The following is a 144,179-nucleotide window of genomic DNA, read 5'->3' on the forward strand; positions in this document are numbered from 1 at the left end:
TATTGAAATACATTTTTATATTTATATTTATTTATTTTTGGTTTTATCTCGATAAATAAATATGCAAGTAATGCTCAAGCTCCTTCCATAAGTATAAGCATTGGATTTTGTGATACATTTCCTCCCTATGTACGGAGCCGGCTCCCTGACATCCTCCTTCCAAAAAACAAAACAAATAAGAAACCCAGCCGTTTCCGCATAACATTCCGCTTATATGTGTACACACACACACACACACACACACACACACCTTTTAATAAAATTCTCAGAGTAGTTTAGAATTGTTTGTTTGTAACATGAAACAGGGTGAGATCTGAAGTTAGTCATGTCCAGAGTTTGGCCCATTAAATCCATTTATTTCAGTGGGTCTCCTCTTAGTACGATTAACCTTTGATCGCCTACAGTTTAGCTGCAAAATAATTATAATAAATCACCCAATATTAAGGTGGTTAAAACTAAAGCAGGCTAAAAGAGTAACAAAGGCTATTATGGTAATACAGGAGACCTGCCCACCTACCCAATTTCTTAAGGCTTTATCTGGCAAATTGTTGTAATCTGTCATTAGTCTGTGGGGTTGAGTTGTTTTTAAAATTAACTAGCCTGGTTGCTTTGAAAGAGTCCCTTGCACTCTCAAACCTATTAAATAAGATGAGGGGAGGAATAAATAGAATAGAATGGAACTGAATTGTTTAGTATTGATTAGCAGTGACAACATGAAAATGTGCAGAAAAGTGTAAACCAAAATTTAAAAAGGCAACTAAATCAGACACTTCTTCTTCACTTTTATTCTTCTTCTATTTTGTTTTACTTTCTGCATCTCAGCTGCCAGGTTCTAAGATCGCAACAATCTTTTCCAACCTATTGATTCAATCAGGAATACTGACACAATCATGAAAAACATTCATTTTATTAGTGTCTCATGTGATAAAGTTTAACTGTACAGTACTTTCCATGGCTAGTTGCTCGGGGCGTTTTGGCCAAGGACTGAGAACTGAATAAATAAATATTTTTTATTACTTAACCTCAAAAGCATCTTTTGATCAATCCAGTGTTTTATAAAGAGTTTGCTGCTACCCGCCCCAGTTTCCTAATCCATAATCATGGAAAATATCTAATTTCCATATAGAAGTGATATCTTCCTTGGGTCATACTCAGTGCTGAAGCTTCTGCAGTCTTGGGTCACAGGAATCCGAGAAAAGACTCTATTAGCATATCAATGGAACTGCCTCTCCAGGAGCCAAGATGGGAAGACAATATTTGCATCTCCATTTGTTAACAGTGCAAGCAAAAAGGCAGCTAGCGTACCTCATCACCAAAATTTGTGCTTCATCTTATGACTGCTATTATTATTCCTGAAAGAAAAACAAAACACCAAGCTTTACATATTCTGAAAACAAAAAAAGGTTTATTCAGTACAGTAACTCTTAAATGGGCGAATAAACTGGTTCCTACAAGTTATGCCCCCTTAATAATCACCCCTGATTTGCTGTTGTTATTTAGATGACTATGGAGCTAAAAAGAAAAAAAAGGGTGGCATCTTATCATTACTAGAAATGTCAGTATTGATTTTGGGTAATCTTTGCTTCCAGTAATTTTTTAGACCAGCCAACAGCCCAAACTCTACATGGCTCAGAGTTAATTGGTTTCATTGCATTTTCTTATGGTGCATGGTACAAATTTTAAGTGGAGGGTGTTTATTTTGCCCACTTTTTAAAAGGCTCTTCAGATTGTACAGTTCCAATCTTTGTACTGCTCCCAAGAGAGAATGTTTTTAGCCTGCCATCGTACAACTGGTCTTTAATAATCCTGGAATTTCCCCCCTCTCATTTTCTATTAAATTTAAAATTAATGAATTAAATTCAAAAATTGAAAATATACACAAATCATACCGAGCATAAACAATTGCGCATCTTATCAGGAAAAAAACCTACAATACTAATATAACACAATTTAACAGAAAGTCATTTAACCTATGAATAGAAGATCTTAAATCACTATGAAATTTTGGTTGAAAACCATATTGCATTTGTCAGAGGCGTCTTACAATAATTAATTAAAACAGACCAGTTTGTGATCAGTGTGTCTTTTTGCTGCCTCTTTTCTTTTAATCTTACAAAATGTGTGAGTTTAGCCATTAAGACAAATTCCCACATTATTTTCTTACTAAGTCACTTTTATCAAAAAAACAACAGCAAAGAGGCTTATGGCACTTTAGAGACTAACATCTCAACAGTGTCATAAAGTTTTGTGGAGTCCAGCCCACTTTGGATGCATGGAGGACAAAATTGTAAGCTTGTACAATGGTAATAGATTCAAAAATTACAGCCAGTGAGAGTTTAAATGTATGTTAAATAGACACACCCTTTACAATAGCAGGTTAGTGATTAATTTGCTTAGCATTGCTGAAATGATTGCATTAACACCTGCAGTGGTGCTATTCACATAGATAGAACAGATCCTGGCAATGGTAAGCTATTTAAGGCTGCTGCTGCTGCTTCCTTGGGAATCACTCTTAGCCAAGTACGGTGGTACCTTGTTTTAAGAGCAGCTTAGTTTATGAACAACTTGGATTAAGAACGCTGCAAACCTGGAAGGTGGTGTTTTGGTTTGTGAACTTTGCCGTGGAAGCAGAACATGTTTCACTTCCTGTTGAGTGTGTTCCATTTGTAAATCGAGTCCCCCGCTGCTATGGGAAAGCACGCCTTGGTTTAAGAATGCTTTGGTTTAAGAACGGACTTCCGGAACGGATAAAGTTCATAAACCAAGGTACCACTGTAATATTGTCTTCCATGAACACCGTCTTAACAGTGAGTCCTAACCCCATTTACCTAGGTACAAGCCCCACTGAATTGAATGGGATTTATTTCTGACCAGATAAAGATTGTGCTGTTAACACTTGTAGCGTGATAAGAATCTTTTATCTCAAATTAGCCCCCACCCACGTGATGGTATGGATCAGGCATAGGCAAACTTAGCCCTCCAGATGTTTTGGGACTACAACTCCCATCATCCCTAGCTAACAGGACCAGTGGTCAGGGATGATGGGAGTTGTAGTCCCAAAACATCTGGAGCGCCAAGTTTGCCAATGCCTGGTATGGATCTTGATTAATTGCAACTGGGATGTTTCACATCGTATTTTGAATAACCCTTGTATTGAGCGGGATCCACCTGAGGATTCCTGTTAGTGGAAGAGGAAGGTTTTCCTCTTGCACAAAAGGACTTTCCTCCCTCTTCTTCCACTGCAAGTCCCACCAAAGCCTACGGAGGAAGGAGAGATACAATGTCCACACACATACCCCTGATCTAACCATAGACAAAGCTTTTCTGTATTCTCAATTTTTATCAAGCGATTCATGTAACTGTAGCAAGGAATTGCAAATCTTTCCCAGGAACTGACACTACAATCTTTCCCACTTGACACTTGATTAAATTCCAAATATTTATTTTTTTTGCTAGTTTATGGTACCACCACATATGATAAGACCGCTCCCCTTCCCAAGGGGATGGAGTTGCAGGCTGGCCACGAGCTCTCCCCATGTACAGCAGAGGGCGAGGTGATGCCTCCCGCGTCATTGGGAGTCCCGGCTGCATCACGCCCCACAGCCGACCAATCAGGTCAACCGGGGGGGGCATGGCTTACTTGATTTAAATCCCCGCACAGTTGGGGCTGTGTCTCCTTTTGCCTCCTGCAGACGGATCTCCTGCCCTCCCACCCTATTTTCATGCATTGCCATCTTGGTCTTGCTATAGACTACGGTTGGTCGCCTGTTGAGGGGGCCAAGTAGGAATTTTCCCACTTGGCAAATTGGCACCAGCCATGTGTTTTTCGCCTGCCTTGCAGCAATCACAACTTTGTAAGGTGATCCGAGGGTGTGAATCCTGTCTGAAGCCCAGCTATGGACTAAGGCCATGCCACGACCCCAACAGGGACCCTGGATAAGTTTGCAGTGGGCTCTCCCTACTGGTGGTTGACCCTTATGAGACTACCTGCATGACGGGCAGGAGTCAGATATAGTTGGTTCTCTTCCAATGCCTAAGCCATAGCCGTCAACTCCCGGATTGAAAAATAAGGGATCAGCAGACATGTCCAGACATGTGTAGAAGCGACTTCCGGTGCCAGTGCTGCCCAATTTCCGGTGCCCAGACATGGGCAGAGTGGCACCCAAAATCGGTTCTGCACATGTCCAGAGATGCACAGAAGGAGCCTCCCTGGCCGGTAGGAGCTGCTTTCTAAATCTGGGGGATTTACGGGATTTTTTTCAATTCTGGATAACAGCGGGAAACGGGTTTAAATACGGGGGTTTCCCCGCGAAAAACAGGAGACTTGACAGCTATGGCCTAAGCCAATACCATTCACACCTGTAACCAATAAAGTTGTGGCCTTATTTATCCCATCAACCCAAAATATAGGTGTCCGTGTGTTTCATTATCTAAGAAATGGGTTAGGTAGGGCGCAGGGCCTCTTCCTGCTTGGGGCATTTCCAGCACGTGGGTACTTAGCTTCCATTTGCCTTTTTTAATAACACTGGTGAGATGTACCATTGTGCCATAACTTTATAGGTTTTCTTTTATGCTAATGTTTAGAGAAAATACGCACCCTTCATGATGATTTTTTTTATTTTTACGGCTGCTTATTTTGTGTTATTGTTATGGTTGTTTTTAATTTTGTATTTTTATTTGTAAGCCCCATCTGATTATGTTTTTAATTATATAAAGGTGTGTTGTAAATGTTGAAGTAAGTGTACATATTTTACATTGCAAAAGCATTACTGTATTTGGAGCATATTGCTGCCCAAGTAAGCATCACATGGTTAATGTTTTGTCTAGATTCCCTTCTGTTAGATGATAGAGTTGTGCAAGTATTTTTGCCTGTCCCTCTTTCTCTTAGAATGGCAATTACACTTACCGGTACCTGAAAGATGAGTTCCCCCTGAAAAAAAGCCCTGTGTGCACCTCATAGATGTGCATTTTTTTGTTAGGGAAATAAACATTGTTAATAATATTTTAAAATGTGGACAGTTTATATTTAAACATCATATTTGAAAAAGGTCAAAACATCTTAATTTTTTTAAAAAATACATGCACCCCAGAAAATTTTCATGTTCTATAAGACAATTAACAACTAAACAGACCATCATCTATATAAAATACAAAAATACAAGAAAAATTCAATGTTGTAAAACATAGTAAACCACTATACATAATTTACTCTAAACCTCAAGAAATAAAATATTACAAATGAAAATCAACTACAAAGTATGCTAAAATATGCCACTACATTTTAGAAGCTGTTAAGCAAAGGATTTCAAAGAGTCAGTGCCAGTTAAGAATAGAAACCGCCTCTTTTCAGGACTCTCTGTTTTAAGCTTTGATATCAATTTCAGCTGAATTGAGATCTTATCCATTGTAACTTAAAGGGACTCCTGACCATTAGGTCCAGTCGTGACCGACTCTGGGGTTGCGGCGCTCATCTCGCGTTATTGGCCAAGGGAGCCGCCGTACAGCTTCCAGGTCATGTGGCCAGCATGACTAAGCCGCTTCTGGCAAACCAGAGCAGCACACGGAAACGCCGTTTACCTTCCCGCCGGAGCGGTACATATTTATCTACTTGCACTTAGACATGCTTTCGAACTGCTAGGTTGGCAGGAGCTGGGACTGAGCAACGGGAGCTCACCCCATTGCGGGGATTCGAACCGTCGACCTGATCGGCAAGCCCAAGGCTCAGTGGTTTAACCCACAGTGCCACCCGCATCCATTGCAACTTAGGCTGCCCAAATTTTAATGTACCATCCTTTGATGGAAGGTGTTGTTGTTGTGCTTGTTGTTGTTGTTGTGCTTTTCCAGCATCAAGCTATTTGAAATTTGTCTGCTGTTGCAAGTAAAATAATTAAACTGCTTCAGATTAATGTGTGTGGAGATGAGGATATTGTTTTGATGGAGGTGGTTTGGCAATCCTGTTTAAGGTTGGAAAGGAAGACGTGCCTGTTTAACTTTTTCAGGAAGCTTTCAAACTCTAAATTCTGACCTACTAGTGTAAGGTTGCCTTGACTCCTGATAGCGTTGCTTGCTGGCTTGGACAGCAGGGAGTTATAAAATTATTTGAAGTGTACAGTGTACACAGCCAGTTGTTCTTTCCACAGTAAACAAATCTGAGGCTCAAAAGCTCGAAGGCAAGACTCAATTAGGTTAACCACATCTTACCATTAATTCCTGGCTGGGATTCAAAGAATGGCAAAGGCAGGGAGGCTCTACTGACACCAACAGAAAGCAAAGGCCCGTAGCAAAGAGTGAGCAAAGGTGGTGCCAGTTCATTGGGTGGGACGGTTCTTATCCAGCACACAAATGCCGGGTGCAATTTTTATAGCCTCTCATCATTTGTCTTCTTGCAACGATAGACTTTTTAAAACGGGCTCATGTCTTCATGGAAGGGAGGAATAGATCCACCCATTTCCAAATCCCCAGTAATACCAAGAAATATAAATGCTTTCTGGTTTGCTGAGGCTTCCTTTTTGTTAGCTATGAATCCCATAAGGGCAACCATTATAAATCTAAATAGGTTACGAGAGTAGAGTGCCCAGAATCCTGGCAGGATGCCATTTGGCTAATAAATACTACACATTGATTCAGCTGCATGTAAGATTGTGGGTTTTGTTTCAGCAAATCTTCTACAGAGATGGTGTTTGGTTTTTTGAGAGGTAAGGGGGAGAGATTAGCTATTACAAACACAGGATAGTAATCAACTAAGTCCTTAACAGGGTAAACCTATGGAACTTAATGGGCCTAACTTGTTATGTTCATAGGTTTCAACAAGTCTACTCTGAGTAAAACTTAGTTGAATACCCCCCTCTTTCACTGTAAAATCCCTGGTTTCAGCTACCAGTAGATGACTCAGCTTCAGTGTCAGATATCAAGAATAAAGTTGAAGGATGTGCCACCTTAACAATACTTTTAAATATTTTGCGTGAAATCCTTATCGTTTTAGGTAAAATTAGGTTTTGCTATGTATTGAGGGGGAAAAGGGGGTCTTATTGCAAATATAAATTGCCAGACCTGATTTATCAGACAAATGGAAATATGAATATGACCCATCTACTGCACATTAGACCTAACTCTATGACATAATCACCAGGTGGTATCTAAGGCTGTGTGCACATTACTGGCTTAAAATGCAGCTAAGATGTTCTTTTTCTCTGTTTGGATCAAAACACAGCATTTCATAAGGAAATGACAGGGTAGATGTGGATTGTGGCTAACATGTGTACACTACTTTCCCAAACCAGCAGTGGGGAAATTACTGAATACAGATTAAATGGGTGTGTGTGTACACAGTCTAGATTGGGATTTTCTGTTTTCATGTAAAATCTTGGTATTTAGTTTGTTTAAAAAAAACACTTGCTTTTACAGCGCCACCCTTTTAAAGCCACGGTTCTCTTTTTTATCTAAGGACTGAATCTGTTCCTTTCTTGCTTCCTCTCTAAAATGAGAGTATAATCAACTTGCTTTAGATAAGGAGCCAATTAGTGGGCAAAATCAAGACAGTGGCAAATAGGACAGCAGATCAACCTACACAGTAAAAGAGGAGCCAAACCCCTGAGCTTATGGGGCATTTTTTTTTACTACACTGTAGTGAGTAACAATTTGCTTTAAACTGTGGGCAGACATCCTTGCACACAGTAATTGCACGTCCTGGAAAGAATTCATTACAGATACAGCAAGTTTTGCCGCTAACAACAGGTATGGTTTAAAGAAAAAAGGCAAAAGGTTTACAGACCACAGAGATCAAAGGTAAAGACGTCGTGCCTTGTGAATATGCATGTTTTGCATATTATTTAAGTCCATTAAAAGAAACGTTTGTAGCAGGGTGTGGCTTCAGAGGAGAATAAAACAACCCAAATGAATCTTTAAGGTGAAACCAGGGCATTTTAGGCTATATTACTCACGCCTGCCAACATTTCAAAATCCTGTAATAGTAAATTTAAGCTGCTTCACTCTTCATAGTTTCCTGCCTACTGTCAGCACTCCGTAACCCAGCGGTCCACACCCTCATCCATGTGGAAAATTCAAGCCAAGAAATCTAGGTCAGGGATTTCAATACTTGCATTTGTTCAGATCCCACTCCTACAGGCATACGTCATAAAACTAAAACACACATAATACACACCCTAACTAATATTGTATCCTCTTTTCCTATTTCCTAGGGAGGGTGTGATATATTTTAGAATTTGTAAATCTTGATCCAGGCTAACTTTCAGCTGGCCTCTTGCAAAGTTTATCCCACAGCAGGATAAGCTCTTGAGAAGTGGCCGGGGTTCCCTTTATTCTAGGGTGCACATCACCATTTATTCCACATCCAGTGTGCCAGGGCCGTCTTAAGCAAATCCAGTGCCGTGGCGCAAAGGTCCCTCCGGTGCCCCCTCCCTTTCCCCAAGCTGCTCTCTCTCACCCTGGCTCAGGGTCCCAGTGCCACCAGCCCAGGCTTCCCGCTGCCCCTCACCTGCTGTGCAGTGTCCTGCTGCCAGCCCAGGTCACGCTGCCGACCCCTCTCTGCCCCAACCAGGGCGTGGGCAGCTCCCCATCACCCGCCACCTCCCCGGCCTGGAGGCCGCGTGGCCCAGGGGCCGCCATCCACACCGGAGGAAACAAGCATGAGCGGTGAATTCCGGGTCCCGCAGTGCACCGCTTGTTCCCCGGCCGGCTGACCAGTCCACCGCTGCCTCCGCCTGTGCTCACTTGCTGCGCTCCCAGCGGCCCGAGGAGCAGGAGGCGATTGCCACGCCCCCGCCTGTGCCCCAGGAGTGGTGGTGGTGGGGCGGCGGGCACCAGATGTGGAGGAGGCCCCTCGGGAGCCGCTCCCACCACCGCTGCTCCCGCAGGTGACATCGGCTCAGCGGGCAGCAGCTGAGGGGATTTCCGTGGGCCGAGGGAGAGGAGGCGACGGCGGAGCCATAGGGCTCAGACATCAGCTGTCTGGCGGGCGCAGCAGTGCCCCTGGTGGCCAGGGGCCCTGGCGCATTGCACCACCCGGCCCAGGCCTAGAGACGGCCCTGCAGTGTGATCCCATTTTTAGTTTTGGAAGTGCATACAGATGCCACAAGGTGCATCAAACCAATCCTTTCTTGAGAAATATTGCTGTTTGGTGCGTTTCCCCCCAAATCAACTTCGATCCAACTAGAAAACTTAAGCGGAATTCATTTTATACTTAAGCCGGGAGTGCGCATTTGGGACAGCCGCTGCACATGTACAGATGAGGATAGAAGCGCAGATGACAGCTTCGTGAATAGGAGTTGGGGGGGTCCATGGGGGGGACAAAATTGGCCATGTGTGTTGGATGAAAGACATCCCCACCCCCTCTCTGATATATGCACACTGCACAACTTAAAAAGCAGCAGGGGGGAAATGAACTCACTGCATTTTAAGTCTCTAAGGCAGGCATGTCAAACCTGCGGCCCTCCAGATGTTTTGGTCTACAATTCCCATCTTCCCCAACCACTGGTCCTTCTAGCTAGGGATCATGGGAGTTGTAGGCCAAAACATCTGGAGGGCCGCAGGTTTGACATGCCTGCAGGCATACAAGTGTGCTTACTGCTTAACATTGCTTTATAAATTCTGGAGAAGAGCTAATTCTAAACTAAGCAAAGCAAAAATCTGTGAAGTGACTAGAACAGAAACAAATGAATATGGTGGAGGGTGGAGCTGGTAGGGCTGCATTTTTTCACCTCATTTGTTCAGGCTGCAAATATAACACACTTACTGGTGGGGCTGCCAGCCCATCACAAATAAAGAAACATCGAAACTGCCTGGCTTGCTTTTGTGACTTTTAGAACAGCTTGAGATCTTGAAAGCAGCAAATGAATCTTTTCACAGCATGGAGGGGAACATAATCACATGCTCCTGTTTCCATATCAAGCTGTACTTAAGGCCAAGGTGATCAAATAATTGGGCTTTTTGCAATAAGGAAAGTGATGGAGAAGTGTGGGATAATGCTTGCGATGATCCCTGCAAATGGCTCAGAAGGAATGCTCATAAAATAGCCCACATCATTGAATCCCCCAGCTGACAAATCAGGATGAATGTTAAATAAACAGATCAGCAGGAAGCACCCTTAGGGAGGAATCGTACACCTACCTGGAAACCAAATGAAAAGCCTAAGAGCACCTCCTGATTGGCAGTATTTTGCAGGAGCAATTCAAGCGCACTCTAGGAAATTTAGAATTAAAATAAGATGTCAACCTAGCACAACAAATCCACTTTTTAAAAAAGAAATGGACTTTTTGCAGTTACGAAAGTGATGAAAAAATGAGGGCGGGTTTGGGGCAGGAGATGCAAGGCTCTGATCTGAAGGGGGGAGGGAAAAGGTGCTGGTACTGTGTGTATTTGTCCACAGACAGATTTCTGGGTCATGTGACCAGCATGACTAAACTGCTTCTGGTGCAACGGAATGCTGTGACAGAAGCCAGAGCACACGGAAATGCCATTTACCTTCCTGCCGCAGCAGTGGCTATTTATCTACTTGCACTAGTGTGCTTTCAAACTGCTAGGTTGGCAGAAGCTGGGACAGAGCAATGGGAGCTGACCCCATTGCGCGGATTCGAACTGCCGACCTTCCAAATGGCAAGCCCAAGAGGCTCAGTGATTACAACCACAGCGCCACCCACCCTATATTTGCCTTTGACTGGTCTTAACTGTCCGGGAGGTCCTTTACCTTTTACCTACCGGTGTGTACCACCAGAAAACCAGCACTGATTCTATGAAATATTTAGGTTGCAATTTTGGGCATGGATTAAACCCCACTGAACTCAATGGGACTTACCTCTGTGTAGAGTGGCACAGTCCGTGGCAGCATTGCTAGGAAATCATATCTCTGCATATCTGCCAACATACACAAACAAAAATAGGGCATGCATTAAACATCTCAGTTGTCATCTCAAGGTTCAGTGCTGAAGCCCCATCTCCCCAAAGCATTACACATTACTGAAAGGTCTGCTGCAGTTGCTGTACAATAATTGTTTACTCTGGAATGGCTTGCCTGCAGTGTTTTAAAATCAAATAATATGTTACCTGAGTTAAAGATGGGCTAGGAAAAAAATAATGGCTGCAGTTAAGGAGCCCCACCAGTGGAAGCCTAAGCAATGACTTCTGCTACCTCAATGGAGCTTTCCTTCCTCTCCTCCCCCTGCACACCCCAAATTGGCTGGGGTGGGGTAGCAGAACCCCCCCCCAAAAAAACCCCCCAGCATGCACTGGGAGGAGAGGGCAATCCATCTGTGAAGCAGAATTGCTTGTCTTGACGGCGCAACCTGCTTAGCGCTATGTTGAATGCCTCCTAATTGTCATACAATCCCATTGATCAGAAGTTCAAAAAACGAGCCTCACCAGCATGTGAAATGGGTGTGTTTTGCAGGGCTCTATCATGTTCGAGTGTCTGCATTTACCTGCATGTGCCTTCACCCCCACCCTTCACAGATTTAACAAAGCATTCCAAACCCTCTTTGCTCTCCCCCCCCCCGAGGGGCTTGGATTGGGCAGAGCTCAGTGGAGGCTGGGGCTGGCTAGGCCTGGTAGCATGGAAGGCACAGAGGTCAACTGCAGGGGGCGCCAGAGCCATTGGCAGCCAAAGCCAGCTATAAAGGTAAAGGTAAAGGGACCCCTGACCATTAGGTCCAGTCGTGACCGACTCTGGGGTTGCGCGCTCATCTCGCATTATTGGCCAAGGGAGCCGGTGTACAGCTTCCAGGTCATGTGGCCAGCATGACAAGGCACTTCTGGCGAACCAGAGCAGCACACGGAAACACCGTTTACCTTCCCGCTGCAGCAGTTCCTATTTATCTACTTGCATTTTGATGTGCTTTCGAACTGCTAGGTTGGCAGGAGCTGGGACCGAGCAACGGGAGCTCACCGCGTCACAGGGATTCGAACCGCAGACCTTCTGATCAGCAAGCCCTAGGCTCAGTGGTTTAACCCACAGCGCCACCTGGGTCCCTAAAAGCCAGCTATATTGTAATATTATCCCCATCCTCCTGGCTGAGTTCTACAAGGGCAATTACTGATACTAAGGAGCAAGAGGAAGCTGACAGCCATCATCCCTTGGGCTGGCTGTAAGAAGGCAGGCAGGTTGAGGGATGGCTGAGGACAGACTGGGGTTTGCCCTAATGGTCCAGCCTCCACTGGTAGAAGTGTCTCTCCACTCAGCTCTGCTGGATCCATCCGTCACCTGTGGAGAAGTCAGTATGATAGACTGATGCTGTTGCCTCTTCTGACTCCCAAACAGGTGGGTGGGTCCCCAAAAAGAGAACACAACATGTGAGACTTGTGGGGAGAAGATAGATTGTCACAATGGAAGGCATGGATCAGGAAACCTGTCATGTTGTTTTCCTTAGCGGTGCAGATTTTGAGGTGATAAATACGTACCTTTATTTGGCCTAATGGGGTACTCAATATGTTTCTGGTAGGGCTAGTGGCCATAAATGGGCAATTCAGCAAATGAGAAGGCATTCCTCACAAAACATGTAGTATACCTGAATTATATGAACAAACTGGATGAACTGGATGCTTATGCTAACAGCTATCAAAATTGCTCATGTGTGTTCTGCAGAAACGCCCAGGAAAGATTGTTACCTCTGTTCATTAACTCCCTCTCTTTCTCTCCACCCCCCTGCCAGTTATCCAATATCATGTTGGGTAATGAAAGGGCTCAGAGGATGTGGCACATGCTGCATAATCTTGCATTCAAAGGGGGGGGTGAGAAACCCACATTTTCTTTCTCCTACCAGCTCACTTTCTCCCCCACCCCCCACCCCAAAATGGATAGAATAAAATACTTTTTGCATTCATCATGAGGCGTAAATGTCTCCAATATAGCTTGATAAACTGCGATTTAAAACCAGTATCTGTTGATCAAAGAGATAAGCTGTCTCCAGTCTGTCTGGTAAATTTCTTAAGTCCTATACCTGCAATTATTTCTTTCTCTCATTCTTTCCTAATGCATGAATATGAACTTATAGGAAAGTCAGCTTTTAGCATTTGAAGTACGATATGCATGTTTTGTTTCATTTCTTCTTCTGCTGCTTTTGTCCAGCTTTGCCTTATAGCCTCGGGAGAGATAGATGGCTGTTATTGGATTTTCTTTCTCTCTTTTTTATGTACAACAACGGGAGAAATGCATGGAGGGGAAATCCAGAACAGAAAATGCAGTTGTTTTGACGTTCAAGTAGTGCCTTAAAACCTGCAGCTTCTTGCTTAAATGAAAGAAAGGAGTAGCTGGTAAACTAGGAAGGAGCACCAGAAGCTGACTCATACAGAGTCAACCTTTGGTCTACCACTAGACTGGTGGGTTGTTTTTTTGTTTTTGTTTTGCAGGTCTTTTCCCCAGCTGCAGCATGTCTTTGATGCAATTAATAGGGGATTTATACTGGGCCACCCACACAGCATTCCGTTTTATTAGTTGTTATGCGATGCTTCCACAATGTTACCACATTATTGCCATTTGGAAGGGAATTACTGTGCTATAGCATGACAAAAGTGGGACAAAAGAACCCAGCCCAACATTTATGATATGACACAGGATTTCAGCAGGAAGTTATGGGGCCTGCAGTAACTGTAAATGAACTGGTGTAGCTGCCCCAAACCTTTTGCAGGGGCAAATAGGATCACATACTGTACAGTATGTATATAGCCACCTTGATACAATCATGGGCATAAATCATATAATGAAATTCCTTCAGTAGCACCTTAAAGACCAACTAAGTTTTTATTTTGGTATGAGCTTTCGTGTGCATGCACACTTCTTCAGATACACTTGAAACAGAATCTTAGTTGGTCTTTAAGGTGCTACTGAAGGATTTTTTTTTATTTTGCTTCGACTCAGACCAACACGGCTACCTAAGTAACTACTGATATAATGAATTCACTACAAAAAGGGGCCCTAGCTCAGTGCTTCCACACTATAGATGAGGAATCTCTTTTCAGCCTAAGAATCATATTCCCTTCTGGTCAATGTTATAACGGCCACATGTTAATGGTGGACAGGGTGTGGCCTGAGAAGAAGGGGTGTGGCCTGGGGAGGGTTCTGCAGGCCAGGATTTTAGACATGGGATATTCCCAGCCAACCTGGACATGGCAGAGAATGAACCTGGAAGATGCTACTTAAATTGGCTCATTCCATTGTAAATGGAATTGTTTGCTTTTAATGTTGGATATTGATAAAACTCTGGATTTATTATTCATGCAAACTGTCTTGGGAAAGCTACGGTGCTGAAGAGCGGCTTAGAAATAGTAGTAAATGGAAGGAATTAAAGCTTTGTTCTCAGCCCTGAAGTGTTGCAGTTCAAGAAATACCTGTTGTATTTTCTTAACACTAGTTTGCAGAACTGGAGAAACCAAGAGACATTTAACCTGACTTCCTTTTTGCATTTTTAGGCGCGCACACACACACACACACACACACACGAATACACACACACCAAACCTGAAAGAATCTCTCTAGAAGACAGCCCACTTCCTGAATGAAGAAGCAGAAATCTGCACTGCTGCAAGCTGCTCTGGGGTTACAAAGAGCTGATAATAACTTGAGTTTAGTGAATAACATGCGGGATCTGTAACACAGTGCGCTGCAGCCAGCCAGCCAGCTATGCCATCTGCCAAGATATACTATTCCATTACTCCTACACTGCTCACGAGGATTTGCCAAGAATTATAACATTGGCTTGAAACTAGTCAATCATTCTCCAATCGTTTGCAAACTTTTGCATGAAAATAATTAAACTCAATGGCGGCTGCATCTTGCACAAACATGTATAGGATCAGGCTTAGCTGAAATGACCTAAGGACTTGCTTCTATCTCAGACCTGCAGAAATACCAAAACTAATTCAGTAAGATTTCTTACTTTCTGTTAGAGAGGAATTGGTAGCATGTTCTTATACATACTGAATCTGAAAGCATTTTTCTCTGCTTACTACTAATAAATAAGCTCCACATCCACATGCAGAATGATGTTATTTGTTTATCTTGATTGAGGGTTACCATCATTTTATTCAGTGCTGGACTGAGACAGATTGGAACAGCCACAATGCTCCCTCTGCATAAACTGCACAGAGATTATGAAGAACTCAGTGCTCATTTAAGCATCCGAAACCTCTTGCACACAAGTGAGGTGCATTTGAAAGTCTCTCAGCCAGCAGCAGGTGACATTTCATATGCAGCTTATTTTTACCAAACGTTGTTAATGAAATTTGAAGCTCCAGTTCTAAGGGGCTCATCACACATAGTCCAAATAATCAGGTGGAAGCACAAACCATAGATTTTATCTAAGGAGAAAGATTGTAATTGGATACTTCAGTTTTGCATTTGTGCTTGCTCTCACTGCGTTGAGAAAGGCAGAGAGTTTATCCCTTTCCCTCTGGATACAGCAGGGGTAGTCAACCTTTTTATATCTAAAAGGTAAAGGTAAAGGACCCCTGACAGTTAAGTCCAGTCGCAGACGGCTCTGGGGTTGCGGCGCTCATCTTGCTTTACAGGCCTAGGGAGCCGGCGTTTCTCTGCAGAAAGTTTTTCCAGGTCATGTGGCCAGCATGACTAAGCTTCTTCTGGCGCAACGGAACACCAAAACCAGAGCAGCGCACGGAAACGCCGTTTACCTTCATGCCGGAGTGGTACCTATTTATCTACAGTGGTACCTCGACTTATGAAGGCGATCCGTTCCGCGGCGCTCTTTGTAAGTCGAAACCTTTGGATGTCGAAGCGCCCATGTTGCACATGCGCAGAACGCGTGCGCGGCGAAAATACTTCCAGGTTTGCCGACTTCGTAAGTCGAAACTTTCAGAAGTCGAGGCATTCGGAAGTCGAGGTACCACTGTACTTGCACTTTTTGGCGTGCTTTCAAACTGCTTATGTTGGCAGGAGCTGGGATCGAGCAACGGGAGCTCACCCCGTTGCGGGATTCGAACCGCTGACCTTCTGTTCGGCAAGCCCAAGAGGCTCAGTGGTTTAGACCATGGCGCTACCTGCATCCCACTAATTTATACCTACCACCCACTAATGCATCTTTCTTGATGGTAAAATTTCCTTACCAACCACCAGTGGTCGATGGAAGGAGGATTCAGCTTGTGCCGTAGAACCCCCTACCGCCCACCTAGAATCCTGAAACACCCACTAGAGGGCAGTAGGGACCAGGTTGACAACTCCTGGGATACAGCGTCAGTTGGTGCACAGAATCCTATGTTCCCTGCTAGCACAGCTATGTGATTATATGCTCTGGTCTTAATGGTCTTCCGTGTCCTGCTCTCTTTTGATGGTACTTAATGCAACAAGTTTTATATTAACTTTTTTATATACTGTATGTATGTGTATGTTGGAAGGTGCTCAGAGTGGCAGTCCCTAATTTATCGGAGAAGTGTTGGAGAGTATGAAACTAGCCCCAAAGTCTGTTAAGGGCCTTATATACTAATAGTAACACATTGAACTTGGCCTACTTGCAAATTAGCATCCATTGCAGATCTCTGAACACAGGTGTTTTATTCTGACATGGTCTTACTTGGTAACCGACAATGTTATTGTCAGCTGTAACAATATCCAGTGGACACCCCTGCAATCAGGGCACAGCTGTAAAACACAAAGAGATATTTTGACAGGGTGGGGGTAAGAAAGCATCGATTTAATATTTCATCGCACTGAAGTTTTTACAAATTGCTGCTGATCTTTAAGGCACCTTAGATGCAAATCAAAAGTATGTTTGTAGACTTCGAGCTTAGCTGTTACACCAAGTGAACTCACTGGACTAATCCTCTTGAACACAACCACAGCTTCCTCCTTTGTGTGAAGTTACTCAAGTGTAATTATCTGCAGCTTAAGAGCTTCTATTCCCCTTAATTAGACTATGCATTCAGTGGCTAATTACATTCATGAAAAAACCCACCTTATTTATTATTCTTTTTAAAAAAAAAACACACAATTGGAACACTCATATTTTAAAGGGCATTCAAATAAAAAAAATGACACCACCTCTTTTTTCCAGTATTTACTAGATCAATAAAAAAAACCTTTATCTACTTCAATCTATTGTAAGTTGCTTTGAGACTTTTTAAAAAGCGAAAAAAATGAATAAGTAATAAATGTTTTAACTCTTTTGTAGTCGTTCCTATTTTAGTCAAATGCAGCACAATCCTAAGCTTGTTTACTCGTGAGTAAGTGCCAGTAAAGTGGGCGTATTTATCACTGCAGTCTTTTAGAGCATGATGCAAATAAAGGTAAGCACTACGTCTTGTTGATTTAAATGAGAGAGAGTGCTATGCATGGGTTTAATACATAGCTGCCAAGTTATCCCTTTTTTAAAGGGATTTTCCCTTATGCTGAATAGGCTTCCTCGCGAGAAAAGGGAAAACTTGGCAGCTATGGTTTATAATACACCCATTAGAATAGACCGCAATCAAAAGTAAACTTTGTGTTGGATCTAGATGTGGCTTCTACCAGTGGGGAGCAGAGTTCTGTTCAGGGCCAGGGGATGTTTCTTCCTTGGAGAGGGGGATGTGACTGTTGCCACTTAGTGAATACTCCATATCAGTGTGGGAGATGGTGTTGGGGTCTGCAGAGATTGGGAAAAAATTGGGAAATCCTCCTACTCTCCCAACATGATTCTTCTGCTGGACCAAAAGCTTTATGGGGACAGATGGAGCCTGTCTTGGTAATGGCCTTAGGGGATAATATTACAGTATTATCATTTTTTACACTTGTTTATTTCATTTATGTAATGCTTCCTTGATGCATCTCAAAGCGATCTCGCCATTCAATAACAACATATATAAAACAATTGCATACATAAATTGCAGATCGTAATTCAGACCGGGTTTTACAACGTGAAGTTATTTTTACCGGCTGGTGTTCATTGATGCTTTACTGTAAGCAATTTTATTGCTGCTACTGTAATTTTGTAGGGTGTACTCTGCCTTGCTGCATTTTTTTTTAAAAAATGAAAGTGTGGTTTATAAGTATCTAAATAAATAAGAATTGTTAAAACAGTCACATATACATGTATTAGGAAATCAGAATATATTATGCTGAAATACAATTACCTCTATTTAATTTTTTTTAATGACAGAGAGTAAAATTCCAGGCAGCCAGCCTTTATTTCATATATTTAATATGAGATAGTCTCCTGCCGTTTGTGTTTGTGTGGTTGATCTGCATATCAGTTTGCACTGAAAATACCTAGCATGTACAGTCCAAAAATGATAAATTATGCTTTTCATAGTTTCATTAATCTACAAATGTTTTGACCTTTCATTAAAATGTCAGTCTCGAGCTGTTGGTAGTACATAACATTGATTTACCTTTGCAAAAATTGACCTAATTATTAAGCATCCAACTACATGTCACATTCGCATCTATACTTTGCTGAAATACAGCCTGGAAAATATCGTACCCTGCAATGCAACTCACAATATGATTGTGGTATTATAATCATTTCAGTGTAGGCTGTTCCATAAAACTGGATTTAAAAGTACTTGTCTCTGGGCTTACCTGCTCTTACTTTTCTCCGCAGAAAAGTGAAAAACCCACTCTTTTAAGCTGAATCAGAACAAACGGAAATCATTGGAAAAAAGGTAAGTGCAGATAAGCCCATACCATATTTGTAATTGTCATGCTGCTGCTGCAGAGGGTGCCGGGACCCTCAAGTCAAAGTAGGGCGAGGGAAGCCGACAAGGAGGGGAAATGGAGATGCAGGCAGGCAAGTGAGTGGCTCACCCTGGCGAATGAGTTAAGTACCGGTAGTTGGGCAAACCAGGCTTGTGGGCAGCTAAGGTGAACTGCAGAGGTCAAGGACTGGGGGAGGAAGTGCCTTTGGCGAGGTATAAAGGAAAGGGGTAGGTGGCTTTGGCAAGAAAGATGGCTTTGGTGAGAAGTAAAAGAAGAGGGTTGCTTTGGTGAAGGGGGTTGTGGGATGGAAGGCGGGGTTGGTGAGTAAAACGGTAGTTGAATACTTCCCCATATCTTTCCTGGTGCTGTTGACTCTGCCCCTCACACTCGGAGAGGCCCCACTCTGTGCCAACAGATGCCTATTCTGTGGCGTTTGAACAACTTAATACCTTTCATCCCCACTCTCCAACTCACCCAGGCTCTCCCCCTGAGAGGCAAGGATTGTTGCCCACTAGCATCCACAGTGTCAGGAGTATGGGCAGGCGTCAGGCTCTGGGGCCTGTAGTGCTTTGCAGGACTGGGGCCTGCCTCAGCTTGTGCTGCAGAAGCAAGGAGTGGCCACTCAGGTGAGGCCACTTGATAACTCACTGCACCTGGTGGCAAGAGCTGGGAAGGATAAAAGCTCAGCATTTCCCTTCAGCTCTTTGCCACAGCAACACAATCCCTGCCTTGTTGCATCTGGCTTTCTGTTCCTTGATCCTTCGCCTTGCTCCTTGGACCTTTGCCTTGCCGATGCCTTGCTCCTCGACCCTTCAACCTTTGCCTTGCCGACGCCTTGCTCCTTGACCTTCAGACCTTCGCCTTTGTTACACCCTGCTCCCCGACCTTCGGTTCCTTGACTCTGTGACTGCCTGCTGCTGAGCCCTCAGCCCTGCACCACCTGGACTCCCGTTCCTGCTTCCACTCAGCCATCTTGCCTCTGGTCCTGACGTGCTGAGTCGGGACTGCTACCTCCCGCCAACCAGACCGTGACACACAGAAAGAGCTTCCCGCACCCTTTTCCACAACAGCAGCAAAGCGCTTTCTTCCCTCACTTTTTATGGGGCATCCAGATAACACTGTCAGCCAGTCATCAGAATCCAGAATTTTCCTTGTAGTTCTTCTGTTTTTCTTAGACTGCAGAAAGTTCCTTCCCCCTGCCAAGAAACCAGCCCAGTTGTAAATGCTTTAGCGCTACACTTTTATCTTTTTAAAAGAGTGGGGTTTTGACACGGACAATGACAAATTCAAATTGTGAGCCTTAAAACAATGTCACCGCAGTCTTATGATGCACACATGTCTCTCTGCCATGTGTATGTGTGTTGCATCACTGCTAATTAAAATATTTGTTTTAAGAAATGGAGTCACAAAATGGTACCCATCAGAAGGATTATAACAAATTTGTTCTCAGCTTCAAATGGCTCCAGACCATCCACGGCAGCTACATCACACCCACTAGTGTGAATTGCACACAGCAGGGTGTACACAAAGAAGGGTAAAATCCCTGTTAGAATGGAAAGTCAGTTGCATTTTTCTTGTAGTTTGCAAGAGTAACAACTGCATAGCACCATGGAGCTGTTCAAAAGATGAACACTGAGGTCCAGCACCGAGGGCCTTCTGGCGGTTCCCTCACTGCGAGAAGCAAAGCTACAGGGAACCAGGCAGAGGGCCTTCTCGGTAGTGGCGCCCGCCCTGTGGAACACCCTCACATCAGATGTCAAAGAGATAAACAACTACCTGACATTTAGAAGACATCTGAAGGCAGCCCTGTTTAGGGAAGTTTTTAATGTGTGACATGGGTGGGGTAAAAATAATAAATTATTATTATTATTATTATTATTATTATTATTATCCTAAGATATAATAAAACTATTCCTCTGAGAATAATGTGCATCCTAAGAAAGAGATGACAACCCCCCCACCTTTTCAAAGGGAGATGCAATCTACCACTTTGAGTGGAAATAAGTGTGTAATGTGTTTGCATATAAATGTTTACCCTTGTATCAGCATGACTCAGTAGTAATGCAGAGTCTGGTTGACTCATTGTCAGCGATAGCATTATGTAACCACACAAGCTTACAGAATTCAGACCAGGGTGGAATCCTCCATACCTCAGTCCAGACCACAGTCTGGACAGAACACAGCATCATTCATTCATTCATTCATTCATTCATTCATTCATTCATTCATTCATTCATTCATACCTTTCCTCCGAGGAGCTCAAGTCAGTGTGGGCAGATGGGAGTTGTAGTCCAAAACCTCTGAAGGAAACCAAGTTGGAGATGGCCTATAAATTGCTAAAACAGGCATCCCCAAACTGTGGCCCTCCAGATGTTTTGGCCTACAACTCCCATGATCCCTAGCTAACAGGACCAGTGGTCGGGGAAGATGGGAATTGTAGTCCAAAACATCTGGAGGGCCGAAGTTTGGGGATGCCTGTGCTAAAAGATTCAAATGTTGCTTTTGCTGTAGAAACAAACACAGCCAGCGCTTTTTTTTCGGGGGGGGGGGGCATACCCCTAAACATTTTATGGATGTAATTTTGGCCTCATTGAGGGGCAGTATTTCAATATGAGTAGGAAAATAAGAGTACCGCTAAACATTGTTTTAAGAAAAAAAGCACTAAACATAACTATTCCTCTGAGAATAATGTGCATTTTTATAACTGGGAGAAGGAAGTGATATGATTCCCATTTCCAAGTCCTATCAGAGCCACAATGTACAACCTCATTACAAGGTTAATGTGTGCATTTTTCTCATAAGATGTAGGGGCTAGATATTAACATTAATGTTAATTTAGCAGTGCACTAATTGTTTTGCTGTTCCCAGTGATTGCAGAGAAGCTTCATTCATGATTGCTGGCTACCATTTATGATCTGATTTCAATCGAAGCACCACACCACCGCATTTCCAGAGGTACCCCTGCTGTACGTAACAGATCTGCATTCTCTTAGACATAAAAACATAGTCATCTGTTTAAACTGGAAACCTGTACCCAAAATGTGGCTAGTAGTTGTTCAAATATATGTATGATATTTAGGGACCCAGGTGGCGCTGTTGGTTAAACCACTGAGCCTAGGGCTTGCTGATCAGAAGGTCAGCGGTTCAAATCCCTGTGACGGGGTGAGCTTCCGTTGCTTGGTCCCAGCTCCTGCCAACCTAGCAGTTCGAAAGCACATCAAAGTGCAAGTAGATAAATAGGAACCGCTATAGCGGGAAGGTAAATGGCATTTCCATGTGCTGCTCTGGTTTGCCAGAAGCGGCTTTGTCATGCTGGCCACATGACCTGGAAGCTATACGCCGGCTCCCTCGGCCAATAATGCGAGATGAGCGCGCAACCCCAGAGTCGGTCATGACAGGACCTAATGGTAAGGGGTCCCTTTACCTTTACCTTTATGTATGATATTTAAGCCATTTGCTCTATGCTGTAATGCAGTTGTTCCCAATCTCTATCAGTTCGTCATCCTCTGGAGTAGGGCCAACCTGAGAGGTTTTGCTGCTTGAGGCAAATCCGAAAATGGTGCCACCTGATTCCTTCTTTGCCGCTGTTGCCCCCTTTCCACTGGGGAAACCCTGGTGTGCTGAAGGCGGGAGAGAAAACATGAAGCTGGAGAGGTGGTGGCAGCAGTGGCCGCTGGAGGCGGTGGACAACGAGCGCAGGAAATGGTGAATGGCGCACTCCTTGGGCCCCAGATCTGCTGCCCCTCCCGGCCTGCCGCCTGAGGCGACTGCCTTACCAAAGCCTCATGGCCAGGCTGGCCCTGGCAGTGTATATTAATAGACGGTACCCCTAGTAAATAAATTAAAGAATAAAAAGAGGATGTTGCATTCTGCTGCCCTATAACATGACAAGTCACTAATAGGTGAAATATACAAACCTTTGCATGGACGCTGAGGAATAAGCCTTGCCTGCTGTTGAATTTAACAAGATAGCATTTGCCTTCCACCTTTTGAGCCTGAGGTAGAACAGATGTTCATGGAAAGCCTGTTAATTTCCTGCCATTTGGAAATCTATTAGAAACTCTCTAAAACTTTAGTGCGCTGGTTCTCCTTTGCATTTCCTCTTCTGTGCTGCACACTGCGGCCCACAATAGCTGTATTTTCGAGAGAAGGACCGCTATGCCTTTCTGTTCCTGTCTTCAGCCAGACTATTAGATTGGGGAAATCAGAAACAAAGCACAACCATCTTGCCACAAACTTCTTATAATGTATTGCACTACAGAGACTCACACATGGAGGAAGTGGAGCTAAACACAAGTACTGTAATTTAAATCTGTGGTGCTGTACTGAAGCCAACTCTTTAAGCATACCAGCCAGCATACCTGCCTATGCCAACAAGTATAGAATTACCCCACCACCACCCACCACCACCTGGGGGTGTGCATCCTTGGTATGGTCTGAATTTCCACCTGCTGCTGCAGGTAGTTTCATGTGTTAGAAGGAACCAGTTGGTGAGGAGATGCATGTGCTTCTAGACTAGATGAGAGCTCAGTATTGCAAATGGGTTGCTGGCAACAGATATTAAACAACACCTTACCAGATTTGTCCCAGAAAGGGTAAATTCTGGTGACTCAAAATTAGATATTTTCTGCAAGTTCCCCTGTATTCTCTGTCGCCCTTCTCTCTACCGTAAGTGAAGCACCAGCCACCTGTTACTTTGGGCATCTCTTTTTGTCCATGATTTCCACGACCCATAAGACTAGACTACTATTCCTGAATTCCTATTTTTATAATGCAAGTTTAACTGATCTCTGGTTTTTTTAAAAAAAACTGGTGTTTAGGACACTATTTTATTTTGTTTATTTACATTTTTGTATACCTATTAGAGTGCTGGTTTTTTATAAAGCAGTTTACCAATGCTTTAAAATATTTAGATTAAATCAGAGGGGGGGATGCAGGCTGGCATTTTGATCCTGATACTACCGGTATCTGCATTCATGAGCAGGCATCCATCAATAAACATGGTCTGGAAACATCCAATGAATATGCTTAGAAGAGGAGAGATAGAGAGAGAAGCAGGGGGAGTTTCAGCTCTTGTGTATTGTTCAAAGGGCAGAATTGCAAATGGGGAGATGCACAGGATCTATACATGCATGGGATTTAGACATATCCCTGGGGTGTGTGTGTCGGTGTGCATCCCATCCTTTTTTTATTTTTGCATTGTGCAGCTGATCCTGCTTTGTCCCTTCCTACTTTTTTGCTAATCCACCCAACATTCCTGTTTAGCTAGCACAATATTTTGATCCTTGGAAACCTCATTAACATTGATAGAGCTGTCCCTCTCTTGGATTATTATACATGGAGCAGATTGCAGTACTGGCTGCACATCACGTATAAAAGGACAATGTAGGAATGCACATAATCCATAAGAACGGAAGGTTCAGTATGCAAAAGAAGGAAGGCTCTCTGTTTTATAACTTTTATAACAACGAGAACAGCAACTTGGGACGAAGCAAATTAGCTTTAAATCTTTCAAAGCAGAAGGTCAGACAGGCAGAGAACACCAATTATTAACTGAAAAGAAGTGAGCCGTAAGGAGGAACAAGGAAAGAGGAACTTTCCAGTGCTGGTTTTCAGAAGTGTAGGTTTGTGCCTGATCCTTCATCTCTCTCTCTCTCTCTCTCTCTCTCTCTCTCTCTCTCTCTCTCTCTCTCTCTCTCTCTCTCTCTCTCTCTCTCTCTCTCTCTCTCTGTGTGTGTGTGTGTGTTGTTTCAAATTCCTCTGTGCATGGCAGTTCCAACCCAAATCTAGACTTCCTGTAAACCGGCTTGGTAATATTCAAACCTCTTTTAAGGCCCTGGGGCCCTCCCCACAAAGCACTACTATTTCTGCTAAACCGTGAGAGAGTAATCAGTAATTTATAGACTCACAGTCTGGGAAAGATACCAGGCTTTCTTGTAATTGTGGTCAATAGCAGTGATGCAATATTTTTAAAAAAGTAGAGCAGTAATTAACAAGCAATTGCCCTGATTTAGCAGGGGTGATAATTACAGGGAAATAAGTTCCCCCTGATCCACTGGATCAGGCCTTGAATATACTAGGGGGGGGGGAACTGCTGCATCCAGACTTTGGGTTTGTAATTTGTTTCTTGATGTAACCCATCCTTAGGAAGATGGCTGGTATATGCATTATAATAGCAAATAAATATCATTTCTGTACTACAGACAGTGTGGTATACTGGTTAGAGCAGTGGGCTGAGCTGAGGAAACTCAAGTTCAAATCCCCCCTCTGTTGTGAACCTCACTGGGTGACCTTTCGCATAGCTGCCAAGTTATCCCTTTTTTTAAGGGATTTTCCCTTATGCTGAATAGGCTTCCTCGCGAGAAAAGGGAAAACTTGGCAGCAATGACCTTTCGGCCTATCCTTCGTCACATAGATGTTCAGAGAATAAAATGGAGGCGTGGGAGACCTTTGCACACTGCCTCACTGGAAAAAAAGATGGAATAGAAGTGTAACTAAATAGATGAATGCATTGCGAGAATGAGGACTTCTCTTTTCATGTTGTCTGTTGAGGTCAGCATTGAATCTTTATGCTCCATATTAGCACTGCCAAAGCTGATTCTCACATGCAATTCCAACCCCTGGCAGTCAGCTGCGGTGAGATAAGTAAACCACTATGCCATCGCTACAGAAGTGGGTTGGTTCAGAGAGAGAGGAGGTATCCTAAGAAAAGCAGCCATTGAAGGAACTCTCTCTTTTTAGGGGAATGGCTCTTCAAGACAGGGATTGATGGGGTGGCTAAGTCTGCTGCGTTACAGAGGGCAGCCCTTTGCTTGAAGGCTGCCTGGTCCAAGTCTTGTGGAAAGGTAGAGAATCCTAAGAAAGGGCAGCGAGGAGCTTGAGGTTGCACATCATCCTCATTATTCATTAGTCACTTTACTCATAAAAAATGACTTGCAGACACAATAGAAATACTTAATGCAATTACAATAAAATCAATCCAAAAATTGAAAACATACAATAGTCAAAATATCAATAGCTGGAACCTGGACAGCAGACTTGGTAGGCACGCACAATACGTTCCCCACTGTGGCCACCCCCCTTACTGTGTTTGCCTGGCAGGAATGTGTCTTTAAATAGTAATGCTGCCTCTTGTTTTCTTGGATGGAGACCTGTGTGGGTGGGTGTATAGAAACCTCTGACTTACGCATGGTGGGAATGTAGCAAGAGCCTTTGCTCCACCCACTTTTGCATTTAGCCCTGCCCATTTTTGCCTTTGGCCCCACCCACCGCTGGCATGTGGCTTGTGGGCGGTTGTCCATGAGGGAATGTGGACTTGATGCTGCAAAAGTTTCCTCCCTATCTTTGCTCTGATCTTCCTGCCCACTCACCAAAATGCATTTACTTGCCTTTGTTGTTGTTGTTGTTTAGTTGTTTAGTCGTGTCCGACTCTTTGTGACCCCATGGACCAGAGCACGCCAGGCACTCCTGTCTTCCACTGCCTCCCACATTTTGGTCAAACTCATGTTCGTAGCTTCGAGAACACTGTCCAACCATCTTGTCCTCTGTCGTCCCCTTCTCCTAGTGCCCTCCATCTTTCCCAACATCAGGGTCTTTTCCAGGGAGTCTTCTCTTCTCATGAGGTGGCCAAAGTATTGGCGCCTCGGCTTCACTATCTGTCCTTCCAGTGAGCACTCAGGGCTGATTTCCTTCAGAATGGATAGGTTTGATCTTCTCGCAGTCCATGGGACTCTCAAGAGTCTCCTCCAGCACCATAATTCAAAAGCATCAATTCTTCGGCGATCAGCCTTCTTTATGGTCCAGCTCTCACTTCCATCCATCACTACTGGGAAAACCATAGCTTTAACTATACGGACCTTTGTCGGCAAGGTGATGTCTCTGCTTTTTAAGATGCTGTCTAGGTTTGTCATTTACTTGCCTTACAGGACCAGAAAACCAAATGCTTCTACTGGTAAACAGAGTGGTGGTGGATGATTTGGAAAGCAGAAGCAAATTTATACCTCTGGGATTTGATTTGCAAGCAAAAAGGCTAGAATTGGGGTCATATAAACTGGTGACACAGTGACTAAGAGAGGATATGAGGACTATCCAGAAGTATTTAGGGTATAAGCATTCAGGAGGGGGATGAGTAATGCAAATCGAGAGGAAACGAAGCAAAGTATAAAGTGGGTCGACCTTGTGCTGTGTAAGTGTTTGGTAACAGAAATCTGAGTCATGTAAGACTTATTTTGCTGCAGGAGTAGAGGCACTCCAGCTGACCACTTGCATGCACACACTTGGGAACCCTGTCTTTGAACTGTAGTTCACTGGTAGAGAATCTGCTTTGCATGCAGAAGGTCCCAGGCTCAATGGGCTGGAAGAGACCTCTGTCTGAAATCCTGGAAATCCACTCTCAGTCAGTGGAGACGATGATGAGCTGGATGAAGCAATGGTCCGATTCCTTATAAGGTAGCTTCCTTTTCGAGGAGGTGACCTTGGCTGTACCCTAACATATGTTCTTGGAGGTAGGATAGTGGTAAAATTCTTCTCTTCCACGTAGGTGGGCAGACGATTAGCTCAGCACTTCTCTGTATATTTGTCTACCAAGGTAAGATACCATTGGGTAACTTATCCTGCATCCATCCTCATTGCATGAGACAAGTACATTTGGATACACCACCCCAGCAGCCAGATTGGATCAACCACGCTCAAATGCCAGCTCACAAGTTCTACTTGCGTAACCTCCACAAATGATGTAGCAAACCCTTCAACAGCTTATCAGGTAGTGACAGCGATACTTGCCGCAAATTTAGCAATGGTAAATAAAAACCGCAGGTGTGGTACAAACAGCTAAAACCGGTGAACTTACCTGGGGTGACTCATGGCAAGGAACAACCCATAAAATGTCATGTTGGAAGGATCGCCGGTGACTGCCTCTGTGCATTTAGGCGTGTGCTGGTAATGGAATGCTTTCAAGGTGATACTTCAACAATAGAGGAATACCTCCCGCGCAGCAGGGAGAAAGGCTCTGATTGTTCTTTTGGCTTTTGGGCTTTTGTTTCAAGACTCTTTTGATATCTATTGTCAACATTTCCACTCCTTTTCCTTTTCATCTTCTCCCGTCTTTCATGACACAAAGCATGTTACACACGTCCTCGGATCTATACGCTAAACACACCGAGAAGGCTTCAGTGGTGCCTCCTTTTCAGGGGCTGCCTGAAACAATGGCTGTAATTTTCTAGCATTATACAAGGCCTCAGCTAGCTGGCTTATTTCTTTATGGATACATTTCTGAGTCACCTTTCTACCAGGTCTTCAAAACGATGTGCCTGGAATCAAAGCTAATTCTAAAACATCAATGACACATACAAAGGTAAAAATCAATAAATCTCTCTCTCTCTCTTTGTGTGTGTACATAGCACCAGCACAGCCTGGGAGATCTTCCTCTGCAGAGGGCGTTCCAGAGCCTAAGTGCTGCCACGGAGTATGACTTAGATTAGAATCATAGAATCATAGAGTTGGAAGAGACCACAAGGGCCATCCAGTCCAACCCCCTGCCAAGCAGGAAACACCATCAAAGCATTCCTGACATATGGCTGTCAAGCCTCCGCTTAAAGACCTCCAAAGAAGGAGACTCCACCACACTCCTTCGCAGCAAGTTCCACTGCCGAACAGCTCTTACTGTCAGGAAGTTCTTCCTAATGTTTAGGTGGAATCTTCTTTCTTGTAGCTTGAATCCATTGCTCCATGTCTGCTTCTCTGGAGCAGCAGAAAACAACCTTTCACCCTCTTCTATATGACATCTTTTTATATATTTGAACATGGCTATCATATCACCCCTTAACCATCTCTTCTCCAGGCTAAACATACCCAGCTCCCTAAGCCGTTCCTCATAAGGCATTGTTTCCAGGCCTTTGACCATTTTGGTTGCCCTCTTCTGGACACGTTCCAGCTTGTCAGTATCCTTCTTGAACTGTGGTGCCCAGACCTGGACACAGTACTCTAGGTGAGGTCTGTCCCAGAGCAGAATACAGTGGTACTATTACTTCCCTTGATCTAGATGCTATACTCCTATTGATGCAGCCCAGACGTGCATTGACTTTTTTAGCTGCTGCATCACACTGTTGACTCATGCCAAGTTTGTGGTCTATCAAGACTCCTAGATCCTTTTCACATGTACTGCTCTCAAGCCAGGTTACATAGGTTACACAGGTTAACAGTTACATGTGTAACTTCTCCTGAGCCACCACCCCGTGAACTTCCGAGGGTGGCAGAACCACCTAGAGAGCCCCCTCTACTGATCTTAGCACTCAGGATGGTCTATAGGAAATGATGTGGTCTTTCAGGGGGGCTAAGCTGTTTAGGATTTTAAGCACTCACACCAGCTCCTTGAATCTCTGGAAGCAAACTGGCAATGCCTGTGTCCTAACGCTTCTACAGGTGGTGAGAGACACAGTTCATGGATTGAACGGTGCAGGGAGAAAGCTTGGTCCATGTAGGCTTTACATGTATGAAAGGGCACCTTGGCTAGGTCCCACAAGATTAAAAGGAAGAAAGCTGGAAGGGAGCAGCCAGAATTGGCATTTTGTGCTCTCAGCAAGCACCTGAACCATGGAAATTCCACACTAACCAGAAACCCTATAGACTATTTTCAGCAAGAGAACTACATTATGTGAACATAACAGACACTGACCTTCGTGTGCAAATTTCCAAATATCTGTAAAAGTGTGTGGGTAGGAAGGTGCAGAGTTCTGCATGGAAAAATGGTGGGTGAAGGGAGGTGTGCTGAACCCTCCGTTCAGCCTCCAATTCCTCTCCCTGACCATCAGGCCATCTCCATCCCTTCTCAACTAAGTCTCAGAGCCCAGGATGAGAGAAAGGGGGTGTGGGAACAATATGCAGAATAAAAAGTTTGTTTATTCTATGGATATAAGGGGACCTCCCTTCCAGCGTCCAGAGATGGCATCTTCAGGAAGCTCCATTCTCCCCTCCCTCTTCCCACATCATTCCATCTGCATTCCACAGCCACTATCATTCTCAGTCCTTACTGGGTTGGGTTTTTTTTTTGGGTGGGGGGTTGCTGCACTTAAGGATTTTATGTCTAAGAAGGCTTTATTCTACTGCATTTCAGGGGGTTGGACCAGAAGACCCCTTGGGCCCCTTCAAACTCTACAGTTCTATGATTTTTTAAATCTTGGAATTCCATGCAGCTTCCTGACACCTCTCTCTTGCATGTCGCAAGAGGGTCTCCACCCCCATCGTTCTGCCTGGACACTGAGGTCCAGCTTCGAGGGCCTTCTGGCGGTTCCCTCACTGCGAGAAGTGAAGCTACAGGGAACCAGGCAGAGGGCCTTCTCGGTAGTACCGCCCACCCTGTGGAACGCCCTCCCCTCCAATGTCAAGGAAATAAACAACTATCTAACTTTTAGAAGACATCTGAAGGCAGTCCTGTTTAGGGAAGGTTTTTTTAAAAAATGTTTTATCGCATTATTATTATTATTATTATTATTATTATTATTATTATTATTACAAATGGATCCACACTTGAGGAATTTGAGTTTACTATTAGTATATAAGTTGTTGGAAAACGCCCTGGGGTTGCCCCTACAGCCCCGAACTTTGATTGTCCTCTGGCATGCGCAGCTCCGGAAAAGGCACTTCCCTTCTTTTCCAGTGTGCTTCAGCGACATATATCAAATGATATATGCACACTAATCTTCTAGCATAACACAGCAAGAAGTGTGAGACATCATAGAACGAATCTACGTATTTATTTACACACTATGTACTTCTTTGTGTTGATGAGGAGATGGGAGTTTGTTCTCAAATTAAAACTGTTGTTGTTTAGTCGTTTAGTCGTGTCTGACTCTTCGTGACTCCATGGACCATAGCACGCCAGGCACTCCTGTCTTGAACTGCCTCCCGCAGTTTGGTCAGACTCATGTTGGTAGCTTCGAGAACACTGTCCAACCATCTCGTCCTCTGCCGTCCCCTTCTCCTTGTGCCCTCAATCTTTCCCAACATCAGGGTCTTTTCCAGGGAGTCTTCTCTTCTCATGAGGTGGCCAAAGTATTGGAGCCTCAGCTTCACGGTCTGTCCTTCCAGTGAGCACTCAGGGCTGATTTCCTTAAGAATGGATAGGTTTGATCTTCTTGCAGTCCATGGGACTCTCAAGAGTCCCATCAATGCCTTGTCGTGGCGACGGGGTTTGAATAACTCAGAGAAGCTATGAGCTATGCCATGCAGGGCCACCCAAGATGGACAGGTCATAGTGGAGAGTTTTGACTAAACGTGATCCACCTGGAGAAGGAACTGGCAAGCCTCTCCAGTATCCCTGCCAAGAAAACTCCATGGACAAAGACAAATTAAACCTACGGTAATATAAATGAGAGGACCCAGCAAAAGCCCACTCACCGCTCATTGAGTTTGTATACATATTAAAGGCACATATGTAAGAGGCTCGTTTATAATTATATTTTGGAAATTATTCATGTTCTTATGTAGCTGCATTGTTATATGTCTCATTGAGATTGTTCCTGGAAGGGAAACTACAGTACCTGAGGAAGACACAATGAGTGCATTTCCACAGCGTTCCTGCAAGCTTTCTGAAAAAGAGAGAGAGAAAAAGAGCTATTATTGATCAAGGTCTCCAGAAATTGGAGCAAGGCCCCCTCTGCTGGTCACGGGAGGTTAAAACTCTGGAAGGGAGTCTTGCTGTGCGGGGAAAGCAGGAAGAAACTGGAGGGTGGAAGTGATGTGAAGCAATTGTTGAAGGATCTTTGTCAATGAAACCGGGCAAAAGCTGGCAACTTATAATCGCAGTGTTAGTGAGGACTATTGTTCTAACTCTCTCTCTCTCTCTCTCTCTCTCTCTCTCTCTCTCTCTCTCTCTCTCTCTCTCTCTCTCTCTCTGTGTGTGTGTGTGTGTGTGTACATTTAAAGATGGTGAGACAGAAGTTACTAGAAAAATGGAACTGAGATATCGTCCAAGTTTCTTTCTTTTCCTCCGCACAAAGCAGAACGTCTTTAAAGTTTTGGCAGCTCACTCTGAAACCTATTTAAATGGAAACACTAAGCACCAGCTGGTTTACAATGCCCTTGTCAGCCACTCCTTGAGCCAAAACAATGAGAGAGGCGTGTACAATTGATGTATTATAGTTTAAAGTTCATAGAGCAGGAGTAGGGTTTTTTTTTTAATCAAAGAAAAGAGGAGAAATGTGCTTTGTCGCAAGACATTGTGAGATAGTCATAGGCGGCCCATGCATATTTTATGGGTGCTGGCTCTTATATTTCACTATCCATGACTGTAATGAGGAGGAAAACGCTATTATGGGCAGAGTTTTATAACACTTTGGTTGGGCTAATAACGGTTTCCCCCTAATGTGGAGGTAAGACATTTTTCTTATGAGCAACATGGCTATCTTTCCTTTTTGTGTTTATCTTTGTGTTTCATGAAGACATCATTGTATGTCTGGGCAAAGTTTTCAAAAAAACTGCATCTGCAGAAGAAAAAGGATCCCTGCAAGCAGCAGAAAGCAACAGTGTATTCCCCAAAATTTCACAGATTTATTTTATTTGTTTATAAAGGTAAAGGGACCCCTGACCATTAGGTCCAGTCGTGACCGACTCTGGGGTTGCGCGCTCATCTCGCATTATTGGCCGAGGGAGCCGGCGTATAGCTTCCAGGTCATGTGGCCAGCATGACAAAGCCGCTTCTGGCAAACCAGAGCAGCACATGGAAACGCCGTTTACCTTCCCGCTGTAGCGGTTCCTATTTATCTACTTGCATTTTGACGTGCTTTCGAACTGCTAGGTTGGCAGGAGCTGGGACTGAGCAACGGGAGCTCACCCCGTCACAGGGATTCGAACCGCCGACCTTCTGATCAGCAAGCCCTAGGCTCAGTGGTTTAACCACAGCGCCACCTGGGTCCCTTTATTTGTTTATAAGAGCATACAAAAGATTCAAGTTGCTGCCCAATAAAATCATTAAACACCACAAGCTTCTAAAAATCATGAAATTATTAAATCACAAAATACAGAATAAAAAGCCAATATGGAATCAGGCAAATGCTTGCTGAAACAAATACATTTTCAGCAGGTGGTGAAATATCAGGATTGTAGGTAGATTGTAGGTAGATAGGGACGCGGATGGCACTGTGGGCTAAACCACAGAGCCTAGGGCTTGCCGATCAGAAGGTCGGTGGTTCGAATCCCCGCGATGGAGTGAGCTCCTGTTGCTCGGTCCCAGCTTCTGCCAACCTAGCAGTTGGAAAGCACGTCAAAGTGCAAGTAGATAAATAGGAACCGCTACAGCGGGAAGGTAAATGGTGTTTCCGTGCGCTGCTCTGGTTCGCCAGAAGTGGCTTTGTCATGCTGGCCACATGACCTGGAAACTGTATGCCGGCTCCCTCAGCCAATAACACGAGATGAGCGCTGCAACCCCAGAGTCGGTCACAACTGGACCTAATGATCAGGGGTCCCTTTACCTTTAGGTAGATTTCCGTAGGAACAGTGGAACAGTGCTCCAAATTTTGTTGCTGTTCTGTTTATTTTTAGTAAATAACGGGACTCCAAATTACTGGTGTCGTTGTGCTAAAAGGAAGTAAATGAATATGACATAACTGGGATCCTCAGGAAGGCTTCTCCAGATGGTTGCAGTGTTTTGGCTTTGGGACGCAGGTGGCGCTGTGGTCTAAACCACTGAGCCTCTTGGGCTTGTCAACTGGAAGGTCAGCAGTTCGAATCCCCACGACAGGGTGAGCTCCCGTTGCTCTGTCCCAGCTTCTGCCAACCTAGCAGTTCGAAAGCACACTAGTGTAAGTAGATAAATAGGTACCACTGCGGCGGGAAGGTAAACAGCATTTCTGTTCACGTTATGGTGTTCCGTTGTGCCAGAAGCGGTTTGGTCATGCTGGCCTCATGACCTGGAAAGCTGTCTGTGGACAAACGTCAGTTCCCTTGACCTGAAAAACGAGATGAGCTTCGTACCCCATAGTCGCCGTTGACTGGACTTAACCAGCTGGGGTCCTTTACCTTTATCTTTTTTAGTGCTTTGGCCAGTATGCAGGCAGCACATGCATAAGGGACAAGTTGAAAATAAGGATACTGTTGTATACTTGTGGCACACCTATTCTCACACTAGGCATCGCCCCCCCCCCATTCCGTACACGCTGAGTATCATTCATTGCTTCAGTACGTAAATAATGTTTATATCTCATTATTCCACATTTGTAATCTGACTGGCTTACATAAACAATACATTAAATATAATAATAAAAATATAATTAAACACAATGGAGTGAAAATACAATTGAAACCTCTCATCCACCAACCGTGTGCTGAATTAATTTCCTCTGCAACAGCCTGCCCTGCTTTGATTTAAAGTAACAAGGGGTTCTTGCTCTTCTGGGCAGAGATTTACTAGGGAAATATAATTTATGTTAGCAACAGTGAGCAATATACCACACTGGAGAAAAGGATCTCAGGAGGCCAGTACTTTTTTGGGGTGTGTGTGTGTAAAAAATGAGGTGCCAGTACTCATATATTAATAAGAGGGGGGGCACAACATGGTTGCTCTGGAAATAAAGAAAGAGATGTGGGCACTCTGCGTTGGTGAGTACTGTTGGGGGGGGGGAGAATCCTGCAGGTAGCAGTTGATGGGCAAATGCTCTTCCTTCCTGAGATCCTGGAAATAAACCATCTAGGATAGATGCACCAATTGTCTGATCCTGCAGGCGAACGGAATAGAGTAATCTTAAAGAAGGATTGGCTAGCTGGCTGGCTGGAAGACAGAGGAGGGAGCACTTGCTCAGTGTCTGATCTAATTGCCCTCATGTCCCACTTGTGGACTTCTGCCATCTGGTGGCCACTGCAGGAAACAGGATGCCGGGTGGGCATCTTATGTTCGCCATAAACAATATCACTGCATCTCTTTACAGGTAGGTAGCCGTGTTGGTCTGGATCGAAGTAAAATAAAAAAATTCCTTCAGTAGCACCTTAAAGACCAACTAAGTTTTTATTTTGGTATGAGCTTTCGTGTGCATGCACACTTCTTCAGATACAGTGAAATGGAAGTTTCCAGGCACTTATGTAGAGAAGGGGTGGGGAGGGGTGGGGATGGGGAGGGGGGATCACTCAGAAGGGTGGTGGAAATGGGTGATTGACTGACTGATAGCTGTTGATGACCGCAAACGACTGCAAATGGTTTTGCATGAAAAAGCAAGGGTTGAGATGGCTGAAGATCGCTTATCATGTATAATGAGATAAGAACCCGATATCTCTGTTCAAACCAGGTCCCTCCATGGTTTTGAGCTTGGTGATAAGTTGGTGATAAGTTGCAATTCAGCAACTTCTCTTTCCAGTCTATTTCTGAAATTCTTTTGTAGTAAGACAGCTACTTTGAGATCTTGTATAGAATGTCCTGGGAGATTGAAGTGTTCTCCTACTGGTTTTTCTGTCTTCTGGTTCCTGATGTCAGATTTATGTCCATTTATCCTTTGGCGTAGGGTTTGGCCTGTTTGTCCAATATAGAGAGCTGAAGGGCACTGTTGGCATTTGATGGCATATTGATGGCATATTTAATTGCTCATCCTCTAACATTGTGTATGCCATCAAATGCCAACAGTGCCCTTCAGCTCTCTATATTGGACAAACAGGCCAAACCCTACGCCAAAGGATAAATGGACATAAATCTGCCCCTCCCCATCCCCACCCCTCCCCACCCCTTCTCTACATAAGTGCCTGGAAACTTCCATTTCACTGTATCTGAAGAAGTGTGCATGCACACGAAAGCTCATACCAAAATAAAAACTTAGTTGGTCTTTAAGGTGCTACTGAAGGAATTTTTTTTATTTTACTGCATCTCTTTATTGTTGTCATTAAGACAGAGCAGAAATGTGGCATCAGATAGCATCTACTTTGAGGGCTGAAGGCAGTGAGAAGGGGAAGTTATTTTAGGACATGTTTTTTGCTCCATTTATGGTCAGCCATCAGTTCTGTTCAAGCAAGAGCCAGGAGCTTTCCTGCCTGTATTCCGAAAAACGTTTCTACTTTGCTACACTGGTTATCGGTGGAATTAGAGGTTAGCTGGGATTTTTTACTTTTGTCTTCCTGACAGCAAATGTTGGGGCAAGACTGGTATCATTGAGATCTATTTTAAGGTGGAGAGCTGGAAACCCAATCAAATACTGTACCATAAAGAAATATTGAGACAGACAACTGTTTGGAGTAAGCTACATGTAATTGGAACACCCGCTTTCTTGTGAATCAAAATCTGGGTGAGCCAGAAATGTAATTTCCAGTGAATCATGCATCCATAGTGTTCTGGGGAAAGGTTTGTGTTCGAATTTTAACAGAAACAGAAAGTACAGAACAGAACCTTTATTCTTCTGTTCTTTGCTATTCATTTCCAACATAATTGAAGGCAAACACGTGATCTAATTAAGCTGAAGTATTTGGATTTATAGCAGTTAGAAAACCAACCCTATATCATGGTATATCTCTTTTAGGGATGGGACAGACATTTGGTTCAGTCCGCATTGAAAGGCAGACCTTTCTAATTCTCATTTACCAAAACAAGGCACAAAACAATATGCAACTATCCTTCAAGATTTGCACTTCACCAGATTTTACAATGCAGCTTTACAGCCAAATTATGTGTACAAGATGCACATATTTGGGGAAAGTACTGTATGGATAAAAATGTATACACACACACACACACACACACACACACACACACACGTGAAAATTACATACAAGAATGCACTCTATTGGGAAAAATTGCTTGCAAAATTCCACCTATTAGGCAAGATGGCATACAAAAATGTGTATTTTAGGGGAAATTTGCACTAAAAGGGTGAGGAATTTCTATGAAACCTTAAAAAAAGAAATTGCAAACTGATGTAGAAATGTGGACAACAGAATTTAAGATTGGAATAATGAGAAATGGAGATAAACCAATTGGTCCATCCCTAATCTTTGCAACAGGGCCCAAGTATCACTGCGATGCTGGCAGGAGTGCCGTCTAAGGAGGGCAGAGGAGCCAAGGGCCCGCCAAATTTTCAAGGAGGGGCGATTTGCTGATGTGTCACATGAACACTGTGCCTATGACACATCGTGCAGCATACACGAGTGACATGAGCACAGCGCCAGCCTGAATGTATCTTGTATCCCAATCAAACTTTCCACTATTTTCTGTCTTGTGCAGCCCTTTTTCAGGTTGGCATGCATCTCCACTCCTTTCACTCTTTAAATTTGCTTTATGTCATGGTAGCCCTGAATTTGTCTAATCTGTTAAAGCAATGCAAATTGGCGGCCTTCCCGCCAATTTGCATTGCGAGAGCCAATTCTGACTTGTTCATGCACTCCCTTCCTCCTCCTTATGGCAGGGCAGATGTTCCCAGTCATGCTTTTCTAAGCAGTCTCCTTGATTTAAAAGTTACTTTGCATCCATGTAACTGTGCTTAAGTTCATGAACTAACCTAATAAAACTGAAGGTATCCTTCAGAAACATCACAGAGGTCACAGGCAGAGCCAGGAGCATTTTATTTCATTGTTATGGAAAGCTGAATTCCCCCCACTCCACTGGCCTGACTGATGTTCTGTGGTGCGACAAATTGTGTAGCACTATAAAGCGAGGCTCAGATTTCAGTTGCGCTCAAGCACATCTGGAGATGAGGATGCACTAGGTGAAAAAAACTGCCCTGCAATTGCTCCAGTGTGTGGAAGAGATGAAGGGTGAAAGGAAGGCGCGCATGTCTTCTTTCAAGTGCTGTAGAAATTGCTTGGGAGTCGTTTCCCAATTCACTTAATGCTTGTTAATCGCTGTTCGCAAAGTCAGATGATTCTTGCTTTAAAGGGAACCACATCAACTACAGTTAGTGCAGGAGAAGAAAGGACAGGATACAAGTGAAATGAAATGACACACTTGTCAACTGCCTCCCCCCGCAAAAACATAACATAATATAACATAACATAACAACATAACACAACACAACACAACAACACAACACAACACAACACAACAACAACATAACACCCCCCAACATGCAGATAACATGGTCATTCCTCTCCCCATGTGAGACATGCTTTTGGTATTAAAATTATTTTGCTACTGTGAGGGACAAGGGATACAGGGAAGTCCCTCCCATCTTAAGTTCCAGCCCATCCCCAAGCGCTGGAGAGAGTAAGGAGAGCTCTGCCTCCAGCGGAGAGTCAGGAAGTGGTGTCCGAGGCTCAGGCAAGGTTGTGGAGCCCAGGCAGCAGGGGGGACAGGAAGTTGGACGCACGGGGGGGAGGCCAATCCCCCCAACTCCCGAATTGCGACGCAAACGTAGGGGGAAGAGGTTGGGTCTGCCAAAGCTGTGGTGCTGGAAGAAAACGCGCCAATCGCCATTCGGGAGTTCTGACACCTCACCTTAAGGATGCATTTTTACTGCTCTGAACACTGTAAATAATCAGCACTTAATAAAAGCCTTAAAAGACCATGCTGGAGTCGTTACTCTAGAGTAGCCATACCAGGCCCTCTGACAGCAACTCCCGAATCTTTTTTTGGCTACTTTGGAGTGCAGCGATGAGCGCTCAAGAGGCTGAGCATTGGAGGCTGGAGGCCGAAGCAGCGAAGCAGGAGCTGCAGAACCTCACAGCGCACGCACAGCAGCAATTGCATGCCGCTCAGGAGGAAGCGCGAGGGGCGCAGGAGGAGCTGAACAAGCTGGTGGACCAGGTGAGGACAAAAGAGGAGACTGAGAAACAGCTAAGGGTGATGGTATTGGACCTGCAGAAAAAGTTGGAAGAGGAGAAAGCCGCTAGAGGTGGGGGGGCGCCCCAGCCGCAGCTAGTCCAAGTGAGAAGGGGACAGAGCCTAGTCACCAAGTTCAGCGGCGACCCGAGGGAGTACCTAGGATTCGAGACAGAAATAAATTATGCGCTGGAATTGCATGCAGCAGAATTCCCAGATGACGCGCACAGAGTGTCCTTTATCATAGAGCATTTGACGGGGGCCGCCCGGGAATGGGTAAGACCGCTCATCGCGCAAAAAAATCCTTGCATGAAGAACGCAAAATTATTTCTAGAAGCCTTAAAAATAATGTACGCTAGCGACAGTGAAATGGAGGCCACTAAACAGGAGCTTCATAACTTAACACAAGGAAAATCGACAGTTAGGGACTACTGGGCGAGATTCACCATGCTGGTGCACAAACTGGGGTGGGATCTGCAAAGTGAGCCAGTGAAATCAGCCTTCTACCTGGGTTTGCACGCAGACGTTAAGGATGAGCTGGCGAGAGGTCATAGACCGCAGACTATGGATCAGTTAAGCAAAGCGGCGCTAGCGGTGGGGGTGAGACAGGAATCCAGATGGTATGACAAACAAGCGACGCGCGCAGCAAAACCTTGGTTCCCACGCTCCCAGGACAGACCACATCACCAAACCCCACCCCAGGGACCGCCCCCAGACCCGCCCAGACCAAGCCCAGAGCCGGAACCGATGGAGATCGGGGGAGCGCGCGCGCGGGCTTTTCAAACCCCGGCGGCGCCAAGACGCAAGGAGGGAAGAGGCGGGAATTGCTTTCTCTGCAACTCCCCCCGGCATCGCGTCAGAGACTGCCCTCATCGCAGAGAGTGGCAAGGAAAGGCGGGAACGGTTGTACCTTCCCCCGCTGACGCAGCACCACAGCAGGGAAACGAGACAGCCTGGCTGCAGGAGACAAGGGGCAGCAGCCAGGCACAGTCAGCAGACAACAGCCCCAGCCCGCCCACCCGCACAGAGAGGAGCAGAGCCAGCCCACCCCTCCCAGAGCAGGAGTGGTTCTAGAAGTCACGCTAACGCTCCCAAATGGCTATCCCCTGACAGTCCTTGCCTTAATTGACAGTGGTGCCTCAGCCAACTTCTTCTCGAGAAACTTTGCAGAAGAGCACCAGATCCAACTTCTGCAGCTGGATTTTCCCCTGCACGTGGCCACCATTGACGGCAGAGAGTTGCTGGGAGGGGCCATCACTCATCAACCCCCCCCCCCATGAGAATGACGGTGGGAAGGCACTCAGAGACACTGGCTTTCAACGTCACAACCATCTCAGACCCCCCCATCGTTTTGGGAATGAGCTGGCTGGCGCGCCACGACCCCTCCATAAGTTGGCACCAGAGATGCATCACGTTTGGGTCGGACTTTTGTCTGGAACATTGCATGCAGCACCAACCAGGGGAGGGGCCTCCGATAGCCACGGTGGCCACCATGCATGTCAAAGGGGGTGAGGCGATACCCAAGCCGTACTGGGACCTGCAGGAGGTCTTCAGCGAAGCGGAGTCCGACCACCTACCCCCACACAGGCCTTTTGACTGCCAGATCAACCTGGTGCCAGGGGCAACGATACCCCCAGCCAAGCTGTACGCCATGTCAGATCAGGAACTGGAGGATCTGCGCGCTTTCATCGACAAGAACCTCAAGCGGGGGTTCATCAGAGAAAGCAAGGCAGCAGGGGGCAGCCCGGTCTTCTGGGTGGACAAGAAAGACACGCAACAGCGCCGTCTTGTGGTGGATTTTAGACGACTGAATTCAGTGACAGAGCCAGTGGCTTTCCCCATGCCCAGAGTGGATGATCTCCTGACAGCGGCACGCAGGGGCAAGATTTTCACCAAGCTAGACCTAAGAGGGGCGTACAACTTGATCAGGATCCGGGAGGGCGATGAATGGAAAACCACGATGTTCACGCCTCTGGGCTCTTTTGAATATCTGGTGATGCCCTTCGGGTTGCAAGGGGGCTCAGCATGCTTCCAGGCCTTCATGCACCACGTCCTGGGGTCCCTCCTCTTCAAGAACTGCTTGGTCTTCCTAGATGACATCCTTATCTATTCCAATGACCCAGTGCAGCATGTGAAGGATGTCAGGGAGGTGTTGCAGCGCCTGAAGGACAACCACCTGTATGTGAAGCTGGAGAAGTGCACGTTTCACACCAAAGAGGTGGACTTCCTGGGCTACAAGCTGTCAGACAAGGGGCTGGCGATGGACAAGGACAAGGTGCAGGCCATCCTGGACTGGCACAGCCCCAGGACGCGCAAAGATGCCCAACGCCTACTAGGCTTCGCTAACTTCTACAGGAAGTTCATCAAGAACTTCTCTCGTGTCACGGCTCCTATCACCGACTGCCTGAGAGGCAAGCAGAAGTTCCGGTGGACACCAGAGGCGCAAGCAGCGTTCGAAAGCCTCAAGAGGGTATTCGCTTCAGACCAGCACCTGTTCCACGTGGTGCAGGATGCGCCCCTACGCCTGGAGACAGATGCTTCGGACAAGGCTCTGGGAGCGATTCTGTTGCAACTGGACGCCAACAGAGAGTGGAGACCCTGTGCCTTCTTCTCCAGGAAGCTGACCCAGCCAGAACGCAACTACACAGTGTTTGATAGGGAACTTCTCGCGATCCACGCTGCGTTCCAGCACTGGCGACACTTCCTGGTGGGCGCCAAGCACCCCATCCAGGTGTGCACAGACCACAAGAACCTAGAGTTCTGGAGAACTGCCAGGGTGCTCAACCAGCGGCAGATACGGTGGGCAGAGTTCTTCTCGAACTTCAACTTCTCCATCCACTACATCCCGGGGGAGCAGAATATCAGGGCGGATGCCCTCTCCCGCAAGCCAGAGTACATGGAGGAGGAGTTGCCACCAGCACCCAGGCACATTTTCCCCCCATCAGCATGGTCATGCGGAGCAGCAGTGGTGAGCGAGGCAGAACTCACAGCACTGACAGCAGCTGATGAATTTGCCACCCGCATCTTCGGAGAACTGAGAGGGGGGAGGGAGCAGGCCAAAGACTTTGAGGAAAGGAGGGGTTTGCTTTTTTACAGGGGAGCCCTGTACCTGCCAACCAAACAGCTGAGAGGTAAGGCCCTCAAGCAGATGCACGACAACCCAACGGCGGGCCATTTCGGAAGGGACAAAACCACTCACCTAGTCATGAGACACTTCTGGTGGCCAGGGGTGCGGGAGGATGTTCGGGATTATGTAAGGGGATGTGACACCTGCCAGCGAGCAAAGGTGGTCAGAGCGCCACCAGCAGGTTTGCTGGAGCCATTAGCCACACCGCACAGGCCGTGGGAAGTAGTGTCCATGGACTTCATCACAGACCTGCCGTCGTCCAGGGGCAAGACCGCAGTGTTGGTGGTGGTGGACCTCATGTCCAAAATGTGCCACTTTATACCGTGTGCCAGGGCGGTCTCGGCAGAAGAGACGGCCAAACTGTTTGTTGACCACGTATTCAGACTGCATGGATTGCCTTTAAGAGTTATTTCGGATCGTGGCCGCCAATTTGTTTCCAGTTTCTGGCGGCGGCTAATGAACCTCCTGCAGGTGGAGGTCAGTTTGTCTACGGCTCGGCACCCGCAGACCAATGGACAGGCGGAGCGGGTCAACGCCATTCTGCAGCAGTACCTGAGATGTTACGTCAGCCAGAGGCAAACGGACTGGGTGGATCGCCTGCCACTGGCAGAATTTGCCTACAACAATGCAGTGCACGTCTCCACAGGGGTGTCGCCCTTTAAGGCCAACTACGGGCGCGACCTCAGATCTTTCCCGGAGAGGGAGGGGGAGGAGGAGGAAGAGGGCCCACAGGCAGAGGATTGGGCAGAGGACCTGGAGACGGTGCACCAGCAGCTCAGAGAACACTTGGAGAGGGCCAAGGAAGCGTACAAGAAGGGGGCAGATCGCCACAGGCGACCGGGAGAGGTCATCAGGGTGGGGGACAAGGTTTGGTTATCCTCGGAAGGTCTTCCCACCAGGGGGCGATGCAAAAAGTTAGCACCCAGGAGGCTGGGCCCCTTCACGGTCACGCAACAGGTCAACCCGGTAGCCTTCAGGCTAGCACTGCCGGAGGACATGAGAGTGCACCCAGTGTTTCATAGATCACTGCTGTCGCCGTACAGGGAAAGTACCAGGTTCAGGGACAGCGATCAGCCTCCAGAGGGAGGGGGGGAGACGGGAGACGCCCGACAGCTCAATGAGGCAACTGAGATTTTAGACTCAAGGAGAGGGGTGAGAGGGCTGGAGTACCTGATAGCATGGGAGGACACTCCGCCGTCCCACAATGAGTGGATACCGGCCACGGAAGTACCTGAGGAATTTTTAGTGGAAGAGTTCCACGCCCTGTTCCCCCACAGGCCCAAGCCCTGGCACATGGAAAGGGAGGGAGAGGGGGAGGGGCAGGAGGAAGGGATAGCAGGCAGCAGCTCTCCATGGAGATGGGAAGCGGAATTTGAGGACACGGAAGAAGAGGTGTGGGTTTCACCGAGGTCGACGACGTCAGAGGCAGGAGAGGACTGGCAGAACATTTTTACTCCCACCAGCTCTGACGCCACTGACTTCTTGGGATTCCCGTCTTCTCAGGGGGAAGGAGAAAGATCGCAGGATTGGGGGGAAATTTTTACACCCACAGGCTCGGATGCCACAGACTTCTTGGGGTTTCACTCGTCCCCAGCAAGCAGAGAGCCACTAGGGAGGGGGGGAGAGGAGCCTGGGAGGGGGGTGGATGTGAGGGACAAGGGATACAGGGAAGTCCCTCCCATCTTAAGTTCCAGCCCATCCCCAAGCGCTGGAGAGAGTAAGGAGAGCTCTGCCTCCAGCGGAGAGTCAGGAAGTGGTGTCCGAGGCTCAGGCAAGGTTGTGGAGCCCAGGCAGCAGGGGGGACAGGAAGTTGGACGCACGGGGGGGGAGGCCAATCCCCCCAACTCCCGAATTGCGACGCAAACGTAGGGGGAAGAGGTTGGGTCTGCCAAAGCTGTGGTGCTGGAAGAAAACGCGCCAATCGCCATTCGGGAGTTCTGACACCTCACCTTAAGGATGCATTTTTACTGCTCTGAACACTGTAAATAATCAGCACTTAATAAAAGCCTTAAAAGACCATGCTGGAGTCGTTACTCTAGAGTAGCCATACCAGGCCCTCTGACAGCTCCCAATTGTATGCTACCAGGCTAGGTTTGAAGTTCTTATTGTAGTTTATACTACCCCTGGTTGTCTCACCTCAAAAAGAATATTGTAGAGTTGGGAAAAGTTCAGAAAAGGTAAGCCAAAATGATAAAAGGGGATAGAGTGATTCCCCCCAAGAGGGAAGGTTACACCATTTGGGACTTCTTAGTTTAGAAGAAAGGCGAATAAGAGGCAACATGAGCAGATAGTCTACTCAGGCTTTACTTCCTTCCTACTTCTGCAAGTTCAGTCAGTATGAGTTAGCGTGTACTGGTGTTAACTTCTTGGGTCCATATTGGTCACATGTAAAACTTGGACTTGGAATGGCTTTATTTGCCATGAGTAATAAATCTTAAGTTTTCTTTATCCTTTCAACTAGTGGTCTAAACCACTGAGCCTCTTGGGGTTGCCGATCAGAAGGTCAGCGGTTCGAATCCCCGCGGTGGGGTGAGCTCCTGTTGCTCGGTCCCAGCTCCTGCCAACCTAGCAGTTGGAAAGCACGTCAAAGTGCAAGTAGATAAATAGGCACCACTGTGGCGGGAAGGTAAATGGCGTTTCCGTGCGCTCTGGCTTCCATCGTGGTGTCCCGTTGCACCAGAAGCGGTTTAGTCCTGCTGGCCACATGACCCGGGAAGCTGTCTGTGGACAAATGCCGGCTCCCTCGGCCTGAAAGCAAGATGAGCGCCTTTGACTGGACTTAACTGTACAGGGGTCCTTTACCTTTACCTTTTACCTTACCAGATTATATTTACCAAACACCAGTAACTGGTAAGGTAAAGTAGCCTTGCAAAAAATACTGTAGGGGGGGATCCACTTACACATTTCCCGCCAGAGATTTGCTTAAAATTTGCATGTGCGTTGGCATGCAAAATTGAGTGAGTATATATTATGCATGCAAATGTGTGTCCTGGATCTAAACAATGGCCGATCCATTGCTCTGTTTTCCTCAACTAGCAGGGTCTATGGTAGATTGTGGCTAATGTGTGTATTAGCTGATATGATGTTCCACCGCCCTGTCCCATTCAGTTTAGTAGAAATGGGATGTGCAAAAACTGACTTAGGTACAATGTACAGTATGTAATCTACAGTATGTAGGGGACCCAGGTGGCACTGTGGTTAAACCACCGAGCCTAGGGCTTGCTGATCAGAAGGTCGGCGGTTCGAATCCCTGTGACGGGGTGAGCTCCCGCTGCTTGGTCCCAGCTCCTGCCAACCTAGCAGTTCGAAAGCACGTCAAAGTGCAAGTAGATAAATAGGAACCGCTACAGCGGGAAGGTAAACGGCGTTTCCGTGTGCTGCTCTGGTTTGCCAGAAGCGGCTTTGTCATGCTGGCCACATGACCTGGAAGCTATATGCCGGCTCCCTCGGCCAATAATGCGAGATGAGCGCGCAACCCCAGAGTCGGTCACGACTGGACCTAATGGTCAGGGGTCCCTTTACCTTTACAGTATGTAAACATACTCTGAAGAAGTGTGCATGCACACGAAAGCTCATACCAAAATATAAACTTAGTTGGTCTTTAAGGTGCTACTGAAGGAATTTTTTTATTTTGCTTCGACTCAGACCAACACGGCTACCTACCTGTAACTAGAAGTATGTAAACAGTCTGTGTGGTGATTAGTCCCCAGGAACACATCCATTCACTTTTAAAATAATATTGTATAATCATCTTCTTCCATCAACTCCATATCAGATTTAAAATAACTGTGACCATGAATGATGACTTTCAGTTGAAACACTAAAAATGCAAATGAGTTTTCTTCAGGAATGTTTATTGAATCAGAAGGAAATCAAAATATACAACTATTTAGAATTCAGGTGCTAGTTTATATCATTAGTCTTATTCTTCCTTGCTTTTACAATAACACACATATCTGAATTTTCCATGAACGCTATTAAACTTGCATCTCATATGATCTTTTTGAAGCAGGCAAAATTTTGTTCAGTCTTATAATCTGGTATAGTTTTCGTTTAAGGAATTAAGTTTAGTTACAGGCATAAACTAAAAGACGTTTCTGTAAAACTGAAGTGTTTTTCTTCCTTTAATGATAAGAAAAAAATTAATATCAAAAGTAAATACATCCTTTGAGTTAGTGATATAAAGGGCTCCATTGTGCTGCATTTTTGTTAATACTTTAATCACTTTCTTTTCAAAAGCTAATTTCCCCCCATTTTATTACATCAAGGAAGAAAATAAATGAGAATGAGTTAGATGTCCTGTACATTTCAGCCTTTTCAATATTAATAACTTGGGAATCAATTTGAAGCACACTCTTAAAAGTTGAGTTATATGACCTTGGCGCTTGTAACCACAAACTTTTTTTAAAAAAACCCAACAACAACAACATCTTGTCAATGTTCAATTTATCAAATGATGATTTTAAAAGCTTTATACTTATTCTTCCACCCCCACATAATTTTGCCACAAAAACAGAATCCTTCTTATCACCTCCACCCATAGCTGCCAAGTTATCCCTTTTTTTTAAGGGAAATTCCATTATGCTGAATAGGCTTCCTCGCGAGAAAAGGGAAAACTTGGCAGCTATGCCTCCATCTAACTATAATTATTTTTAACAGGACCTTTATTACACTATGCAATCCTATGCAATGTTTACTGTTCAATAAATCTTACTTCTGAGTAATTGTATTTTGCTTAGAATTGCAGGCTTAGAATGTTTTCTTACCTTGTTTGTTAGAATAACCATTCCATCTTCCACATTAGCCTACGCAGACATAACACTTAACTGTGGTTTGTTTTCTTAACCATAGTTAAGCACTGCATCTGATTAATTAGATTATCATTAATAGTTGCCTGGAAAATAGGGTGGGAAACTATGGACTGAAGTGTGTTTGCAAACCATAGTTTGCATTAGCTGTGGTTATGTACTGCATCTGTAATGAGCAAACCACAGTTAAGGCAACAAGTTCTCCCTATATATATTGGACAATTGTTTCAGGCTTCATAAGACACAGGTTATGAAACCACACATTTATGAAGCTGAGAATGATGAACTGAACTGAGCTATTCTCTGGTTATAGAGCATAACTAGGAAAACTAGATCTCTTCACTGCAAAGGATAGAACCGGGGTTGGCAACAAATGCTAACCATGCCCATTATATCTGCACCAGGTTACAGAGAGGTGTAAGAAGAGTGCCTCCTCTCTGTAGGGGGTCTGTCTCACCTGACCATACATCTACAAAAATCCCAACTGAAACTATTTTGATTCCTAGAGTAGCCACAGGCAATCGAAAGGAACAACAGCACAGTGAGAGAACTCATACAGTGGTGCCTCGCAAGACGAATTTAATTCGTTCCGCGAGTCAATTCATTTTGCGAAACATTCGTCTTGCGAATCGCGGTTTCCCATAGGAATGCATTGAAATTTCTTTTTTTCCATAGGAACGCATTAATTAAATTTCAATGCATTCCTATGGGAAACCGCGATTCACAATATGAATTTTTTTGCAAAACGAATTCGTCTTGCGAGTCACCATCAGATCGCAAGGCACATTCGTCTTGCGAAAAATTCGTCTTGCAGGGCATTCGTCTTGCGAGGTACCCCTGTACTTTGCAATATTGTAGGTGACAGATTCAGTCTCACATATTGGGATGGGAAAGACCTGAGATCTTGGAGGGCTGCGACCATTTAGAGGAGGCAGTGCTGAGCTAGATGGACCAATGGTCTCACACAGTGTAAGATAACTTCCCCATGTTCAGAGATAGGCAAGTGGGAAAATCTGAATCTTCAGGTTGCAGTTTTGCTGACTAACACAAACTTTGTGCTTTGAACACCATCTCCCTAACCAATTAGTCTTCACTATTATCCATGCTTATGACAAGGAAGGATTCTATACCTCTTGGCTGCAACACAGCTGCGTGCTCACAGTTACTCTAACCAGTCCAGATTAAAATTGTGTGGTGCACTGTAAAGATTAACAAGTAGACATCTGCACAGGTCACATAGGTACACATACAAGTAGACCTTATCATAGGTAAACATGCAGGGAGAGCTTGGAATACAGGCTTGGGATAAGGCACGGTTAGGGCTGTGATCAGACCGCAAACCAGGGAAACACAATCTGCATATTGTGTAAAAAAAAATAAAGCAATGAAGATACAAATTATGAATATGCTAACTGGGTGCACTCAATTTGGCAGCTCTAATCAGCTGGCCAACATCTTTATTGCAGCTGGGGGTAATAAGAGACTCTCATAATTTTGCTTTCCCCTTGCAGGGGATGTGAAGTGGATTAATGTGCTGGGCTCAGCCCTGGCCAAAGGCATGGACTTTAAGATCTGGTCATCAGAGACATCTGTTTTTGGTTCAGGGAGGCTGCCCAGAGACAAGAGCATGGGGGGACCCTGCCATAAGATAGCATGACAGGGCCAGATGTGGGAGCAGAAGTCTCCATTTCAGGTCGAAGCCAAGCGCTATTTTAATGCTGTAATTAGCAGCCACATCTTGTTTTGTAAAACTCAAGACCAGGCGCATGCTTGCCCCGCCTCCCCAATTTTCATAGGGACTGCAGCATGAAGGAAAGGGGAGCCTTAACAATTCTCTTCCCAGATGCAATCCTGACAAAAATTGCCCTCCACCAACAGCAATTAGATTTGACAGAGTGGGAGAAGACGCTCCCTTTGGTTAACTTTAATCAGCATCGTAGCTGGGGAGGGGGGATAAACCTCCCCTCCCCACATGCCCCTGGTATTTAATTTTAAAATGCACACATACACAGATGTGGTTGATAATAGAGCTATTAAAGTAACATCTGGCTTTGCCCTAACAATGGGGAGCTTTTATGCGGTGAAGATCTTTATGTTGGTGGCCATAGTCAATATCGCTCTCCCTACTCCTTGCACCATACTTGACACAACTCTCGTCTTTTCCTTCCCCATTAACCTTCTCAGCAGCTAAGCTGTCCTCAGCTCTAAGAGTTTCTCCATTGCTTTTCTGTGACCTTTAAAGTTAGCCTATTTGAAGAAAACTTTCTGAAGAAATTCAGAACGCGTTGCACACCAGTCTTTGCTTGAGCCTGGCACAGCTAATGTTTGGCAACAGCCATATGAAGCAAGGGGGTAGAAGGGAAGAGAAATGAACCAAAGCAAGTCTTCTTTTTTTACGCTGCATGGGTGGGGGGGAAATGATGGCGGAGATCCAACAATCCGTCATTTGGTTCGGTGTATTCACTACTTGGGTTTCACAAAAGGCACAATTGATACTGGATCTGTTTGTACTTCGGCATCGGACATCCGTTTGGGGCTCTGTCAAAGGGAAAAAAACAGAGAGAGAGAGATGTATAGATATTGATGAAGATGCTAAAAAGCTGATTATGTTGGAGCCTCACATAGGCATTTTCCACTTACATTGTTACTAAGCTTGTAGCCCATTTTATGCAGACAGTGAAATAGACTGTGTGTAAATTTTTACTTAAAAACAATTCTGTACAATGCTGAGTAAAAAAAAAAAGTATCAAAAGAAAACCTGTAATATATATTACAGTTATTCCCATAACTTACTAGTTATATATTACAGTTATTCCCATAATTTACTAGTTATATAACTAGTAAGTTATGGAAGACAGGAGTGCCTGGCGTGCTATGGTCCATGGGGTCACGAAGAGTCGGACACGACTAAACGACTAAACAACAACAACAAAAGTTATGGGGAGGAGCCAGGACTTTGAAATAGTACACCCAGACTACTGGAAATCTTTTCCAGCACCTCTTTGAGCCAGAGACTGCTTGCATGCTTGCAACTTAAGGTTGGTAAGCAAACGGACTAGAAACTTGGGTTTTGCACTTTCTCTGTGCTTGTGCAGAGTCACAGAAAACATACAGTCCTGGCTGTAGCATCTGAAAGCTGGTGTCTCAGGAAAGTTTATTTTGCATTTAATAAATGTGGTTTGAATTATTCAAGCAGAAAGCCAGTACGTTGTGGGGTCTTATGGGATCTGGTGGGCAAGAAGAGCTTAGACCAGTGATTTGCCAGTTCTAACACATAATACGTTTTGACCCTACGTACATTTTTTTTTAAAAAAATCACCATTAGCGTTCACATGTAGAAGAAAGGCTCAAATAAATGATGTTATTAGCAGTTGCCCCAAGAGGTTCCAGGAGTCTCTGCTTATCCCTTTAGCTTTCCTTATAGCAAGCAGTTGGAAGAGATGAAGTAAAAGTGCTTTCGGTACCGTATATACACGTATATATTGCTATTGTTAATTTAGTTCCCCCTGGTAAACGATTAGCAATTGAAAAAATAAAGCTCAAAGGGTCCTGCCCAAAGGCTCACAATCTAGAAGACACGACACATATATGAACAGATGGGATGGGAAGGGGTAAGAAGTGGGATTGATCCTGCAGAAGAAAAGATGTAAAACAGGCAGTCAGGTTCACAGTCCAAGATTCACAGGAAATGTATGATGGCGGCGGCTGTTGAATCAGCCTTTTTACCCAGTGTTTCTTTTTTCAATACTGGACCTTACTTGCATTTTAATGCAGTTATAGTGCACAAATATCTAATTTGTATGTCCCCAAACAATGCATGAACCATAACACAATTATCCATCAAAATCCAGACTATTCTGAATTTTGCAATTCAGTTCTCCAACCAAAAAATGTTTACAAAAATGTATAAAAAGGGGAATGTGTACTAAAATGCAGAAACACCATGCAACAATGCATCACTGTAGGAAAATTGTTCGCAAAAATGTGTATATAATGCAAAATTGCACACAAAAGTGTATAGATTAGGAGAAAACCAAGATTTTTTTTTTTTTGCCGAGGACTTAAAAAAGAAAAAGTTGAAAACTGCTATGGAAATATGGAGAACTGAATATAAGTTTAGAAAAATGAGAAACCAAAATTGAGAGATTTGTCCAAGCCTAAGCAGAAGGCTCCTTTCCCAGCCCCTCTCAAATTTAGCAGTGGGCCTGCTTTTTACCAAACACATTACAACCCCAATTGACAAATTGTGGCATACAAGTGAACTCCTGGGAACAGATTCGGAGGCTAAGACCCAACATGCTTATACACGAAAGCTTCCCAGAATGGTGGCTACACCAGGATCGCTAAAGAAAAAATGAAAGGTAACGTACAAGGCCCTTAAAAAACCCTCCGAATGACTGTCTCTTCTCTATCCTCTTCGGAGTGTTTTCCTTCGCAGCTTCCCCTCCATTCTGAAGGGAGTCTGTCTCGGCTGTTTGTTGCTCTGTGGAGTCTGGCTGGTCTTTGGCTTCCTGTTTGTTTCCTTGCTGGTTCTCTGTTGAACTCTCTTGGCTCCTCTCGGCCACAGGTTCTCTGTTCTCAGCCTGGGTCAAGGGCCTGTCTTTGAAGTCCAGTGTCTAAAGCAGTTTCAAACAGCAGTTATTTTAAAAAAAGAAAGAAAGAAATGCATTTGGCAGGAGGCCCCCCCAGTTTATTTAAAATTAAAGCTACCTTGCCTCCAATGCACATGCAACTCAAATGGTGGAAAATCTATTTGCTGCGATCCTATGCACACTTAATGAGGAAATAGGAGCCATGGTAGGGCTTACTTCTCCCTGCGCATGCATAGGATCGGGCTGCACATCATAATTCCAGTATGTTCAGCCTGCCACCCCCCCTCTCTCTCACACACACACACCTGAAGAAGTGTGCATGCACACGAAAGCTCTAAGGTGCTACTGGAAGGATTTTTTAAATTTTGTTTCGACTACGGCAGACCAACACGGCTACACACACACACACACACACACACACACACACACACACACACAAATTGCCCCTTTTACAGTTGTGGGACTACTCTCATGGAGGAAAATGCGCAAGCGGCTTTCTGCAAAGCATTTCTTTTTACACATTTCTGTTGTTTTTATATTTCTCCATGCATAATAAAAAAATAGAGGAAAGGCATTTAAGTTAGGGCCATGTCTAGATGGATCTTATTCAGGCATCTCAGTACCCGCAAACAGCGTTTCCTAACATGTTTTTAGAGAGTGTCCAAAGCACGCCACAAATATAACCTTGGTAGTAGTTACAACAATCCCGCAAAGCAGTCCAGGGTAACTGCCACTCCCATATTATAGATGGAATTCGGAGGCTAAGAGGTGGCAGTTTGCTGAAGGCTGCTTAGTGACTTCAAGGCTGCGGCAATATTTGAACCACATGGCAAGACACATGGGCTGTTTAAATCAAACCCAATTGACTGGAACCAGATGCAAATGAACGTGGGATTTGCAGGGTGTACTGCTGAACACTGCAATAACCTCCACAGTTTCCTAAACCAAAAAGGCATTCCCTTTTTTTGTGACACAGCGTTTCTTTTTGAAAATTAACTACGAACCCCACAATTTAGGATCCCTTCCAGACCTGTGCCAAAGTTTTGCAGTTGTTTTGCAGCAAAAACCCTGCGTTTTGCAGCGCCCCACAAACTGGGTAATTGATACATCAAACCAAATTTGGAATCCCCTCCAAACCTCTGCAGTTGTTTTGTAGCAAAACCCCCACATCTCGCAGCACCCCACAAAATGAGCAATTGATACATCAAACACAGGGCTCCTACTTAACATTAACTACGAACCCTAAAATTTGGAATCCCTAATGGGACCACTTTATTTGCATGCAGAAGGCCCTGGTTAAATCCCTGGCATCTCCAGGTGAGGCTTGGAGAACCCGTCTCAAATCCTGCAGAGCCACTGTCAGTCAGTGAGCACTGAACTATATAGACTGCTGGCCTGACTTGGTATAATGCAGTTTCTCATGTGGGTAACTAGGCTGGCCAGATGCAAAGGATATCAGGGCTCCTGCACTTTCCATAGTTATGCAGAGGAGGAAATGTCAGCAGGTATAATTTGCATAATAATAGGATCTATAATTCTGGAGCCTAGGAAGTTACCATCTAAACACAACCCGAGAGACACAATGTTTTCTCATGCATGCATGCAACAACAACAACAACAGCATTACAACAAAGCAGTAACTGTGTTCTCTTCCCAAGCCATGAAGCATGAAACCAAAAGATGGAGAGAGACAGAGACAGAGAAACATTTGAAAGATCAAGATAACAGATAAATGACACTGGGCTACAGAAGAGAAAGATTGCACAAACAAATTTCCACAGTGTAAAATTACAATACTCCACCAGAAGATTGACAAGCCATGATTTGGTAGTCCAATGCCATAGAAAATTCTGCATGGAATTGCAAATGGAGAAAACATGGCTTCTTACATCCATTCATTTTTAAAATATTACTTTTGTTCTCAAAGTAACAACTATTACAAGACAGTTCGCTATAGCAAAGGGAGTGAAATAAGAACAGGATATGGACAAAGTTCATAAAGGTTCACAACAAAATGCTACAGCTTGTTTAAAAGAAAGAGGAAGAGAATGGCAATGTTAGATTACAAAGTGAAACGAAATAATATGCACCCCTTTCCCTGCCTTTAGCCATTATTGCGCATCTGGGATGTTATCCTCAAGCTATACATCTGGAAGCCACTTTAAAGGTGCCTGAAAGTCACAGGTCATGATATTTTCAGGGTTTATAGGCAACCTGTGGGTTAACGTAAATCTCTTAAGTTATTATTATTATTATTATTATTATTATTATTATTAAAAAAACATTCTGAATTTAATTTGCTCAGGCAGCATGCCTTGGTGTATGAAACCTCTGAATCCATACCTCTGGCATAATAACATTTACAGATTGCAGAATCAGCCTCTGGAGTCTGCATGAAGAAAGTTCCCATGCTGTTTCTTTTCAAACACCCCTACTTTATTGTGTAGGCTGGTGCACAAGCAGTGCCTTGCTCAAGACTCAAACCACAATTAAGAGATGTAGGTGTGAGCTGCTTGATTGCAGAGACCCTCACTCATAGTTGCCAGCTCCCTGGGACCCCTGGGTGCCCAAGCAGCCACAAAATTCCCCATGAAGCGACCGGGCACCTACAAATTTTGGTGCCATGGTCATGCACATTGCATGGCACCCATGGCCCCAGGCAACCATGGTTGCTGGGCCATGCTGGCACTCCTGCCCTCACTGTAGCTCCTCCCTTCTTCTCCCTGTAGCTCTTCAATTTCTCCCAATACCTCCAGTTGTTATCAGCTGCACCATTAACCACTGTGATAACACAAGCCCAGTATTTGAAACAAAGGTTAGCTTAGGTGCATCATTGTCCACCATGGTTACAACAAACCATGACTAAAGGCTAGAGGGATGGCTGACTGAACCATGGCTTAATGCACGGGTGTCAAACACAAGGCCCGGGGGCCAAATCCGGCCCGCCAGCCCTTGTCATGTGGCCCGCCGAGCGCCCCAGCCAGCGGGACCCAGCAGCGGGACCTTGCTCCTGAAGCGCCGCGCCGACAAAGCGCCGACAAACAGCTGGGCCCGGGGGGGTAGAAAGGCGGCCAGAGCAGCGCTGCGTGGAGCACCCCGAGCCACAGCAGGAGAAGGAGGAGGCAGCTTGCCGGGTCAACGCCCAGCAGCGCCGCACGGAGAGTCCTGAGCCTCTGTGACGCAGCAGTGCTATGTAGCACTTTGAATCCTCCTCCTCCTGCCACGGCTCGGCGCCTGGAAACGGCTGCTGTTGCTGAAGCACAGACAAAGCACCCAGCAGCGCCGCGTGGAGGAGGAGGAGGATTCAAAGTGCTACAGAGCACTGCTGCGTCCCAGAGGCTCGGCACTCTCCGTACGGTGCTGCCGGGCACCGACCCGACAAGCCGCCTCCTCCTCCTCTTGCCTCACCTCCTCCTCCTCCTTCCGCGGCTCAGCCTCATGAACGTGAGCTCAGCAGCGGCTCAGCCTCACGAACGTGCAACTCTGAGGCTTTACGCACTTCTCCTAAAACGGACACCTGCTGCCTCACGCTGCACAGGAAATGCTTTTTGCCCCTGGGTCCCTTCGCGCTCTTTTCTGGCGCTGAATCAAGGCGGCAACCCCCCCCTTCCCTTTCTTTCTTCCTCTCTCTCGTTCTTATTCTTTCTTTCCCTCTCCCTCCTTCCTTATCTCTGTCTTCTCTCCCTCTTTCTTTTTCTTTCCTTCTTTCTTCCTTCTTTCCTACTCTTCTTTCTCTCACCTCTTTCCTTCCTCTCTCCCTCCTGCTCCCTCTTTCCTTCCTTCCTTCCTTCCTTCCTTCCTTCCTTCCTTCCTTCCTTCCTTCCTTCCTTCCTTCCTTCCTTCTTCCGTCCTTCCCATCTTTCTTCCTCTCCCTCATTCTTATTCTTTCTTTCCCTCTACTTCCTTCCTTCTTTCTCCCTTTCCGTCTTCTCTCCCTCTTTCTTTTTCTTTTCTTCTTTATTCCCTTCCTTATTTCCTACTCTTCTTTCTCTCCCCTCTTTCCTTCCTTCCTTCCTCTCTCCCTCCCACTCCCTCTTTTCTTCCTTCCTTCCTCCCCTCCCCTCCCTCTCCCTCTCCTCAGAAACATAGGATGCTGCTTTATACTTCTGGCCCTTAAACCCTGGAACCAGGAGAGCAGCTCCAGTGAGTCAACCTCAGCCAGTCCCTTTGGTGAAGGGTGGTGGCTCACTGGCAGAACATCTGTCCTGCATGCAGAAGGACCCCAGCATCTCCAGGTACTAGTAGCTCTGCAAAGGTCCTGCATGAAACCCTAGCGAGCCTCCACCACCCAGTGCAGTTACCAAAAATCATTTTTCAATAAATTGTACAATAATTTTACATTTGAATATCTACTTGCCATTATTCTGACTATGTTTCTGCTTTCAGAGCTAGTTATTACTTACATTATTACAAAAAACAGTAATAATTGAATGCAGTGACAATAATTTATGATAATAAAGAGTGGACACATAGTCCTACAGATACAACCGGCCCTTTGAGGGTGACCAAACTGCTGATGCGGCCCCCGATGAATTTGAGTTTGACACCCCTGGCTTAATGCAAACAACCAAACTATGAGCAGTAAGCCATAGAACAAACTTTGGCTTCAGTTCCTGGTTTGTCTGCTGGTTAAACCAAGAGCCTGGGTTAGGATGTAACACTAAACCAAACCATGGCTTGGCTCTCTGCAGCGTGGCAGCAGCAGGACCAGAGAAGGAGCAAAGCAGTTCTCTCCAGGGACCCACATGCCTGCTCATTCACACTAAGCCATGATCTGGTTTAGTGTTTTATGCAGATTGGGCCATTATGTCTACACAAACTATTCATGGCTGGCTTGAACTAAAAGGTGAGGGACTGACATAAGGGAAAGGTGGGGTGGCGAAGCACTAAAGAAAGGATGTGACTCTCTAGCACAGGCATCCCCAAACTGCGGCCCTCCAGATGTTTTGGCCTACAACTCCCATGATCCCTAGCTAACAGGACCAGTGGTCAGGGATGATGGGAATTGTAGTCCAAAACATCTGGAGGGCCGAAGTTTGGAGATGCCTGCTCTAGCAATTGCTAAGGATGTACAGTTATGAGGAAAGAATTGTTTTTTTTCCTGTTTCCACCTGCCGTGAAACTTAAAAACACAGGAGCTCTGCATTTTTAAAAATGCAGCCCCACTGCAACCACCCTGTGATTTCTAAGATCATCCCACTCCTTCTCTTCACAAGTTTCAGCTGGCTGTGAAGAACAAATGGTGGTGTCAAGAAAAGGTTGCCCTTGAGCTAAGTAGGAAGATCATGTTCAAGATCTTATCTTTGAATCAGGCAGAATATCAGCATGTTTCAAAGCAGCAAATTTGGCACATTCTTTAAGGAAAGAACGCAGGAAAATAGAAAAGGAAAGCTGTAAATAGTGAGCTGTATCGCTCCCCTTCCTAACAGTTGATTCAGACCCAACAATCTGTCTCAGCTTGTAGGCAGCTAGCATTTCTTGAGGAAGGAAAACCAGATTAACGGGATCATAGTTTCCCCGACGAATTCTACTCACGTCTGCCCCAGAGATTTTAATTGACTTGAGACCTGAATCAATCAAACTCTTCAACCTTTGGTGGACTGCATTTCCAGGGCCGTCTCAAGCAGGTCGGGCGCCCTGGCACTGAGATCGCTTCGGTGCCCCCGCCCTTGCAGCACGCAGCATGGCTTCCGCGCGGCTTCGCCGTGTAGCGCCCGCCCCCTGCCGGCCCGGCGCCCTGGCGCCCCACGCCACCGGGACTACACCTAGAGCCGAGCCTGTGCATTTCGGTAAAGATCAGGAAAGTGAGAGCAGAGCATCCAAGGAGGGGATGCCCCCACCAGAGGACAAATGGGCCCTTGCACTGGCAGTGCTCCAGAGTAGGGCAGCAAACAGTTTGCTTCTGCGTGTTTTTTGCTGTGCGGTGACCTCTCCCCTTTTCTTTCAGGGCTCTATACTGTTGCCACCACCATGAAGTTAAATGGAGCTGATTGGGAACTGTTCCCTTAGCAACGGTGAAGTGTTGTAGGCACATTGCATATGTACAGTGTTATAATGTAAGGCCTCAAGGCTTACTGAAAGGGACGGTTGGCTAAATCAATTGATAACAACCAGTGCAATGCCCAACACCCAGTGCAAACTGAGAAGGGATGTTTATTTGTTACACTTATTGCCGACTTTTCCTGCAAAGAACTCACAGTGGCTTATATATACCGGTAGTTCATGGGCAGTCATTCCTTCATCCAGAGAACTTAACACACCCCACACACTGGGTGCATCTTCCAATGTCATGTTGCCCCCTGGAGGGGTTGCAATGGGCCAATGGACCCCTGAGCCCCCAAAAGATAAGCTCCCAGGCTTCAGCAATAGGCCTGTGTTTTGTGGCTCACAATGGACAGCAAAGAGTATACACATTTCACAAATGAAAGCTATCAGTCTGCTGCCTGTGCTGTCCACATCAGGTACTAAATCTCAAATCATTTGGTCCAATATATGAAGACTGCAGTACAGCCATTTCTACTTCATTGTGTATTAATGGTGGCAAAGGTTTTAAGAGCACATAACTGGGAAAAAGAAGGAAAGGTACTTATAACCACTGTTTGCAAGATAAAGAGCTAACCTTTAATTAAATGCAGTAAATTAATATACTAGATGGAAGTTCACTTTTGCAATGAAACAGGAGTTCCACTTGCAAGTTAAGCCCTTCCTCTTCTCTTCCTGTGATGCCCTCCACCCCAAATCTGCTCTGGAAAGTCCCCCAACCCTCTGGAACAGTTATTGAGGGTGATCAGGGGCTGAAAGGAGAGGAGGGAGAAGTTCTGCATAAATGAAAATCTGCTGCGTGAGCAGAACAGCGGTGTTGGATACAACCCATTAACTTTTAAATGTATTATTTCACTACTGTAGAAGAAATAGCAAACTAAGTTAATATGAAGTGAATGGACCTGATACAGTATTAAGAACTTTACACAGATGCCAGACAGACATGCACCACACATAAAAATAAGAACATAGGGTTTTAAGACAAACTTGAGAACAAACATACAGATAGGACAGAATTGTCTTTATTTATCCTTACGTTGGATTTTTGTAAAGATTTGATAGCTTAAAATGATGCTAGCAGTTCTTTAGAAATGTATAAAATGCATACACCTGTGAACTATTGGAGATATGCTTGCAGTGCTTTTGATAAATCTGGTCATTTAAAAACCCAAACAATTTATTAATTTTTAGTTTTGATTGCAATTACAGTATGGGTACAGAGATTTCTTTCCAAAGGAGATAGTGACAGTTTTTAAACCCAACAGTCCCAAATTCTGCTGCAAAAAACCCCCGAAGGAAGTAAAGTATGGAACACAATTGGTCAGAGGCTGAACAAAACATGCTCAATGGACAGGTGAGTTTTGCTGTCATGAAAGAAGAAGAAACAGCAAACTAAGACTCCGGAAGTAGATGCCAGCTGAACCCATCACCAAGAAAAGATCGAATCCATACACTTACTTGGGCATCAGGGGCTTGCCCATTTACCTCTTCTGGAGCAACTACCACTGCATCACCTCTGACTGGCTAGAATAACAAAGGGTTAGATACATTTCTTCTTACCATGGCCCTGTACTACTGTGGTTACAGAGGACTTTAACAGGCAATGCTAGCTAGATTCCTTAGTCCCTAACCCTGTTTTTACACTTACGAACTTTTTTCAAATGAATCCCATTCAGATAATGCATATTTCCCTCTTTCCAATCTACGGAGCTCCTTAAACATGAGAATTTAGGGCAAATGTGGAGACTTCCTATTTCCTTGGGTGTCCTTTATAGGCTTTTCTGAAGGCAGGCAACAACTTTGGGCAGGTCCTGTTAGAGTTCACTGGTGGGGGGGGCTGTTTGACTGAGTGTGTGGAGTGAAAAATCAAACATTTAGAAGAGGGAATGGTGTTAAGGTTCCCCAGATATCGGGGTAAATGTGGATTAAATGGGTGGAAATTATACATTGGCATTTTGATGCTGGCAGTGTCATACGGAATGCAAGAAACTTGCATGTATGAAGAGTTTTGATTCCACAATACACACCCGTCTGGAACTTCTAAGTGCCCATTATCTGTTGTATGACTTATGGAGGTGGTGAGTTTACTCTGTAGGTCTGACTGTTTCTAATATGATGCCTGTTGCAGGGGGTGGGAGTAAGGAAGAGAGGTGAACTGGTGAGATAATGAGAGGAGTTGCTCCACCATAGGCCACTAACAAATGTTGCAGTACAGTGGTATCTCGCTAGATGAAAAACTCGCAAAACGAAAGCGTTTTGCGATTTCAATGGAGACTCACAAGACGAAGTTTCCTATGGCGCGCTTCGCAAGACAAATTTTTTCCATCCCAAAGGGTGCCTTGCAAGACAAATCCCCCCGCCCCGTCTTGCAGGGCACCCTATGGGAAACCGCACTTCAATGCGTTCCTATGGGAGCCGCTTCGCAAAACGAATTTTTCACTATACGAAGCGACTCACGGGACAAATTAAATTCGTCTAGCGAGGCACCACTGTACTCTTAACTATGGTACTCTGTTTGGCTATTTCAAATACTTTACACATCAATCCCTTCTAGGTCATACTTTACACCTCCTCCCATACAGATTCAAAAATACCCTTCTTACCAATTTAAATAATTTCCTCAGATCCTTAGTTTTGCTGGGCTTCTCATCTCCTTTGGACTTTACTTCTGCTACTTCCTGACTTCTGCTTTCGACTTTAGCTGGGGATTGGGGAGACGCTTCGATCCTCTCCGTGTTTATCACCTCTATGTCATCTGTTGGAGTCTGCAGGTTATTTGAAATGCATTTAGATAAATTAAGATGGCTTATTTTAGAAATCCAGAATCACTTATGGAAATAAGAGCCACCATCTCAGAAGGATGAACATTTATTTCAAACTTAAAGAGACAGATTTTATAGGAAACAGGTTGGATATTTGCACCCTGGGTGCCAATCCCACCTTCTGTGAAACACAACTAGATTTTAGAGTTTCCTTGGAGAAAATCCTTTCTAGTAACTTCCTGAATGTATTTGGCTGCTTATAAAAGCTAACAAACTGCTTCAGTGTATAAACTACTTTGAGATCTGTTGATAGTCCACAAATGATGTAAACAAACAGACCATCAGATCCCTTCCCAAAGAAAATTAGCATGCCAGGGAGAAAATTAGGTTAGAACCTTTCCCCCTGGCATGCTACATTTCTACATGCATGGCATTTATTTTATTTTTATGTGAGGGGAAACTTCAAACATGCCATCCCGCCTACCTGCAGCATGAAGTGGGATAGTATAGCAAGAGGAAACCAAGTGATTTCATTGCATGTATGGATAAAGCTCACATTCACATGTCATGGTATCTGTAAATATCGCTGCTCAGTCCATTTTTGGCATGGCAATGGTGGAATTTCTGCAACACTGTGGTTAACGAAATGCCAAGGAGGTAGGCTATGTGGTGCGGTAACCCATAACATTAGATTTTGGGGAGGAACTGAAAGTTAGGCAGCAGAAAGTTGCTGCTGAAAGGTGGCAGTCCGTGATCCAGTTCTCCCATTTCTCCTTGGTAGCGTGCAGTGAAATTTCCCGTGTTATTGACCAACATAATGTGCTACCCTGCTGCCGACCAGGGGGCAGTCAGCTATGTGGAGCAGAGTTGGGGAAACCCATGGAGCTGTTTTGTCATGTGGGCAAGATTAGCAAAATAGTCATAAGGGAAAAGGAGAAAACGGAACACAGAGCTGCTTTCTTTGCCAGCAGTCCATTGTTTGCATCACAACGTGCAGTTTCACGCTTGAATTCAAGACTGAAGTAACCATTAGCTACTTAGCTTGTGGTGTTATTAACAGCAGTAGCAGAAATTGCATCAGTTGAGGACCCCTCCAGACTTTTTGCGGGTGTTCATTAGTGGTGGATTTAAACTGGACGGTCCGTTTTATTAGTTGTTGGGAGATGCCGCTGCAATATTGGGAGGGAGTCTGAAGGGGCACTCTTGTGCTATGGCACAGCAAATTATGGCCAGCGAACATTTGTGGTATGGGATGTTACAGGGTTTCAGCAGGGAGATGGATGCACTGTTTGGAAATGAATCAGTATGTTTGCCCCACTGAAAGCAGGGTTGCAAATAATCACCCCATCAGCACAAATAATCATGAATTCACATAAAATGGATGTCTGGAGGGGTCCTGAGTTTACTCACAAGACAGTTAGAACAAATAATCGATCACGAATCAACAAAATACACAACCTTAAAAAGACCCAGCCCCATTATTAGCAGCTATGATATGGTCAGCTTGTCATCTTCAACTTTTATTTTATTCTTAGTATGAAATGCAATGCAGCATTGCTATATTGCAGCAAAAGATGACCGAACAGAAAGACAGAATACCTTAAATCACAGCTATGAAATAAAAGACAGTATGGACATTAAAACCCAATGGCGCTGTTCAAAGAAAGCCTTTTAACCATTCCAAAACAACCAATATTGATGTGGTGCTTGTCAAACTGCATCCCCTCAGATGTAAATTTTATCAGCATATGGCATTAGCTGTTGCACTGATACAACTGGCAGTTACAATTGGTCCTACAGCTCACCAGATGTAACCAGTTATCTAGCTGTTGGGGTTTGTTCTCTTCCCGAAGCAGAATACATCCTCAATAAGGCAGAGCAGAAGCAGTCTCCTGGGACTTCGGTTTCTTAAAAACAGTATAGTGTGGGGTCATATTACAGCCAGTGCTGCTACAGCTGTAGCCCAAATGCGTTCTGTCTCTCATGCTATGTTGATGCAGTGGGTTTAGTTTCACTAGTGATAACAGTTGTATCCTGGGAGGAAATTCCAGGCACGTCTGGGTTCAAAGAAAATATCCAGTCACCCAGGAAGCCTAACTGACTGGCTATTTTATGGCTTACCAAAAACAGAATGGTGTATTGATGGTATCCCTGCTACTTCTACTGATTTGACTCTCATTTGCTGATGACGGTTACTTTTTGCTGATAGGGATACATCAGCTGATGTGTTAATAGAGATATGTTTGAAGAGACTGGCTGTAATTAAATCTAGCACAAATAAAAGCAACGCTTGATGTTTCAAATTGCTATTATATTGCAGGTTGCTTTGAGCTTTTGAGAAATGGACAGGGCATGCATCTAAGACAAATGAGCGGTTATTTTCTTTAGCTCTGCTGCTCCATGAGCAATTTTTGAATTCATTGACATGTGCAAGTAAATAAATAAAGACTCTCCCATGGAAAATCTGCATTTAATCTGGCTTTGCTGTGGCATCATCAGTTCTAAGGAGCCTCTCAGCACTGGGTCAACCCAGGACCTATTGTGAGATATATGGGAAAAACTCCTATAAATATATCTAGTTGCAATATGACCAGAAAGGAAAAGGACTATCTGGGAAATCCACACGTACCTTTTTCCGAAAGAATTTACTTAGGGGTGTAGGAGTAGAAGAAGATCGCTCCTTTGTTATTATTATCTCTTTCGGAGTTTCGTTGGTGACAACCACTGTCGCAGTGGCTGGTTGTGGCACGGGAGGGTCAGGAGCCCTGGTGTTCTGCTTCGTGGCTGGACTCTCCTGTGGTGGAGTGACGTTTGTTTCTGATGTCACGGTAGCAGTGATTACAGGCTGCTCAACAATCTGGAAACATACACAAGAATTTGTAAATAGACAATGGAACATTTAAAGATTTGCAGAATGGGGCGGTGTTCGCCCACGCCAGACATTTAGCTCAAGCTCAACACACATTTAAAGCACATGGCTCCCCCCCCCCGAGAACCGTGGGAACAATAGTTTCTTAACCTTGCTGGGAACTGTAGTTCTGTGAGGGAGAAACTGCAGTTCCCAGGATTCTTGGGTGGGGAGAGTAATGTGTGCTGAATGTGTTTTCACAAAGTGGAGGGAATAAGAAGGATGGGGGGAAGAGACAAGATAACATGGCTACAGCTATAGCTTATGAAAGAGCATTCATTCCTACATTTTTGGGGACTACAGTTCCCAGCAGCACCAGCCAGCATGGCAGCACCGGCTGATACTGCAGAGAGCTGTAGTACAAAACATCTGGAGAGTACCAGCTGTGGAAGGCTGGGTTATAGCATGGACGAAGATAACAGCACAGGAAATGACTTTCAAAGTCACATTTTGGCAACGTGATTGCTCTCTATACATTTGGACACTTAAGATGTCGTAACCATGGTGGATCCTGAGATCAAAGAGCAAGTTTTTGTTTATTTCAATACAACTGGATGCCATTTTGACTCAAGATGGTAGGCTGAACTGTTCTGCACTGATTTTAACCACTAGTTTCAAAACAGCACTGATTTTTTTTTTTAGTTTGTTGAATTCCTGAGCAATGCCAGGTATGAGACTGTTAGCTCTCTATTAAGCCGAAACTTGTAGAAATGTTATTTGCAACTGGAAACTCATGAATGCTTTTCAACAGTGTTACTCACTTTGGTATTTTCTGCCTGCTGGGGATCTTTCTTTGCCTAAAAGAAGAGGGAATGCACATACACAAGTCATTTGGGGCTTTTTCATTCCACACAACCCAGTACCTGTGATTATGAACAGGGATAGAGTCACACAGTCAGTTTGCCTTATGGTATATATGATGAAACTCTCTAATTTGGAACAGTGTTCAAAACTCCTATTGTTCTAGGCGCATTTTGCCACAGGGAATTTCATTAGTGCAAGCAGTTTCTGAGCTCTGGGCGCAGTACTGCCCCTAATATTTCAGATTAAAACTGCAGAGTGGAAGGAACGGAGGACCTTTTTCTGCTCTCAACTTCCAGCTACTCTCTGAAGACTGGAGAAGAGACCCTCATAAGAATATTACGGGTGGGGTGGGCAGGGGAAGGACTAGACCAGGCATCCCCAAACTTCGGCCCTCCAGATGTTTTGGACTACAATTCCCATCATCCCTGACCACTGGTTCTATTAGCTAGGGGTCATGGGAGTTGTAGGCCAAAACATCTGGAGGGCCGCAGTTTGGGAATGCCTGGACTAGACCATGTGAAAAATGAGCATAATATTTTAGCTGCAGTTCATTCATTTTCAGCTTTGTATTGTTGTTATTAAAAAGTGTGCCTAGACATTTTGTTGTTGTTCAAGGGGACAGTCATTGCAAGTGTTCCTGTTCCACCATAAATTCCTAGTGAAAGTGACCATTTTTGAAAACATAACTTCCACTGTAAATTTCTCATATACAATAATGAACTCCTCATGTACCGGTAATCCCTATGCACCAATGAACTTGTATCCAGCCATTAGTATTTATGTTATTTTGAATGTGTGTGTGTTTTTTTTAAGAAAACATACTTTTGGTTGAAATTAGTATTTACATTCAAATCTGAAAAACAATGTTTCCCTGATTCAGAAAGTGACCGTGGTTTTGAGGAGGAATGTGCTGACTTCAGAAGATATGAGATACAGTGGTGCCTCGCAAGACGAATTTAATTCGTTCCGCAAGTCAATTCGTCTTGCGAAAAATTCGTCTTGCAGGGCATGCGTCTTGTGAGGTACCACTGTACAGGGACAAGAGGAAGCAAGACTGATTCACTGTGCCATTTTATAAATTTCAGCATGAAGTTTGCACATCTCCCTCTGTGACAAGATGCATGTCTTGCTGATGTGTGAGCGCGCATCTATCAATGTATATATTTAATTAGCAAAACATACTATGAAGCAGCCTTTCCCCAGCTTGATCTTGGTGTCTACTCAGACATACTTACCCCTGAACTACCTGAGATTTATTTCTTTTTAAGCACGGTTAGGGCTGGAGCCTCAAAACTTTTCTCTTGACCCTAAATAGGGTCCTGTAGTTACAACTTCTATAAAATGGTATAGCTCATCCCCCTTCAGGTGAATGTGTGGATCTTTCCTTTTCAAATACCTACAGCAACCGATACGATACTTTCGTCTCAGAGCAGCCTAAGTGCCTTTCCCACTACCATTCTATTCCAAATCAATGCACTTATTATGTAATCCCCTCTACTCCCAAAAATTCCATGTGGGTGTCTGAGTGGAATTTCTGCACTCAGAAATTAACTTCATTTTCCATCCACAGCTCAAGGGTCTTTGTCTATATGCATTCCTTAGTATATAATGCTCCCATTCTTTTCCTCCAAGCAAAAATATTGATACTTAATATTGAATAATAATACGTTGATGTGGTTTTGGCTACAATTCTGTACTAATACAAATCCTACGATTCTTCAAAATTAGCCATGCATTCATTCTGGGTCTTTACTGCTGACTTGCGGCTACTGCTTTGCTCTACAAGTGTGAGGGGGTTGCAGAGAACCAGTTATCTGAAGAGTTATCCTAAAGGAGCAAGATTTTGGCTTGAGGCTTCTTGGATCCATCATTGTCACTGGAGGCGCAAGTGGCCACTATGGTGTGGTGTGGAATGCTTCTTACGAGTGGAGAGCCCATTCAAATTTCCCCCTTTCACTGATGGGAGGTTTCTGGAGAGGCAGGGTCCGATCCAAACCTAATCACTATACTAGCTTCAGGCCAGTGCAGCAATCAGGACCGGACCAGACCAGATGCTATTGCATGAGGGCAGGGAAACTGGCTTGGGATCCAGTGGATCCTGGGTTGGCACAGTCCCACCCCTCCCCACCCCTAGAATGTTACATTCTGGTGTTTTACACTGGCTCCCAGAAGGAGTTGGGTGGCCACCTGTCAGGGATGCTAAAGCTGCAAATTCTATCCATTGAGAATGGGAATGGAGCACATAATATCCACTCCAGCTCTTAAATTCTGTTATTCTATATTTCAATTTTACAGTTCTGGTCCAGTAGCTTTCTGGAGCTTCTTCAAGACTGCTAGAAAGAGACACCACAAATAGCACAACAACTGTGCCACCTACCTATTGCAGGACCGTTAATATAATGGCACATGAAATTCTTTTAACGCTTTACATGCATGTCAGGTGTAATTTTAATAGTCTCTTTTTGACTTCATTGTTTGTCAGATCGAACCTCAGGTTAAAGGCAGCATGGGCATTGTTAGTGAGAGGGAGTTATTAACACAACATGGGAAATGGTCATTATGAATTGGTTAGAGGGTTTTCCTTCCTGAACCCTGAATTCACAGATGTTGCTTAAGGGACAGATTTCCAGACTCCAAAACGCTCAAGACGCCTTCTTTCTCCCTCCCCACTAAGCTGAATTTTGCCCTTCAGCAAGTCTGATCCTTGCAGTTTTTCATTCTGTATCAACAATGCGAAGACTCATCTGCTGCCATTCAGGGTTCCATTTTTGTTAGTCTCCAGTACCAACCTTATGCCTAAACAGTTTGCTAAATGTACTGTGTCCTAATCTGGGGCTGTCTGGCTTCTTTTTCTTGGTGCCTTTCACATGGGAATCGGCCGCCGTCTTCTCAGAAAGCTGCCCGCCAAGGCCTGTTTGAGATCCCTTTTGGGCGACATCATTCAAAGCTGAGTCTCCACTGCAGGCTCTGTTGTCCTTTCACTCACAACATTTATTTACTTAGCAAGATATATATACCGCTTAATCAAAGAAGTATCTCTATGGCAGAGGTTTGCAGAACAGCGTAAAATACTCATTTTAAAAAGCCTTTTAAAAGGGCAGGTAACAACAGTATCAAAATATGGATAAAAATCAGCAGCTCTCTTAAAAACAAACAAAAACACACAAAAATGTACAGTGGTACCTCGGTTTAAGTACACAATTGGTTCTGGAAGTCTGTACTTAACCTGAAGTGAACTTTCCCATTGAAAGTAATGGAAAGTGGATTAATCAGTTCCAGACGGTCCGCGGAGTACTTAAACTGAAGCATACTTAACCTGAAGCGAACTTTCCCATTGAAAGTAATGGAAAGTGGATTAATCCATTCCAGATGGGTCCATGGAGTACTCAACCTGAAGAGTACTTAACCCGAAGTATGAGTGTACAGTATTTGGTTCTGGAAGTCCATACTTAACCCGAAGCGTACTTAACCTGAAGCGAACTTTCCCATTGAAAGTAATGGAAAGTGGGTTAATCCGTTCCAGATGGGTCCGCGGAGTACTTAAACTGAAAGTACTCAAACCGAAGCGTACTTAAACCGAGGTATGACTGTACATAATACAATCACACATCCTGGTAGGTTGGCCTAAACGGGAAAAAAACTTTTTAGCAGTGTTGAGTACAACCTAGGCCGAATATTAACAGGCAGGGAGTTCAAGAAAATAGGCTCTGCACACTCAAAAAATCAATTGCTTACAAGTGCAGAATAAATGTTATGTGACACTTGTAAATGTGCCTACGCATGAGAAGAATTATATGCGCTATAATGTCATAAAATAGTACCCATATCTACACAACTCTCCAGTGAAGAGGACTCTGCATTTCACTTACTGGTATTTAAGAACTATCTCACTGTCTCTCCCCAAAACATTCTTGAGGCTGGGCTGGTGAGCCTCTAATACAGCCCCTTCCCTAGTCACCCCCCCCCAGCATCCCTGCTCTTGAGTGCTTTTGCCTGACTGGAATGTGTCCTTGAACTGTGATAGCGTTTCTTGTTTGCCTGGGTGGAAAACAGAGAGAGATGAATTTCTGAAGAAACGTCTGACTTTTGTGTGGCTGGAACGCAGCCCACTGAATAAGGTCAAGAGTTACATCTGTTGGCCTACTTTTTTTATTTCATTACATGGGGCCCCACATACAAGCATCATCATGTGTTTCCCAGAAGACTGCCCATGAAGGAACGTGGCCTTTAGGATTAAAAATGTCCCTTACCCTTCTGTTAAGGTAAATCATACAGCAGGGGAAAATTCACTATTATATGCAGTACTGCATAAGCACACCATTCTGTGCACTAGTCAAACGTTCAGCCTTCATGGAACCCTTTCAAATATTGATTCATCTGCTGAGAAACACCTACATCTTTGGGGTGTCGCAGAACATTTGGCAAAGGTATAAAAGGCACATGCTGAGCTTTGCAGCAGTCCTGGGTGAATGCAACTTAGAATACATGTTTTGAATGATGTGTGCTGCACTCCTGAGGCACTGCTTGTCATTGTGCAGGGCCAAGAAGGTGACAGACACACAAAGATGCTTCCTTTTCCTACATAATGTCCCAAGTCCTGCAGCCCCAAAACTAACTGGGAGCTTGCCACTAGTATCATGATGCTACTTGAGAAAGGCTGCTCAGAAGCAATATACTGGGTCTCTCCTGCTGCTTATGCAAACTAGTCCTTCTGCCAAGGATAGTCGTATGCTGTTGGGAGGTTTCTCGTTTTTCTTTAGTCTGTTTTAACTTCCTGCTTAGGACTAATAGTCTAGAAGACAGATGTCTTGTGGGCCACTATACTCTCCAGAAAATGATCTAGGGGCGAAGAACAGCCAGCTTCCTAATAAAGTTGGTGCCACCTAGTGGTAACGACCTCCCAGTTATTAAGCATGTGCTCAGGCACAACATTATACTGTACATAAAAAGGTAAATTTATATATTGCAGAAATGCACCATTATATGCAGAATTTAGTTTTCTGCCTTCAATGAACGCTTTCAAAACTAAAAGCATAAATGTGTCAAATTGCCAAAGAAATATTTAATATCAAAGTCTGGGTTCTTAATAGGCTGGGGCTTAAGAGAAGTGCTGAAACATGCGAACAACAAATTAGTTCTAAGGGCCATTTCATACATTGAACAGAAAAAAGCAGCTCCCCAGACACACACCCCTCTGCAACAGGGAGTTGCAGCACACCTTAGTTTTCTCACACATGCACCTATATGAAACAGGTACTCTCAAATACTGTATATATATTAGCCAGTTTACATTATTGGCATGCACCTAAACACCCTCTGCCCAGATATAGTCCTTAAAAATGTAGCAACCCCACTCAGCTAGGAATCTGGTTGACCTTGGGCTAGTCACTGTATCTCAGTGTGAGCTACATGACAAGGTTCTTGTAGAGATAAAACAAGGCGGTGATTTGGTATGCTACCCAGAGTACCTTGAAATAAAGGTGGCATAAAAAGCAATAAGTGAAATAAGTAAATTGCAGTAACCAATAACACAGGTCTTTAATATTGTCTGACATCAAATCAAATGCAATTATTTGCAATGTAGGTTGGGTTGCGCATGCGTGTGTGAACCAGTCCCAAAGTACACATTAAACCAGTTTAGAAAAGTATCCCAAGAAAAGGGAGGAGGGGTCTATATTGAACTTATATTGCCAGGATCCAATCACTCACCTTGTCCTCAGTGTCACCCTTGGAATCTGCTTTGCTTGGAGATACCTTTCAATTCAAGAAAAGAAAACAATCCGTGAAATGTGCAATATTCAAAACCAAACCAAACTCTTGACATGAATTGAAAGAGAATTTAGCTGGAAGAGAAACATTAAGTGTGCAAATTTTAAATTGGGATAGCTCAGTTGGTAGCACATGAGATTCCTACTCTCAGGGTCATGGGGTCGAGCCCCACGCTAGGCGAAAGATTCCTGCATTGCTGGGGGTTGGGCTATATGACCCTCTTGGTTCCTTCCAATTTAGTGGAGGATTGGACAAAGGCCAATGGTGTTCAAATGCAGAGACAGACTTGTGTTAAACCCTGGAAAGAAAAGCCTAATTGTAAAAGCAATTCACAGCTAGAACAAGCTACCTCGGGGGGATTATGAGGTATTCTTCAAAGGCAAATTAAATGGGCACCTGTCAGCATGAAGCCAAGATTGTAGAGCACCCTCCGCCCCCATAGAAAGCTGAAAGGGGTAAGATGGAATCATAGGATTGTAAAGTTGGAAGGGGCCAAAAGGATTTTCTAGCTCAGCTCTCTGCAATGCAGGAATCCCAGTTACAGAATCCCAGCTGTAAACGATAGAGCCATCATGGCTTGTGGTGTGCCCACTCTTCTTTCCCGTGTTACTGTTCCAAGAATGCAAGAACATAAGAAGTGCTCTGTTGGGTTAGACCAAAGCCCGCCTGCTAGTCTGGCTGAGTGTTCCCTCGGCAGCCAATCCGATGGTTCTGCGAAGCCTGCAAGCAGAGCAAGGCAAGGCAAGGCAGGAGTGCAACAGAACTCTCCCCAGCAACTAGGATTTAGAGTCATGCAACCCCTGTTACTAGAGGCAGTGTATTGTCTAGTAGCCACTGATAGCCTTATCCTCCCTGAATTTGTCTAATCCCTTTTTAAAGCCATCCAAATTGGCAGTCATCACCACATCCGATTCCATAGTCTTAACTATGTGTTGTGTTCTCTCTCGCCTGCTCTGACCCCCCCCCCTCCCCAAGTTGGCCCCAAGTTCTAGTATTGTGAGAAAGGGAGAAAAACTTCCCTGTCCACTCTCACCACACAATCAGGTCCCCTCTTAACCACATTTTGCCTGCTAAACTGCATTTAGCTTGTCCTTTTCTAGCTTGATGATCTTCTTTTAGTGCTGTAGTGGCCATAACTGTACACAATATTCCAAGTTTTCCATTGCCTCTAGCCATGTATATTTAGTTAGGCTTAGAAAAAGTTTACAATACTTGTTTCACCAGCAGTTAAGCAAGCACAGGCAATAATTATTTCCTAGACCAAGTTTGATAGCAATCCTTTGCTTGCTGACCTTGGAGAAAGCCCCACAGAACTCGAAGGGACTTACGTCTAAATAAACATACTGTTGTGAGTTTTGAAGGGACGGGGTTAGGCCTGAGTCCCTTCTAATTTTTGGATCCAGCAAGGATTCAATTGTTCAAACAGCCAGGCCAGTTTCTTGGTGTGTTAAGAGCCCTGTGTGCTTTTGCATCTGACCACCCCATGGTGAACCAGTGAACTACTTTGAACACAATATTTTTGTGGCAAATGCTGCCTACAACTAAATTGACCAATGCTTACAGACAAAAACAAAATACATGTTGGAAAAGTTTAAGTTCCTTGGTAACTTTCCTGTCATATTGCAGAGATATTTTATTAGATTTATTACACAACCCTATGCATTTTTATTCTAGAACGGGTCCCCTAGTCCTCCGTAATTAGAAACAAGTTCCACTGAGCTCAGTGGACCTTTTCTCTGAATAAAGATGACTGTGATTCCACTGTTAATGTAGCTTTCCTTCTCCTTCCACAACAGCAGAACAATTATCCAAGGCGTCATCCACACTTCCACTTCTCCCGTGCCTTGAAAGCACAGGTCCAAGTGGTTTTCTATTCGTCCCATGCTTTCTAGACACTGTTCAGAGTGGTTTTGCCTTCGCTCCACTGCTTTCTCCTGGAAAACCTGCTCTTTAGCACTAAATCGGAACAAATGGCAATCCGCAGAAAATCCAATTGCCATTTGTTCTGATTCAGTGCTAAAGAGCAGGTTTTCAGTGCTAAAGAGCTTGGATTTTCTTGGGGCAAAGCAGTGGGGCAAAGGGAAGCGTAGATGAGCTTTTAGTTGTGCCTAGATGGAAATGCTTGTGTAGAAAATAACAAATGGTTTTGATCTGACCTCCACAGCTAATGAATAAAACATCCCCATGCACAATTAAGATATATTTTTTTCTAGTTAAATGACATTTCAAAATTCAGGTAGAGTAGCTAAATGCAAAAGAGGGCGGGGCTCCTGCTTCTTAGGAAATTGTGTAGAAGTAGGAGTTTCAACAGGTGTAGCTTGCATAATAAGCTACAGTGCTACACCCACAGAAATGCCCTCTCCTATACATCTATATTAAAAGTGCTGAATTACCACCATCTTTTGCATCTAGCTACACAATAAATAAATTGCTTTCTGCCTCGGTCAACAACACCTGATACTCATTCTATTGAATAGATCAGTTTTGGTTTTTCTCACTTTCTTGTTTTTCTAGTCTTAAGTTCAGTTCTCCATGTTTCCACATCAGTTTGCAGTTTTGTTTTTGTTTCGTGATCCCCCTCCCCTCCAATTGCACCTTTTGCATGCAATTGTGCCCAATATACATATGTCTGCAAAGCATTTTTTTTTGTATTTTCACTGCTCTATGCATTTTGTACACATTGCTTGGAGGAAGAACTGCCCTGCAAAATTCAGAGAAGTTCAACTGTCAAAGGACAGTTTGATTCATGTAGTGTTTTCCAATGTGCAAATGAAACAAATGTGCCTTGAAATGCACACTAAATTGAATCCCCCGCCCCACATACATTGTTTGCAATCATTTAACGTTGAACTGAAGCTTTGCAGCTTTGACTGTGTTAGTTTGTGCTGCCCGTGATGCAAATCACCTCTTCCCTCTTAAATTTCTCTCTGTAACCACGGGGCAGCAATTTTATCTTACAACAATTCATACATACACCAGTTCCATTCTGATAAAGTGATAAAGTGATGGCAAAAATCTTACCAAGGTTTTAAAGAAACTCATGATTACAGAGTCAGAGTTGTTATAGTCTGTCCCAGCTGCTGTCTTAACTTTCTCTGGCTTTACGTCTCCTTGAGCAAGATCCTCAGCAGCCAAGCAATTGCCACCTGCTGAATCCGGCTGCAGAGTGTTTTGATTGCACTCATCTATTACGTCCTGTATAAAAAGGGAGCACAATTCGGTCAGTTCCTCGCTTGTTGAATGCCCAGTAGAAGACTGTAAAAGTAGCCTGTTTGCCACTTGCATCATGCTGCTCTCTGAGCCACAATCCTAATTCCATCCATATTTCTTCAGCCTACATATCCAGAACAATTGGGCATTTATGCAAGCCCCGTCTAATATATGCAGCATTTGCCGTTGGCCGGGGGAAACATTGTTCTGAACCAGAGAGAATAACAAATACGAGAAGCCAGGTTGCGTATGGCACGCAATCTCCGTTTCTGTTCAGTGCAGCTGAACACTGAATAGCAAGCAACACATGTCTGCAGCTTTGATCTCTGAATTCTTTACTGTCAGTTCACACCACATACAGGGAGCCCCTAGTGCTCAGTTTACTATCCTATTCCAGGAAGGCAGACATACACACACATATACATATATCGTGCAAGTTCAGGTTTGTTGGCTTATCTGTTTAAATCCAGCTTAAAAATAATAATCAAAGTTGCTTGCTTGAGGAGAGGGACACTCTTGAGTTTGAATCAGAGGACAAAGATTCTAAATATCTGGTGAAGTCCAATAGCAGATGAGCTCAGGGGAATGTACAAAGTGGAACACCATAGCTCAGTGGCAGAGCATCTGCCTTGCATGGAGAAGGTCCCAGGTACAACCCTGGCATCTCCCGGTAAAGTCTCCTGACTGAAATTCTGGAGAGCTGCTGTCAGTTAGTGTAGACAATACTGATATACTTATTTATTTAAAGTATTTATTTAGAATCATAGAATCATAGAGTTGGAAGAGACCACAAGGGCCATCCAGTCCAACCCCTTGTCAAGCAGGAAACACCATCAAAGCATTCTTGGCATATGCCTGTCAAGCCTCTGCTTAAAGACCTCCAAAGAAGGAGACTCCACCACACTCCTTGGTAGCAAATTCCACTGCTGAACAGCTCTTACTGTCCGGAAGTTCTTCCTAATGTTTAGGTGGAATCTGTTTTCTTGTAGTTTGAATCCATTGCTCCGTGTCCGCTTCTCTGGAGCAGCAGAAAACAACCTTTCCCCCTCCTCTATATGACATCCTTATGTATATTTACTTTATTTAAAGTAAATATAATCTCTCTCGAGCATTCCCAAATGCATTTCCTTACATTTCTATGCCATTTTTCTTCCACTATGGAACCCCACAGACACAGATCAGACCTACCTAGCTTCAGTAAGGTGGTGGTCTCATGTGCCTTCAGGCCATAAGAACGTTCACAAAACACTACTTTGGAAATACAGGGAGTGATCAAAATGTTGCTCCCTTCAAAATCCTTGTCCTCATTCCTGCAGACATGCAGTGCAGTCTTAAACATGATTACTTGGGATTTCCATTGGACTTACTCCCCTTGAAGTGTGCTTTGGGTTGCACTCATAATACAGTAGCAAAATGCTCTTTGTTTCTACCACAAAGTACTGTAGTTCCCTCTGTGATCAATAGGGCTTATCCCAGGGTAAAAAGGAACACAAGGAGCTGCCTACGCCAAGCCATTGGTCTATCTAGCTTCTTATAGTCCATGTTGATTAGCAATGGCTTGCCACAGTTTCTGAAAGAAGACAGTTTCAGCCCTACATGGAGATGTTGAGGATTGAACCTGGAACCCTCTTCATGCATAACAAAAACCTCACCACTGAGCTTTGGTCCTTCCCCATGCATAGGATTGTACCCTAATGCTGTAATCCTAAAAACAGGTTCTTGGGATTAAGTCCCATTGAGCTAAATGGTACTTACATCTGCTTAGACACAGTGCTCTCAGAAGAATAGAACTGAACAGCTGAGAAAGCTGTTTTAGTATTTGCAGTATATAATTAATGGGATGTATAGACAGTTTAATCATCCATTAAATGCAACCTCTGCAGATATATATGCCTGACCAAAGAAGTCAAAACAACCTGTGGCAAATCTGTTAATATTTTTTTTAATGAGGCTTCCTCCAGTATATAAGCATGGAGAAACGATATTACATTTCCCTCAAAGCTTAAACGTTTGTTTTCTTTAAGAACCTTCTTCTGTCTCTAACTGTTGGCTGGAGGGAGAGTGGCAGTTTTGGCTGGGGTCAACCCTGTTTTATTGCAGCTTGCTTTCAAATGGCGCCAAAAACACCGATGTGCAAAGAAATGTGTTTCCTGCTCTTTCTCTGTACATCCGATTGGTATGATGCACAGAAGCCAGGTCACAGTCCAAAGTTCAATTTTGGCACCTGCTATGCACCTACCCACTCCTCCTCCTTCCGACAATTCTCAATTGATTTCATACCTTCCAGCCGTTCAGAGATGAGGAAAGGGGCTTTCTTGCCTGCTTGTAACATGCACTACTGAACATTGCTAAAATCTACCTTGTACTGAGTCAGACCATTTGGTCCATTCAGCCCAATAATATCTACACAGACTGGCAGAGTCTCTCCAGGGATTCAGGCAGGGAGGCTTTTTTAGCCCTACCTGGAAATGCTGGAGATTAAATCTTGGACCTTCTACTTGCAAGGCAGATACTCTACTCTACACATACTCGTGAACCCTTTAATATCCTCCAGAAGAATTGCCAGACCCCTCCCACACCTGCTCATATGCACCACCTTACCTCTGTGACTGAGGGGGCCCAGGGCTGTGTGATGTCAGCAATGCATGTGCACATGACATTAGCGCACACTGCAGTGTGCTGATGTTGCATGTGCATGCTACAGGGCATGCTGATGTGTGTGTGGACACCCTGCAGCATGAGCGCATGACTGGCAAAGAAGTTTGGAGGGCCCTGACCCTCTAATTGAAAATGGGGGGGGGCTTGGTCCCCCCACGGCTCCCCACACTTGGTGCCCATGCTTCCGCTGGGCACAGCAAGAGAGGCATAAGGACAGACAAGAGGAGTGGAGGATCAATGGAGCAAAAAACCCCACCATGGATATAAGCTCAGTGCACTTAAAGGAGCAAGCGCCATCTCAAGGCAAAGACTGGGCATCCATTCATAGCCTTTTCTAACAGCAACCAAGACATCTGGAACCTGCCAAATGCACACGTTCACTTGTGGCAGAATGTATTTTGTCTGGCATTGTTGCCAGCTCCATTATGGGGCGACGGGGTTATAATGCTAGTGCTTATGACCTAGTTTCCAATGTTCCTTTTAAACTGCGGTACCTGTTGCATTATGGAACTGCGGCCTTTTGATGGATATACCTCCATGTCATGCCAAATTTTAAATGCCAGGATACCGCCCCAAATTTGACCTCATGAAATTACAGTGCAAATTTCCTGTAATTTTCTGAGTTAGTAATGAGGTTGCTAACTTGTTTTTCTTTGTCTCTGGAAACAATTAACATGCAAACAACATGTTAAACACCCAGTGGATTCCGAATTGTTTTTACATCATGTGGAAGATCACACAAAATGTGGAAACTATCAGGTAAGGAAACATCAGAGGGAATGAAGTGCTGTCTGAATGCAGCCCAATTCTTTTAAAGACATGGGAGATTTTATTCACAGATAGTTTGGCACTAAGAAACATCATAATGCCTTCAAAATAATGATAACATTCAGATGGCCTTTTGAAATATGCACATATTTTAGTTTGTTCCTAAGCTTCTCTTTAGGGTACCAGGAGTTAGGTAAAAGCAGCTTTGAATTTGTGTAATATTTGTGTAAGTTTTATTTCTTGTTAGTTCTTGTTGCAAATGGCTTCCAACTGCTATGGCATCCCAAATATTTACACTTTATTTTATTTTTGTATGCTTGGATGTTTGCCCCTATAGAAGAGCAATTTCATACTTTGCAGGGCTTTGCAGCCAAATCTACTATGAATCTATTTAGTATTTGTAAAATAATTTTTAAAAAGGTAATATTGCTTTGGTACATTACTGAGTCTGTTCTGGCCTCTCTCCTTCCCTCCCCTTCTCATAAAGAATTTATAGAGAATGGTTTACATATTATTAAGAGGGAAACATACATCTGAGTGGGTCAGCTGTGGGCTGGGGACAGAGATTCTTGATATGTGTGAAATGTTGCATGCATGGAATTGCAGTATAACAAAAGTTCTTCTTAGCTTCATGGAAAGTTCATGGAGAAAGGGCCCATTCTCCGGCTGGCATCCAATGTGTTAAATGAATCTGTTTTATTAGGCAAAAGCACAAGATAATGCCTGCTTAATCTCCCCCGCCTACCATTTTGCAAGCTGACCCCCAAAAGTTACAGAGATCAGTTGGCTTGGAATGTCCCAATACGTTGTTTAGAAATGTCGTGTAATAAGAAACTTAATGCAGTGGTCAAGAGCAGCTGCCAAAAAGTTGTGCGAAGGCTTTCCAAGATAAAATAATGTGTCATATAGAATGCGCACATTTTTTTACCATTCTTCATCATCGTAACAGTAATGATAAAGATATAAATGAGGCAAGCAAAGCCTGCAGTCATTGTGCTGCACTTGATGCGAATCAAAATGTGGTATTGTGATATAAATGAATGTTTAGCAAGAGTCAACTAATAAAACTGTGGCTTTGCAAGAGAAATAATTGTTTGTTCGGCAGCACCTTTATTGGAAAGCAAACATTTTAGCGTCACTTTGATAGTCTCCTTTTCCTTCCATGTAGGAAGAAATCCCCCTCCTTTATTTTGATTAATTAGATAAATAAACATTAAACTGCCAGGTGAGGGAGGGTAGAGGCAAGTACAGAGTGTTATTCTTACTATCAAATTTGTAGTCCATTCTTCCAAGGAGCTCAGGGGTTGTGCACATGTTCCCCCCCCCCCACTATTGCTTGTATAGTTAAGTAAATCTAGCTCAGAGATCCTAGAGGTTGTAGTGAGAAGCAGGTTTTGCCATCTCTCAATGGGAGTCCATCAGAACTGAGCCAATTTCTCTTTCTGTATCCTTAATCCATCATCTCATAGCCCTACATTTTAGGGTGTCTGCAGAAGTGCTCATGGTGAGCCCGCTGCGGATCCATAGCCCTCCTACCAATTGGGAAGTAGATAAGTAGAAGAGGAAGAGGGGAGAAAAACCCACACTGGCTCTCATAGGGATGAACATTTGTATGCACCCTGAGCCATGGAGACTGTATTTGACACACAGAGAATGTGGAACTCCTTATTAGACAGGCAGGCAGGCAGACAAGAGCCCTCTTCAGGCAAAGCATTAGCCTAGTAGCAAAGGCAGTGTCCTTGCTCCATTGAAACCTCCATTGTAGTTTCAGTTGCCTTCCATGAATTGGAAGGTGCAAGTATGGCAGCAAGCAGTAGAGGTGGCACACTCACACACACTGATCCTTCCCTCACATGTTTAGCACTAGGCTAACAATGCCTGAATTATGGTGCTGGAGGAGACTCTTGAGAGTCCCATGGACTGCAAAAAGATCAAACCTAGCCATTCTTAAGGAAATCAGCCCTGAGTGCTCACTGGAAGGACAGATTCTGAAGCTGGGGCTCCAATACTTTGGCCACCTCATGAGAAGAGAAGACTCCCTGGAAAAGACCCTGATGATGGGAAAGATTGAGGGCACAAGGAGAAGGGGACGACAGAGGACAAGATGGTTGGACAGTGATTCTCAAACATGAGTTTGACCAAACTGCGGGAGGCAGTGGAAGACAGGAGTGCCTGGCGTGCTCTGGTCCATGGGATCACAAAGATTCGGACATTACTAAATGACTAAACAATAACAACAATGTCTGAAGAGGACTAGATATATAATATAAAGTCTGCATACATCTCTAAAGACAGCCCTTAATTGGAGAAGTATGTGGGGAAAGAGGCTGTCCCTGAAAGCCAGAGAAAATTCTGGAAGCCTAAAAGCTTTTTTGTATCTCTCTCTCTGTGTGGTAACTTTGATACAACAGGGGCCTAAAAGAGTTATGAACAGAAAGGCTTAGATTTGTGTGCTGAGTGGGTTGGGCTTTGGGGGGCAAGCAGATGACAAATTAGACATCTGTTGGTTTCATAAGCATTCCTGATAAATAAAATTCCTGGCTGAACTGCTGAAGAAAGGCCACCAAGCTATGCAACAGAGTGGGATTCAGTCACATACTGGCAAATTCTGGTTGCGCAAATATGGTTGGTTGGGAGGGCTCATGAGACAAACCCGCTTCTCCCAAAGACCAAGAGTTTCTGCAGTAAGGAAAGTGATGGAGAAATAAACTGGAAAGTGTGGGATAACACTTGCTTCGATTCAACGTCATCTAACCTCCCCACAAGCAAATCAGAATGAATGCTCGGTAAACAACCAGCAATGTCATCTACCTGCAAACAAATCAGGATGAATGCTCAACAGACAGGTGATATGGGAACACTTTTACAGAGAGAGAGAGAGAGATGGCTATTCTGAGGATGGTTATTTCACTATTTGTCCTGTCAGTTAGAGCTGCTGAGACATTTTGATGCCTGTGGCAAAAGACAAGATGGCTACCCCTCCAAGTTACAAAAATCCAACCATATTGGCAGCTGAACTTCAGCACTGGCAACAGAGCATCCTCCTTCACCACACCTGAAGGTTCATTTAGAGCAGGCATCCCCAAACTTCGGCCCTCCAGATGTTTTGGACTACAATTCCCATCTTCCCCAACCACTGATCCTGTTAGCTAGGGATCATGGGAGTTGTAGGCCATAACATCTGGAGGGCCGCAGTTTGGGGATGCCTGATTTAGATTGTGCATGACAGGCCACATAGCTCATATAGCTCCATCCTTCAAAACCTCACCACCAATCCACATCCTCCAGTATCTGTGCCCTGAGGCTGCCATGCCACTCTGCTTAATGGTCTGGCCCTGCAGTAATACATCTACAGCATCTATATCTATTTTTTGTGAGGGGGGGGTTATAAAATCTATAGTACAGAGGGGGGGAGTCAGCACTACTCATTTATTTTTTTGTACATACAGAATATTCTGGTTATTATAAAATGTGTATGTGTTAGCTTCAGCTCCGCCATTTTGGGTGGGTATAATGAGAAGCTATATGAAAAGATTGTATTCTTGCCAAGCCCTTTTTTGTTCCCATGAAGAGCATGGCTCACTCAGTGAAACATTTCAGTCACATAATTTACCTTGGCTTGAATAGCAAATGCTTCATCAGTTCATGAATCCTGCCCTTGTTTTAATTATGCAGCTTCCTGAATGTAGTTTTGTGGTGCTTGAAAATAAGGCCATGGTTCAGCCAAACACAGAATGCCTGTGTAGTTCCTGGACTGAAATCTAAAATGGAGGCATCTCTCCCTCTCAGCAATGTTAGTTGTTGTTTGTTGGCATTGTGACATGAGGAAAAAGCTTTGAAGTGATTAAGCTCCCACAGAAGCTATCAGTCATGGCTTACTTAAAGAGTGAAGTGTGCCTAAAGCAAAATCTGGAAAATTACGATTAAATCAAATATTTAGACTTCCAGTATAAATATCTCATCTGTATACAGTAATTAGACATTCAGCTTTCTGCTGTCTGTCAGAGGCCAAAGATACCAATTTTATCGAAAGTGTGTTGATTACCACTGAGCTTTTTATTTGAGCCTAACTCTGCCCGCCTGAACACTTGTATAAATAAACACTTTGGAATTAACGGGAAGTCAAATAAGAGCTGCAGGTTGCATTTATTTCAGAAGATATGCCTGGAAAAGTAAAGATCTGCCTCATAAAGCTTATAGCTTGATGGCGAAATAAAAATAGTTAGCATTTTATAATACTTGGAATTTCAAGTTCTACACACAGGTATTTTTGAGTAGAATCTCAACAAACAAACTCTGCTTCCTATACATTATCTTAATAACCATATCCTGGCAGTAACCATTCTATGCTCTAACTCAGCGTTTCTCAACCACTGTTCCGCGGCACACTAGTGTGCCGCGAGACGCTGGCTGGTGTGCCGCGACGTGCGGTGACGAGAAGGGCGATTTGCATTGTCACGTGCCTGGCGGCCGCCAATAACCGATACTGACCCACCGGAAAGCAATATTTCTCCTCCTCCTCTTTCCCAAAGCTCAGTGCAAACGAGCCTGGCGGCCGCCAATACACAACACTAACCCGCAGGAAAGCAATTTTTGGCAAGTGTTTCTTACAGTCATAATTATAATATAGGGCGGCACAGAGTTAATTTTTTTAACTTTTTAAATGGTGGTGTGCCTCGTGATTTTTTTCACGGAACAAGTGTGCCGTGGCCCAAAAAAGGTTGAGAAACACTGCTCTAACTGCTGCTGGTTACCAATATATTTTGCTATTTTCTGGAATGTGTCCATGGGAAATAATTGGGTGATATCTAGCTAAGTCATTCTGGACATGGCTAATGTTGGATATCATTCACTGTTACTATCTTTTGCTCTTTTGTGTGCCTTCTTAAAATGTTAGTGCTATAAACCCAAATGTTAATTGTATGAATGCAGTTAACATCCATGGTTTGGTATATGTGAATAGGAGCTATAGAAATGCCCAGGACATTTTGCTGCCTGAAGCACAAGGCAATATGGCATCCTTCTCATTCCAGGAAGAGAATTTGACTAGATTGGCAGCTGAATCTTACTTCAGAAAAACTTCACTCACTGCACCAGAGGGCTTCAGGGTAGCTTTGAGGATGCAGTTCTGAGCTCCAAAACATTGCCAACCCTTCCTGCTGCCCAACATCTGTTGCTTGAGCCACCTGCCTCACCTCATTCCACAAGACTTGACTTTACCAACTGGACCAATAAAAAACTAACTGCAAACCCAAACCATGGGATGAGCCACTACCAATGCTGTTTCATCCAATCAATAGGGGTAGTCACTGTGGTGACGTACAGATTTTTGTTGGACTACAACTCTCATCAGCTCCTGCCAGCATGGCCAATGATAATGGAAGTTGTAGTCCAACAAAACCTGGAGGACATTGTGTTGGCTCCTCTTGCTGTACACAGTAGTGATTTTTGTCTAGTGTGGCCTGGTTAGGTCTTTGCAGTTTTCTTGCACAATGAGTTACTATGTCCCATAGCATGGTGACAAAAGTGTGATGCAGTTATATGTCAGTAAACAGCCAAACTAGAGAACTGTGATATGCCAGAAAGACAAAGGAGAGTAATCAGTTAAATTTTCTGCAGAGCTTAAGGGCCAAAATAGAGGGGATGTAACTTCCCTCCCTCTCCAAATTCATAGAATTGTAGAGTTGGAAGGGATCATGAGATGTGCTTGGGTAGTGTGAATTGCACCAGGGCCATAGCTGGGGGAAAACATTTTCCCAATCTCAGTTGTTTCCCTAAAAGTGCTACTTGCCTTACCATGGAAAACACACAAGTACTTTTGTCCTATCACTGACTTTAAACACAGAAGATCCAAGGTTCAATCCTGGCATCTCTGGCTAGGAAAAGACCTAGTGATAGAAAGACCTGAGATTCTAGATGACTGCTGCCAGTCAGAGTAGACAGTACCAGGCTGAATGGATCAATGTTCTGACCTGGTATAAGATGGCTCCCTATAAGAAAAATGTAATCAGGTGAAAGAGTCAACCATAGCCGAAATCCAGTTTGGTTTGTGTGTGCTTTAAAAAAGAGAAAAAATATGTTGGGATATCTAAGAACAGATCATTCACATCTTACTTAGTTTGACCCTTTGATAGAAGGGCATGGGACTTTGGAGAGCTGCTGCCGGACAGTGTGGATAATCTTGAGCTAAATGTAACAACAGTAAATGAAGCCATCTAACTCTCAGTAATAGAATAAGCCACATAGGATTCTCATTCCCCAGAAGGTGTTTTTTTTAAGCCATCAGAATGTTTGGAGATTATGTATGAAGTATCCAAAATATATGTTGTTAGAAATCAAAATTCAACTGCAGGCAAACTCAAAACCCATCATAAAAATAAAAAGGTGGGGTACAAGAGAGATTATTTTAAAAAACTTCCCCACCCTGATTCACATAATCCTATTAGTAGTAATTCCACCTTTTATTTTAAAGAACAACCTGCACAATAAATAGAGTTTACTTTTTTACAAGCAGGGGATGAGGTTAGTACAAAATGCATGGCTGAAAGTGAAAGGAAGTCTACTTTGGTTTCACCTTGCCTTCCATGTATAGCTTCATGGTGAAACTTTATGCATAAATTTGGTGGCACCTGCCTCACACGAAGGTCACCACAAGTTGACCAATGGCTGAATCTTGAACACCAAACAAACCCAAAGCAGATAAGAACACAAAAACCTAAGAGGAGCATTGGTAGAAATGTCTCCAATTTTCATAACTTTTCTTATGGTAGAAATGTTTCAGGTAGTTGAAATTGTCACCGCACCTTAATTATCATTCAATGAGACTGGGGCGGGGAGCAGGCAATGATGCTCAGTGGACGAAATTTGGCTTCTGGGCTCCTAGTCAGCAAATTGTGCTGCAGAGCTAACACTGCAGCTGCAGTGGTTTATTATTTCTCTCCAACAGGTGGCTGTTCCACCTCTGTCACTCAACGGGGATTTAGCTTCTCATCACATTGTACAGTGTGATGCTATCTTGTCCCATTAAAAAAAAAACACCTCCAGACAGACTTAATTAGAAACAAATTATACCATCCTGTTTTGTTTACTTGCCTTCCCCTGCAAGACATTCTCTGGCGTGCTTTGTAATCCTGCAGTTCCTTCTGCTGTGATGATGACACCTGGATTCTCTTCCTTCACCTCCCCTTGGCTTTGGTCTTGTGCTTTGATCTTGTCTTTCACCCTTTCCACTTTGAAGAGTCTGTCAAAAAAGCTTAACTCTTTGGGCTTGGACAAAGCGACATCCTCCTCCTCTGCCTTCCCCGGTGCCGTGAGTTCGATTTCACTGAGAGATTCTTCCCTTAGGTTTTTATCTGACGCATCCTCTGTCGCAGCTGCAGCAGGAAGGTCCACATTCTCACTCAAGGCTTTGTTCGCTTGGGGTGCTTCTGAGCTGACATCAAGCTGAGCCGACCCAGCCGATGCATTTGCTGCTTTCTCTTCGGTACGTCCTGGTACAGGCCGTGAAAATGCAAAGACAAAACGAGATTTGGCAGCTGGTGGGGCCGCCTTGGCCTCCTTCCCAATATTATTTCCACTGGCCTCGGAGCTGGAGCTGAGCTCCATTGTCTTCTGGGAAGAAACGGCCACATTATCCTGGACAACACTCACTCTTGCATCCACTACAAGTACAAACAAGAAAACAGCAATTATCCATCATGACAGGAAAGATGCACTATTAATCATAGCTGCCTGTGTATTTAATGGACTGATTGTAAACTGCAATGGCTAAACAAGCACAGTGTGTACGTGTCATTCTCGTTACAAAGTGTGAGCTTTGGCCTATCGGCTTAAACATAGAATATGGGTTGCTGAAGCCCACTCACTGTATTGTCATTGTTGACTTTGTATGGCCCACACTTTGATGACACTGGAACGTTCCCTTAAGCTACGGTATAGGGCAAGGGTGAGGAACTCTTCTGGTCAGCTAGCCAGATCCTTATCTCCCTACCCCTGGAGAGCTAAATTGGAAAGGTGAGTGTCCTAGAAACAGCAGGTGATGCTGTGCTTTGAAGCCCCAACTGTTGGGACTTCAAAGTGCAACATGGAGATTGTTTGAAAGGTCTTTTACAAACAGCCCATGCTGCTCTTTGAATGTCCCAAACCCAGATGTTTAAAGAGCAACATGTTTTCAAAAGGGCTTTTAAATAGCCCAGCACTGTATTTTGGCTTTTTCACAGCAGGGGGACAGGTAGATACAGCCAATTGAGCAGGGTAGAACTCTCCGCTCACCACCAGCTGATGTGTTGAGGGTTCAAGCCTGCAGGGGTCTGCTTCACCAGCACATTCCCTGATGATGGCATAGAATGACAGGGTTAGAAAAAACCTACTGTTAATCATTTGCAGCAGTTTGGATTTGTCAAAGGCTTTGTCTCTGCATGCCCTGTGCGGTAACGGGCACAATTATTTTTTAATTTTTAAAGTTACAAAAGTGTAGCTTCCTGATTATCGTTCTTTGTTGAATCATTAGAAACTGAAAACACGTAAGAAACTGCATGCTGGAGAATTCAAAAGCAGAGCATGCTTTGAGTTGAGTGTAGCTAGTTCCTGAAAATGTGGGAATGGAAATCTTTAGAAATCTGACAGGTATTTGCATTGTTGTGAGAAAGATGAGATTTCCAGAAGTAAAGGCAAGATTCCCCTTGCCAGAAACAGTATAAAATTGTCCTTAAAGGCAAAGGGAAATTGTGAGGTTCCAAGGTGAAGTTTCTGAGAATTGACAATATGGAAATGCAACAAAACCTGTTCTTTTATTGCAGAATGAATAAACTAATTGTTGACTCCCTTCAGAGCACAATAGCTGAAGGAATCTGTGTTCTTATTTGCTGTGACTATTCCAATGCTGCCTTTAAATCAGGGCCAGCCCTACCTTTAGCTATTCCCCTCCCTTGAATGGCAGAGCTGAGTGTGTCAACCAGCATATCATTAACCCCCTAAAGAAACCTACTGCTAACCTGCATTCCACTGTCTTTTGCTCTAGAGCTTGGAGCTGCCACTTCAGCAGCAGCATTCGGGTGGTGCTTGTGTGGCTGTGTTGCTCTCCTGACTTCCCAACACTGTGCATCATGGCCACTTACAGGGAAGGAGGGTGAGTGGGTAGCAGGGCAGCAGGGAGCTTGGCAGGTACAGGCCTGGTGGCAGAGCGAATCTGATGCTCCTGCTACCAGGCCCGCACTGTGCCAAACTCTCTGCTGCCTTGGTCCACCCACTCTCCCAGTTGGACCGTCAGGACAGCAACACAGCCACACCTGCCCTGCCCTGCCAGCTACTGCTGCTGATCAGCAGTGGAGCAGGCCATATTTGCTGGAGGCTCCACATCCTTTCCTAGCACTTAGCCCAGGTCCTGATTTGAGGTTTTACATGTGCTCCACCCTCCTCCCAAGTAGCTTCACATGCAGCTAGCTCGGTGTTCCTCAAACTTGGGTCTCAAACTGTTTTTGGACTACAACTCCCATCATCCCTAGCTAGCAGGACCAGTGGTCAGGGATAATGGGAACTGTAGTTCCAAAACAACTGGAGGCCCAAATTTGGGAGATCTGAACTAGCTGGACTTTCTTTCTTTTCTGCCCTTGTAAACCTGGGGGTGGGTGGTAAAGGAAGATCCAAGGGCCAGCCAAGAACCCAAGCAGTCCTGGGGCCAGATTGTTAGGGTCCTCAGGGCCATTAGTGGTGCAGAGATCTGCTGAGGGATCCCACTCTTTCTCCTCCTCCAAGGAGAGTGAGTGTCTAGCTGCCAGGACTGGGGGGGGGGGGGGTTGAACCATGACTTCCTACCACTCTGTTGTCCTTAACAGCACCTTGTCCTTGGTCTGGGGCCATCTCTGCAATTCTCAAGCTCCCCTGAGTCACTGTTGTCCTATCCCTGAACCTCCTTAGAGAGGCCTTAATTTGAGAACTCTGGTTCTAGAGCAATGGATCAAAAAACCTGCCATAAGCTCTCATTAATCAACATGTACAAGGCAGCAGGATCTAGCCTGAAAATGGCGTCCTTTCACGCACGCAAGTGAAATCAAGCACAAAGATTAAAGCATGCCATGGTCGATTGACATACCTTTGATTTCAGAAACTACACCAAGGCAAGACAAACATGAAATTCATTTCTAAATGCGTTTCTTAAACAGCTGTGGAAAGACATGAGCCAAGTGTACAAGACAAAGCAGGAAAATGGAAAGATCCCACTGTGATGATGCCTTTGCAGCTGTGAACTAGTAAAGCATTAAAGGGATGGGGCTTATTTCAGGGTGTCCAGAACCATCAGCAAAATGGAAAAGAAAGTGACTGTGAGCAATATTCACATGATATTTAACAGTCACCACTTTCCATTTCAAGCCCTCTTGCACAAGCATGTCTGCACAGCTTGTGACCCACCAAGCTTGAATTTCACCAAGTAGTACTTATGTTTGACGCATATTCTGCAGCTGGACCAAACAATCCATGATCGGTTAATAAACCCAGCTAATTAACTGCCCCATGAGAATCACAGATATTGGCTTTCCTCCCCATTCACATCTGTGTAGCAGAATTCAGCCTAGAAATTTATCTTCACTGAACACATACAGTTCCACCTCTAAGAGGCATCCGATTCACAATCAGCCCCAGCCAGTATGATAAATGATGGGAGTTAACACATGGAAGGTCCCAAGTTAGCCACCCCTGGTCTAGACATAGCTTTCAGCCTATTCATATGACCCAGCTTCTATTATAATAATATGAAGCAAAGATCACCAGTGTTGAAGCAATGATTCTTCAACATCAACTTCATTGAACTGGTCATGTTGTGCAGATGCCTGATGATCGTCTTCCAAAGCAACTACAGGGGTACCTCGGGTAAAAAACTTAATTTGTTCCAGAGGTCCGTTCTTAACCTGAAACTGTTCTTAACTTTAGCTAATGGGGCCTCCTGCTGCCGCCGCACCGCACCAGCACAATTTCTGATCTCATCCTGAAGCAAAGTACTTAACCCAAGGTACTATTTCTGGGTGAGTGGAGTCTGTAACCTGAAGCGTATATAACCTGAAGCGTATGTAACCCGAGGTACCACTGTACTCTGTTCCAAACTTAAAAATGGAAAGCGTAATGCTGGTGGTCAACAAAACAGGTTTAAAGACTGTCTCAAGGCAAATCTAAAAAAATGTAGTATAAACACTGACAACTGAGAAACACTGGCCTGCAAGCTCTACAGTTGGAGAACAGCCTTTACCAAAGGTGTCATGGGCTTTGAAGACACTCGAACTCAAGACTCAAGGGAGAAACGTGCTAAGAGGAAGGCACACTTGGCAAATCCACACTGTGATCAACTTCCACCCGGAAACAAATGTCCCCACTGTGGAAGGACATGTGGATCCAGAACTGGCCTCCACAGTCACTTACGGACTCATTGTTAAAACCGTGTTTATGGAAGACAATCTTACTCGCCTACGAGTGATCGCCGAAGAAGAAGAAGAAGAAGAAGAAGAAGAAGAAGAAGAAGAAGAAGAAGAAGAAGAATGTGAACTGCCCTGAGAACCACGGATGAAGGGTGGTATACAAATTTAATTAATAATAATGACAAGCTGGGTATTTTAGCTGCAGAATCAGGCCATATAACAAAGCAGGTAGCCTCCACTGGGTCCACAGATGAAGAGGGCAACTTTTCAGGCACTGGAGCTCCACCAGACCACAGGAATGGCTTGGGCACATTGACTATCTGGGTTGCTTTTGTTATTTTAGCAGATTGGTAAACTTACTGCCACCCATTTACTAAATATGCTGCTAAATACACACAAGCCAGGGTGCTAGGAAGTCTGGGAAAGTATCAACAAGATGAAAGATACAGAGAAAGAATCGGAAATTGTGAATTTGATGGTGCTGCATGATGTCTTTGTTTCTCTATAGTCTCTTTTGGCATCACTAGGATACATTGTTCTTTAGCACTTTGTGATGGGGCACTTAATTTGTGAATACTTCGTTCTCTTGCTCATGAGGAGGATCTAGAAAGCTTCACTGGAGCTTGGCCACTTATTGGCCTTGATCTCCAAATGGTATAAATGTGTATGGAGTAATTGTGAGCTGGGACTGGCTATATTTGCTCCATATAATTTCCCTTTGCATGGTGTGGGGAGTGGGAGTAAGGGTGAGATGTATCATCTTTCTTACCCACCAACTCACCCATCTGATGCATTTGCCCTGCCCTGCATAGGAGGCTTCCTGGGAGCCTCATGGAAAACACTTTGAGGCTCCTAAATACATCAGTGTAGAAGCTATCAATATCTATTCATATACACATATAGTTACACCTTAACTTTCTCAGTGGGGTTCTTGTTGTTTGACTCTTAACCAGCACCTGTTTTTAGTTTGTAAGCAGCTTAACAGAGTAATGCTGCATTTCTTGAAATTCAAGATCTAGCACATTTCAGGTTATTTTGCAATGATTTATGGTTTTCTTAAATTATGCATGCCAGTGCAGTAAACAAGTGCCAGTTTTTCAGAAAGACCAGGCTTGTTTTTTTGAGAGAAAGGGCTTCACTTATTTGCCCTGGCAGAAAGGGTTGTTAATCCATGGCATTTAGGCCAATGTCTCAGATTGGGGGTCTGAATAGTTGTGCCTTCAGCCATGACTACATATTAAGAGGCATATAAATGGCTTCATGCACCTTGAAACAAAGGTGCAACTCCAAATATCACACCACTGCCTTAGAGAAAGGGAGTGCAGAACTTTTTCCCACTTTCGTTTGTGGGCAGGGCTGGATACAAACATGGATAAAGCGTGACTGCTATATTGCTGACATCTCCTTGAGTTTGTGTGAAACAATAGAGAATGCTTTTACTTTTAGCATATAGGACAGGTATGTAAAAATACTTCCTGTGCCATGATGTTAAATAACAGGAAGGCCTAGATGCACAGTTTTGAATGCCGGGTGGGAAGCAATTATCCACATAAGCAAAGTGTCTTGTTGAGAATGGGGTCCAGCTAAAATTTGATGCATCAGAATGATGTGTGCTGGATGTGGCACCATAAGACAGACAGCAAACAGCTGCAAAAGCATGCTGCTTAATGAAAGAAATGCTTCTGATTTAATACAGACATGGGGCAGAGGGAAGTACGTGCTTATCTTTTTAATCAAGAACTCCATTAAAACAAACATTACCATCTTCAGAGAAGCTTTATGGGAACAGCTGCACTTGTTCAGGTTGTAACACAAAACAAGTTAAATGCCACCAAGCCTGCACACCTGTTGTCTGTATTCTGACAATTGCTTGACACCCCCCCCCCCGGTTTGGTTTTTTTTGTTTTTTGCTTTTCCTGTTTTGCAGTCCCAGCAGACAACAAAAACAGGAGCCTTCTCACCCCCCAGGTGCTGTTTTGGCTTGTTGTGCTACACAACTGGCGTCACCAACCTCTTTGGGCCCATGGGTAGGGTTACCAGACGTCCCTGGTTTCCAGGGACAGTCCCTGGATTTGCAAATCTGTCCCCGGACAATTCCGTCCCTGGAATGTCTCCATATTTGCAAACGTGCCCCAGGAAACGTGGCAGTGGCAGCCTCAGCAGCCCGGAGCCCACCTGGAAGAGAAGTTGGCTCTGGTTGGCTTCGGGAGCTGGTCACTGCTCGCTGCCGTGGCACCCACCCTTTTCCCTCGCTGGAAGTCCCCATATGATGTGTTGCTCCAGGCTGCTGACTGCCGCTGCTCCTGCCAATGCCAAAGGGGAACCGGGGACGTCCGGCGGTACAGATCTCCTGCCCCCTGCCCCCTTTGTTTTGACTGATCCCGGGGGAGGCTAGGGAGTCGTGGCCGGCTGGCCACTGCCCAGTTTTTAAAAACTCTGCGCATTTATGTTTCCAGGGTGCGAAAGAAGGGCTTTGCACCTTTATACAATATGCATGTGTGCTTGGGCCCAGGGTCTTTTGGCTCACCATCCCCACTACTGACTCCCTGTTGCTACTCAGCTTCAAAAAAGAAAAAGGGGGGGAGTGTCCCCGGATTCATAGAAAAAAATCTGGTAACAATACCCATTTGGATTTTTGAGTGAGTGCTGTGCACTCAGTAGGATTCAGTCGGATTCAGTAAAATTAATCTGAGCTTTGAAAATGGGAAGTGGGAAAGAACAGCACTTTTCTTATTTCCTTCTTTAACATTTCATATCTTCTCCAAGGGGGCAGGGAGTATCAGCATTGTATTCAGAACATAAGGAGAGCCCTACAGGATCAGTTCAATGGCCCATCTAGTCCAGCATCCTGTTCTCAAAGTGGCTACCCAGATGTCTGCAGGAAACCCATGAGCAAGACTTCAACACAAGAACACTCTCCAGCACCACTTCATGACCAGGGCATGGGGGCTCAGAGGTTTCAAACACCCGAGGGGAAGACTTCAAGGGCACCATGTTGGTGATTTCTGTGTTACAAGTTGGGGAAGACTCCCATTGTCCTTGAGTGTGCATACACACAAGACGGGCAGACATAAGCATGGGCAAATGTCAATCCTCTTTTGCAGAGAGCATAGTTCGGCAGAGAGGAGTGACAAGCCAACTTCTGAATGAGTCAGAGAAAGAAGTCAAATACCATTAATCACTCTGAGTTAACACCCACACACAACTTATATATGATATTGACATATCTGCTTTTTGCGCTGCGCCTGAACCTCCGCCTATGTACTGTACACAGAAGAGTGTCAAGTGACCAATAAATAAATAAAATATAAGCAGGGCTTCTGGAGAACAGGGTTCATTTGTATATTGGTGCCATCAGATTATGGACAGCCATTTTGAAACAATCCCCTGGAGGTCTGTTTGTGGGAATGCTTCGCAGAAATTAGTCCACACAAATTTGTTTGCTCATGGGATCCAGTAGTAATCTAGTAACCTGTTCACAGACACACCCAGGAAGCCCTGCGGTCCCCATCCCAATCGTTACGTTGGAAGATTGCCCTAAAGCCCACAGCAAAAAGCTTCCAAACCCTTCATAAACTAGGAGTGTGGAAGAATATTCAAACTTTGCCTTGCTTTTCTATTACATGGTTTCAAAGGAAAGCAAAACCAGCTAAGCCAGACCCTTCCTTTCTGGTCTACTGGCAAATCATGTCCAACTTCATGTTTTGCAACATGTCCCTTTCTCTTCCCCCATCACTTTTCCCAGTGATTTTTTAAAAATTATTTTAGACTAAAGTTGCACCTGCAAGTGGAATCATTTGATCACATTAAGGGCCAGCTGCATTAATATTCAACTGCATGGTGTACATATGCAGCTCTCTGCTTTGCAAATAGATTCCCCTACCTTGATCCTAAACACACACTATCATAAATGCAGCAAACTAGCCACGCAGAAGCCACACAGCTCGTACTAAGCAGGCAGGTGTTTCCTCGGGGGTGTGATGAATGGTGTGGTTTTGTCTTACATGGTTTTATCTCATGCATGTTTTATAAAAGCTTCCTGGCTTGTCATTGTTTCTGGCTCCCAGCCTTTGCCTATACTATACTATAGTATTTTAGTATGGACTGTATACCAATATGATTAATGTCTGCTTAATTTGTATGATTTACATACATCTCCTGTGAAAAGGAATGCCAGAGAGAAATGCTAAAGAGATCATATCTTTTATTGGTCTAAACTGCAATCAGTACAGGAAGAGGCAAACACAGAATTAAAAGTATTTTGTTTCTAGACAATGATCTAAGTGAAATAACTAACTATGTTAGTATTTTTTGTATTTCATCTCTGATTTCTTTCGCATCATCCTCTGCTTACTTTCTCTTTCTTTTCCTTTTTTACTTTCTTTTTTCGATTCTTCTTTTTTATATCTCTTTTGCGTCACCAATCAGTGTTTGTATTATATGTAACCTTTTAATCAATTAAGAATTATTTTAAAAAGTATTTTGTTTCTAGAAAATGATCTAAGCAAAATAACTAAGAAACACCCATTGTCCCCATATGTGTCCAAGAACAAGGGCTGGATTATATGTAGCAATCACGTAGAGCTGTCCTCAAAGCTCTATCCATTGCAGCTAGCAAAGAGTTTGATACACCTAGATTGGCAGAGGTTGACCCACTAATGTGCATCACAAAGGCCCATTCTCATATCAGATTACATAACAGCTGTCCACTAAAATCTTGCACATTTTTATACCCAGGAAGTGAACATTTACATAAATGTGTGGGTGTGGATTTCTCTTTGCACAGGGGGCTTGTTTAAATCAGCTGGAGTTGGAGGGCCTATCCAGAAGTGGGTATGGCAGCCTTTCCTTCTCTGAACATACCTGCATCACCATTTGCAGAAGGAACAGTATGTACAGTTGGGATTGTGACAGGTCCATTCTTAAAGTTGTCAGGAGGTTCAGATGAAACCTGGAGATCAGACTGAAGGTTAGTCATTGAAACTGCTTGGTCACAAACCTTGCACAATTTTGAACACTGCAGTAATAAACCCTGACTTGGTGAAGAAGAAGAAGAAGAAGAAGAAGAAGAAGAAGAAGAAGAAGAAGAAGAAGAAGAAGAAGAAGAAGAAGAGTAGTAGTTTGGATTTGATATCCCGCTTTATCACTACCTGAAGGAGTCTCAAAGCGGCTAACATTCTCCTTCCCTTCCCTCCCTCACAACAAACACTCTGTGAGGTGAGTGGGGCTGAGAGAAGTGAGAAGTGTGACTAGCCCAAGGTCACCCAGCAGCTGCATCTGGAGGAGCGGAGACGCAAACCCGGTTCCCCAGATAATGAGTCTACCGCTCTTAACCACTACACCACGCTGGTTAAGAAGAGAGTGGTTCATTATTGCCTTGGGCTTGTGCATTCCCTCTTTTCTCTCCCTATTCCCATCATGCCCTTTACATCAGAACTGGGCAAACTATATTTTGCTCAAACCACTTTTCCAGGCTCGGGTGTGTAACAACAAACCATGGCTTGCCATTAAACTAGAAGTCTCGTAAAGAATGAGAAAGTGTGAGTAGAGGAAGGAAGCCTAAGATGTGCAAGCCTGAAAAAATTCTGGGCACTGGAGTTCCCCCTCAACGAGTTACAATTCCTGGCAACTCTTAACAAATTACAGTGGAACCTTGGTTCTCGAACAGCTTAGTTGACAAACAAATTGGCTCCTGAATGCCAAAAAACCAGAAATGTTCCTGTTTTCAAACATTTTTTGGAAGCCGGATGTCAGACACAGCTTCCACTTGAGTGTAGAAAGCTCCTGCAGCCAATCGGAAGCAGCACCTTGGTTTTCGAACGTTTCGGGAGTCAAATGGACTTCTGGAACGGATTACGTTCGAGAACCTAGGTACCACTGTACAATGCCCAGAGTGCTTTGAGGGAAAGAATGTGCTTCAAATGTGCTTTAAATGTACAGTATAGTGTGTATGCATCCTGGGAGATGTATGGGTAGAGGAGACTCAGCTGTGGAATTCTTAAATTTACTTTTGTACTTGGATCACTCCCATTTGTATTTGGGTATTTTGACAAACAAATAGCATGGGAGACTTGACCCTACTGAGCCACAAAGCTTTGTCTATCCCTGGTTACCTAATCATCATTTAGCTAGAGATCCACCCTGTTCACTGCTGCCCTTCACTGTCCTTGGTTGATGTATCCCATCCCTACCACCATCCTGGAGCTGTTTCCTTACATGTGCCGTTTTTATAGGTAGAAGCATCCATCCAGGCATGCACATAACCCTGCAATTTCCCAACACAGGACAAAATTCAAATGCTGCATAGCTGGGTCTCTATCTCCTGCCTGTCTCTAAATACAGACTTCATTTCTTCCAGCCCAGCAAGTGTAATGGGGGGCTGCCAAAGACACAGCTTGTGCATTTTCAATACAATTTGGCCAGCCTAGACAAAGCAGGACAAAGAAATCTATGGATTCTTACCTTTGAATATGCTGTTATGTAAACAGGTTCATCATCTTCAGGTTCCCTTTGCATGGACATTGTGTTTCCCATGGTGGACGCTGTGTTTGAGAAAATACAGAATTTAGGAAACATGGGGTTGACTGAGCAGGCTTTAGCCACACTTCAGAGCAGGGATGAATTAGCAGGACCCTATGGGGGTGTGAGAGACACTAAACTGTAGTTCATATTCTTGCATACCACTTCTCTGAGTAGTTGAGAAGTTTCAGATGCGTCTGTTTGCCCAGTTTTAAATTACCTTTGGAAGGGGGTTACTGGAGGCTTAGTGGCACCAGGCAGTATTTACATGTATTAACAAATGTACTGGCAGGTGGAAGCACAGCTTAACTTACAAATACTCCACTGGACAGTGAAAGTCATAGAACCGTTCACAGAATTATAGGTCTGGAAGGGACCCAAAGGGGCATCTATTCTACCCCTGTGCAATCCACTGCACCCACACAGGACCTCTTGAGCGAGGCAGGCCACCCCTCGAGATGCTGTTAGCTTACAGAGCCCAAACTCAGCTCTGCCTCAGCACCTATTTCAAAATGTAGTCTTGCTCTTTTCACACACAAACGCCTAGATCACAACATCCTTAGCTGGGGTGGGGAAGGTGTTGCCCTTCCCCTTTGAAAAACTACAGACGCTTTCTCAGTAAGCAATTGTTTAACAATTTAGTAGTCCCATGGAATCAACATCACATGAAAATCCCTAGCCATTAATCTGCAGTTCCCCTAACAATAAATGCCCCATGAAGGAAGTCTCCAGCAGTACTCCTGGCACCATTAACCCTATCCTGCTTCTCATGTGGTGGAGACAAGGCGTGACACCTCTTCCCTCCATCATGCAAATTATGTTCACAGCATAAGGAATAAGGAGAGTCCTGGTGAATCAGGCCAAATGCTCATCTTGCCCAGCATCCTGTTCTCACAGGGACCAACCAGATGCCTATGAGAAGCCTGCAAGGTGGACTAGAGCCAGGCAAAATCCCTTGAGGATGTGCAGAGCAGGGCTGGTATGGGCATGTGGCCTGGAAAGCCCCAATAGCTGGACAGGACAGGAGGCCTGAGGTTTCTCACTCCTAATGTACAGCATGTGTTTTTACCAATGGCATAGAATGCTGCCTTATGACATTGGTATGTCTAACTCAATACTGCCTACACTGACTGAATCTTTCCTAGCCCGACCCAGAAATTCCACAGGCTGAACCTGGGACTTGTTGGAGCCTAGCTGTTATAGCATTATGAAAATGCAAGGAAAGAAAGATAGCACCCAATAAATCAAATCAAACTACTCACTAAAAATGAAGCGAACAGGATAGACATGGTGTGGTCCCTTAAAAGGTGCAGTGAAAGTGTTAAGCAGATCTCACTTGGAAGGGATTTCCGCAATAATTAAAGTCAGGCAGGAAAGTTTAATACCCACACCAAGCTGTCCACTTTTATATTTTAATTTGCACTGCCTTTGCACATGATTGGGGCAGACCTACATGCAAAAGTGTGAATCTGCCACCATTGAGTATCATCCACTTTGATTGATTGATTGATGATTGATTGATTGATCAAGTTTATTTATATGATGCTTTTCCACAGTGAATGGTGCCCAAAGGGGCTTATAGCAATAATTCAAATCATAAAAATACAGAGCATTGGAAATACAAATAAACAAAATGCAGAACATGTCTGTAAATTCAAGAATGACAAAAATCAACAATTGGGCAAACGCAGAGTAAATTCAATACTGGGGAAAAAAAACCACAACCAAAATCTAGTGCATAACATTACAAAGCAAACAAGAGTTAGTCAGCAGCCCAAAGTTTGCTTAGCAATGGACAACCCTTCATGATGTATGCAATATCTAACACAATGTAAAAGGCAGGAAGTTCTGTCACCAAATTCAGGAATATGGAGTTTGGATCATGAGCCTAGAAGCCATTAGCCTTAGGTGCCAACCTGCCTATGACAAAAGATACGGGTGGGGAAAAATGTGGAACATGTGAAATATGTCAGACACGTGACTTATTGCTAAGCAAATATCCGGCTGCACAGCCAGCAATGGCACTCAGTAAACGGATGCTATTGCCTGTGTACACACCTGGGGGGAAAGAAGGGTTGGCAACCTGTAGAAATGCTCGTTTGGCATTCCTGCAATTGTCTTGCTGGTCCCAGGAAATGTGTGCCAAGTGGTGCCCACCACAAATCTGGAGGGCAAAGTTTTTCTATCTGTCTCTTCTCTGTTGAAAGCAATATCTCTGCTTCAGAGCCTACCGCTAAGGGAAGGGACTGGGATTAGTCACTCGGAGTAAACAAGAACCACCCTTGAACAATTCAGACAGGCGCCCAGCTGAGCTCACGTCCTATTTGAAGCCTCTGCGATTTCTGCTTGGCCTTGAAGGCAAGCCTCCAGATTGCTCATTCCCTGTGCTGAATTCTCCTAACAGGGGAAAGTCACACATTGGACTCCACAGGCAAACAGGTCCTGGGAACTTTGAAAGGGGGAAAGTGGATCAGGGGAGGGTGATATGGAGCAGAAAATCGGCTGGCAGTGGAAAGGGTTAAGCAACCCCTCTTCACCTGCCACATCTCCAGTCGAGCCTCCTTTTCTTCAGAAAAAGCAAGGATCAGGGCTTGATAACGTAATAATGTTCATTGCCCCTTATTGTCTCTGTTTCTTGCTTGCTTGTATGCAGGGTTTACTTGGGTGACCAGTGTAATGTGCAAGTCAGAATACTGTGGGCACTTCCAAACTGTTGCTATTTTCAGATGGGATTCAAACATTACCGGAAAATTCAGGTTGTACAAAGATTTGGTGATCTCGTGCAACAAACCTGCCTCCCCCCAATCATATATGAAAAATATGAAAAACGATGGGGAAACACACTGTAAAGTGTGGACAACATTTACTCAACACAAATCAGTGTGAACGCTCAGTAAACAGGTAATCTGGAAGTGCCATGTGTCACGAACATTGCTGCTGCAATGCTCTGGAATTTCCTGGCCTATTCACAACACTGCAGATTCATAAAGCTTGCAAACAGGGTCAGCGCCAGGCAATTGCTGAAATGCCCTCTAGTAGAATTCACCATGCATCACTGGGGCCCAATGGCTGGCTTACCTCGCAGAGGCAGCACTTTGATGTAGGGAGCGAGGTGCCAATTTAATCTCCCATAATGCATCTGATGCAGTGTTGCGCCGTGACTTTGTGAGACATCAGATAGTAGATTGTTACCCAGTGATAGGGTAAGGCCTGACCTAGCTAGGCAATGTGATCTGTCATTTTAATTTCCCACAATGCCCTGGGAGCAACACTACGCCAGAGGTAGTAAATGGGCAACTGGAGCGCTGGCTGCTGGTGCTACCTATGGCTGCTACTATGAGCCGAAGGAGAGAAGGAAAAGGAAATTTGCAGCCAGTTGTAACATGGGAATTGGTTCCAAACGTGGCATACTTAGCTAACATATTTATATAATTCACGAGAATGCACTACATTCCTCCACAGAGCCCACCTTTCCCACGAAGCCCTCCAGTCCTTTTCAATGAAAGAAATCAAATCAAATCCGAATTCAGGGTTGATTTGTGCATTACAATACACTGGCAAGAGGAGATGTGCAAAACCATTTGTGCACCCTCTGTCAACACTTCTGAGTATTGTGCAAAGGGTGAAGTGTGCAAGCTGCATTCTCTTGCCGACAGCATAATGCTCAAGTTGTGCAAACTCCAAAAGTGTGAAAAGGGGTGTGTGTGAGGTTCCTATCCCTGTCTCATTATAAAGCGTGGAATATCTTGCAATCTGGACTCACTCTATTTGAAATCTCTCTCTCTCTCTCTCTGCCTCAGTTTCCTTTTATAAAATGGGAACGATAGTAATTGTCAGGGGATTGTTGCAGCTACTCCTGAGTAAAGACGCTCCAGTCCGTTCTGTCTTTAAGGGTTTAATTGTGCATACTATTTACAGTGCAGAGATGGCAGAAAACATGACCTCCTAGTCACTCGCAGAATCCAGCAATGGATCACATCAATATCCCACTGATAGGCAGTGTGATGTGGCAGCTAGAGTGTTGGAATTGACTTGGAGAATCCTAGGCTTGACTCTCAGTTCGCAGAGTGACCCCTGAGCCCATCGCCCTCCTAATCTGCCTCACGGGGTTGTTGTGAGAAGAAGAAGAAGAAGAAGAAGAAGAAGAAGAAGAAGAAGAAGAAGAAGAAGAAGAAGAAGAAGAAGAAGAAGAAGAAGAGTTTGGATTTGATATCCTGCTTTATCACTACCCGAAGGAATCTCAAAGCAGCTAACATTCTCCTTTCCCTTCCTCCCCCACAACAAACACTCTGTGAGGTGAGTGGGGCTGAGAGACTTCAGAGAAGTGTGACTAGCCCAAGGTCACCCAGCAGCTGCATGTGGAGGAGCGGAGACGCAAACCCGGTTCCCCAGATTACGAGTCTACCACTCTTAACCACTGCACCACACTGGCCTGCCCTAAGCTAAAGCATTGCCGCTTAGGGTCCTCTGCGACGTTGTAAGGGACCCTTAAACACACCTCTTGACTTTTATCCATCTTCCTTCTGCGACCCTTAAGAAATCTGAGATTACTCGTGCAGTTGAGCTGGCCTTATCCCCTATCAGAGATCTGATTTCAACAAGGGGAGGAGGAATGATTCTATTCTCAGGCAGAAGCAAGAAGGAGCAGCACACACACACACAGCCATGTTGACAGGCAAACAAAACAACACTGTTTCGCAGCTCGAGAAACTGGCAAAATCCCATACGAAGGGCCATCCTTCAGCTTTCTAAATGCCTTTGGGGCAGGGGAGAGAGGAGGAGGAGGAGGAAATGTTCCAAGCCTGAAAGCTCTGAGAATACCACAGCAACAAATAGAAAAGGACAGCTTACCCTGGATACTTTTCCGCCAAGACCCTGGCACTGCTGCGTAGCTCTCTCTCGGAGCTGTTCAGGCAGAGGTGCTGCAGTTTACAAAAGTCCTTCCCAGAGGCCAACAGGTGCCTTGCTGTGCCTTGGGCAATCTTCCATACAAAATAGTGCAAACACTGGGTTAGCCACATATGGAGAGGGTGGAGTCCCTGCTCAAGTATTTTTTTGCTTCCTGCCTTCCAGGGCCACCCAAACCTGTTCAGTTACAAGCGCCCTTTTCTGGAGTTGATGATGCCTGTTAACTCCGTATGAGTAAAATGAAAGTCTGGGCAGTCAGGTATCATGCACTCCTTGTACTCTGAATGCAACTTAAGGAGGTGTTTGTGCAAAGGTAAATCACACCAAGTTCCTTTTTTTAAATAAGATTTTTTTATTGATTTCCACAAGCTTTACAAATTTACTTAAATTTCAAAATATGTTTTTTCTAATATTTTGACTTCCCACTCTGTGATGTTTTTATCCCCACCTTATACCTACTGCTTTATATAACGTGTTTTTATCTAATACAATCATCCTCTATTTCACTTATTGTTTTCACCCCACTGCTCATAATTCGAACCTTGTCCACATTTCATTTGACAGTAGCAGCTCTTCAAACAGTCCAAAAAGGGACTCCTTTCCATGAACAGTTCATCTCTTTTATCTCTTTTTTTTTTTTTGCTGTCAATTTCTCCGTTTCCACATAGTCCATTAACTTTTGAAGCCATTCCTCCTTGGTTGGTACTTCTCATTCTTTCCATTCCTGCGTGTACAGGATTCTGGCTGCTGTTATTGCTTACGTAAATAGTTTAACCATCTTTATTGGAACCTCCGTCCCTATTATCCCTAGGAGGAAAGCTTCAGGACTTTTGAGAATAACCAATTTGAACATTTTGTATGTAAATCACACTGAGTTCCATGTCCATAAGATAAAGGTGGAAAGGGCAAAAGGGAAGCAGGTTAAGGGTTACACACACACACACACACACACACACACACACACACACACACACACAGGGTATTGCCTGAGTCCCAAGGGAGACTCATGGAGAGCCACATTTGGCCTACAGCGTTGGAGTCAGCAAACTTTTCAGCAGGGTCCCTCAGACCTTGGGGGGGGGGGGGAGAGCCAGATTATATATTTTTTTTGGGGGGGATGAACAAATTCCTATGCCCCACAAATAACCCAGAGATGCATTTTAAATAAAAGGACACATTCTACTCTTGTAAAAACACACTGTCCGTAGGCCGGATTTAGAAGGCGATTGGGCCGGATTCGGTCCCCTGGCCTTAGTTTGCCTACCCATGGTTTTGGCCATCCTGGATCTCCAGGAATTATTAGGAATAATGAGCAATGTTTTCATAGGCAAACCAGTGTAATAAACCGTTATCTTTATAAAGGGCAATAACTAGCGTTTCTTGTACACTTCAAGTTATAAATAACAATGGACACTGAAGATCAGCAAAGATTACAATCACAGAACTGTTTTTGTTTCTTCCCTCCCCCCCCCTTTGGCATTGCAAAATAAATATTTAGATGCGACAAATTTCCTCTATTCATTATTTTTGCTGAATCTTCATCTACTGTACCATATATCTTGGGAAGTGGTTTATTTGTTCACTACGAATTTGGACAGCTCTTAAGGCATTGTAACCAAATTTTCCATGATGGTTCCTGAGATCAAGGAGCGGCTTGTTTGGATACAATTGCCCACCATTTTGAATCAAGATGGCGGACCAAACCTTTCAAAACTGCTCTGATGTCTTGGTTTCCTGAGCAATTCTGGGTACAATACTGCCAGCATGTGATAACTGGCGACCATTCTTCTGGAAAGGCGGCATCCACAAAGAATCGGCTACATGCATCTTTAACGTGGGCTAAAAGCTTGTTTTGGGTCATTCCTCTTGCTTGCCTGGATAGAGAGAGATGTGGAACCTCTGCTGATTGCATGGCTGGAATGTAGCCTATGGTAAAAAGCATCACATCTGTTGCGCCACCAGCTTCAATTTATGGTCCTGCCCAGTGCTATTTTTCTAGAAAAAGAGGTGCTGGAGCTCACCATGAACTTCTCCCTTGTTCTCTTAGAATGGCAATGTTGCCCACCAGATATGCTGGAGCCAAGCTCTGGCTGAAAAAAAGCCCTGGTCCCACCTACCACTGACGTGTGGCCCCTGGAAGGCTGTCCAAGGGCCCCACCCCTGCTTTGAAGTTAGGGGAGGGGATCAGGAACGGGTTTGGATGCCAAGCAAGTGCACTGGATGCTATCCATGGTTCTCAGGTGGTCACCCATCCAGGCTCTGGTCAGACTCAGTCCTTCAGAAAGGTGGTGGCCTCAAGTGCCTTCCAACCAAACCTTGTTATTGTAAAGTTTGCTGATGATAGGCCTCACTTGTTTAGGTTCATTACTGGCAAATCTGTGTCTGTTCTTACTGGATGCCTGAGAAACACCACTGACTCTCTAATGCCCAGGTGCTTGGGTCCATACACCTTGTCTCCTTTTAATAAGACCCATCCATAACTTGCATGCGGTAAGCAGGATGTCCTCCTTTGGGCTTTGCCCTGCCGTATTTGCCCTGGTAGATATTCATTTTCCTTTATTTGCTTGAGGTTTGTTCCACCCTCTGTGGCATTCATTATCCAGACATTTCTCTTACCGTGTCACCTGACTTGGCTTGATCTCAGCCTGACTCATGCATTCCAGAAATTAATACTCCCTTGCTTTCTTTCTGCTTTTCTTCTGCCTACTTGCAGATAACATCGGCATGGAAAGAAAGGAGAAGAAATTGGTTTTTTGGGGGAGGGGGGTTGGTAGAAAACTGCTTCCAAGCCCACCCACCAGAGAAGGGAATGGATACAGCTCTCCAAAGAAGGAATGTGGGACGTGCTGGTGCTGGTGCAAAACTGGATGTGGTGTGTGTGTGTGCATTTGGGGAGGGGTCACTTCTTCTGAACAACAGCTGACTCACAGACACTCCATCCCTCCCTCTGCACCATGGGCCGTCCACACCTACAGCATCCCTCCCCTGCCCCTCTCCCTGCTGAAATCAGGCTTGAAAGGAGCCTTCCATTGGCTCCAATAAAAGGCTTTCCCAAGCCTAATAGTTATACAGGGTGGGCAGTGGGGGAAAGAGACCATCATTTGGAGATTACAGTTGGAGAGGAAAGGTCATGTTCCCCCTCCTCAGCACTGGCAGAGGAAGAGGAGTGCGGGGGGAGCGCACCGCCCCCAGCAGCGTGATCCCGGTGGGGTGCCATCACAGCTGTGCCCCACCCTGCAGGTGGCGTGCCACGCCACCAGGAAGCATGCCACGCCCCTGTGGGTGATGCACCATGCCCCCAAAACGCGCACCAGCCCTCCCCCCCCCCCGGTGCCAGAGCATGAAGCTCCGCCACTGTCCCCAGCCATACTTTCCCAGAAGCCTACTTCAAAATAAGCTTACAAAAAAAAGTGAAAACACTTTCTCAAGCGAGTGTGCACAGGTGTGTGCAGTTGTTTGCAGTACATGCACAGTGCCCACAATTGTTTCTCCAGTTTACAAATGGGCCCTGAAAGTTGGTATCCCCTTTTTTGGGCCCACGGGCTCCCCTTCATTGGAGTTTGTTTAAAACTCAAAACCCTGTGAGATTAGGCAGAGTGGCCCAAGGTGCTTCCTGACTGAATCTTTGAACCTGAGTCTCCCACATATTAACACCACACTTGAACCACTACACAACACTGCCTCTCTGTGTATTCAGGTTATAAAAGCCCTACGGGCTATAAAGGCTCCCCAGTATGAGTGGGTGGACTAGATGAATCCCAAGCAGGAATTAAGATTGCCGGAAGAAATATCAACAACCTCAGATATGCAGATGACACAACCTTGATGGCAGAAAGTGAGGAGGAATTAAAGAATTAAGGAATTAAAGAACCTTTTAATGAGGGTGAAAGAGGAGAGCGCAAAATATGGTCTGAAGCTCAACATCAAAAAAACCAAGATCATGGCCACTGGTCCCATCACCTCCTGGCAAATAGAAGGGGAAGAAATGGAGGCAGTGAGAGATTTTACTTTCTTGGGCTCCTTGATCACTGCAGATGGTGACAGCAGTCACGAAATTAAAAGACGCCTGCTTCTTGGGAGAAAAGCAATGACAAACCTAGACAGCATCTTAAAAAGCAGAGACATCACCTTGCCGACAAAGGTCCGTATAGTTAAAGCTATGGTTTTCCCAGTAGTGATGTATGGAAGTGAGAGCTGGACCACAAAGAAGGCTGATCGCCGAAGAATTGATGCTTTTGAATTATGGTGCTGGAGGAGACTCTTGAGAGTCCCATGGACTGCAAGAAGATCAAACCTATCCATTCTTAAGGAAATCAGCCCTGAGATCGTGAAGCTGAGGCTCCAATACTCCAATACTTTGGCCACCTCATGAGAAGAGAAGAATCCTTGGAAAAGACCCTGATGTTGGGAAAGATTGAGGGCACTAGGAGAAGGGGACAACAGAGGACAAGATGGTTGGACAGTGTTCTCGAAGCTACGAACATGAGTTTGACCAAATTGCGGGAGGCAGTGCAAGACAGGAGTGCCTGGCGTGCTATGGTCCATGGGGTCACGAAGAGTCGGACACGACTAAACGACTAAACAACAAAATATGAGTGAGAGGATTATAGCCTTTACAACATGAATGCAGACCAGATGAACTTATGAAGCTACCTTGTACAGAGTCAGACCATTGGTCCACCTAGCTCAGTATTGTTGGCACTGGCAGGCAGTGACTCTCCGGGGTTTCGGGTAGGAGATTTGACCAGTCCTTTTTGGAGATGTTGGGACTGGATCTGCAACCTTCTCTATGTCGAGCAGATGCTCTCCTACTGAGCTATGAGTCACCCAAACCTGATGTCCTCCAGATGTTGTGCAAATGGTCAGGGATAATGGGCGTTTGCAGCCTATTGATGTCTGAAGGCTCCTCATGCTTGGCAATAAAGTCAGCTGCTAGTGCTGACCAGCACTTCTGCTGTCCTCTGAATATAAAAGTCTGGAGGCACAATTGGGCATGGTTTTTTTTTATTGCCTTGCTTGTGATTGTCCCAGGATCACCTGGTTGGTCACTGCTGAAAACAAATTATTGGCGTGAGATAGATCCTTTGTTCAGCTAGTTAATTTATTATGTCTTTATATTCACGCAATTTCCTTAGCTTCAGATTGCCCCCCCAAAGTGGGATAAATTACAACTGGCTTTGTTGATCCAACAATCATATCTCATTCCCACAAGCACCCGAAGGGTGTGTGCTTCAAAAAGGAACAACGGGCTCAAGTGACAATTACTAATACTGTTTCAATGTTGTGGGACTTACTCAGTGCTTACTTAGCAAGCCTTCTGTTTGCTTCCCTGCTTATCTATCATCTGCTTGTTCCACTACAGGAGGAAACTTGAGATCTGGTTCATCAGGGCTGTCATCCTGGGCGGTGCCATTGTCTCACATGTGAACAAGTGAAACACCATTATCATTTTGTAATCTTGTGGAGCATTTACAGCATTACACTTCATTATGGTGACAGTAAGAGATGCTCTGTAATTGCTTCCAAACAGCTGACAGTGCTGTAGAAATGGCCCACTGATCAAAACATCTGCATATTATGTGGACAAGCAAAAGGGAAACTAATCATGGTGGAAATAATAATAACATTCTCTTTATTCACTAAAATGCATTCTAACTGGCTTTGTGTAGGTAGAATATGACATCTAGAGATGCCTACACATTGTCAGTATTTTGCAGAAAGAATAGAAGCTCATGCTGGAAGTATAGACTTGTGCATTAGCCCTAGTGCAACAAACTGACTTTTAAAAAGGCAATAAAATAAAATAAAATGATAGTTTGGAAAGTAATACATCGAAAAGTGTGGGATGAACAAACACCTAATAGGAAGCTGTGCAAGCAAATCAGGATGAATGTTCATTGTCGTGTAACTGCTCCGTGAACAAATCAGAATGAATGCTCAATGAAGTCTAACCATTGTGTAAAGCAAGTAAGGATGAATGGTTAATAAACAAATAATCTGAAGGAGGCCAGGATCAACCATCAAGGTGCGTTTGTGGGGTGGAAAGTATGACAGAAGGAACAAGCTATCTCAACCACCTCTTTCCAATAGCTTGTTTAATTTAATTTAATTTAATTTAATTTAATGTTGTTGTTGTTGTTGCTGCTACTGCTGTTGTCCTGCCATTCTTCCAAGGAACTCAAGGTGGTGCAACTCAGCATCATCACCATGCCTCTCTGTGTGACAAATAGGTCTCTCCCTCCCAACAATCTTATTCTCCTACCTGTGAATTGAGGGACTCTTGGCTCTAAATGAGAAGGTGGCAATTTAATAGACTGGGAAATACTTTAGGCCCACATCCCTGGAAGGGAATGCATGGTGTGGTCGTTGGAGTGTCAGTCCAGGACCTGGGAGATGAAGGTTCAAGTCCCCACTCAGCCATGAAGCTCACAAATGTCACCTTGGACCAATCCCTGCCTTTTAGCCTAGCCTGCCTCACAGAGAGGTGGAATACCTTGTCGTGGCCCCTTGACACCCTTGGTGGAAAGGTGGGATATAAATGTAATAATACCTAAAAATACACAAGCAGTTGGATAGTTAATCTAGACTTGAGATGAGATATAAAAGATGTTATGGATATGTCTTGTCCTGGTTTGCTTCCCCCACTTCTGCTCTTCCTACCGAGGGGTACCAGTTTGCGAGGGCGATTGGGGGGCTCAGCGTTGTGTGGATGATGCCCCAACATCACGCGTGTGGTGTCTGGAGGAGCTGGTTGCGGAGCCAAGCATGGTGTGCCTCCAGTGGCTGGTTCTTCCTCCATGACGCCGCCTGCCTCTGGCAAGACGTTGCTTCTTCCCCTCTGTGGCAGCAGCAGTAGCAGCAGGAGCTGGTGACTGGAGGCACGCCACGCTCAGCTCCACACTGCCCCCCAAATATAGGGGCCTCCAAAAGGGGTTACCCCCTAGGATCCAGCACCCGTGTTCCTACCCCATACATCCCCTTGCCTACTTGCACCTGTCTCTGTGTCTGGGAGACAAATTATTCCGAAGTCCTGGAGAAACTCTGCCAGTCAGTGCAGACAATACTAAGCAGGATGGACTGTTGATCTGACTTGGTATAAGGCAGTTCCCTATTCCCTGTCATCCTTCATGGCTGGGTGGGGATTTGCGCAATAATTCCCCTACCTTTAAGTGGCGCCCTGCAAATTTGCCTTGTGAGAAGGCCGCCTCTCTGTGGATCTTGGTAAGGCTGCCCCTTGAAATGAGAGGCTCTTAACAAAGTGATAGGAAATAAACACACCTCTAATATTTGTATTTTTAACTAGGGAATAATGTTTAAGAAGAATGACAAAACTGAAAGCAGCTATTTCTTCACGTAGGAGCCTTCCAGAGAAGAGAGAAGGTTACTGTGTCAGAAAGCAAAACTAAAACAGAAAGCCATTGTGAGGATGCCCAGGAGGTGGGTGGGGCAGGCATTTGGGAAGCACAATCGCTCCCCTTGTGTGAGCTGCTTTGCGTTCCCACCAAATATGCCCCATTGATTGCAATACCATGCTAAATATTTCGCTCCATTAATGCAAGTTGCTGCAAAGTGGAGACAACGGTTCCCCTCCTCTTGTCAAAGCAGTTGTAGCGTTTTAAGCGAGGCCGTTATCTTCGACATCTTTCCCCCCTCTTCCTCTCTTTCAGAGTAAAGCATGAGGAGCTCAGCTGACTCAATAAATGGCTTATTCATGTCTAGACTGATCTCTTTCATGCCACTTTGCTGATGGCGGTGGTGTCTGTATTTTGTGGCAGTGCCAGCTCAGAAACTGCTACTACCAGGCCAGGCCAGTAATCAAACAGAAAACATTTCTTGCAATGATCAGCCTGGGGCTTTTTTAAGACCACGGCAAACACCGATACAGTGCACCAGCAGGAGGATCTGCTTCTAGACTGCCACCAGTTTTGCTCTAGGGCTTCGAGCGCAAACCGGAAGTCTAGGTTTGTGTAATTAAAGGGGATTAAAGTGCTCTGTCACACCACTGCAACAAATCCACTTTAAAAACAACCCCAGACTTTTTGTGCTAAAGAAAGTGACACATAAATCCATTGAAAAGTGTGGGATGCTTGAATGATTAATGGGAAGACGAATAAACATATCATAAGCAAATCAGGTTGAATGCCCATTGACATAGAATTTGCATGCAAAGAGATCTTGCCTGTTCACAGACCTGTCGCAGGGCGCTTCCAAACTGGTGGCATTTTTTAGTGGGATTCATTCACATATCGGCAAATTCAGGTTGCACCATTCTAGCTGGGAGGTTTTAAGTAGCCAACCTGCTCCCCCCCCCAAAAAAAGATCAGACTTTTTGCAATAAGTAAAGTTGTGTGTGGGAAAATGCACTGGAAACTGTGGGATGACACTTGCTTTGACACAACGTAATCTAACCTACCTGCAAAGAAATCAGGATGAATGCTCGCAGATATCAATCGGTTTTCTGTGAATCGATATTTGTTTCGATTCAGTGGCAACCCACAAGTTTTCCTGGGGAAAGCAGCAGGACAAAAGGAAAACTTATCAGACCCACGCATAGGAATCTTCGGACAAATGAAAGAAATCACTGACAGAGCAGAAGTGTGGATGAGCCCTAGCTGCCCACCCTCCATTACTGTCTGCTTCAGTCTTATGATCCCTCTTCTTCCATTGTGCCTAGCTATTCAGGTGGCCAGCTGGCCAGAAAAAAAATGGCCTGGCCCCAGTGTCAGCACCTGCCATAGTGGGTGTCATAGTGGGTGTCATGGAGTCGGCTTCACCTGCTGAACAGCCTCCTGAAGCGGGAGAAGGTGGAATGACTCCACCTGCAGCTGATCAACCTTCAAGGACATGGAGAAGGCCCTGATGGGAACCAGCTGGCACTCATGAGAACCAGCTGGCTGCAGCCTTCTTAAACAGAGCTCTCAGCAGCAGTCACAAAGCTCACTGCTCTCAGCTCTCCATTTGGTCTCAGGATCATTGAACTCCCTGACCTCTGGATTGCCTGACTACATGGGTTGCTGTTTGTCCAACCCTTGGAATGGACCTGCCTTCATATTCTGCCTCTGCCTCCAGGCAAGTGTATCTCAGAGACTCTTCTATTTGATTGGCCTCATACTCCACTGAGCTCTGCACACTTGCTCGGCAATGGGACTACAACAGTGGGGCTTGGCAGGGCCCATCTTGGCTGTCACCAGCCACTACAATGGACTAGAGAGGGCCTGTTGGTGGTGCCGCCACTGCTTGCTGTCTGGTTGATGTTGACCTGTGACAAGACCTTCTGGGTGGTGGTTCCCGTTTGTGGGATGCCCTCCCTGGTGATGTGTGTCTGTCTCCAGCATTATTGACTTTCAGGAGGAACTCAACACACATTGGTGGCTGAAATAAATTGTTTTCTTGAAAATATTTACAAGATGTTTTTAGACGGTGATGTTCTCAATTCCATTGGGGGGTAGGGCAGCATAGAACTTTTATAACCGCACTTTAACTACAATATTTCTGCAAGTGAGTTAGGGAGAGGACATCCAATATGAGGAGAAAGTCAAGTAAACGTAGAGCTCTCTGTAAGGACATTAAGTCCAGAGGCTATTACCTTATTGCACCACTGCAGAGGTCGTATTCTAGTCTGCTAAAGTCATTATGACAGGAGCGATGAAAGCACACTCTGGGTTAATTTTAGAAAATGCACTTCCAGGTTTGCTCTGTATAGTAAACCTGCAGTGCTCGCAGATTCAAACCTCCCTCCATGTATTTCAGTCAGATTCTGCTCCTTCCTCCCTCAAACAGCATACTGTACAGGGAATGCAATCTGGTCCTCTGTTTCCGTGGGGCCCCAAATGAACCCACGGTAATTAACTTGGAGTCACCTTGCCCAAGATCAGGGCCGGCCCTACAGCCAGGCTGGGTGGTGCAGGGCGCCAGGGCGGTGCTGCACAGCTGCGCCCGCCCAACCGCTGCGGGGCTGGGCCCCCGGCAGCTGCGCTGTGCGCTTGGCCCGACCGCCGGCCCGGCTGTGCAGCTCCGCCCGCCCACCATGCTGGGAAATGGGCGGGGCAGGGGCGCCGGAGGGATCCGTCGCACCAGGGCGCCAAATATACTTGAGACGGCCCTGCCCAAGATGTTCCAAATATTACATGGCTCCATAACATTTAGGGCAAATAAAACAAGACCCTCCACAATAAAATGGTTCCTGCCAGTGAGAGACGCCATTTTTTTGTGGTAGCTGCTATTTCTCTTTCCTTGCCCGATGATGCCAGGGATAGACAATTTTCCTGGGGAGCAGATTTTCCTGGGGAAAGCGGGCAAATGAGAAACCTCTCCGACCCATGCCTAGAAATCACAGAACAAATGCATAGGTTCACAGAGCAAATGCATAGAGACAAACAGAAGTATGGATGAGCCCTACGTACAGGCAACTCCCATTTTGCGTACGTTCAAAGCACGCACGACTGTGCATGTGCATGCTGGTTTCGGACCCAGAAGAGGGCAGAACAGGGATGTGACAGGCTTGTGCACATTCAGACAACATGCATGATGACCTGGAACTTAAGCCCTGTGCAAATTGGGGGCTGCCTATATTATAATAGTACTCGGCCCATCATGAAAAACATGCGCAAAATACTTTGCTAATCTTCCACATCATGCTTACCATACCTGTTCATTTGGGTGACTGACCCATTAGGCCAGGCACCCCAAAACTGCGGCCCTCCAGATGTTTTGGCCTACAGCTCCCATGATCCCTAGCTAACAGGACCAGTGGTCAGGGATGATGGGAATTGTAGTCCAAAACATCTGGAGGGCCGAAGTTTGGGGATGCCTGCATTAGGCCAACAAAATCACATTTTCTTTCACTTGCTTTCGATTACCTATGTATTTATTACTAGCGCATGCCCACAGCCTAGGTAACATTCTTGCTATCCCTGATATGGTCAGCAGATGACAGCATTGAATTATTTTAAAGGCAGGCAGTTAAATATACTGTATTCACAATCTGCCTGGAAAACTATCAGGCCATGAAGTGAAGTGAGGAAAAGTGCTTAGAAAAATGGATTTTCTGACAGCCTCTCTCTGTCCCACCATAGGAAATAGAAAATACAGGGAATGCAATCTGGCCCTCTGCTTTGTAGGAAATAACCCCCCATTCACACAAATACACAGACCACATGTACACCTGAACCTGGGTTTTCTGTAAAACATTTTCTTGCAGTTTTTTGGCAGCTCACATTTAACCAAACCTTACCTCCCCCAAATTCAGCAAATGTTAAAATATGAGGCAACTCAGTTTCCTGGTGAAATCGCCTGGGTGATGGGCCACTACGAGAACAAAAGTAAGGTGATGAGCCATTAGGAAAGCCAAAGAAAAGGGCAAATGGCAGGCGTACCTCCCTCAACTCAGAGTTAGTTAGAAGACAAAGGCCAAGTTTTAACTGGAGTCTTTAGGGCATAGCTGCCAAGTTTTCCCTTTTCTCGCGAGGAAGCCTATTCAGCATAAGGGAATTTCCCTTTTAAAAAGGGAGAACTTGGCAGCTACGCTTTAGGGTTGGCTGAGATGTGACCTGGAGGAAAAAGGTTGCAGTCTGGTAAAGGTGACGAGCTGGAGAAAGGATCAGAGCACTGTGGTTGATTTTTGTTTTGGATCCAAGGCTGTGCCTATAGGAGAGGCAAGACCCTCTTGGGGTGTTAATGCTGTGAACCCCTCCATTGTAGGCCCAGGTTGTATATATATGAAGGCAGCCCTGTTTAGGGAAGCTTTTAATGTTTAATAGATTATTGCATTTTAATGTTCTGTTCTGTTGGAAGCCATCCAGAGTGGCTGGGGAAACTCAGCCAAATGGGCGGGGTATAAATAAATTATTATTATTATTATTATTATTATTATTATTATTATTATTATTAAATAAACTGTATATCCTAGAGATACCACAGTCTCTGCCGAGCCTCATTTCTAAAAGGAAACACAAACCCTGGGTATCTCACACCACACCCAGGTTGGGGGTGGCACCATAGCTGCCACATCTCCCGTTTTCCCCGGGAAACCCCGTTTTTCCAGCTGTCCCCAGCCGGAAAAACGGATTTTTTTTTGTTTTCCCCTGGTTTATTCTGGCACGGCGGCCATTTTGGAACTGGGCACAGCAGCATCTAAAGTCACTTCTGAGCATGCTCCGCCCAGTTCCAAAATGGCCGCCGCACTACTTCCGGTATGCTACTTCCGGTTCGGTCCCTTATTTTTCAGAGAGGAACTTGGCAGGTATGGGTGGCACACAACAATACCCTGGCACTCTGAGCCAAAAGGAAAGAGCTTAACCTTGAAAACTAATAATGCCAGTAAATGCTGAACTTCAGGCCACCATACCAACCCCATCACAGAAGTAATATGGACCCTCTGTGAACATGCTCAGCTGTCCTCAAGCAATAGGAAGGGGGCTTTAGGTTGTGGGCATTGGCGATGTAGGTTGGAAAGGTTCCTGTCCTAAGAGTGGGGGCGTGTGGCCCCTTTAAAACTGTCCCCATCTGCCTCGGAGAATTTGGAAATGGTCTTACTCTTTCTGGACAGCCCACAAGCCAATACGGACCAATCAGGATGGGCTGGGCTGCCCCGAGACATTTTGCTGGCTGAGAGTGAAGGACAAGATGGCACCACCACCTTCCTCTTCTGCGCTTGAGAGGAGCAGCGGAATAGCTTAGTGGGCAAGCTGTGCACGCACATCTCTGCTCTCCATCACCTTGTCACCACTTCCCATCCCTCAGCATCTGCTGCCTGAGGTGGTTGTCTCACTCTGCCTAGTGGTTGGGACAGCTCTGAGGACAGCTGAATATATTGACTATGAAAAATACTGTGTGTATCTGAAGAAGTGTGTGTGTGTGTGTTGGGATTTCTATGCACTGGCGAGGCTACGGTGCTTGAGCCAGGCTAGTGGTGTTATTGGGTACTCTCAGGAGTTTGCCAAGACAGCGATTGCAAATATACCTGTGCTTTGCACTCCTAAACAAAACACAGACTCGCAGGCTAAGTCCACAGCTGTGACTAAGCCACAACAACAGGTTGTGAGACGCAACACTGTTTTCCCCAACAGAGCAACTGCTCTGGTCCCCTGGAAGATAGGCGCACAAAAGCTCCAGCTGGTAGAACCAGTCTCAGAGAGTTCCAGGGTTGGAACAAAGATGGCAGGGTCGTACTATGTTTATGACAACTGTTTGTTTACATCTCTGGATGTAAGCTCTCTGCTTACGTAGCTCTTTCATTACAGAATTCCGGGGAGGATGTTGGGATTTCTATGCATTGGCGAGGCTACGATGCTTGAGCTAGGCTAGTGGTAGTTTTGGGTCTGTTCCCAGGAGAAAGGAAGTTCTTATCTCCTGGTGCTCACATGATGTTTTTCACTGTACTCTGTACTCTCTTTACTTTCTCTTTTGGCTATGCAAGATGCCGGATGCAAGCCGCATCTTTCTCTCTGCAATAAAGTAGCTAGACACTACTTATTGATTCCTGTGTGTTGTTCTTCGAGCTGAAGGCAATGGCAATTTGCTCTAGCTTCTGTTAGCTGTGGGGGGGGCAGACTAACACCTCCCCCCATGGCTGCAGAATGCTAACAGTATGCACACAAAAACTTATACCAAGAACAAACTTAGTTTGGTCTCTAAGGCGCTACCGGACAATTTATTTATTTATTTTTTATGTATTATGAAAAATACTGTTTTGGTTTTTTTTAAACAAATCAGAAGTGGAAGTTGGGGGGAAGCCCAGGAGAAGAGGGAAGAGGGAATGTAATATAAATGTTATGGATATGAGATGTATGTAATGATAGAAAAATAAAATTGAATAAAAATTTAATGAAGAAAATACAGTGGTACCTCTACTTACGAATTTAATGCGTTCCGAACGCACATTCGTAAGTCAAAAAAAATTGTAAGTCGAATCCCATAGGAATGCATTGGGAGAAAAAAAATCGTAAGTCAAAGCAACCCTATCTAAAAATTTGTAAGAAGAAAAAATCTAAACAGCATCCAAGATGGTGGACAGAGCTCCATTCGTAAGTAGAAACAGTCGTAAGCTGAGTCATTCGTAAGTAGAGGTGCCACTGTACTGTTTTTGTGCAAGAAGACATGTCTCGAACTCTGGGGGGAGAGAACATGAAGATTGCTGGTGCAGTGCCCCTTTGAGACATATGGAACAAACCAGCTCTCCTCCAATAGTGGGGCCTCACCTCACCTTTCCTGCTGTGGAGAGGAGAAATTTTTTATTTCAAACTAACCAGATTTCCTGATGACAGCCAGACTTGAAGAATTGTGGTTTGGGAACCAGCCAGGATCTCAAACCACAGCTTGATTCTGGCTTGTTCTAACACAGTTTAAACAAAACCACGGTTTTCTAAATTTGTACATCGCAGTGAACTGAGGTTAGCTTAAAACTGAAAACAGAAGGCATTGACTCATCCTTGTGGGCATGGAAGATGGAGAACTAGCATGTGAAATCCAGAGGCTCACTGAGGCTCCTTCGTGTAGCTACTTCCCAGAGTGGTTGAACAACCAATCCCTCTCCCCAGGAAACTTTGGGGTTCTCAGCTCCCTTAACAAACCACAGTTCCCGGAATTCTTTGGGGAAAACCATGATTGCTTATAGTTCTATCATACTGCTCTACATGTGTGGTGCAGATGTGAATTGTTTTATTATATTTTATTATATTTGTTTTCAGTCTGTTCTACTGTTGTATATTTTTATTGATGTAAACTGCTCTGGGGCCTACTGGTGAAGGGCATTATACAAAGGCCTTAAAACCTACTAGGAGTGTTTCTATTTTCATTACGTATTTTGTGATTTTATTTTGTGATTTTATGAAGTAACCAGCCTGAGACCTGTGGGTATAGGGCAGTATACAAACAACAACAACAACAACAACAACAACAACAACTTCTATATGCTGCACATGCGCCTTCCTTCTGCAAGCTTAGCTTTCCAAAATCATGCCTGCATTTTGCTGGTTTGTCTCATGCGCAAAGCATTAATTGTGAAAGAAATAATCTGGAAATGTAGAAACATTTACTCTCTCACTACAGGAAAGACCTGGGACCAGTTCGCACTCTTGCATTCTGTAAGCTCCTTTATTAGCAGATTTATTTCCCCTTCCCAGCTTCTGTGCTAATCACAGTTCCTAGGAACTTGCAAATATGAAGTGGGATGAGCCATGTCACAGGGAGGAATTCCTTACAGAGTTGTTACAAAAACATCAAAGGGTTTCAGATAAAGGTCAAATTCCTATGTACTCAGCTAACTTAAGAGCAGAGAAAGTGAAACATCATTAAGGAGCTAATTGGGGGGGGGGAGCACTCCGCTGAGCAATATAAAATACTATCCTGATTTTCCTAGTTAGTGGTTTTAGTTTAATAAGGAGATTGCTCACAAGAATCAGGGTTTACTGCTCCAATCCCCTTTTGGGATACACATGTATGAAGCAAGTGTGGCCAAGACATTTACCATCCCTATTCTAATCAGTAACTCCACTTTTAGGCATACACCATTGGATTCAAAGCAGGGGCGTAGGAAGATGGGGCGGTGGGGGTGGTGCGCCCCGAGTGACGCGATCCAAGGGGCACCATTGCCACTGCCCGCCCCACCCCCAAAACGTGCGCCCTGCCCCAAAACGCGTGCCCTGCCCTTGCGCGTGGTACGTCATTGTGCACGGCGCACCCCGCCCCAAAACACGTGCAATGTCATTGCGCATGGCGCGCCCCACCCCCAGAATGCACGCCACGTCACTGGGGGCAGCGCGCCTGCTCTCCGCCGCTGATTCAAAGTGTTAAAATAGAGTTGGGGAACCCATGGCTCTCCGGGTGTTCCTAGACTTCAGCTCCCACCGGTTCCTTCCAGCCTGGCCAGTGGTCAGAAATGATGAGGTAGAGTCCAGCAATATATGGAGACCCACAGATTCCCTGACTCTGCTTGAAGAAACTGAATTGGCAGAAGAGATCCTAGGATGAATTTAGTCAAACGTTTGAGCAAACTTTTCTTGAAAAAATGCCACAAAACCTGGGGTATTTTACATGCATCATCGCAGACCCTCCAAGTGTCCCTATTTTCCAGGGACAGTCCCTGATTTACAGAAGTTGCCCTGGTTTGTGATTTGATCCAGGAATGTCCCATTTTTCCTTCGGACATCCCCTATTTTCATTGGAGGGTATAGAATAGATCATCTCTGTTTTCATTGGAGAAATGTTGTAGAGTATGCATCATGTTCTTGTTTCATGTTCCCCCAAAACTCTGCTTCCTCGGCCTTGCCACCCACCCTCTAACAGAGCAAATGCCGCTCCTTTGCAGCTGAAAACTACAGGTATAAGGTCGGCGCCGAATGGCTAAACCAGGGTTGCAGTCACGAAAAAGGAATGCCTAGTTGCCAATACGACTTTTGGTTCCTATAATTCATTCTGATCGAGCAGCTAACATATCATGGATAGAATTCTGCAGGATAACCTATGTTTCAGGAGGCAGGACCTAAAGCTCATCAGAACTGTTTGAACTGAAGCAACTGCTTTCCTACACTAATAGAAAACTATTTGGTTCTGTTTTATGGGGAAAGACATAGCGACATGCTGTAGAGAAGCCAACCAGATGTTTTGGACTACAGCTCACATCAGCCCCAGCCAGTAGTTGTGAAGCCTAAGACTTTGCTCCTGATTTTCCAGTGACAGTCCTGGAATTACACATGCCATCCTGGCTCCTGACTTGATCCTGGAACGTCCTTATTTCCCCTACTAGTGCTGCCACCACTGAGCTCGAGGAGGAGGATGCGCCGGTGCCTGTCCCAAGCAGTGGCGACAGTGGTGAGGAAGCATCCCGTTTCCTTTCCACAGCTGCCGCTGCCAGCCTCCTCCCTTGGGTGGGTCATAGCAGCTTCTGGAGAACGGGAGAGGAGGAGGAGAGGTGGCTGCTGCTGCTGAGGCCCAGCCCGTATGACACACTAACTCTGAGGGATAGGCAGAGGGCAGGGCCACCCTGGGTGGGAAGAAAGGGAGAGGAGGAGTGGAGCACAAGGAGACTTTGTTTTTTTAAAATAAATAAATAAATAATAATAATACTTTGTGAGTCTACGTCTAATCTTTCCCCTTTCTAATCTTTATTTATTGGTATGTATTTTTTTTCCTTTTTTGTAAAAAGGAATAAAATAAAATCAGGATTAAGGGGTTTTCTCAGGCCCGTGGAGGGTGTGTGTGTTGTGTCCTCTTGATGAAGGGGTGGTGGCACTTGTCCGTCTAAAGAAAGAAAATGCTTTGAGGGGGGCAAAAATGGGGGTTGGGGAGGGACAGTGGGGGGGGAGTGAGAAAAGTCCCTGTTTTTATCTGATGAATGGTGGAGGGTATGGTGTCTCAGTGTACTCCCAGGTCTTGCCCTGTTCCTGTACATTGGGCAATTCATAAGAACATCTCTGGACAGTAACATTCTATGCTTCTGAGTTAGGAGGATACCACATACTGAGGACCATCATATATCCTAAAGGTAAAAGGTAAAGGGACCCCTGACCATTAGGTCCAGTCGTGACCGACTCTGGGGTTGCACGCTCATCTCGCATTACTGGCCGAGGGAACCGGCGTATAGCTTCCAGGTCATGTGGCCAGCATGACAAAGCCACTTCTGGCAAACCAGAGCAGCACATGGAAACGCAGTTTACCTTCCCACTGTAGCGGTTCCTATTTATCTACTTGCATTTTGACGTGCTTTCGAACTGCTAGGTTGGCAGGAGCTGGGACCGAGCAACGGGAGCTCACTCCGCCACAGGGATTCGAACCGCCGACCTTCTGATCAGCAAGCCCTAGGCTCAGTGGTTTAACCCACAGCGCCACCTGGGTCCTAAGGAAGGCCAATTTTATGTTTCCACATTACCTCCCTCCAACCCTGGTGAACAACATCATTTAGGAAGGACACCACCACCCACCCAGCTCTGTATTACAGAGCACATGTGATTTGTTCCTCATCCACACTCTGCTTTTAGCCTGTCTACATGCTGGGTAAAGTTTATCATTGAAGAGATAGTTAATCATAATTCATTTATTGCATTTTTATCCTGATCTCCTGATCTCCTCCAATGATTTCAGGAGATGAGCTGAACCACTGAAGAGATAGTTAATCATAATTCATTTATTGGGTTTTTATCCTGATCTCCTGATCTCCTCCAATGATTTCAGGAGATGAGCTGAACCACTGAAGAGATAGTTAATCATAATTCATTTATTGGTTTTTTTTTTATCCCAATCTTCCTGGAATTTGTTCATGATGGCATTACAAGTAACAGGGCAGGGCAGGGCCTACAACAACTCCAGGAATTAGGTTAGGCTGAGAAATTGGGAGAGGGCCAGGGTCACCTCGTGAACTTCATGGTCCGAATCTAACACTGTTTTCATTACATCGCCAGCATCACAAGATGCCACACATTCAAGGCTTTAATGGCAGACAGCCCTGCCATTTCTATCTCATTTAGGCAATAATATATCAACATGGGTGTGTTGAACATTAATGCATGAAACAAATCACTAACTTTTTAAATTCTTTTTTTATTTGTAAGCATTAATCTGGAAAGGATCGGAAGACAATTTTACATGGAAAATAGATGGCAAGGATCCCTCCTCTGCTCAGAACAGCAGTCCCCTAAGTCTATTTTTTATTAATAGTTTTGGAACTTTGTTACATGTCTAACAGGTCAATTACCCCTTAAGAAAAGGGCAGCATCGCTATTTGAAGCTCCTGCGGTTAAATATCCATCAAAGTCTCCTTCTATTAATAGAACACCAGCCACCAAGTACGCATTTTGTTTTCAGTGCACAGAATACATCCATTTATTTATTTTGCACGTTTACCTTGAATGTATCCAACAATGGGCCTTTGAACCTTGCATCTCACTTCCTTCCCCCCACCAAAAGCATGTGGTCCCCCTTAATGAAATCTGAACTAGCTCCTATGGCAGGAAGGCGATGCCTCAATATAGCCTTTCCAAATGCATTTTTGTTGTAGCAATACCATTGACTTGTCCCTGCAAGTTCATTTCTTTTAACTTTCATTAGATAGTTAAACCACAAAAAAATGGAGCAAACTAATTTTATCCTGTCTGTATAAATTATCCATTTAAGCTTACTAGAGCGTATGGTGTAGCCCTGAATATAATTGCCCCCAACTGCTTTGGTTTGGATATCAAGTGGAGTTGGCTACCTATTTTATTTCTTGCTTTCCCACAGATTTACGAGGAGGGGGGGAACCCACACAAAACTCAGTACCCTTAATTGAAATTCAGCCAATGCCACAAGGGAACTGTCTGGAATTAGTTCCAAACCACAAAATTTGCATACTTTCCTTCTTGGCATGATGATTCATCCTTAGACTCGCCTATAAATTTGTTGCTAATGTAGGATCCATACTTCCATGGCTGACAACATGTTTCCACTATAATGTGGAAAATCCTTCCCTCTGCCATATGTGAAGCAGGGAACATCAGTTGCTTTAGATGTTGCGTAAAGATGTACCATCTTTTGCCTAGTCTTTCCCTGGTTCATAAGATTGGACCCTGTTTTATGTGTGCGGATCCTCTGACACTCTGCTTTATTTTCTTGTATACTGTTGTTCTGTTGGTTTTAGGTTGTATTTTTGTACTAAAGGGTATTTTTATATTGTACGTAATGTACATTGTATCTTTGCTTACTGTGACTGTGACCCTTTGTGATCCATGTTAACAGGGAGGCAATACTGTTCAATTTGGGTTGCATTATGTCTGCAAACTGAGCAGGACCCATTTGAAACTTGGCTAACCCAGACGTTTGAGGTTTGTAGTACAAGGAGAAACCTAGACCTTGAGGTTCTCGACATGATTCTATATTTGATTTTCCCATCTTCTGGTCCTCCCCACAGCCCTGAAATAGTCCTTTGGTGTCTTTTTTTACTCTCTGGTTTCAGCTGCTTTGAGAAGACATGTTTGGAGGTTTCCATTACTGGAAATGGATATACTGATTTTCTTCCCACTCATTCTACCTAACCACTAAGTAGACCCTTTTGTATTCTTCTGAGCAATAATAACAGGATTCTACAGCTGTATACCAATGCGGTTTCAGCTACAGGAAATCTGTGCTCTGAGCTACATGACTTCCATCATTGAAGGAGTGGGTGATATACGGTAGTAGCATACATGATCCTAGTGATGGACAGCAGGCCATGATATCCAAATCTTCCACTGTCAGCTCTGTGTCTCTTTAGTTGCAACTAAGCAAACAAATTCCTACTTTTTAAATTTAGACACGTTTGTATGTGTCAGAGGGTCGTTGTGGCTACTCTAGAGTAACTCTGCTTGAGTCCAGTTTGTCCTTAAAGACTTTTATTGTGCAAGATATTTACAGTGTAGAGACAGCTTAAAACATGACCTCTCATCCCGAATCAGAATCCGGCAATGGCGTACGTCTGTTCCTATGCCAGCAAAGTAGTCGGGGCACCCCAAAATGCTGCCCCCCTGACCTGCGTTGTGGCGCTCTCCTTACTTCTTGCACCAGAAGGAGCGATGCCCTTTCAGCTTCCTCCCTGAGCGGTCGGCATCCCTCCGCGCCCCCCCGAGCTTTCCCATTGTTCCTCACTCTGATTTCTCTCCTCCTCCAAGTCTCTCCCTCCCCCTCTGGCTGCTTCAGACCCACTGCTGCTCCCTGTGCTTGGCGAGGTGGACGTCAGGATGATGGGGGCTGGCTCCCTGTAGGGAGTCACCCTTACAGTATGCATTAGGAATTTCCCCACTTAAAGGTAGAGTTTCTTAGAACAATCCCACCCCCGCCACGGGATAGTTGCCCACTATGGGATTAAACAACACAATACATTTAGCACAACCTCAATTTCCATTGCAAATAAATGGATTACTCTGGAATGGGAAGTTGATGATTTCAGTGGAAAAGACTCTGAGTCAAAGCTTCCTCAACGTACCAGGTAAGTTTAAGTCACAAGGTAACTTCTAGCCTTTTTATAGGACTTGTGGGCATTTTGAAAAGGGGACTTGCGGTGCTGTTGAACTCCCATTGAGTTCCCATCAACCTCAACCAGCATTGCCAGCAGAGTTGAGGGGAGTTGTAGTCCAACAACACCTGGAGAGCTATAGGTTCCTCACCCCTGATTTAAAACATTTCGTGACAAAGGTTCCCAATCACTCAATGGAGAGAAATCCTCTTCAGGCCCACATCCATGAGGACATGAGGCAGGAACTTCACACCCCACCTCTTTGCATTTTTTAACCCTCCTGGGTTTACAGCATTGGTGGCATAATATTTTTTTTCAGGCTGAAGACCATACTCTTGTGGACAGGACTTCCTACAGTGGCAGACCCTCCAAGTGTCCCTATTTTCCAGGAACAGTTCCAGATTTACAGAAGCCACCCCAGTTTCTGATTTGATCCCGAAATAACCCGCTTTTCCTTAGGACATAATAAAATGTTAAATATTTAACAACTTCCCCATGAAGGCAGCCCTGTATAGGGAAGCTTTAACATGTTTATTGTTTTACTATGTTTTTATGTATGTTGGAAACTGCCCAGAGTGGCTGAGGCAACCCAGTCAGATGGGCGGGATATAAATAGTGTGTGTGTGTGTATTATTGATTAGGACGTCCTTGTTTTCATCAGAGAAATGTTGGTGAGTATGCAGTGGCATGCCTGTGGTGGGCAGGGCCTGATGCAAAGATGTGAGCAGGGCAATGGTTGCAACTCTTCCCTTTGTGCAGTAGGTTGCATTCCAGCCTTGCAAATGGGCACTATCTCCACATATGTTATGTACTGAGCTGAATCATAGAACAATAGGATCCAGAATCAGCAGTCTGATTGGTCCGCAGAAGCCACCCAATCCAACTCCAGGTGGAAGTGAATCCGCAACCTGATTGGCCTGCAGGAGCAGCCAATCAGGCTGCTGGCAGAAGTCAATCCACAAACTGATTGGCCCACAGGTGTAGCCCTGAAGTAGCCAATCACACAAGGCCCATTGTGTAAATAATGTATATAAGCAGATGGTTTTGGGAAAAGGGCAGTCTTCTTCTCCTTGATGACTATGAGCTGAATAAAGAGCATGAAATTCACTCTCGACTCCTCACCCTCCTTCCAAGCAAGCAAGAGACACTATCGCAATTTCAAGGACACATTCCAGCCAGGCAGAGGCATTCAAGGGATTTGGGGTCTCAGCAGTGTTTCTCAAACTTGAGTGTGTCCCCAGCTGTTGTTGGACTCCAGCTCCCATCATCCCTAGCTAGCAGGACCAACAACAGCTGGGGACACACTCAAGTTTGAGAAACACTAGCTTCTTCTCACATGCTCCTTCTCGCATGGTTTGTCCACCTTTGGTCCCCACCCTGCACTCACCTGTGATTCCTAGAAGCTGTCAGGTGAGGGTAGCCGATGGGTCTCAAAACCTTGGTGAGTTATAGTCTTCCTCTGCATGCAGAGACAGACTCAGATGGATTGAGCGGATGAGACCAATAGTGGGTCTAACAGTCAAGAAGGTGGTTTCTGCACATGCTGTAGAGGGAAATGAATATAAGAAAATTAATATAATAAATATATTGTTATATAAATATAATTCTGAAGTCTCGACAAAATCACTCTTCCATGTCTGTAGATAAGATGGAGAGTCTTCCTACAATGGCATTTGGGGGCTATCCTATAAATAGATGATACCACACCTTTATCTGAAGAAACAGTGGCTTCTTTGAAGAATTTAAAAGAAGTGAGGCTGCCTGCTTGATGTGAGTTTGGCTAAGAATGTGATGTTATTACATGTACGGATGCAAAGGCAGTGTGATCAGTTTAGTTTTTTCAAGACATCAGCCTGGGAGAGAGGTGCCCCTTTACCCAATAATTCTTGATAAATCAAAGTGTAAAAGCCTTGGGGGGTGGACTGTTGAGTGCAGCAAATGCTAGATAAGAAAGCGGACATAGAACCAGTTTTGTTTTTGTCTTTTTGCCAGCATTCCCAAGTAAATACAGTGTCCCAAATCAAGAGCAATCCAATCCGTCTTGTTTTAGAAGTGGTTAACTTCATTCCCACTCACATGAGATACTCGACTTTTCAAACATTCGGCAATGTGAAGTTATATATAAGCATTCTTTGAACATGTCTCTAAACCCAATATTTACTTGAGATGTTTGTGCTAAAACACCAGGGGTTGTGAAAATCTTTTTGCTTATGTGCAAATCTCCGAGTGCATTCTTCAATAAGGCATGGAGGTTTTGAATAACAACTTTTGAAGCAAACTTTTTACCATCATTTCCAACCAGAGCTGTGCTAAAACAGGTATTTTTATGTATGGCCATAGCCTTTGGCAGGCAGAAATGATGTCAATGACGGATTGATGGTTCCATAATGGAGCTTAAGAGTTAGATGGAGTCCTCAGGGATGTTCTGAATGGTGAAAGTTTTCAGAGAGGGAGAAAGAAAGATTACTCATCTCTAGGGATGCAGAAAATTCAATTCAGTTCATACTTTACGTGAAGGTATCTAATTCACAACAACTAAAGTAATACACAGACCAAAACAGAGTTTTCCTTTGAAATTCAGTTTTCAGAATTTCTTGACACTGTTTTCCACAACCCCATACAGTGGAACCTCGGTTTATGAACACCTCGGTTTACGAATTTTCGGTTTATGAACGCCGCAGACCCATCTGGAACGGATTAATTCACTTTCCATTACTTTCAATGGGAAAGTTCGCTTCAGTTTATGAACGCTTCAGTTTATGAACAGACTTCCGGAACCAATTACACCCATGCTTCGGGTTAAGTACGCTTCAAGTTGAGTACTCCATGGACCCGTCTGGAATGGATTAATCTACTTTCCATTACTTTCAATGGGAAAGTTCACTTCAGTTTATGAACGCTTCAGTTTAAGTACTCCGCGGACCGTCTGGAACAGATTAATCTACTTTCCATTACTTTCAATGGGAAAGTTCGCTTCAGTTTATGAACGCTTCAGTTTATGAACAGACTTCCAGAACCAATTGTGTTCATAAACCGAGGTACCACTGTAATGTGTATATTAGGAGAATGTGTATTCAAAAAGGCATATATTAATGAAGGTAATGTACAAAATGCATTATATTGGAGGAAAAATGTGTACATAAGGCAACATTGCATTGAAATGTATAGGTTAGGGGAGGAAATCATCTTAAATTCCTGCTGAATTATTGTGAATACATTTTCTTTAAAAAAAAAATTGGCACAAACTGTTGCAGCTAGGGCCAAAGGCATAAGTGTTGCTTCACCCTCCCTAAGCCTGGCAGATGCTTTCTGGGCATCGGAAAGGAGGTGCCGGGCTTTAATACTTTGATACTCAAATTTACCAGGAGCATTTAGGGGACTGGTCTAGTCCCCCTAGTCCACTGCACACCAACTTACTGCATTGACAGTATTTGCTGCTTCAAAGCTAGAAGTGAGAAGTCTCCTCTGGGCAGCGCATGCATCCCTGCCAAAGCAGTCTTTATCAGTGCCAGAGGGAACACATCTCCCTGCCGATTGGAGGGTGTGGCAAGGGAGGATGGCGTACTCTCCTCCTTGCTGTTCCACATCCTCCTCAAATGCTTCTTTGCTGAAATCCCTTTGTGTAAAGTGGTGGCCTTTAGTGGATCATGCCCTCATTTACTTAGCATTTTCCCCTCGCCCACCTCTCCTTTAATAAGGTCGTGTGCTGCTGCAACTTGTTTTCTAGAAGTTCTGGGGTTACGAAGTGCTTGGCAGAGTTCTCAGAGGAGAAGGGTGATTTAATGAGCCTCCTCTATCATTCTTACCTCCACTCTCATTGCCATTGATGACTCTTACTCACCCAGTGTCATTGATGACTCTTACTCACCCAGGTGTCTTGTTAAGCCCATTAGGGCAGAGTTGTACACAGGGTGCAGAAAGGTTCAGAGAGAGAGAAGAAAAAGAGTGTGCACGGCGTTTCAGCATAGTATCTGCCTTAATTGTTTCTCCTGTTTGTTTCCGTGCTATAAACGAATCAGATTATGGCTTATCAGGGAAATAATATGCTATATTCCCTGACAATCCTGCTCTATGGCCTTCTGCAGATAACAGCAAGTTGGGTTTATGGAAGACGAAAAGATGAATAATATGCTTGTTGTAGTTATTCTTCAAGCCTGAAGAATGAAGAAACAATATGATCAGCCCATTTCTTTTTTATTTCTTTATCTTCTACAGTTATAGCCTGCTTTGCTTCCATCGTGGAACCCAAGGCAGCATAAAGGGGGTTCCTTTGTAGTCAGCCATCCAGGTGCTGCCCAGACCTAGACCCGATTACCTTCAGCAAGGTGGTAACCAAATGTGCCTTCAGACCGTACCTGAACTCTTAGATGCTCTTAATCTCTGAGTGTCCCATCATCTGAGGCACGGAGGATACTCATAAGAGAAGGGGCTTTCTCAGGAAGCTTCCATAGCCCTGTTGTGGAATGCCAGCCCAAGAGAGGCCTTGCCTGTCGCTGTCCTTAATGCCTTTTCATCTTTGTCTCAAGGCAAATACCTTCATATTTTCCCATACCTTTTCAAAACACTATTTAATCTCCAAATTATGCTGTGGTTTTAGTGTGGTTCTTAATGCTTTTAGCCAGTTTTTAATGCTTCCCCCCAACTTCTTTCCTTTACATCCTGAGCAAGTTTGCAGATGACACCAAATTAGGAGGGGTGGCTAATACCCCAGAGGACAGAATTACACTTCAAAATGACCTTAATAGATTAGACAACTGGGCCAAAGCAAACAAGATGAATTTTAACAAGGAGAAACGTAAAGTACTATACTTGGGCAAAAAATTGAAAGGCACAAATACAGGATGGGAGACACCTGGCTTGAGAGCAGTACATGTGAAAAGGATCTAGGAGTCCTGGTAGACCACAAACTTGACATGAGTCAACAGTGTGATGCAGCAGCTAAAAAAGCCAATGCAATTCTGGGCTGCATCAATAGGAGTATAGCGTCTAGATCAAGGGAAGTAATAGTACCACTGTATTCTGCTCTGGTCAGACTTCACCTGGAGTACTGTGTCCAGTTCTGGGCACCACAGTTCAAGAAGGATACTGACAAGCTGGAACGTGTCCAGAAGAGGGCAATGAAAATGGTCAAAGGCCTGGAAATGATGCCTTATGAGGAACGGCTTAGGGAGCTGGGCATGTTTAGCCTGGAGAAGAGAAGGTTAAGGGGTGATATGATAGCCATGTTCAAATATATAAAAGGATGTCATATAGAGGAGGGAGAAAGGTTGTTTTCTGCTGCTCCAGAGAAGCGGACACGGAGCAATGGATTCAAACTACAAGAAAGAAGATTCCACCTAAACATTAGGAAGAACTTCCTGACAGTAAGAGCTGTTCGACAGTGGAATTTGCTGCCGAAAAGTGTGGTGGAGTCTCCTTCTTTGGAGGTCTTTAAGCAGAGGCTTGACAGCCATATGTCAAGAATGCTTTGATGGTGTTTCCTGCTTGGCAGGGGGTTGGACTGGATGGCCCTTGTGGTCTCTTCCAACTCTATGATTCTATGATTCTATGAAATAAAAAAAATCCTTCCAGTAGCACCTTAGAGACCAACTAGGTTTGTCATTGGTATGAGCTTTCGTGTGCATGCACACTTCTTTAGATACACTGAAACAGAAGTCACTAGACCCTTATATATAGTAAGAGGGTGGGGAGGGGTATTACTCAGAAGGGTGGTGGGAATGGGTGATTGGCTGATAGGAGTGGTAAACCTGTGGATGACTGTTAACGACTGCAATTGGCCTTACAGGAAAAAGCAAGGGGTGAGATGGCTAAAAATAGCTTTATCATGAGTAAGGAAAATTAATTATCTGAAATGCCATTCAGTGATGATGGAAAGTTACTTTGCACATGCTCAAAGGCAGAGACGAAGCATGGCATGTAGGACCTGTCCATGCACCTCCCCATGTATTGCACCACTGCTAACATTTCCTTGACATTTCCTTTGTCATTTTTCCTAGCTGCACCTTGCAGAATTCTAAAGAATTAGTGTATCCTGACCCAAAGAAAACACAGCCTTTACTTGTTTGCTCAACGTATCAAATGACCATCTAATGGGTTCTTCAAGGAGTGCCAATTGCCTCACACTTCCCTTCTGCTTTTAGAGGAACTGACCTTTTGCTGAGCCCTTGAACCTTATGTTAGTCACTGGCAGCTCGGGAAACAAAACGATTCTTGGAAGTGATGCTTAGCCTTTGAACCATACATGGAAGACAAGTGGCAAAGAAAGGAAAAGGATTTTTTTAAAAAAAAGACACCAGAGGAAAAGTGTCAATTTTATCCATAACAGCTCATTCTCTGAAGACAGGGCGAATTCCCAGAACCAGTTTGAACTGAGGAAATTTAAGCAAAGGTTTTGGGTTTTTCGGTCTTGTATTATTAGACTACTGCAACCTATTGTACATGGGTTTTCCTTTGAGAATAGCTAGAAAACTTCATTTTGGTCCAAAATGCTGCTGGGCAGGCTCCACCCTCCATTCCTAGGAGCCCCCCCTCAAAATAGGACAATAGAGGGTACAGATTTGCATGACATTTTCACACGGTTATTCTTATGTACTGGCTGTAGATCTAGGAATAATTATTTAAATGGAAATATGTCTCCCCAGAATGGAGAAGGGCGTGGTCAGATGACCTGTGTGCCTGTTCAGCCTGGTGCCCAGGTGGTGCCAGTCATAAAAGGGCAACACCAGACCATTGCTGCCCTCCCTTCTTCTGGTTCTTTATGAAACAGGCTTTCCAGCAGGCAGTGGCGGAGTCTCAAAACAGGTGCTGCATTAGCTAAGAGACCTGAGTCGCTCCTGCACCCAGCCAGACACCTTGTCTATCCTCACATAAAGAACAAAAGCTTTAAAATACTTCTAGCCTTGCTAAAATAGATACAGTGCTGCAAGCCAGAAAGTTATTGCTTCTGCCATGATTTTTGCTGGACAGATAAGCAAACTCATTAGCCAGAACCCCAAGCTCTTTTAAAGCAAGAGAAATTTAAAATCCTACTTTATTCCAAAGACACTTATCAGAAAGTACTAGTTCGCAGATCAGTTTTTGATAACTTGTCTATATAATATCTATCCAGATAGGTTTTCTAAAATGGTAGTAGTTTGTATTTCCATTCAATATTCCTAAAGTGGTTTAGGTCTTCGTATATATTTTGGAAAGTTGCTATGCATTTTGACAACTTTTGAGATATCATAACCAGATTTCTCACAATGTAGCAGGTTTTTGACTATGTTTGGATACATTTGGACAACATAGTAGTAGTTTGTATTTGATCTATTTCCATTCAATATTCCTAAAGTGGTTTACGTCTTCTACTACCGGTATATATTTTGCAAAGTTGCTATGCATTTTGACAACTTTTAAGATATCATAACCAGATTTCTCACAATGTAGCAGGTTTTTGACTATGTTTGGATACATTTGGACAACATTTTGAATCAAGGTGGTAGAACAAACCTTTCAAAGCTGCAATGACTTTAACCAAATTTTGCATGATGGTTCCTGAGATCAAGAGTTTGGAACAGGTATAAGTCTTCCCTTGCCCCAGCCTGCCTTGGCCACACTTCCAGAATGCCTCCTGCTTTTGGCACTTACACCAGCATAAATTACACTGATGCTGGCTGAGACCTGCGAAAGCCTAACATCCGACAAATCCTGACACTCTCATCCCATCATAACTAGGATTTGGATTGTGCTGTGACTCACCTAATGCAATGCTCCTCCATTCAAAATTTCCATCTACATAGAAAACTAAACATCAGAGGGAACATTAGTGATTACATTAGTTTCCCATGTTGAAGAATTGTATGTTTGATGGGCGGCTTCCCTCCCTGCACCATGTGTGGGTGTTTGTGTGAGAATTTTGTTTTGTTTTTGCATTCACCGCTGTGAACCACTGCTACACCCTGCAATAGCGCAACCCAAAGACATATTTTGCCACCTCAGTGAAAACAAGGCCAAAGTCCCTTTCTATTAATAGCACACTAGGCTCAAGGGGTCATTCGGTGAAGGTTTGTCCTGGGCAGTTTTCTATGAAAGAAAGTTAAAAATAGACAAAAGTCCAACTTTGGTAAAACTTTAATTTGCTGGGGTAAAAATAAGTACCGCAACAGGCCGGGCAGGCCAACAAAAACATTTCTAGGGGTCATTGTGCCTTCAAGAGCTGCTTAAACTGTGGAATAAGCATAATAACTAACAATTCCGTTTTCAAGATGCTTCAGTGGGCCAAATCCCAGAGGAATAAAATTTGGATTCTGCCAGCAGGGACACTTGAGGATCAGAGTCTGAAACTTGGATACTGTAGATGCTTCTGTTGCAGTGCATTTCTTCCTAGTTAAAAATATTCAAAGAGAGAAGCATAGAACATAGAAAGTTGCCGTTGCTGCTGCTAGATCTGCATCATCAAGATTGGCTGGTAGGGACTCTCCAGAGTTTCAGGCAGGATACCTTCCCAGCCTGGTGATGTTGAGGATTGAACCTCAATTTTTTTGAATTCAAAAAAGCTGCTGTATCGCTGAGTTATAAACCTGCCACCCAAATACCTTCCATTGCTTCCTTTTACCTTATTTTGATTTTGTGCACTTCAGAATAAATCCAGATATGTTGGAATGGCCCAGAGTGGCTGGGGCAATCTAGTCGGATGGGCAGAGCATTATTATTAATTATTATTATTATTATTATTATTATTATTATTATTATTATTATTATTTATTTATTTACTATTATATCATCATCATCATCATCACCACCACCATCACCACCACCACCACCACCACCATCATCATCGTTGTTGTTGTCGTCGTCTTCATCTCTCAAGCCACTCTGCCATTAGTTTGCTTAGACCCATATTGTCTACTCTGACTGACAGCAACTCTCCAGGACAGTCTTCTCCAACCTGATACTACAGATCGAGATACTACAACTTCCACCTGTCTCCTCAGCTGGTATAGCCAGTGGCCCGGCTATTGATTATTCTGGCTGGGGGTAGATGGGAGATGTAGTCCAAAACATCTGGAGGGCACCAGGTTGGGAAAGATATTTCTCCAGGGTTTTCTTCAACTGCATGAGATCAAGCTGTTGAATAAAGCTGTGGCCAAAGAGTCCAAAAAAGAAAAGCAGAAGTGGTGAACAACAATGTGCACTTTATCCATGGATCTTGTCTTTGCTAGAACAAGGTGGTGTGAGGACATGAAAGGCATGACTCAAGTTCTATGTGAATGGGAAGATCTTGATGGTACGTGAATTTGGACAGATAGGGCAACCCTCCGGCATGTGATTTATTAGATTTCCTCCTGCTGCTCTTCTATAGAGAGCAGTTTGTTTTCTACATTTAGTTCCCCATGCAGGCATTCTCTGGACTCAAATCTGTTTAGCTTGCACATTGTTTCAGGAAATGCAAATTGGGTATATTGGCATGATTGGGAGAGGGAAGCAGGTAACAGAGGAAGGCAGATCCCCAGAGAGTCTATGCAGTCATTTGTGGCCAACTCCTGCCAGGCTGCAGCTTGAAAGCTGCATGCATAACCCTCTTAACAGATGATGATGATAATAATAATAATAATAATAATAATAATAATAATAATAATAATAATGCACTTACACCCACCTGGATATTCAAGTACGGCCTGCTGCCACCTGGAGGGGGCCAAGCAAACCTGGAGACTTCAGGGCAGCCCTGGGGGGCCTGGCAACCCTAGTTACTGGTTTGTCTGTTGCCAGTTTGCATGGTACTGGTTTGCCGACTGTCTACCATGGAAACTTATTATGCAGAGGTAAAGGACCCCTGGATGCTTAAGTTCAGACAAAGGTGACTATGGGGTTGTGGCACTCATATCGCTTTCAGGCCGAGGGAGCCGGCGTTTGTCCACAGACAGCTTTCTGGGTCATGTGGCCAGCAGGACTAAACCACTTCTGGTGCAACGAAACACCAGAGCGCACAGAAATTCCATTTACCTTCCCCACCACAGTGGTACCTATTTATCTACTTGCACTGGTGTGCTTTCGAACTGCTAGGTTGGCAGGAGCTTGGACAGAGCAACGAGAGCTCACCCCGCCGTGGGGATTCGAACCAACGACCTTCTGATTGGCAAGCCCAAGAGGTTCAGTGGTTTAGACCACAGCGCCACCCTGCGCCAGGCCCATAGCAACAGGCCCTTGCTGTCTGGCTTGGAACTTGACAGACTTGCTAGGAACTTGCATGGCATTGCCTTCCCCAAAACAACTGGCAGCAAGTTAGTGTGGCACTGTACAACTCTTCAGTTCTGTACATTTGTGTATGCAAGCATGAAAGATCTTGTACCTCATACAAAGGGCCTTTGTTCTTCCCCTCTTCCTTCCCACCCCTTCTCTCTCTCACACAGTCTCAGATTTCCTGTAGTCCTGTACAGGGGCAGTAGCTGTTGCTGCCTCTGCGGAGAGGGCATGGCCACGGTAAAGGAAAAAGGTGTTCCATGAGGCTGGCACAGAGAGCATTTGGCTTGATTGACAGGGCCAGCTCTACCGTCAGGCAAATCAAAGTGGCTGCCTCAGTTGTGGATGCTGGAGAAAGGTGTTAGAGCACAGAACTAGGTGTGTCCCATACAGCTTGCCCTGCATCCCCTAAGCTAGCCTGCTGAATTCAGGTGCGGTGGAAGATAGTGCCCCATTGCCAGTGTGGAAGTATGAATCAGCTGCCAGACTGGTTGGCTTCTGCACATGGAACGGAGGTGGGCACCATCTTGTCCTTTGCTTCAGACACAAACTGTTTTGAGCCAGCCCTGGCTGTTGAGTTACATAAACACACACTCGCAGAAAGTGAATTAGGTCATTTGGAAGCCTTTTTATGGGGTATATCAAACAGAACTAGAATTTTCTAGTGTTGATTGTATAATAAGCCTTTGGGATGCTCCAAGAATCCCAAAATGTTATTTGTTGTTGAGTAACCAAGCACCTGCAAGATATCTCTCCTGCCTCCAGCAGTCATGAATCATGAAGCAGTTGGAAACAAGTACTTTGTCCTCTAATAAGTAGGTTAAACATGACTATGATTGGGGTGAAGGCGGGAATGTTATGTTGGATGATTACTGTTTTCTTGGATAGTTCATGTTTTCAGAGTTCTTTTTGGATGTGCTGGTGTTTGTTTGTTTTTAAGCACAAGCTGTTGCAGGACGCAGCCTGAAGATTGCATACATGCCATAAAAGCTGTGAGGACTATATAGTAAAGATGGAAGTTGAAATGATCATTTTATTAAAATCATAGAATCATAGAGTTGGAAGAGACCACAAGGGCCATCCAGTCCAACCCCCTGCCAAGCAGGAAACACCATCAAAGCATTCTTGACATATGGCTGTCAAGCCTCTGCTTAAAGACCTCCAAAGAAGGAGACTCCACCACACTTCTTGGCAGCAAATTCCACTGTTGAACAGCTCTTCCTGTCAGGAAGTTCTTCCTAATGTTTAATTTGATTTTGTTATCGTTTGGTAACAGGGTCAACGGATCTTCCGATCCTGAAAACAAGCCAAGCCAGGTAAAATTGCAGCACCCTTGTTAACATTTCTGCACTCCATATTCATGTTTATGATGCTTCCAGCCGTATTTCATGTCATCGGAGCACTTTGTGCATCATAATGAGCGCATAATGAAGAGCTCGTTGCCAAATATCCTTATTTTGGTTTTGGCACAGTGCAGAAGGCATCTCACCAAATCTGCTGAGGGTGCCAGTCATGTTCATATGACTCCACTGACAAGAGTTGCACAAATCCCTGCAGACTCTGTGGAGTAAAAGTAAACAAACAAACAAGTTTAGCTCTAAAGGAGAAACCCTACACTCCTGGGAACTGTGGCAGAGAGGCTGTTGGATTCTTCTGACCTCCCTCCATGAGCAAAGAAGGATGTCCACCTCCAGAGGATTTCTCCTTGCAATGGTGGAGACCTCTTTCCCTGTTGCTGCTCCGCTGGCGAAAAGGGACATCTCGGGGTTCTTGGGGATGCCAAGGACCATGGCTCAGTAGTAGATCACCTGCCTTGCACCCAGAAGGTCTCTGGTTCAATCCCCAGCATCTCCAGGTAGGGCTGGGAGAGAGTCTCTGCCTGAAACCCATTGTGGACAAAGCTGAGCTGGATGGTTCAATGATCTGATTCAGTATGGCAGTTTCCTATGTTCCTACGTCCCTTGGATCCGCACTCTTCATTACGCCCTCCTGCCCCCCTGATATAAGGATAGGGGAGAAATTCAGTTCGGTCTGCATTTGAAGGCAAAGTGACCAGATTCACTTTCTGAAATAATACACAGCCATCGATCAAAATTCACACTGCTCCCAATTTTGCAGTCTCGCCATCCAGGCAGTGCACGTAAAAATACATCTATCGGCTAAAACGGCATTAAAATGCAATGTGTTGGGGAAATATCCTTTGCATTACCTGTATTGTGAGTTTTGCAGTTTTGCACTAAAATGCTGGTGACGCTTAATGGGGACTGTGGTGCTTCACCTCTAGGGGTCTAGCAAGAGTTAAGTTGCAAGGGAGGTAAACGGCCAATGGGAGCTCTCCAGGCAGAGGCAGGGGTATATAAGGAGAAGCAGGCAGACAGGAGGGGGAGATAACCAGGAGATGAGTTGAGTTGATGGGAGTTGATGAGAGAGGTGGAGAGGATTTTTAGATAGAGAGAGGTTTAGAGAAGCTAGTGAGGTGAGCTGTGGTGCAGAATCTGTAAGAGTAATAAGAAGAGAACTTCAGTCAGGGAGGAACAGGGGGAGAACTAATACTAAAGGTTAAGTTTAAAGAAAAGTACTTGAGAAACCAATAATAATTTCTATGCTTGTAAGATCATCACTTAAATAAACTTAGTTGTTTTGTTCACTGTTCATCTGACTGGATTCCAATCAATTGTGTACCAGTACACAGACTTACTGGTTGGTGGCAGCAAGGGAGGAAACAGGCGAGGGAGGTATTAGGTCAATAGACCGTTAAACGTCCGGGGCCCTTTTACCAGTGTATCTCGCCACAGGGACTTTTAAAGGGGGGGAAATAAATAGCAATGTGGACATGCAGAGAACTGAATTTAAGACTAGAAAAATGTGAAACTGAGAGAAACTGAAATGGACTGACTTGTATATCCCAGCTGACAAGCCCCTGACAAAGGAGATAAGCTACAGCTGCCTCAGACTCGGAGCTGTTATTGTATCTCCAATGCAACAAATGAGAGGGATTGATTTATTTAGTTGTGAAAGGTTGGACAGAGCAGAAGAGCCACCAACACCCACTTGTGCTATGGCTGGCACAAATCCAGCTTGACTTAAGAAGTTACTGTTCTCTTCTACTGCCCGTAACCTCCATAGGATTGCTTTCCTTTTCTGGATAACTTGACAGCTCTTTTGACACCTCTTGGAATATGCAGCAGTAAACAAGACCGGGAATACTTCCATTCAATAAGACGAGAGTGTTAGGAAGCCTGAACTCGACCTTGAGCATCACTATTAAATAGTCATCATGTCTTTGTCAATGTTACGAGCTGTCTGGAGCCTGGGAGACAGAATGGGGAGTACATTTAAACACTTATTTAAGAACGCGTCTGATTCGAAGATAACTTGCTCTGTAGCCATGACTGAATTTTAGGTGATTGTTCTAGCATATTGATTATGTCAATGGATTCTAAGGGCAGCTTTACCCTTGCATGCTAATCTCTACCAGATTATTGGAACAGGTTACACTACAACCAGAGTATCCAGGGTTCAAATCCCTGGTGAGCCCTGGAGCTTGCCGGTGACCTTGAGCCACTCATGCTGGGCACATCCACACACCAGCACATTTAAAGCACATGGGGAGGAAATCAAAGTAGCACTGCATCTGTTGTTCTGTTAAGCAAGCATCTGGGCTTGCCAGAGCCAGACAGAATGACCGTTCGCTCCTTGCCACTGTGCACTGTTCTGGGGCGTTCTCCTGACATTTTTCCAGAGCCAATTTTGTGGGGTGTGGGAGCAAGTAGTAGGAGGAGATGGGGCAAAACCCAACTGCACATGGAGAACTTGGTTGTTAAGGGTGCTGGGAATTGTAGCTCTGTGAAGGGTAAACTGCAGTTCACAGGATCCTCTGGGGGAAAGCCATGTGTTTTAAATGTGCTTTAAATGGTGTGGATGTAACGTCCTCTCTGTTTGGGTTTGCTACAGATTGTTCTTTGCTCCAATTCAGTTTTAAAGAGCGAGTTTTTTTGCGGGGAAGCTCTGGAACAACAACAAAAAAGGGTGCTCAAACACAGAGCTTTAAAGTGCGCACCATGCCTGGAAACCATGGAGGAAAGGTAAGCCCACAGCCTAACATGCATTGCAGGGTTGTTGTGCAGCACGCACCACACGAAGAGAAAAGAATAAAGGGTTGTACACAACTTTGCATCTGCCCCTGAATTTCACTTTGCTAGTTTCCCATTCTATCAAGTTCATTTTGAATTAGAATTAGGTTTATATCCTCTGAAGTTATAGCTATTCCTCCCGGTTTTGTGCCATATGCAAATTTGATAAGGATTCCCTCCACCCTTTCATCTCCATAATTGTTTAAAATGTTGAAGAATGCTACCGCTGATTCCAAAGGTGATATATAGCCATCCATACACCTGGGAATAAATTCATTTGAATTCAGAAGGATGAAGAGTGAAACAAAGAATCCTTTACACAATCCTTTACGTTAATAAAACGAAGGAATATGCGGTGCTGCTATCACAGCCCCGGGCGGGGCAGTCACATTTTATACTGTGAATGTTGGGGAAATGTGATATACACGTGACATAGAACAGACAAAGTCATTCAGATACTGTAAAACTACTCAGTAATGTTTGTATATTTATAAAAATCAAATAAATGAAACATTTTTTTTCCTGGGAAGGTTCCTAGCATTTTTTCACCCTGGTCATAATTATCACCCTTTCTCAGAAATATTTCCAAAGATCAGCACGGAAGGTTGCCTTGCATGTTGAAATGTTGAAAGGTCCATTTCTTCAGGACAAATGGTAACTGGGTGCCAGGTATGGTTTTGTACTATCTCATAACAAACAGCATTTGATTTTCCCCTGTTATTGTTATAGGTAAAATTATCTTAGCTTCCTGTTTACTTTAAAGTGTTATATCCTGGGAACTGTAATTTCCCCTTGGCTACAATTCTCAGAACTCTTAACAAAAGATAAAACATCTGTTCCTTTCTCCTCAAATTATATACTGTTTTTATCCAGTTTTACATACCCTGTTTCTCATATTTTAAGACATACCCATAAAATAAGCCATAGCAGGATTTTTAAGCATTCAAGGAATATAAGCCATACCCCGAAAATAAGACATAGTGATAGGCGCAGCAGCAATGCCGGCCGCGGCAGGAGGAGGAGGGAAAAAATGAGACATCCCTTGAAAATAAGCCATAGTGTGTTTTTTTGAGGAAAAAATAAATATAAGACGTGTCTTATAATATGAGAAACACGGTAGTAATGTGTTATCCCTTTACTTTCTGTCTGGACTCCATATGTATTATTTATTTGACTTTGCTAATGAAGCATAAATCTTTGTGGTAATGGAATGAGTTGCATAGTGCTACATTGGATACAAACCATTATTATTAATATTCTTTTTTTAAACAAACAAACAAACAAACACATTTTTACTGATTCCTCTTGTAGGTCCCTTGCTGTGATGCCCAAAGTTATGTGTGTCCCCCAAATTCATCCATTATCAAAACAGTTGTTTATTATTATTATTATTATTATTATTATTATTATTATTATTATTATTTTACACTGTGCAGGATTTGAGTCTTAAACAGAGCTACAACTTTAGCTGGATTGCAGCCTTCCTGTAGGTTAAAGCTGTAATCCTAATCATGTTTACTAGGGAATAAGCCCCAATGGAATTTACTTCCAAGTAATGAATAGAATAGACGAGATGGTTGGACAGTGTTCTCTAAGCCACCAACATGAGTTTGACCAAACTGCAGGAGGCAGTGGAAGACAGGAGTGCCTGGCGTGCTCTGGTCCATGGGGTCACGAAGAGTCGGACACGACTAAACAACTAAACAACAATGAATAGAATTGTGCTGTGAATGTGTTTTGAGCTTAACTGTATTGCTGCCTTATATAAAACACAGGATTTTCTCTCTTATTTGTCCTACGTTGTTGTTTTTTGTCCAAATGTCACACATTCCTATGCTTTGTACTCAGCAGAAAAATCAGATATTTATTTAACACAAAGTATGTCATTCTGAGATGACTTGGGATTTCATCATAATAGTGGAAGGCAAGTGAAAGAATTCATTTTGCCATTGTGTCTCTCCCCACCCCCCGAATGAACCCAATGACTGCGAAACTTAATCCTCCTGTCAACTGTTTTGATAGAGTTTCTCATTCTGTGTCATTGGGTGCAACCAGGCTGTGTTAATATGGAGAGGTTCTCCCATGAAATAAACGAAAGATGTAAAAATAGAGGTAATTCACAGTAAACACAACAACTCAGAATCATTAGAAATTTCAAGGTCTCAAAATAGAGGATGGAAATCAATATATGTATATGTATGTAAAGATTATAATGACGGTATGGTTTTCTTTGTAGGTTTTCTTCTTCTTTTTCTTTTGGTTTTTGTCTGTTCTGCTTGGTTTTTAGTTTGCATGTTTGTTTTAAAATGCTCTCCTACATTATTTGCCGCAGAGCAATGCTAAGTTGAGAACTTAAGATGGGTACTGCTGAATTGGGCCAGTGGCCCATCTTGTCCAGTGTCCTGTTCTCAATGGCCAACTCGATGCCTCTGGGAAGCTGGGAAGAAAACCTGAGTGCGACTGAGCTCTCTCTGCTTGTGATTCCCAGTAGCTGGCATTCCAGGGTATACCGATAGGGATCACCAGTGCTTTTTTTCTATGAAAAAATATTTAGGGGTACAGTGGTACCTCGGTTTACAAACACAATTGGTTCCAGAAGTCTGTACTTAACCTGAAGCATACTTAACCTGAAGCGAACTTTCCCATTGAAAGTAATGGAAAGTGGATTAATCCATTCCAGACAGGTCCACGGAGTACTCAACCTGAAGCGTACTTAACCCGAGGTATGAGCGTAATTGGTTCTGGAAGTCCGTACTTAACCTGAAGTGTACTTAACCTGAAGTGAACTTTCCCATGGAAAGTTACAGGTAGGTAGCCGTGTTGGTCTGAGTCGTAGCAAAATAGAAAAATTCCTTCAGTAGCACCTTAAAGACCAACTAAGTTTTTATTTTGGTATGAGCTTTCGTGTGCATGCACACTTCTTCAGATACACAGTGTCAGAGGATGCACATGAGAGATCACCTCTTGGTGACATCCCACCCTTAGTTGTCCATCTGAACCTTAGGCTGCTTCACCCCAGGATGATCACACCAAGCAGCCACTTGCTTGTGTGGGTATGGCCATGGATATATCTGACTCCCATTACAGAACTTTGAATTTACACAATGTCACCCAAACACATTTTTCAATTTTTGCCCAGAATTCTGAGCTACACAAACCCTTGTCTGATCCTGCAAGTCACTTCTCACGTTCTAAAGCAAAAGCACATGCTCAGGATAATTGATTGTGGCTTTAAAAAAAATTAATTTATTATTTATACCTGAGCTGTTAAAAGAGATCCTAAGTGTGTGTTCCTTCTTAGAAAATTTAGCATACATCAACACACAAGGATTCCAATTTTGTTTTGTTTTAAAAAGAGTAGACCCAGTTTGGACAATCCCCTCTGGATTCATAAACCATTGTGTTCAGAACCAGAAATGAACATCGGAACTAAGTACTCCTCTCTCCCTTGTTCCCAAACCAGCTTTTGCGTCAAGTTTCTCATTTATGTTAAGATAGAATTATGCCCAAATTTGGGGAACTCTGACTTAATGTTGGGCAAAAAACAAGGAAAATAAGCAAAGAGCACACCTCTATGGCTTCTTACAAGATAGAATCTTTGCACCCAAGCCATTACGTGTTGGTAGGTGGGGAGGAAGCAGGAAATAATGTCTGGTCCTTACTTCTTGGTTTCATAAACTATGGATTAAGAAGTGGAGAATGACTGTAGAATTTCGGCCACACAAGATTGAAGTCAGCTCACCATTGACACGCATTCTTGTGTGAATCAGGTCTTAGTAACGTAAAAGCAGTCAGAAGCATGTTTATTTTGATAGCCGGAGAGTGTTCAGGAAAATCTTGGAAATCACTTTGCCCAGTGAATGTCTGGGATGTGGTTCCTTCCTGACATTAGTGGTATGAACAAGTATTTGGGGAAACCAGCTAAGACCTGTGAGTACTGTACTGTTGTTTGTAGCAATAGCTTGCAGTGTATCAAAATCCGCTGCTTTGTCTTGGAAGTGGAGACAGTTGTTGATGCATTAAATTTGGTAAGATGATGCACTTGGTCTATGTGCCTTTAGAAACTGCAGGTTCACCCTGTTTTTGCACAAATATACTTTGTTGTTTTTAATCCTTCAAAGCTGTTCAGCGATTTCACAATGCTGCTAGTTGTGCAATGTTTCTTAATGGGCTGGAAAATCCAACATGCTCCTGGGTTTAGCCCTTAATGATTAAAAGTGCCCCTTTCTGGTGTGCCAGCGGTTTGCAAACTCATTATGGGTGAGGCTGTGCTTGCATCTGCCAATAATGGTTTAATAATAGGCTTAAGAAAGTGTCCAATTAGTGGAGAGAAATAAAGCTGCAGGTTTTTCTTTGTAACTGCATGCAAGATCGCTCATGCTGAGACCTTGGCTTTCTGGAATGTCCTTTTGAAGCTTCACTGCATTTCTTGAAATAGATATAGTGGATTCATAGGGTAGCCATATGTCCTGCTTGAGTGAAGGCAGGTTTCTATTTGAAAGACTGTCCAGCCCGAGTCACACTTAAGGGTAAAAAACAACAGCAAGAAGGGAGGACAGAGCCCTTAAAAATTCCCATCAACAATTAGCACCTGACTGGACAGGACAAGAGTCTGTGAGCAGACCACCAGTTTGCAGCATTTTCCACAGGGACACAATTTATTGCATTTATACTCTGGTAATTATTTATAGCAAATTTGCAAGTATACATATAGATGAGCATGTGCAATTGCAAGACACACATGTGACATCTTTTTGGGTGATTCATTTCTGTTTGGGGGGGGTATTATGTAAGAAGCTACCATAAATACACAGTGTCCTGCATGATTATAAGGGCAGAAAAAAGAAAAGAAACACAAGAGGGGAAAGTGCCCTGAGATAATCAGAGAAAAATGCAAGCTAACCAAATGTTCACCACATAGATTCTTTTATAACGTGGGAACATATTATGCCAAAGCTGAGTATTGCCATCCATTCTCAGTCTTTTATACAAGCATTTTGAGTCAGGCCATTGGTCGGTGCTGGATTCAGGTTTGGGGAGACTTTCAGGCAAGATACACTCCGTGAGCCTCTGACTGCCTCCTTGCAGTTGCCACACACACAGCCTCTGCCTCTGGGCTCAATCTTTACCAGTACCCAGAGATAAAGGACCAGTGGCACCAGCTTGCACCCGCCACCAGGGGTGCCCATGGCCACGTGCTGTCACTGGGACACGCATGCACACCAGGGGGGGCATGATGATTTTGTGTGCACATGCCCCCACAGCATGCATGTGGAGTTTGTGGGTGCCCTTCCCCTCTTTTAAAATATTGTGGGGGCCAGGGCACTCACGGCCCCGGGGAGCTGGTGCGCCTGGAAAGGACAAACAGTTTTGCAGGCGGCAGCAGCTCCTGCTCCTTCTGTTCACTCTCATTGCTTGCCGTGCCTTCTGTTTACTTTCATTGCTCTTCCTCTGAGTCAGAACAGGTGAGGAGGCTACAGCAGCAACAAGAGCAGTCATCAGGTTCAGGAGACTCTATTAGTCAGTGGTGGGGTGACTGCTGGTCACAAATACCCAATGATGCCATCCTAAGACACCAAGCCAGACTTTGGACTGCCTCTGTCTGAACTATGTCTAATTAAGTGTTGTTTTCTCCAGGGGTCAAAGCCAAGAGTATTTCCCAGATCTGCTAACTTAAATCATTTTAGCAGAAAACTCCAAGGATTGAACCTGGAATCTTTAGCCCTTCTACTTAGCATGGTATCTGAACCCTTGTCAGGCAGCAGAGGAACCAACCCCCACAGCAGGTTGCCAGGAATGGACAAGAGAAGGGAAAGTTCTTACCATCTGCTTTTATTCAATATTCACAGAGAGAGGCTTGAGAATGTGGCCTCTCAGAACAATGTTGTTGCTTCTAGTAAATCTCCCCTCTTCTTCTCTCCCACTTCCTCATTCGACATCCCTTCTACGGTTGGCGCTGAGGGCCCTTTGCTTCTGAGCCATTTGCTCTCCTATTCTTAAGGCTCGCTGGGTTCTGGGAGATAGTGGCTCTGGAATGCTTTCTAGTGATAACATGTCAGCCAGCTACTCCAGCTGTGCCTCCTCCTCCTCTTCCATTATTTCCCAACTTTTCCCCTCATCTGCCTCTGAGCTGTGATCTCCCTCAAACTCCTGTTGTAATTCTGAACTGTCTTCTTTTTCTCTGGAAGGGTCAGGCTGGGGAGATGGTCTCCACCATTCCTCCTCTGCCTGACAACCCTCCAGACAAACAAAAAACAAACCTTGACTACAGCTTGCGATTGTCTGGAGTGAGACAAACCATGAGCCTTGGTCATGCTAAGCCAAACCAAACCAAACCAAACCCAAACCAAACCCAAACCCAAACCAAGCCATGGCTTAGCACCATGTGGTGTGGTAACAGGATGGTAACAGCAGCCATGATCTGCCCATTGGGAAGCCACACGTGTGTGCATTCATGCCAAGGCATATGGCCTGGTATGAGCCATGGCCTGTGTGCATTTGAAACTGGCATATGCATTCAACTGGAAGTCCTGTTTCAGTTGGGACCCCATGATGTATACACATGGATGCTTAAGTGTTCGTGTCTTGCTGCATGTGTTTGCTGTGTGGGAAGCATGGATGTCATAGCAGCATACCTGCAGCAGACTCGATTGCTGTTTAAAGTGTGGTGCAACTCTTTCATGCCCACAGCTCTGACAAAAACAAAATCCACATCATTGGCACTTACGAGCCTCCTTGGCTCTGTATTCAGACCTGCAGGTCCTCACATTTACAGAAGGGGGGGGGCATGCCATCTCCAGCGCAAATCCTGATGGCAGGGCTATACCTTTGCCAGCTGGAAACCAGCTACCAAGCAATCATACGCTGCTAATTTTCTGCGCCGGGCACATGACTTGCCGCCTCCTCCGCTTCATTTCCATCCATATGAACCACTTTGAGTTCAGTGGACACGTTTAACAATTAAGTGCCAAACTGTTCTAACTTGTCAGCAGGAACATGCCCAAGAAAGCAAAGGGTAATTTTCTCAGGTAATCAACTGCATTCCTCTCTGCTGTTGTTTTGAGAATATCTCTAGAAGCTAAACATATTTTGGATTACACAAGGAGGTTTGCTCGTCTTCCGTAGGGGATTGCTGGCTGGGTCTGTTCATATGAGCCATGTTTCCAAGGCAGATGACTTGTAAATTTCAACCCTCATCAAACTTGGCTCAAATGAATTTAGTTGGAAGAGAACCTGCAAATCCTGCAGAAGCCCGTGTGCCAAGCATTCCAATGGGATTCTGATTCTCCCTTCTGATGACAATGCTTTCCTATCTTTCAAATGTAGCCCTCTGGCCCTGGTCCTTGAGACTCTATCCAGGTAATGGCCCTTACTCCATGTCATACGCCATATCAGACCTCCTGCGAACACTTCTAAAGTGCTTTTGCCTGGCTGGAATGCACCATTGAGCTCTGATAATTAGGGCCGTCTTCAGCATACCTGGCGCGCTGGTGCCGTGGTGCGACGGATCCCTCCAGCGCCCCCCGCCCCGTTTCCCAGCGCGGCGGGCGCAGCACGCAGTGCGGCTGCCGCCTGTAGGGCCTGTGCCCTGCGCCACCCAGCCTGGCCGTAGGGGTGGTCCTGGGCCAGGGGGCGCTGCCCGCCCCCTGTTGCGATGCCCCTGTGTGCGGCGGAGGTGGCCCCAGGCCTGCACACCTCCGGAGAGCGACCTGAAGCCGCTGAAGAGATGAGAGGCGCGCCTGGGGCCGCCTCCGCCGTGCCTCTCCGTGGGCGCAGCTGCGCCACCGGACCCAGGCCTAGAGACGGCCCTGCTGATAATGCCTCTTGCTTGCCTGGATAGAGAGATGCAAGTTCAATGTGTTGTGTCTTTGTGTGCATATGTGTGTAGATCTGGCTTTTACATGGCTAGTCTGTACATGGGTACTGTACAAAATATAAAAGTATGCTAGAAACAAGACATGCACCATCAATTTCATACCTTTAGCATATGCTGGAGAACTTTTTGCTCACCCAAGAATTTCCTGGCTATGGATACTGGTCTTGTTGGTTGCTGTGGAAATTGCATTTTACTGTAATGTGTATTATTATTATTATTATTATTATTATTTATTTATTTATTTATTTATTTATTTATTTATTTCCATAAAAAGATGTGTAGAATTGGAAGGGATTCCACGGATCATATAGTCCAACCCACAGCAATGCAGGACTAAATGCTGGAATCTCAATTGCACTCTTCTGGAATTCCTAAATGTTAAGTGGTAAATATGTCTTTTAAAATAAGGAAATAATACTGCAGAGGAGAAAGAATATTTTGCTTCCGGCCCCACCTACCAGTAGCGTGCAACCACAAGAGAAGACTATAAATATTCCTCCACATCTGTTGTAAATGCAAGAAATGTGTGTGTATGGTGGGGGGAGGGGAATCCATCGTTCTACCATTCTGAGTGAGTGAACAAAATGGTGGATTGATGTGCACCAGCTACTAATAAACAAACTAATAACTTTTGGATAAAGTTAATTTCTGGGAAGGAGACCATTCTACCTGTCATGACAGGTGAAAGAAGTAATTCAAAGGCATATGCCCAGGGTCCCTTGAAACCATCAGTTACCTGCTCATGTCCTTTCAATTCACCCTGATCAAATTATGTTTGCAATCAAGGTTGCCAGAACGTGCTATAGAGTTGTCCCCGCAACAACCTATTCACAGGATCTTTATCAGTAGAATGGAGGTTCAAATCAAGGCTTTTTACTGTCTCGAAGGAGAACCAAAGTGCTAGTCTTATTGACAAGGAGCAAGAGAATCTGATCTTGCATAAACAATTTAACGCTAGTAAAAACCCTAGTTGATCTCGGTGAAAAAGACTCCGTTCTTGTTAGGGGATGGCCTGGGCAAAGCACAGGGACCGAGAAAACCCAGCCACTGCCACTTTAATTTGCCTTAAGGTACCTGCAGATATAAATTGAGTGCATATATGCCATGGCACTGTTGCGGAACAACGGCCCTTTAGCAGTGTCCTGCAAAGTCCATAAACGTTTTTCATGTGTCCCTGATGCCCCCTTTTTAGAGCTTCTTCCTCTTCGTGTCACACTCATGGCCCGAGAACAGTTAATTCCCGCTCTGTGCTTCTAACGGCTTCATACTCTTAGAAACAATGCGAGAGCAGGAATTAGGCAAAGAGGACGTGAGTTCAGTTTCGTAACACTTGTTGAAAAGTCTGGAATTCATTTGTCCGCAAAGTCGTGCTTAGCACCACCCACGCTCTGGCACACATTTCTGTTGTAGGCTAATCTTTTTTAGATCGCTTTCTCGCTGATTTGTCATGAATGCAGCAGCATTTGACTGAGTCTATTGGGGGAGAGAAGGGAAGTGGAGGAGGATGCCTATGGCACGCATCACAGGGGGGGGGGGAAGGAAATGCATGAATTAGCCTTCCGACTCATAATCAGATTCCAGTAATCAGAACCACCTGAAAGGGAAACCCTTTCAAGTACCTCTTTTGTAGAACCAGAAGGTCCCACAATTTATTTCAGGAGAGCTTAAGAGCAGCCCAGCTGGGGCAGGCCAAAGGCATATCTAGCCCAGAATCCTGTTCTCACCCAGATACCTATGAGAAGCCCACCAGCAGAACATTAACACAGCAGCTCTTGTCATTCCCGGTAACTGGTATTCAGAGGTATACTGCCCCTGGCGGTGCTCTGAAATTGGGAAGACAACTGAAAAATGATCCTTGAGTGGCAGGTAGGGAAAGAAGGAAAGGAGGAGAGAGTAGATTGCCCATGGGTGCAGCTCTCGGAAAAGCACGAGGAGTGCCTTATGCAGACCCTCCAAGCGTCCTTATTTTCCAGTGATAGTCCCGGATTTACAGAAGCTGTTCCGGTTTCTGCTTTGATCCTGGAATCTCCTGTTTTTCCTTAGGATGTCCCTATTTTCATTTTTATCTCTAAGTCACCTTGAGCCCCATCAGGGAGAAAGGCAGGCGTCAATCAATCAATCAATCAATCAATCATTCTGGAAAAATGTGTTGTGTTGAAAAAAAAATCATGTAATTTATATTTTTCCCCCCCAAGCAAAATACAAAACAAATATGATTATTGGTTTAAAACGTTTAAAACCACTTTTTTTTTTACCAACTAGCTTACATATTGACTGATGCAGAAAAGTATAACGAAATGATTCAAATAACATGCAAATATTCTAAAAGGGAGTGGCATTTCAATGTAGACCACCAAAGTTC

General features: G+C 44.5%; 1 protein-coding gene and 1 long non-coding RNA gene across 6 annotated transcripts; both read right to left on the bottom strand.

The window, feature by feature from the left end:
- Nucleotides 1–891: 891 nt before the first annotated feature.
- Nucleotides 892–27,586, bottom strand: LOC148685159 (uncharacterized). 2 transcript variants are annotated; one of them, XR_015951171.1, is made up of 4 exons: nucleotides 27,477–27,586; nucleotides 10,811–10,869; nucleotides 10,126–10,197; nucleotides 892–1,352 (listed from the first exon to the last, which is right to left on the bottom strand). It is a non-coding gene; the product is annotated as an uncharacterized LOC148685159 (long non-coding RNA). The 2 variants fall into 2 exon arrangements; XR_015951172.1 differs by lacking the exon at nucleotides 10,126–10,197.
- A 17,726-nt stretch (nucleotides 27,587–45,312) lies between these two features.
- BCAS1 (brain enriched myelin associated protein 1) lies at nucleotides 45,313–98,715 on the bottom strand. Of its 4 annotated transcripts, XM_035123174.3 has the most exons (13): nucleotides 98,572–98,714; nucleotides 93,664–93,743; nucleotides 92,065–92,152; nucleotides 82,889–83,457; nucleotides 72,182–72,355; nucleotides 69,101–69,145; nucleotides 66,181–66,315; nucleotides 63,349–63,384; nucleotides 62,309–62,536; nucleotides 59,521–59,682; nucleotides 58,376–58,441; nucleotides 50,654–50,899; nucleotides 45,326–48,821 (listed from the first exon to the last, which is right to left on the bottom strand). In XM_035123174.3, exons 2-13 carry the CDS (start codon nucleotides 93,733–93,735, stop codon nucleotides 48,747–48,749), a joined length of 1,896 nt encoding a protein of 631 aa, XP_034979065.3. In that variant the 5' UTR covers nucleotides 93,736–93,743; nucleotides 98,572–98,714; the 3' UTR covers nucleotides 45,326–48,746. The 4 variants fall into 4 exon arrangements, with proteins under 4 accessions (XP_034979067.3, XP_088530787.1, XP_088530788.1 ...); XM_035123176.3 differs by lacking the exon at nucleotides 66,181–66,315 and having other exon boundaries at nucleotides 45,313–48,821; nucleotides 98,572–98,715; XM_088674661.1 differs by lacking the exons at nucleotides 58,376–58,441; nucleotides 66,181–66,315 and having other exon boundaries at nucleotides 45,313–48,821; nucleotides 98,572–98,715.
- Between the last annotated feature and the right edge of the window lie 45,464 nt (nucleotides 98,716–144,179).

This window comes from Zootoca vivipara, chromosome 7, assembly GCF_965207765.1.
Source record: "Zootoca vivipara chromosome 7, rZooViv2.hap1.1, whole genome shotgun sequence".
Taxonomy (NCBI): domain Eukaryota; kingdom Metazoa; phylum Chordata; class Lepidosauria; order Squamata; family Lacertidae; genus Zootoca; species Zootoca vivipara.

Coding starts and splice junctions, on each gene's coding strand:
- BCAS1 (XM_035123174.3), bottom strand. CDS start 93,735: ATGGGAAACACAATGTCCATGCAAAGGGAACCTGAAGATGATGAACCT. Junction 83,458..92,064: donor TTCTGCAAATGGTGATGCAG/GTATGTTCAGAG, acceptor TTGTACTTGTAG/TGGATGCAAGAGTGAGTGTT. Junction 63,385..66,180: donor GCAAACTGTTTAGGCATAAG/GTTGGTACTGGA, acceptor CTCTTCTTTTAG/GCAAAGAAAGATCCCCAGCA.